The sequence below is a fragment of the Falco rusticolus genome, chromosome 3 (genome assembly GCF_015220075.1).
Source record: "Falco rusticolus isolate bFalRus1 chromosome 3, bFalRus1.pri, whole genome shotgun sequence".
In the NCBI taxonomy this organism is placed as follows: domain Eukaryota; kingdom Metazoa; phylum Chordata; class Aves; order Falconiformes; family Falconidae; genus Falco; species Falco rusticolus.
This window is the reverse complement of record NC_051189.1, coordinates 20395592-20539770: the sequence shown is the minus strand read 5'-3', so window position 1 is coordinate 20539770 and position 144179 is coordinate 20395592. Positions and strand designations below refer to the sequence as shown.

At 40.0% G+C, this 144179-nt stretch overlaps 2 protein-coding genes across 3 annotated transcripts; one reads left to right on the top strand and one right to left on the bottom strand.

The window, feature by feature from the left end:
• Positions 1–28547: 28547 nt before the first annotated feature.
• On the bottom strand, positions 28548–117433 carry EIF3H (eukaryotic translation initiation factor 3 subunit H). The gene is made up of 8 exons (XM_037379395.1): positions 117271–117433; positions 94267–94423; positions 45742–45909; positions 44118–44217; positions 42537–42686; positions 33962–34082; positions 31260–31392; positions 28548–28809 (listed from the first exon to the last, which is right to left on the bottom strand). The coding sequence occupies exons 1-8, from the start codon at positions 117388–117390 to the stop codon at positions 28712–28714; spliced, it is 1047 nt and encodes a 348-aa protein (XP_037235292.1). The 5' UTR covers positions 117391–117433; the 3' UTR covers positions 28548–28711.
• A 12378-nt stretch (positions 117434–129811) lies between these two features.
• UTP23 (UTP23 small subunit processome component) lies at positions 129812–133514 on the top strand. 2 transcript variants are annotated; one of them, XM_037381697.1, is made up of 3 exons: positions 129812–130047; positions 131507–131681; positions 132554–133514. In XM_037381697.1, the coding sequence occupies exons 1-3, from the start codon at positions 129860–129862 to the stop codon at positions 132935–132937; spliced, it is 747 nt and encodes a 248-aa protein (XP_037237594.1). In that variant the 5' UTR covers positions 129812–129859; the 3' UTR covers positions 132938–133514. The 2 variants fall into 2 exon arrangements, with proteins under 2 accessions (XP_037237594.1, XP_037237595.1); XM_037381698.1 differs by lacking the exon at positions 129812–130047 and adding an exon at positions 130258–131109.
• The last annotated feature ends 10665 nt before the right edge of the window (positions 133515–144179 follow it).

Below are 144179 nucleotides of genomic sequence, written 5' to 3'. Positions count from 1 at the left end.
CAGTATTCGTTCTCACAGCAGCATAAGGGGATGTAGGAAGGATATGTGCAGGAGGTGTGGGGAGAGCAGAGGTGCCCCAGCTAAGGGTTTGTGTGGTGAATGGCTTGCACTGGAATTCAGTGCATGCTGGCTGACAGGCTGGAGGATTAAAGAGTTGCATACCAAGTGGAATTAAGAAGTGCTAGTTTTCCTAGCTCCTATAATTTGTAAAGAACGGAAAGAAAAAAAACATTCTCGTGGAATTAATCTATTTCTTATGTTCATTCCAGCTGTGTTTAATTTACCCTCTGCTATTTCTCCCCTCTGATCGAGGAATGCTGTATCCTTACATTCATATTTCCCCTCAAAATCCCCGCGTTGAGCAGAGCTTTTCTTAATTGCTTTAATATGCTGTGTTCTGGGATGGGAGAAGCTGATCCAGAGTGACAACTGCTCCCTCTCCCCCAGCACCGCCACAGCCTCGCTCCCCAGTCTCACCTGCTGACACTGGGGGGTCCTTCACCCACCGGCACGGGGGTCCTTCACCCGCCCACTGGCCCCTACTCGCTGCCCTGTCCCCACTGGGTCTGTGGTGCAAGCAGGTTCTGGCTGCAGCTCACACCAGCCTGCTTAACCCGACTCCACACGTGCGCAGAAGAAACTACATTATGCGCTTGACACAGTCACACCAAGCACCCTATGGCAAAGCCAGAATATTCCTCTCCGCCTGGCTCGCTTTCATTTGTGGATTAAAAGGCAAGCAAGAGGCCTTCAGGCAGGCGGCCGGAGCCAGGCGCTCTGGCAAGCCTGCCTACCAGTGATTTAGCAACCGACGTGCCAGATGGACCAAGGCTGGAAGAGCAGGGCTGGGGGCAACACCAAGCCAACAAGGCATGGGAATTGCAAAAGGAAGAAACCAGGGAAGAGGAAGGAAGATGCAGAGAACTTTTCAGTTTTGTGCGTGTGTGTTTGCCTCGATTCAGCTTGTGATAAGTTTCTGTCCGGACCCCCTCAGATAGGCTGGGCTCTGTATGCGGCGTGCTTTTGCATATCAAGTGCTGCAACTGCTAGACAGGACATCTGTGCTGCAGGCAGCCTGAACACTTGCCACTAGCTCTAAGGCAACGAGGAGACCTCTCTGCAGGCAGAACAAGACCATTCCACCATCGGGTATCATTGGCTGGACAAATGACACTTGTATCTTAGCCCAGGGCCAGAGCAAGGACACATCCTCTGCCACTTTCATCTGGCAGCTGCCTACCGACCCACCTTGCAGATGAAGCACTGCAAGACCATGGGAGTACTGGCTACCAAACCACAGCCCCCTGATCTCCAAGCTGACTGAGTTTCCATGCAATGTCACTCATGGTTTCATATTTTTTGTTGGCCAAATATTTGTCCGTGTAACAGGATCCCGTACCTCAGCCAATGTGTTATTCCATTCAGCAGGAGCAGGGTGACCATGCAGGGGGTACAGACCTCTCCTGAGGATGAAACACAGAGGGGTAATGTATCTAGCCCTCTCCATAATGACCAGACTGAACATAACACAGCTCTTTGCCAAAATAATCACCCCCATGTAGGCCACTCTCTCATGCTCTGTGCAAGTCATTAGGCCTAACTTATGTGGCAGAACTGCTGAGCAAAATGGGAATTATATAGCAATTTATGTGGGTTGGGGTGCATATTCTGTCCAATAACTTCCTCCTCGTGGAAATTTCCCTGTAGGTATTTCTCTCTCTGCCCCAGCCCTGTCCCCCCACTGCTCTTACCCCTATTCAACCTTATTCACATGCTCCTTGCTAGGACCCTGCAGAGACAGCCCCCTCTCCTCAGCTTTCAGGATTCATTGCTCCCCCACTTTGAGAGCTACTCCAGGGAAGCTCAGGACAGATTGTGTGGCAGCACTTTTATTTTTTTTCCCCTTAGTTTCCCATTCTAGCCTTTCCAGAGACAGCTGAACAACCGTAAATAGACCAAACCCTTGGAAGGGAGGAAAAATAAAGAAGAAAGGCAGGCGAGTAAGATGATGACGTGAAGTTATGCGGTGCAACCGGAAAGCTGACAAAGAGGTAAATTATGTGGCCTTTTGCAGGGATGGCTAATGGCAATGTGCACACAGCGCCCTGCCTTCAGCCTTGAAATGGCCAGCAAGCAGGAGACCCGTCGTCTGCAGCAAGCCAGGCTGAGTCTCCCGCATGCCAGGGGACACCAGCACCATCATGCCTGCTAACAGGCCAGCCTGGGGTTTCCTTCTTGCAGCCACAGGTATGCTTCACCACCGTCTTGCTGGCTGCTGCTATTTATTCCGTGATTTTCTAAAAATGTGCCTCGACCTAGAAGCCCAGACTGTTGCCAACCTCCTTCTTTAATAAAAGTAACAACAGCAAGGTATTGAAAATCACAAGGCATTTAGAAATATACAGACTCCTTTATGGGTGAAATAATCTAATAGACAAGCTGTTGTTAATTTACAGCCTCAATTTTCAGACACACTTCTTGAGTCAAAAGTACTTCCTGCTCCATAATTCCTACAGGGACACAGGTGGCCCAAATTGCAGCATACATCTACTGTACATTAAAATGTATTTCGGTCGTAGCTTAAACATTTCTGAAATCTCAAGTTTATGTCTAGACTATTTTAATCAGCTAAATGTCATAATAAGCCATATGTTGGGCTTGATAGGTAACATATACCAGCCCCGCTCATAAAGTATCAAAAGGTGTTTTTAAAAAGGAGTCTGTGTTTGTTTTACCAGAAAAATGGTGCTTTTAGTCAGTCGTATCAAACCTACTGGCGAAGTGCACAGGCTCTGACGTAAGTACTGGGAAAGAGGGAGGCCATGGTGGCCGTGGTGCGGGGGAACAGAGATGGCTTAGTCTGCCCTACTGCCCCACACCGGCTCTGCTGGCAGGGAGCAGCTTTCCTCCTGCCACCCGCTCGCTCCGGGCGGACAGCTTCACTCCTGCTGTGAATGGCTGCCAGCACAGTTGCCCGCATGCTCCACGACCCATTTCTCATTGCGGCACGTTCCTGTGCTGAAGCAGATAGGTGAAGCTGCCAGACCCCTCCATGCAAGAGCGGAGAGCACCAGCCGCATCCTGAGCACCCCTTCGCATCAGGTCTTACCTCTGGAGGAGGGGTCTTGCTGGGGCAGAGCAGCGCAGGCAGGTTCTCTGGGTTACACCAGAAAAAGGCAGCTTTCCCCAGTAAAGCTCTGCCATTCCCAAATTAAATTAAGCATGACAGCACAAAATCAACCATTCCTTCTCCACAGCTTTCATTACTATAAAACAGCAAAAAATCAAAGCCTCTTTCCTGAACACTGTTAAGCTGAAATGCCCAGCTTGGGAATGACCCATGACCTAGGAATGCCTCGTGCCAGGAGGACAGTTCCCCACCACGTAGGCTGAAAGGGATCCTCTGTTTGCTGTGAGCCACAGAGGGCCTATGGCACACAGACACGTAGCTTGGACTGCCTCCAGCAGCAAGCGGGGATATACATGCACACAAATTCATCACACTGTCGTACGAGATTATTTCCTTATGCAAAGCTGGATCCCTTCTGGATACAGAAATTCCCACTCTGCTTCCAGCTGCTGCCACAGGGAGGTCTTGCAGCCCCTCCTCGGGCACCCTGACCACTGGAAAGTCTTGGTAGCTATGGGCCATGCCATGCCCAGCATCCCTGCAGGGCAGTGTGCCCGTCCCGCTCATCCCATCCCCCCTGACAGCCCTGGCTCAGACCACTTTTACCAGAAAAAACACATATGGCCCTGGAAGAAATACACACGTGTGGCCCAGTGAAGGAAATCCCAGGAGGTTTATGGCTGGGCACTTGCCTCTGGGTTCCCCAGGAACTCAAGGTACGTACAGGAGAGCCTAAAGAGTATTTTAACTATGGACTTTCCTTAGGAAAACAGTCCATTCAGTGCACAGGGTTATCCAGAGGCAACACGTGAATTGTAACTAAAAGTAAAGTACCCTTCTGGTTACCCCATCTTTACTTCATGGGATGTGCCGTTTCAGATATTAGCTAGAGTAACCCACAAACTGTACTTGAACTCCCTCCACATACCCAGTTCTTTGGCTCCTGGGTAATTTAGCCAGTCACTTTCCAGATGCACTTATTCTTCCTCCTTTTAACAAGCCTCCAGGGCAGAGGATGAGAGAGAAGTTGTCACGCTCTCATTCTGCAAAGAAGGTGTACTGCCTCTGCAAAGAGTGTGAAATAACATCCAGCAGGGTGAAATCATGAAGAAGCAGAGCCTGCCCATGGTATCAGGTAAGAATACTGGCTTTTTAAAAAATATATTTTACTGTCAGTGTCTCCACCACAAAACATAAATCCTTATGTGATCCCTTTTTTCAGGATCTCCATGTTTGCCAGCAGTAAACATCTGAGAGCTGTTTTTATTCCCACAGCAGTTTATTGCTGTGCAAATACCATAATTTTCAGTCTCTACAAACAGAGATCCTCATCCACCCAGTTTGTTACTATACTTGCTGGGCAGAGGGATGTAGTAAAAGTCATGTCCCTCAATGTCCAAAGAGGAATTCTGTTTTTTGACTCTTTCCCTGCTTATGTAGTCTTAGCGTTATTCTTTCTAATGCTGACCAGTCAATTTGAACTCTGGTCTGAAAATCCACCCCACTTTCTCCCTTCCATGCTGACCATCTGAAAAGGAAGGAATAGCCACACAATTACTAATCTACACCGTCAGCCCATGAAAATTGGTATGGCTTCACTGAAGGTACCATGCTGAAGATATGCAACATCAGGACTTATGCCCTTAGTTCCAAAATAACAATTAGTCCATGGTCATGAACCACGGCTGATCCCTTTCTTGTCTTCCAGTTTTGGTTGCATAAATCCAGGACCCTGCATTGCTGCAGTATAGATCAGGCCAGCATCTTCCAGTCTGTCTGTATAAACCTGGACATGAGGAGTGAGCTTGCTGGCCCCACCAAGCATCATTGGCATGTACCACCACAGGAAGGGGCTAGTCCAGCTGGATTTAGGTGGCCTCTCAAGCTGTTATTGATATAGATGGGTCATCTTCTGTAACAGGAGGCACACAAGCAAATGTTGTAATTCTGCAGCTCTAGATGACTGATTCCTAATCTGTGTGACTAGGAACCAAGAACAGCAAGCAGGAAGCAACTAGGAATAAACTGGAAAGAGTAAGAGAGCATCTGTCCTCTCTCACCTAGCTGAAGGGAAAGATGGGGTTGTGATGCACCTGTTCTCCCTGTCTAAATTCAGCTCTATGGGGAAATCGGACTCTTATTTAAGGAGACCCAGATCCCATTAGTAAATTCATCCATCTTTCCTGTCAATTATGTGTACCACTTTGCTCCCAGATGAATGGAATTGAACACAGCTGTTACCCTGAAGGTCAAACTCGGAGTTCTCTTGCACCTGAACAGGCAAAGGACATCTCGATGCAATCCTATGATTATACTGAGACATCTTCATCTAAACATTTTAATGCACTTTCTTGACAAAAAAAACCATTTCCATAAGTATGTACATTCCTCTTATCATTGAAATGCCCTACATAGGTTATTTGGTTGTTTTTTTTTCAAATCAAATCCTTGTGTAATGTGTTCAAGTGTTCCCATTTTTAATCTCTTTCTCATTAGAAGTGCTTTTTTTTTTCCTAAAAGTAGCTTTGCTTTCATTTTTTGAGGGTCTTTTGAGATTTCTTTTTTTAAACTTCCAACAAAAATGATATTTTTAACAAGCAGTAATTATAAAACACAGTACCTGATAGCTTCCCAGACAGATGGATCACAAGAGAGTGTAATTGGAGGTGGCTAGGAAATTACACCCCTACCATTCACAGATGCCTCTGTTCCTTAGACAGAGACACGTCTTCTGATCCTTGAGAGCTCTTTAATCTAACAAGCACACAGGGAAGAAAATATCCTCCTATTTCTACATTGAACGTTGTTGACTACAAGTCTGTCAATCAGCGCAACCCACTTCAATTAGGTTTCAGACAGTGGATTTTGACAAATCACTATCTGTTAGAACAAAGTCGCTATTGGAACAAGTTGCTGAATGGTGTGATGCATTTCCCATTATTTACCCAGGCCTGACTCAAAGTCTCTATCTTTCTAAAATATGTGCTGCAATTTCAACATAAATTTTTATGTTGGAAGCAGTTTTCATAATACAAAATGTATAGCTTGTGCAATACTAGTCAGAACAGGGGTAAATATTGCAGAGAATAGCCTCAGCTCCCTGTTGGGAAGTAACTTGGGTCCATAAACAGCAACCATTTTTTGATGAGTTTTATGTTCCTAAGTCTCAAGGAAGGACATGAGGCTGCTAAGTCACTCAGGCATTTCTGAACATGCTTGAGTCATGGCTGACCTAGGGGGTAACCTCTAGTGTTTCTGGGGAATTTCTTGTTCCAGAAATTATCTGTTAAGTTATATGATAAAAGGCTCACCCACACAGAGGAGCACAGAGGCACTGGGGAAAAACCAATCAAAGACACGAATCACAGAATGGCCAGGGCTGGATGGACCTCTGGAGATCATCTAATCCAAACCCCTGCTAAAGCAGGTTCTCATAGAGCAGGTTGCACAGAGTTGCATCCAGACAGGTTTTGAATGTCTCCAGGGAAGGAGACTCCACAGCCTGTCTGGGATGCCTGTTCCAGGGCTCTGTCAACTTCAAAGTAAATAACTTCTTCCTCATATTCAGGTGGGACTTCTTGTGTTTCATTTTGTGCCTGCTGCCCCTTGTCCTGTCGCTTGGCACTACTGAAAAGAGCCTGGCTCCATTCTCCTGACACCCACCCTTAAGATGTTTGTAGACATTGATAAGATCCCCCCCTTGGTCTCCTCCAGGCTAAAAAGGCCCAGCTCTCTCAGCCTTTCCTCATAAGGGAGATGTTCCTGTCCCCTCATCATCTTTGCGGCCCTCTGCTGGACTGTGTCCAGTAGTTCCCTGTCCCTCTGAACTGGGGAGCCCAGAACTCGACACAGGACTCCAGATGTGGCTTCACCAGAGCAGGGTAGAGCAACAGGATCACTTCCCTCGACCTGCTGGCCTCGCGTCTCCCGCTGAACCCCAGCATCCTATTGGCCTTCTTGGCCCCAGGGGCACCCTGCTGGCTTATGGGCAACCTGCTGCCCACCAGGACTCCCAGGTCCTTCTCCGCAGAGCTGCCTTCGAGCAGGCCAACCCCAGCCTGTGCTGGTGTGTGGGCTTGTCCCTCCCCAGATGAGGACCCTATGTTTGCCTTTGCTGAACTTCATGAGGTTCCTCCCCCCCAGCCCTCCAGCCTGTCCAGGTCTGGCTGAATGGCAGCGCAGCCTCTGGTGTGTCACCCACTCCTCCCAGTTTTGTATCGTCACCAAACTTGCTGAGGGTACGCTCTGTCCCTCCTTCCAGGTCGTTGATGAATAAGTTGAACAGGACTGGACCCAGCAGGGAGCCCTGGGGAACACTGCGAGCTACAGGCCTCCAGCCAGGCTCTGTGCTGCTGATCACAGCCCTCTGAGCTCTGCCATTCAGCCAGTTCTCAGTCCACCTCACTCTCCGCTCCTCTAGTCCACACCTCCCAAGCTTACCTGTGAGGATGCTGTGGAAGACAGTGTCAAAAGCCTTGCTGAAGTCAAGGTAGACAACATGCACCACTCTCCCCTCATCTACCCAGCCAGTCATTCCATCATAGAAGGCTCTCAGGTTGGTCAGGCATGATTTCCCCTTGGTGAATCCATGTTGACTGTTCTTATGACCTTCTTTTGCCCCACATGCTTTGAGATGGCCTCCAGGATGAGCTGTTCCATCACCTTTCCAGGGATAGAGGTGAGGCTGTCCCAGCCCCCCCAGGGCTGTCCCAGGAAACCATCAGCCCCATGGGCTGGGTGAGACCCAGCACCATGAGTCCACAGTGCAGCTCTCTGGGGCACTGCACAAACTGGGTGTCCCTGCCCTGAGGGACACGGCTTGTTATGGGATGTAGCATGCTGGGAATGTGTGAAACATTATACAATGTTTAGAGAAGGAACGAAAGGCTAGGAAAGGGGGGAACTGGTGTGGTTTGGGGAGGAACTGATACGGGAAAATAGAGGGAAAAGAGCACCAAAGGGGTTAGCTGCACATAAAAAGGAGTCTGGTCAATATGTTTGTCTAGCCATACAGCACTCTGTCCTATCTTCTTAAACAACCCCATTTCTAACAATTTTATGGATGTGGGGCTCTCTTCTTGTACGTGTGCACAAGGGGGCCTAAGGGCAGCAGCTGGAGTGGGGCTGTGGTCTTGGGACGTCACACGTGCAGGTGCCAGCAACTGGGGAGACTGAGATCCAGTCTGAGTCCAGCTGCTGGAGGGGTCCACCCTGTATATATGCACATTTATATATTCCTTCCAACAGACCTCAATCCTGCTGAGCCAGACAAGGGGACAGGATTAGGTCATTTGTGCTATCTGTGTTTGCATATTTCTGTCTGCTTGGTGTTACTTCTAGGCTGTGCGTATAGGTGCATGTGTGCATTCATGTGCCTACTGGGAGAGCATGCTCCATGTCATTGCTGGCTCGGCCAGGGGACGTGGAGCTGCAGCAGCCTCCTTTCTATGGGGCTACTGTTTTTTGTAACTTCTAACATAAGCCTTATGGATATTTTCAGGCAAAGTTTGAAATTAAGCATCCATTACTCTTAAATGAATTGTCAAATGTCAGACCAAAATAAAACATGATCTGTGATGGCCATTAGTATAGGAGCCATGGGGAATGTAAATAACAATACCAGATCCTCCTAATAAAGCCAGAGTACCTCCATTTCCAGATCAGACTTGAGGTCTTCTAGCAGTGAAGGAGGTACAGTATGGAAAATGACAGAGGGAAAGCCACAAAGCAAGGAAGGGGACATCCTGGGAGGTCTGAGGGCTGTCAGCTCCGTCAGGGCAGAGGACAATTAGATCGATGTAAGGCGTATTTGTAAAAGTGTCCCGATGAAGCAGACCAGCCTTACAAGGACCTGGCACCCTCCCAAGCCACTGACACCCGCTGACCCAGAACAGAGGCAATCAGGGAGGCATGCAGCACGGCCAGCAAGTGAGAAACATGCATGGAAAAACACAACCAAGCCCAGATGGACCAAATGATGGTATCTCTCCCTCCACCAACACTGAACACATCCAAGAAGAAGCAATATCAGCCACAAAATTAGAAGACAAGGGGGAAGAGGAGGAATAGAGGGAGTATTGACAACACCAGTACCACAGACAGACATGCACACCACTGCCAGCCCCAATCAGAAACCAGGCCAGATGGTCTTTATTTGTTGGGTTGGTTAGTTGGTTAGCTTGTTTGTCTGTCTTAATAATAAAACAGAAACTGTGGGTTTCTTCTTGTTCACCTTTTGGGTTTTGAGCGTTGAAGTTTTTCTCTCAAGCTTTTCTTCAAGAAAGTTAAACCATTACTTAGAAAATTACTTTCTTCTAATACAAAAAGAAACCTGAGGTTCTTCTGCACTCACAGGAAATGGCACTTAAAGAAAATAATCAAGAGCCATGCAAGAAAATTGCTACACCATCATTTTTCCAACAGACTACAGGACAGTCCACGTTCCTACAGGGCAGGTGAGTTTTCCACATCCCTTCCTTTGGCCAAAACAATCCTAACTGCTCAGCTGGGAGGGAAGATTTAGTTTTCCTTAGCCACCAGACAGGCAGGGTGTGAGGAGACCACAGAGGTCCAATGCTGCCTGCACCAGCTCCACTGTGACTCATGTACTCAGCAGGGCAGAATGGTATTGCTTTTTGAGTAGATTTGCTGTTGCTATAAGCAGGAATGGGCTGCAAAGTGCCTGAGGCAGAACAGCAAGATCCCTTTATTTTGAGGAATGTGTGTGTACGCTGAGTATATAAACCGGATCTGACATCCAAAGCAGCAGACAAAATTAAAAGAAAATGAAAAGAATGCTATTTATGATTGAAAAAAAAATCACTTTAAGATTAGGAACAAACAAAAGATTGCTGGAGAACTATATAATCCTGCTGCCTTGTCTCTTCCAGTCTTTTGAAACAGCAACAAAACCGGCTGCCACATCAGTGTTTAAAATGTAGCACATGCTCCAAATATTTTTACAGTGGCTGTTCATAAGCAGGGTTAAGCTCTACTGCAGCATAGCCGGATTTATCACTTCAGCCAGTTACCCACAGAATGAGATGTATGTACCCAAGAGATCAAATACTACAGCCTATCAGCCATTCCTAAAAAATTGACCTGACCAAACAGAGTCAAAGCCCAGCTGCTAAGCAGTACCCTGCTCACTAATTACCCTTTTCACACACAATAATTGATTTACCTTTTCTTTATCATTATCATATCATTACCTGCCTTTCCTAGGCTACCTTCACCCTCTGTTGCTCTGGGAACTGCTCCACGTGTAGGTGGATGCAGGGACCGGGAACCCACCGCTGCTGCAGGACCACCAGGTCTCAGCCTGAAGGCACGAGCTGTGCGGTAAACACCAGTACACAATGCCTTTTTGAGGCAAGACCAGCTTTTTCTTAGTGTTTGGCTGAGGCCTCAAATAACAGGAATTAACAGCAGTTAATGCATTGATGTAAATCAGGTACTTCCCGCTGTCTGCCCTGGCCATGCACTCTCGCTCTGGGCCCACGGTGCATCTGCCCATTCCTCAGAGGAAGACAGGATTTTCTGTTTAAGCTGGTGACCACCAACTAACACCTGCTGACTCCAAAGGCCATAGGCTCTAACTGATTTGTTGCAACAGAGACAAACGTCCCCCTGGAAGGACCCCAGCTAACAGGGGCACAGGGTAGTAGTAGCACACAGCTCTGCACAAGGCAAACACGCTTGCCAGTCTCCTGCCAGAGTTTCCTCCATCCCCAGGAAGGACCTCACGTTCCCAGCAAAGCAGCAATCTCAGCAAAACAAGACCACATTGAGCTGGCCTTGAAGTCCAGCTCCTGTGAAACTTGATGTTCAGATGGGCTAAAAAGAGAGCATCCACCTTCCAGGTTCCTGTCTGTAGCCACTTTGAAGTTGGCTTATATTATTTAAGTGTATTTTTTTATCATTAAATAAAAAAAAAATTCTTCACTTAATACAGAAAAATTATTACAGATGCTAGAAGGTTTCTAATATTTCTCATTAAATACACACATTAGATTCAACCCTTGGATTTGGTGTCTGAATTAATGTAATTATTGCAAAGAAATAATTGCTAAATTGAAGCTTACGCAAGGAAACCAATGAAGGTGAGCAATTGAAAAGCAAGGCATGTAGGACTAGATAGGAACACAGATTCTACCCATCACTTATCAATATCAAAGTACTTGAGACAGAGGTGATTATTTCAGGGAATATATGTAACAGCACATAAATCCTTCTTCTATAATGCCTCTGGTGCAGCCTAAGTTCATAAGTAATAGTCATCCAGCTCAGCACTGCTCTGTGGGGCCCATGGGCAACCCGCAATCTATAAGGCAACAGAAGGTGGTCCGTGAACCGAATGCAGAAAAATAATTAAGAAACTAAACCAAAACACACACGCCATCCCACGCAGTTGGCAGGCGCTTATGTCAGCACCTGCCCACGGGCACCATTCACTCCCTGGCTGCTGGTGCTCAGATCAAAAAGCTTGTAGGTCCTTTGATTTTAAAAGATTGAGAAACGCTCATTTAGCTTCTGTGAAACAGAGCAGAGCTGTGACTTTGGTTCCCAAAGCCTGCGCCTTCTCACACTGCAGTCAAGAACGTGCCACCTCCTCCCCACTGTCCCTCCATCACGCAGAAACTACCGGCAGCATTTTCCCTGGCCAGCAACAGGAGTAGGTCCAAGCTGCAAAATCTGTCTCTTGAGTCAAATTTCCTCAAAACTCATCCCCACCCTGCCCCCAAATCCCCTGGTCAGAAGCATTAGTGGGGGGCAGGGCTGGACCCCACCTTGCTGAGATGCCTGGCGAGCAGTGTTACCACTCCAGCAGCAATGCTGCTTTATCTGCCTTCCATGGGATTAACCCGCCCACAGCCCCCTGCCCGGGAGCAGGACAAGAAATACCTGACCCTGAAGGGTCTCCAGTGCAATGGAGTTAAACCACAGCTGCAACCAGAGGGATGCATCTTGTCCGATAGTTAAATAAAAGGTGAAAGGACCCAATTATTTATAAATTTGGCATCCTGACATCACCAAATGAAAATAAAGGTTGAGAAATAATAACAGATGAAAAAGATTTTCAAGTAGTACAGATCGCACAGTTTTCCAGTGAACAGTTGCCATGACCTGCTAGGAGTTATTGGGTAGGCACGTTTAGCAGATTGACAGATTTTATTAGTAAAGCAGATTTTTCTGTTTCCAGATCTGTTCCAGTCTCCAATTAGGGGCATGAGAATGTTGTTTCTCCCCAATAAAGAAACCAGCATCTTATAATTGCTCAGGCAGAAGAAAAATGTAGTTCAGGGATATTTATTCTTTTTTAATTACCTTACATTTAAAGAAAAGATGTGCATTTTTTCCCCACCATTTGTGTGCAGAACCAAGACCAGCGAGCTCCCTGTTTCTCCTTGTTTGGAGCTGACATCAAAAAATTGTCTGACAGTTTTTCTAAGAGCCAAGAAAGTCAGTTAGTAATCATGTGGGGTTGTGTGGCCAAAGGTACATAAACTAACTTCACATGGGACCAGCAGTAGATCAGATTGCATTGGGTGGAATGAAATAAAAAAATCCCAGAAGTCTAGTTTCTTTGGAAACGTACCAAAACTGTCTCGCTATACCAACCTGGCACATCATATGTAAAAAAGTGACTATTTCCTAGTACAGTATATGGGGTGTTTTATAGAAGTCAAAAAATCAGAATGGCCCTAGTTTGACATCGTAAACACAATATACTGTAATGTCATTGAGAGACTACTTGTTAACCTACTTGTCCCAAGATTAAATGCTGAAATTGAGCACACAGACCTACCTACAGTTTCCCTCCAAGCACAGACATGCCGGAAAAATCTCTTTGCCATACAACTTGGAAATAATTACAGTAACTACGTAATAGTAGAAACCACTTCTGTTTAATTCACTGATAGTATTTACGTCAGCCCAGAGAGTTTACAGCGCTGGAAAGCAATGCTATAGGAATGACACCTTCCCGTGCAGCAGATCTTCTCTCTATCTATATCTACAGCTGTTCTGCTGCTTGCTTTGAAAGCAAGGCTGTGGTTGTAGCTACAAACCCCTTCCTCCTGGGGATCACTCCCCACAAGGGGCCTGGGGCCACACAGTGGGGACGGGAGCCCACCACTGCTGCTGAAGGGCAAACAGATCTACAGGGAGGCACCTCTTCAGCTGGGGTTGACATACCTGGTCCTGTCCAAGATCTATTCCCCCCCCCCCCCGCCCCCATATTCAAGATCAGGCCTGCAACAGCAAGCTCATAGGTAAAAGGGTTACAGAGGGTGAACAGGTGTCTCTGCAGAGCTGATAGGGTTTGGGGTTTGGTGATAACGAACAGCAGCAATCTACTGTGCCTTGGATGTAGTTGTGGGCTTGGCAACAGGGTAGGAGGGAGAGAGCTGTCACTGAAGCCCATGAGCCCAGAGCCACAAACTTCAATTGTTAACGTTGCTACTTTGTTAATCTATTCATATATTTAGCAAGATTAGATTCTTTTTTAACAGCCTGCACCATGTATTGGAGTTAGTGCATCATTCTTGCTGAATCAGATACGGTCTCCAATGTAACTCACAGAGCACGAGCAGCTGGAGGCCTGGATTATTTCTCTTTCAAGAATAAGAAATAATTATAATTTTTAAATATTGAAACCAAAAAGCTAATATGCTTTTATACAAATCAAGTGTGAGTTTTTTTAAATGTAAACCAGCATTTGTTAAGATTATTTTCTCATCGCTTAGCTTGTGAACTCCAAAAGAAAAATTTGATAGCTTCACCTCGCATGTAAGATGCCTGACCTGTTAGACCTATAATATGTAAAATGAAACAACAGCAGTTAGATCTGATGATGTGCGCTCTAACTCCAGATATTAATCACCAGGTGCCTATAGGCATGTAGATAGCAAAAAAAAAAAAAAAAAAAAAAATTGAGAAAGCACTAGGAAACAATATGACCAACTGACTTCCTAAGCAGCGCACAGTCTAAACCTAGACGTTTCTGCCCACAGCTCCACATTCCTAGCTTTCAAAATAACTTCCTGTAGCTGCATCCAAGAGAGGGCAAATCAGTTCTGCTTGTAAAAGGGTTGCTCCAGTCTTAATGGTTAGTAGATGTATGTAATGAAGGTGGCCTTCCTTGCAAAAGTGATCCATACAATGAAAAGCCTAAATCCTACTTATGACATTTTCTCCTAAAGTCCAAAGGTATTTCCAAAGAAGGGAGTCAGATACAAAGATTTACATGGGGTGTGGTTTTTTTGGTTTGTTTGGTTGGGTTTTTTTTCGTTTGTTTGGGTTTGAGTTTTGGGTTTTTTGCCTTGTATGGTTATTAACATGTAGCAATTAACCTGGCCATGTTCTCATTGCTGCTGACTATCTCCAGTGAATGTTGCTGGGTCTCACAGTTCGCTCCCCTCACTGCATTCCTCAGCTGTACCAGATGTCAGTCCCTTCCATTCAGAAAAGCTGAAAGTTCATTCCGAGAAAGTCCACAGTTCTTTCAAACCTCTCCACATCCGTCTTGGGTTGCTGGGGTTTTTTTTTCCTTCTCTTGTCATGAAAGGACAGAGCACTGAGGAGCTTAACCCAGTACAAGGTTATTCAAGTTATCTGCTTGCCATTAGGTATCACTGTGCAGCACTGAATTATTTATTCCAGCTTCCTAGGCAGGTGTGTGGCAAATTTCCATACGGCTTTAATGGGAATCAGATTGCCAGCTTCAAACCCAAATTCTTCATCTGCACCACAGCATGACTGTGAAGTGTTGCTGAGCAAGGGCGGGGTGAACAGCTATGTAGGAACAGACCGCACAGTCACAGCTGGAAGAAGTATGTGGGTCTCACTTAATAAAACTCGATAGAAAATATTTGTAGCTATACAAATATATTGACAAAGCCAGCGACACAATACACTTCATGTAACCAACACGATTGTCTCACTAGGACAGGCACGCACCATATTTTGAAGCCTGATGATCAGTGGGGACTCAATTCTCAGAGCACGCAGGAGTGCACATGCAAAGCACCTGCTGGCAGATGCCGCTGAGGGTGGCGCAGCTTGGCAAGGACACTCCTCACGTGCAGACTTGCTCTGTCCCCATTTCCAGGTGAAAATCCAGAGTAGCACGTGCCCAGAATGAAGAGACAGATCTCATCTACATATAAAGGCTGTACAAAAGATACAGGTGACCCAGGAGAAACAAGGTGGGACTCTCAACCCTAATGTGATCTCACTGGAGGTATCAGAGGCTGTGTGCACCTGAGCAAGTAACCCTGTGCTTCCTCTCCAGTCAGCAGAGCTCAGGGCACAAACATCTCAAAGTAGGTGCTGATATCTGGTCCCCTGATCATTGCACACTTCACTGAGAGGCACCCAGATCAGGTCCAACACAGGCAGTAGAAGCCAGCTGAGATGAACCGTGCTGTGGGTGAGTGATACACAAGAGCCCATTGCAGATGGTAGCCTCTAGATGAAATCCAGCTCGTGTGGCCTCATCAAAGGGCTTGCCCAGGCCAGCAACCCGGGTGGCACAGCAGCCAGGATCTCAGTGGTACCAGTACTGCTGGATCTGGTCTAGCAGTAGGTGGTGGGATGCTCCCTGGGTGGTGGCTCTCAGCAGCACTTCCCCTGCCAAGGCAATTGCTAAACATTTATCCTACCCAGCCTACAATTAGGAAAGTTTTGTGAGGAACTATGGGATGCACTTTCTGCAGAGCACAGTACACACCTAAATGCCTGGGGTGGTGGTGGGGAATAAATCTTGTTTCACCGTGAAACAACAGAATGCCTTTATTTATTCCCTACCAATGTCAAACATGATTCAAACCCAGACGTTAAAATAAAATGGCCTGATTTTTACTGCCACTACTACTTTGTGCTGACTTGGTCAAAAATAAAAACCCCTTAAAACAATCAAAAAACTGCACAGCTCTGGAACAACAAACCAGATCAGGACAGAAGAACAAGAAGTTGGTACAGAAAGTGTCTGAATTTGTTCCTTTTAATAGATAAATGTCTGTGATTATCACAAAAGGGGTAAAGCCAGCAGTTTCACTGAAGAGTCCTTAACTGAAGAGCCCTCACTTTCTCCATAGGCTTGCACAAATTGTATGACTGCAAAGCCAGCTTCGCTGCTTGCCATGCCAGCAGGGCACCGATGGATAGCTGAGAAATGATGGTCTCAGTTATGGATGGGGAGAGGGAGAGCTGTGCCTGGATACTGCCTGTGTTTGTGATGCCGTAGCTTGAAAGCGTGCCAATGGCAAGCATACCTTTATCACAGCAGAGCAGACAAAACATTCAAGTACAGCTGAAATCTCAGAGCTGTCTCAAATAAATGAGTTTTTGAATGAATTTAAAACACCTCTAAGGTGGCTTCTGTAGGTCCAGTTGCCCAGGGTACCATGCAAGCTCAGGTGAAGCAGGTACTTGAGGGCAATCTCTATCTTAATTGCTCACTTCAATGAATAAGAAAATAAAGTGGAAATCAAAAGGACAAGGTAAAGAAGGTCCATTTTGGTTATTATTTTGATGCATAACACCGAGTTCAATACCTGCTGCTGTCTCATCTGGATCCATCTCCAAAGGAGGTGTTTCAAACCATGATAACCACCCATGCAAATTAACTTGGTGAATCGCATATTGAAAAACAAATGCAAAAGTGAAGTGGAAGCTCTGCAACTTTATTAAAGCTTATTGCAAAACAGACTCACACACATCAACAGAAATGGCAATTGCTAGACAACGCAGGATGGTGCTGGCAGATGTGATTAGCATGGGGGCCTCGATGAAGGAGTTGAGCTCCACTTTTGCAGACCTAACTGCTGAGGACACATTCCAATTCTCCACAGGAAAGTGTCATCTGTGAACAAATACCTGGGAATAGCTAATACCTGAGAAAAATTTTACTATTCCACCAGTTTCATTTCCATTTAGCATCACCTCTACTCAAATCTCTACTTTCCCTTCCCAGTTCACCAACACTGTCCAACTGCTTACAGCAGACTGCTTGTTGTTGGCTCCAGTCTGCTTACATTCATGATTTTTCTACCTCGTTTCAGCTTCCTCCATGCTGCACACTTCCCACTCGATAATATGAAAATCCCTCTTTACATCTGCTTTTCATGTTTTTCTCACACGAGCATTACTTCCAGTCAGCTAATTTCCTAGGGCAGGTAAATAGCTCGTCTCCCTAATTCCTCCCCTTTCCTTTCCCCCCATGAAGACTTTCCTAAATGATCCACCCTTTGCCTATCTGGTTATCACCCTATTACCAGTGTTTTTGAAACATTTTGTTTCCAAGCTGCCCCTACACCCCTGTCTCTGCTGCCCTCCGACATACTGGGCTGGCCAAAGCACAGGCACTCACTTCCCCGCAATCCTCCCTGTAACCTCAGGGTCTCCCTGCCAAAAGCACAACACTCACGAACATTCAAATTGTGAAACGTGGGCCTAAAGCAGGTTTTTCAACCCTTCCATGCCAGAAAAGGCCAATAATCATAATCTCAAATAATAATTTTGGCAAACCAGTCTTTTTAAGACATACTGTGATAGGAACCCAACTTATTAACTGCTGTAGAAAGTCTTGGCCTGGCAAAGCTTTTCATAACCAGCACAAACAAAATCACTTTTGCTGAAAAAACAAGAAGTTCACAACAAAGGCCATTAGAGTAAATTTTTGTTTTGTTTTGTCACCTGCTATTTGCTGTGGATTGGAAAAGGCCCTGTTATGCCTGTATGTATCACTCTTCAGAGACAAACAGGATTCAAAAGAGTACAAGACAGCAGAGGATGAAGGCATCCATCTTCCTAAGATGGATACAAGACGACGTGCCTACTTGTCAAAAGTTTCTCCTGTGGGACTAGAGCAGACATCTCCTCTGCCCAGTGGCCCTACTAGGCTGCTTGCCATCAGTACACTTCATCCCTTCACAAACCACCCTTTTTTATAAATGGTTGTTGGCAGTTGCTCTTCATGGAAGTGAGCTCTCTCTGGTTCTGCAAGCTCCAGCCCTCTCTTGGCTTTCCCACCTTCTCTTTTTCCACTGCTTTTATTCAAGAGCCTTTACCCCAGACCCCATGTGCCACAGCAGCTCATTCCTGGATGCCCACACACGCCTTCTCCAGTGCAAGCCTGGCTGCTGCTGCTGCCCCCTGCTTCCACTGCCCCCTGCTTCCACTCACTGCCCGTAGGGAAGCGCTGAGTGCAGCTGGAGTCCCAAAAGTAATGGAAAATTGTGCTAAGAAATGGCACAGCCCAGCAGTACCTTCCAGCACTCGTAAGGAAAAACAATACAGAAATCGGTGAGGCCTGAAAGATTAAAAAAAATTCTCTGTATGAGGGTCCCAGTAACTCTCAGAAGATGGGTCCACTCTTTTTGCCATGCTGAGCAACAGAGATGGAGAAAAGTATGAGTGGTCATCCCAGGGCACAGCGCAGAAAAGGCAGCTATGATCTTGAGATGAGGAGACTTCATTCAAAGGGACAAATAAAGTAATGAATTAAGGTATCCTGGTGGCAAAAGGGCTATTACACACGAAATAAACAACTTTAATGAGGTTGTAACCCTAGATTTATTGTCTCATCTCCATCCACTGGACTTCAGGTGCATAACTCCATTAGCACTAATGGGACGTGCACAATTAAAGTCCCACACACCAAGATGAGACTGCTGCTATTAAAATAATCCACAAACAAGCTTCAGAGAGGTTCTCCCATTTAGCTCAGCAGAGCAATCTGAGAGATGCTCATTTGTAGCTGATCTGATCATTTTGCAAGGTGGTCCAGCATGGCTACTTGCTGTGAATTCTCTGTATTCATAGAGTCCGTGTATTCACGAGTCTGTGGATAGTCTGTATTTCAGGGGTCAGATGTCACTGCTGTCCCTGCACATTTTATGGGACATCAGCCCTCCGCTGACAGGAATAAGCTCCTGCTCTCCAGGAACGGTCAGTAAAACTCTTCGGTCACCATCACCTTTTGTGTTTAAACTGGGGAGGATGTGGCACACATTTCCCACCCCAAATGTACCAAAACCCCCCACCTCCCTCTCTTCTCCCTGGCACGTTGGGGGGCACGAAGCACAGGCTAAGCGGAGGGGCTCAGCTCACCGACACAGCATATTGTCCTTGCTGAAGAATGAAGGCTGTTCATACTATGTACAGCAGAGCAGCACAAGAATACTCCAGCTAGCTGGGATATCACATGAGTCCAGCACGGTGAGTTACCTCAGGTAACGATTCATCCCACTGAACTACCTGCTGCCAAAGCCAGCCCTCGTCTGGCCATTGCCCTGGCAGGGCAGCATTTAGCTCAGAAAAACCCCACCAACCCAACCTCTGGGAACTCACAACCAACATGAAACAACATTGAAGATACTGTAGACTTTCACGGGGACAACAATTGCCTTGCACACACGAAATACTGAGGGGTTTTGTTCTGTATTTTAAATCTGTATATGTCGCACCTGTACGCAGGGGCAGAGCACATATTACCCCACTGAGTGACAATATTCCAGCTGAGACCCTGGGATACCGCTTGTTTCCCTAGCATTTAATACTGGCACCAGGCAGTGATCACCAGCTGAAAAGGGCAGCAGCTTATATTACCAGTTTTTTCAGCGATCAGTGCAGGCAATATGCTTGGAATGGCTGTCTTGCCAGAGAGTCGTAAAAGCTATTTAAATCTGAGTAACGCCACAGCATATCTGAGGGTGATGGAATAAGGTACGGAGGCTGCAAGCAGAACTGCAATGATAAAACATTAAATACCAATATGACTTTAGATATTATTTTATGCTCTCCTGAGAGTTGTAATTCTTCAGATATATGAAGCATTCAGAAAAATGGAATTGAACTCTTCATCACACAATTATTATTTTTTTTACAATATTAAAAATGTAATTTTACCAGAAGCCAGGGGGACTCCTATGTTCTTAATATAAAGACTTTTACAAGCTAATGCTAAAACTGACTGAAACACCATACACGTTTCTTGTTCACACTGAAGTTTGATCTGAAAGCTATTCACTTTAATTTTGCATTTTAATTTCTATATTCTTGTGTTCTTAATACTCACAGATTTCAACAGTACAAAAATCTGACATCATTCCTGAAAAGTCCGTGTTCACACAGAATCCAGCAGTATTACCATCATCTTTAGTGGCAGCAGGCTTAAGCCCAAAATTCTTAAATCTGATAGACATTAAGAGATGGAGAAAATTTACTGGTTAATCTAATTTAGCTAGCACAAGAACATTCTCTACAAGGCCAAGGTTATTAATGGCAGCACAAGTAGCTGCGTTTGTGCAGAGGCTACTTAACATTTTCCATTGTAATACTCTGCTTCAGGATAACTTTGAACAATTCAGCTAAACATTCCTGATGTTAGCTGTCTGACTAATAGGATCTTTTTTGGGAAGCTTTTGCTCAAGGGATTCAGCTATTTCCAAGACTGAGGTTACAGAAAAGAGAAGGGGGAAAAAAAAAAAGAAAAAAAAAGGAAAAAAACCCTACAGTTTCACATGAAAAGTGCTGGTGCTTCCGTAAAGTGAAACAAGAGTTTTGATCATCACCCTTGCTGAAAATTCAAAGAAAGACCAGGGATGAAGGCTGAAAAACAGCACAGATTATGGCTGAAAATAAATAATGTGATGAGCTAATTACAGAATTAAGAGACATAAGAAATTAAAAGCAGGTGCTAAGAAGCAGCTAGGCAGAACAGCCTTGTCTGGCTGGGAAGGTTTCAAGGCTAGGATGGTTCATCACATCTACGTACTTTGGCCTCAACACTGTTTTGCGCTCTGGCAAATAGCAAAGAAGCCCATTAACACCTCTCCACTGTCAGGTACATATGGCAGATAATTGCATTGTGCTGCTGCTTTCCACTCGTAGCTCTGAGAGGGGATAACTGTGCTTCCAATACAGCCTCAAAATGCAATTGGCATGGCAGTCTACACAGATTCGTACAATCAAATCTGCTTTACTAAACTTCAGAAATCTGAGCCCTCAAGACAGGAAAAACTTGAATTGTCAGTGCAATCTTCATCCAGTTACTCAGCACACAACCTTTTAATGGCCTAATCATGTACTATTTTCTCTACAAGATGTAATAATTGGGCAATTATACTTAGATTCTCCAAATAATATCAAGGACCTGCTGAGCATGGGCTGGATTGAGCACATGAAGCACTTCAAACGCATATGACAGACATGGCATCTGTCTTAAGGAGCTTACACTCCGAAAACATGAGAGACAAAATCGCTGCTTATTGCGCTGGAGGAGTGAAGCGCCGGCATTCAAGGACCTGCTCAGGGTGTTTATCCGGATCTACTGTATCCAGGTTTAGACACAGGATTCCCGCCAGGCTCATGTCTACATTGCCAGGCAGTTGCAAATGATGAAGCAGCTCGTATGTTTCATATCAATAACTGCTCTTTACATAAGGAAATTATTCACCTACGTCTACCAACGTCACTACTTACACTCTAATACAGCAGTGGCAAGTTCACAGCTATTGATTGCCTGGGTGGCCAGCAGAGGTGGTGGCAAGGAGAGTTTGTGGCTAGTGGGCAACAAGACAGGGACATGTTTCTCTCCAGGCGTGATGGTTCCCTCCTTTGGAACTGCTCAGCTTATACAGCTGAGGTTCCCTTTTGCCTCCTTCAGTGAGGAAAGCCCTCCTACATTTTGTAGGAGAAAAACAAAGCTTCAGTCGTCCCAAGAGAGGAAGCAGCAGCCGCCTACGAAGGGGATGAGAAATTTCAGATAAATGCTTGATTCAAACCACTTTAGTCATTTAAGAGAGCTGAAAAATACCGTAAGTATACAAAAGGCATCTCTTCTAATAATTTTGTGATACAATGAAAATTCTTGTGACTTAAAAGAAATGTTCACACCAACAAATGCTATAGGATTTTATTTTCATGCCATCATGTGTAATTTGCAGACAGCCACAATCCAGTTACTTCATGACCACATAACTGGTTTAGTGCTCGATTCAGAAGCCTCTCTTCTCATATATCACCTTATTTCCCCTTCTACAGATATACAAAATTAAAATGTCTGGGTATCCTCCCCAAGCAGGAGTTTTACTTTTGAGACTGGGGATTCATCAAATATTCATTGAAGTCTTACAAAAAGTCAATTAGCGAATGGGAGAGTTTTGCATTTCCATTTAGCTTGCTCAACTGTGATCCACGTTATCTACCCCAGAACAGATGCTGGTGGTCCACGCAAACCCAGATCTGCTTCCTCCTCACACCCCCGCCTCGTGCTAGGCACAGTTGATATCAGCATAAACAAAGGGTTATGTTGAACTTTTCTAAAGAATCAGAGCTTACGCAGTTACACAGTCTCTTAACTCCACTCTGGTAACTTCTGAACTCATCAGCCAGGTACAATGAGATGATAGATCGGTGGGTTGAGCCTCTGAGGTCCTGGAGTAGACCTGCCCAACACCCAGCCCTGGAGCAGCTGGAGCAGGCAGTGATGGAGAGGCAGCCGCATCGCCCGCCAGGAGCCAGGCAGCTGAGGCACAGCGCTGGGCCAGCACAGGCTCCAAAGAGGGAAAGGGAGAAACTCCTGGAGGGAGTGAAAGGTACGTGGCTGTTGTGTGTAGGGGTCATTGCGAACAGCTATTTGTGGTTGAACTAAAAAAGACTAAAAAGCCACAAGAAACAAAGTACATGGCTGCTTGTGCTCACATACATAACCGTAAAAAGCGCTTTTCTATAAACTCTGTTGGTTTTTTCCCCCTAATTGTACTAGAAAGCTGGACAGCCTTAGAACATGACTTCAGGAGTCACGTCAAAACTGATTTAATTGAATATAACCTTGTAGTCCATGTAAACAAGTTAACATTGCTGAAGATCATAATTGCTAATCCTTTGGAAACTAATTTTTTCATAGCTAGTAACAACAGGTTTGCTTGACTACTGTGTTAAATATTACAGCAATTAATATGACCACACTTTCTTGCTAAAAAAAAAAAAAAAAAAAAAAAGAAGAAAAAATTGTAAATATTTGTGTGGAAGTCACACATTTGATGCAAAGCAGAAACTGCTCAAGTGCTACTATCTGTGGTAACACCGACTGGCCTTGATCATCATACTGCTTGCTCACTTCTCCTGAACTATATAAACTGGTCATTATTAGTTAGACATCACTTTAAGGCGTATGTATTGCCACATCTTGAAACAGGCAAGTCTGTTGCAACTGGTGTATTCCTGTTACATAATACATTTTCCTACCTTACATGCAATCTGCAAGCTAATGGCTACATTTGCTAATGTTAAAGAAGCCAAGTGAAAGATCTGGGAACAAAAAAAAAAAAAAAAAAATCAACAAAATCCATGACAGACAAAGCCTACTTTAAATCCTTTGATTTGCTTTCAAACATCAGGATGCACAATCAGGCAAACACTGCATGTGGGATGAGATCCCTGGATATTTCGATCAGCTTTCAACTTTCTAACCTGTTGGATATGATTCTTCATCAGTTTTATTGATATTTAAGAGACTAAATCACACACTGAACGATGAAGGCAGTTTCATATACAAAACTGTGTCCTAAATTTGTATTGCTCAAATCCAGAAGAAAGAAAAGAAAAAAAAAAAACCACCAAACTTTGATGTATTGTACAATACTTAAGGAATACCACCTCTCAGTAATGGTGAAAGATTAATATATCGATCATTTAAATTGGAAAGAAAACTTGTTGCACACATTCTTTTAATTCCATAAAGCTTTTGAAGTCTTTAGCTGTGTTTCTATTGGATAAATACATTGCTACCCTTCCTTGTTTATTTTACTGACACCTTAATGCCCTTTAGTATCATTGTAAAATGGACCTGGCCGTTTTCCTCACACATAAATGTTTGCTTTAATTGAAATAAGACATTAACTTTTCTCTCACTAAGGAGCTTTTTGCCAAAGCTGTTGTTTTTAAAGACATCCTCTACAGCTCTGTGCAATTCACGGCTGCTCGGCATACGATGCGTTATGTCAACAGCAATCTGTTCTCTCAATTAAAAGGTCAAAAAATAAAACACAGGCCCAACTTTGTATAAACCTCCTTCCAGTTGTAAAGTTGGTATGAAAAGCTTGTGATCCACTCCCTCTGGACTAGTCCCACAGAGCTGCACCACCATCTCCTGAGCAGTGCCAGCGCATTCAGTCCCCTGCATCTTAAATCAGGGGCATAAAAAAGTTGAACTCAGGACCACACCTGCCACCTGAAACTTCCACCATTAATTTGATGTTCCCATCACAAAATTTAAAGCACCTTTCCAACTGCAGACAAAGATTTCCAGAAGAATTCATGGAAAAGTAAAGCACAGAGTGACAGAAGGCATTGGATTGTGAGCAGTATGCTCTTTTTGCTTAAAAATCAACAAGCTGTGGGCAAAATCTGAAGAAAATTGAAGCATAAAATCCAAGGGAAGAAAATGCACAGGCATGGAAAATCATGAGGGATGTATCTCTCACCCCAGGGCCAGCAAACTGAGCAGCAGCTCTACAGAGAGCAATTCAGTTCCTCTTACTGCACATATCACACGTATTTCTTATTTCAGCTGGTGGTATTATTTGCATCACCAGCTCCTAATGACTTCTTACGGAGCATGAGGAGTCCTTTGACTATCAAGTGAGAACCATTAAACAGTGCTTGCTTCTTAAAGCTATCTCAGATTGTCACCAGTGACTTGTCGTATCGGAGATTCCTCAGAAGGCAAAAACATCAGGCAATGCTGACCAACAAGAAAATTAACGAATGACTCTGCTCTTTACAAGTGTTATTGGGTGGGATTGGCAGTGGAAACCAACATCTTTGTTAGCACCAAAAAGGACATCTGCAACCTCACCAGACCTCTACTCTGTACTCTGTGCAGTTGTTTACAATGTGCACAAGTGCTACCTGTTCTTACCTGGCAGTACCTTATACTCCCACTGTTCCACTCTGCACAGCAGTCCAAACTTTGACAGGATGCGCAGGAGCAGAAATTCAGCCTCTAAAATGTTTAAGTATGTGGGGGAACATCGTGTGGTGCTGAGAAGAGAAAGGACATTATAACCTGTGTAGAAGGGGGCGAGCAGCCCGGGTGTCCTCCATGTGGGCAGTCAGCAGCAGAATGCTTACAGTTTATATAGAGTTTGGTCCAACTTTAAGAGCACCAAAAGGAGAACGGAAATAGTGCATCATCATATCATGACGCCAAGATAAGGCACACCAAGTACGTCTGGATTACAGCAAAGCTCTCCCATTAAGTTTCACTTTCCTTTAATATTAGTGTTAAGGCTTAGTGTCTGACAACGACTGTGGCAGTTAACCGTACCTGAGGAATTACACTTGTATTTTCAGTTAAGCAAGTGGATGGTCCAAAGTCTAGCATCCTTTCCTGTTGCCTGTCCTGAAGATAAGCCCAGGGCTGCCAGTATAACCAGACACATTGCCGGCCATTACAAAGGCTCAGAGATGAACCTATTCCACACTGTGCTGGGACTAAGAGCGTGCACCGTCCATTACTGTGACTCCTCAGGGAAAGCGTCACCTCGAACTACAGGAGCACCAAATTTGTAACTATTTACGCAACACCAACTTGCATCCACCCTACCTTACACCAGCACAGCCCTTATATTTTGTCTACATGTGAAAAGGGAGTTTGGAGAGAGGACTACACCCTCTCGTGAGCAGGCAGTCATGGCACCATGACCTAAAGTAGCGCTACAATTAAAGAGATAGCACTTCATACGCCACATAGGCTCAAATTATCAGTGCAATTAGAGCATTTTACACACAGCAGTGGAACAGAGGCAGAAAACGGCACAGCAAAACGGGACCTGTACTGGTGAGGATCACAAGTATCGACCAATTCAACCAATAGTTATTTCTTCAGCATCAAAAGTAAAATAATCATCCCCTTTCCTCTACTTTCAAATCTCACTTTTGAAAGATGTGCAAAACATCTGACTTAGAAGACCTGCCTGTAAGACTCATGCCAGTGACAGCTGGATTCCAAAGTCACGTTTTCTTTTACAAGGACTGTAGTTCTGCACAAACAGAAAACAATTACAAAATGGTTATCTCAACACAGATCCGCACGGTTAGGAGTGTGACGATGGCAAGATGTGGACTATGTGTTTAACTGATGACTGCAGAGCAGGCATGCCCTTGTGTGCATGTTCTGCCTCCTGTGCGCACACGTTACCTGTGGACACAAGATGTAGACAGAACCACAGGGCAGAGGCTTTGCTTGCTTCTGCAGTGACAATAGGCTCGCTGATCGAAAACCAGTTCTAACTTCTTTAGAGGTGATTTTTAAGGACTCTAATGTCACTACTTTTTTTTTTTTTTTTTTTTTTTAATTAGTATAGAGAAAAGCCTTCCACAGGAAGAAAGGGGAAAAAATAGGTAGTGCTATGATAATTAAAAATGAAAAGGACATGTTTTACTGTGAATGAATGGTCAGCTCACTCACATTAGCGGGAGAACATGTAAAAGTGAGGTTCCAGGAGTGCAGAGATAGAGAGGAAAGCTCACACCAAACCCAGCATGGAGACACAGCCCCATCCCTTTTAATTCCTAACCTCCACAGCTGTTGATTCTCATTTACAGACCAACAGCTTCAACTGATGCTACCTCCCTCGCTCAGGGGCGCTTCCTCTCATTATTTCCACCATGACAGAAGACCAAAATGTGATTCAGAACAGAATAGTCAAATCATCTCCAAAGTCTACTTAACACCTCTCACCTACTTTTGTATCTCATTCCCCAGTCTGACTCAAGTCCATGCCTTTAGAAGGCACAGATCTCTGCTGAAGGCTTCCATATTTTTTCATGGACTTTAACATTTACCACATTCAATCAAGCTATATAAAATTCACAATCTTGTTAAACTCTGGCACAGTAGAACATTACTGCCCTCTTTCCCACATTTAGATCCTCAATCTTAAAGAACTAATTCAAAACACGCAGCTTGCTTTTAACCTATGGCAACCATTTACCTTGCTAACACCTCCTTTGCAGACCTTCTAGTACAAATGTTAGTGCTGCTTCGTTCTATACACAGTCACTACAGAGTCTGTCTTCTATTCCCAGTTATCCAGAAGATGGATTTTTCTATCTGAAATGCCTCATCTTATTCTAACGATCTGCTTCTACTTCTGTTCCCTGGTGGTTATTTTGGTCCTTCAGAAAACTAGAAAATTAACACGGTTTGAATATTACTTGTAATAGGAAACGAAACTCAATCGTTTGGCACTGTAGCAGGATACTGAACTAATCTTTGACTTCCGAGAAGTTCACTGTATGAAAGCTACCAGAAAGGTGCCTGAAGTTTCCACGGTAAAAGATCACACTGGCAATGTGCCAGATATGTGAGGGCTGCACTCACATATCACATACGGCTGCAAATTTGCATCTGTATTTAAATACTGCAATCACTAGACTTTAGACTGTAAAAAGAGTAAGTTATTAGTCTAACCCACAGTTTTCACACATTTCTGACTCTCCAAAACATTCACTTTAGAAGCTGAAATATTCCATGCTAGGTCCGTATTTAGAGGATGTCATTTATTTTAAAAGACCAAACCACGCTCCTTCAGCCATTTCAGGCTCTCAGAACTCATCACACAATTACATGCAAGAAAGAACTCAAGAAAAGAAAAGATAGAGGGTGAAAAAAAAAAAATCAGTGATAGTTACGTGTGACTGGCCACGTATTAACCCTTTAAATTAACATTCTTGATAAAAAGGTAAGTAGCCTGAGTTCAGGAGTAAAGACACATCCAGACGGCAAAGTTAATGCAGAGTAGGTATGTTGTCCATTTACACCACACTAGCTGCTCCAGGTTAGCTACTTCTACAGTTTCTGTCATGAAGACTCCAGTAGCATCACTGACTTTCACAGAATCAGAATCATTTAGGTTGGAAAAGACCTTTAAGATCATTGACTCCAACCAATAACCAGTTTTCATTCCAGATTCTGACTTCCATCCAGTTGGTAGCAGCAACAGAAAATGGAAACACAGCTTCACACAAAGTGGTGGGGTTCAGTCTCCGCATAACATTAGTTCTGTATGTTCTGAATGTGAAGCCTATGAAATATTTGTGATATGGAAGGTCTATCACACCAGACTGTCCAAACAGATTAAAATAAAGATGAGCAACCACTCCAACTGACTAGGACATTATGGTTGTAAATTCTCAAGTAAAACTGGGAAATTTCAGATTTCTGCTGTAAAGTCAGCTATACCAAACACGTGTAGTGATTACTTTTTATTTCTATTCCAAGGCAAATAAAACCTATATTATTTACTATGACTAAACATGAATAACTGCCAAACATTTAGAAAACCTGAGTGACCACAGAAAATTCCAGTCCAATAGGGCCAACAAATAAGGAAATACTAAATTATCATTAAAATTTGCCTTTATTTTTCTTACGGGAGAATTCTACACAAACCAAGGTGACTGTTTTACAAGACTCTTTTCCCAATATACTAAATTTTCAAGAGGATCATGGACAGTATAAAACTGTAAATAACTCCTCCTGCTGAGGTCTACAGCAAAGCTTCTTCAGTTATTGTAATCTTGGAGAGCCTGAGCCATGAAAAGCTTGCCCAAGTTCTGTGCATTAAACTCCTTAATATTCTGGCAGTAGGTATTAATTTGACCTGTCAATAGGAAAGAAGGGTAAAACCTTGTCAGTTTTGAAATTCAGAAAGACATCCTAGAACATAATTCTTATAAAGCCAAATGTGCATGAATCATTCAGGATTTATACAGAGAAGCAACTAAAACAACTCAACTGTTCCAGATTTATGAATTTTACATTTTCAATATCACCAAACAGGTTTGGGAAGAAGAAACTAAACTAGCAGAATAGGTAAACTGGTATGCTCAAAACCCCCTTAACTTTCCTACAATTCTACTACATACAATTTCTGAAGAGACATATGACAATAGAAAGAATAAATAATTCTTGCTGCTCTACTGGAAGCTTAGTCACTTTAATTGTTCAATTTAATTGCTCTAAAAATACTACAGGACTGAATTTTGGTTCTGCTCTTATGCAGCTGCTGTACCTATTAAAATATTTGTAACAAATATTTTTCAGTAGCAGACTGAAAATTGTGGTACTTCTGTTTGACATTTTGCTAGCCTTTTCTTCCACCTAATATTTCACTTTATTAGCTATTTCAAAAATCATCAGGGTATGAAGACTTGTCAGTGCTTTACAAATCAAACATGCCCATCAAAACATTTTTATACACGTACTGCTACAAGTTATTTCCCTTGTTAGCTAGGAATAGCAAAACATGAAGCCAGTTTAATCAAAATTAAGGCTGTTTAGAAGGCCAATAAACTCTCAATTTAATGCTCTATTTGAAAAGTTTTTAAATGCCTCAGAGACAAAAGAGCTAAGTTTTATTCTTTATCCCCAAACTTTACTTCATCTAAGTTGAAGTGGATGCTTTCAATTCTTCCCCTGACTATGGTAAAAGAACAAATGAAGAGAGTGCTTTGGCTGAAAACTGTTTTTTCCTTTAAGTATAATAGTTTTCAATTCCTCCTCTTACAAGAGGTGATTCATCTTAAGTTATCACTTTCATAAAACACACATGTGTACACACGCACACTTCTGTTGCATTAAGCTATGCTAAAGCTGAATGTTTAAACACTTTAATGCTGCTAGGATTCATTAACTGGTAAAAGCTATCAAAACAATAGTTTTTTGAAAGACTCTGGAAGGAATAATAAATCAAGACCATTATTTCTTCTAAAAGCAGCACTTACTAGCAGTGTGAAACAGTATTAATATTAAAATAATAATCTCTTGGTCACTCCAAAATTTAAGAGTGGTAGTTCAAATTCGGGTTTTTTAATGCCAAAGCACTCTTTTCCACACACTAAATTACCAGGACTTTGTTAATTTTCTCTTAGTAGAACACACTGTGATATCTAACTGATCAAAAAACCTTAGAGTTAAACAATTTGCTTTCTTATAACGTTTCCCAAATTTAGATTACTTAGGAGAGCATCTATGTCTTCTGTTCCGTGTTGCCATTTTGAGGTCCCAGATATTTTTACCCTTCCAGGAGGCACACGACAGGCACTGACTTTGGTACCAAACTGTGGCTATGTACTGCAGCATGCCAGTGAACTGGAGAAACTGGGGGCCATGGCATCTGTCCCTATGCTTCGTTCCCATTTAAATTTTTATTCACACCTTGAGGTACAGGAAGATGGTGATAGTTTCCCTAAAACTCTGGAGGTACGAATCAAAGAAATTACCCCAGTTCTGTGTGAAATTAAAAGTAAAATCATCTCAGCTGCTGCAACAGCCAGTTCAACATCTAGGGATATTACCAGTAACGGAAGGCTGCAGACTACTGCTCTGCTCTGAATCAGTAGTTCCAGCCCAAACAGCTTATTCCTGCCTCTTGTCTGTACAGTCCCTAACTTCAGGAGTTGAGGAAGCAGCTTATTGACTGCAGTAGTAGCTACACCTATTCATGCAGAAAGCCTGCTCTGTGGGGCATTTCTCCAGCTCTCCTTTAAAATCCCATTTCACCTGCTCAGAAAGGAGCACCAGGAAGAATCTCTGGCTGCTGCTCCTTGCCCTTTTCCATCAACCCAGGAGACACAGATGGGCAAGCAGGAGCTAGGTACCATGGCAAAATAAGAAATAAAGGGAGAAAGTCTCCCATACATCAAGTTTAAAGCTTCATGCAGCATTCTGATTAAACACAGTGGCTTGCTTTCAAAAAATTACATGTTTGTATCTGCATAGGTAACACGCCTCTGTGACTTACCTAGATGGTTTAAAATTCCTCTGTGTGTGTAAGCTTACTTTCTAACAGAGGCGTGGACTGCCTACTAGCATTAAGCTGTTGTTCTAAGCCAACTTTTTTTTTTTTTTTTAAATACTTCAGACAACAGGGCTACAGATCACAGGTTAAAACCACTGCCTTTGTCCAAATAAAGGGCAGTATCTGGAATACTGCCAGTAATGGCAAAGGTAATGAAGAATTAAGATACCTTCCAAGGCGACCACTTCACTTTTTCTCAAGCTAACATTCATATATGAAAAGATGAGTAGAAGAGGCTGCTAGAACGCTACCTGCAATAAGGAGCGACTCCATTCTTGGAGGTGGCTGTGGTGGTTTAAAAAGTTTATTGATGTCCTCCTCAGGAAGAGGGGCTTCTCCTCGGCTCTGACGCTGTATATTTTCTTGTTGACGTCTCTGCTGGTACTGAAAGTAAAGCAACAGGAACAGAATGCAACAGGACTTCGAAAGCAGCAAAAAGGTTTTCTTTTCAGATGCTTTTTACCTAACCAGCAAGTACGTATTAAAAATTTTACTTACACAATGCAATTCAATTTACTTCAAATAATGCAAACACAACTCACAGTTTATTTCAATTCACTGCTAATAAGCATTCCGCCCCACCCCACCCCCCCCCGCCAAGTTGTCACCTTAAGTAAATGAGGCACTGGAAAATGATGTGGTACTGAGGTAGCGGCGTTAATTTTTAAGATTTTTTCAGAGAGATGAATACTGTATCTGATGGAAAGAATACAGCATGGTAGATAAAGGCTTCCATTTCCCCATGCAAAAAAAGAAACCAAGGCTGGAATATGTAGGTATGAGAAGCCATTACCTCAAATGTTATAGAAACCAGAAATACTCAATTTTATGTGAGTTAAAGGTCAAAACAGTATTAATCTGAAAGGGGAAGAGAACCTGATTAAACACGGTGTTTTAAGCTAAAAAACATTAACTGTAAACTGAGAACAAAGTGGTAGCTGAAATAAAGTATAATGGTTCATTTCTCCATTCCAGTTACTTAGATATTCTGCTACATTGATGCCATTTCTTTGTGGGTTACCAGAGGATATACCAGAGTAGCAGTTTGTATAAATTATTCTGCTATTACAAAAAAAAAAAAAAAAAATGTCAGGTTTGTTTTCAGTGCTTCCATTTGCCATGTAGGTTACTCAAACTTTATAAAAATTAAGGCAGACCATTTTTTTAGCTATTGGATAGACATTTGTTCTTGCAGAAGTACACACGTTCCAAAACATGTATGTGACACTTCATACCGTATGTCACAGCCAGGAATTAGCTGTAAGGTTTGTCTATCAAAGCCCTCATATTCAACACCAAAAAGCCCTTTAACATAAACTGACCAAAGAGTACAGGGTGTTTTCTGTCACTTAAATGTATCTGTGCATAAGAGTCTGAAAACAGTTCATACTTGGTGGCATACTCAAACGAAGTAATTTTTTTTCCAGTAGTAGTGACAAATACATGTTTTTGGACAATGTTAAAAATAAAATCTTAAATGCCCATATTTGTATGTGAATTGCATGTAGTTCCTTCTTTCCTTGCATTACCCCATTCACTTCTCAGCAGTCTGCCTATTATTCTCTATTGAAACAGCTTGCTCTTAATCACAATTGCTCCATTTTAAAAATGAAGTTAAGACCACTAACTATGCTGCAATGAGCCACTACTAAAGCAGCTATAGTTAGTAAAGAAATGAAGTGAGACACCATGGAACCTACTTTGCTCTGCCTTTCAAAATAAATAGATCCCCTTGTTATTAACAAAAACATTTGAAGTGGATGCCATCTTTCTGTTCAAATTAGGCAGCAAAGGAAAATAAATTTTCTGAAGATAACATGCATGAAGCTTCTATGTCCTCAGGAATTTACAAACCCAGGAGAGACCACTGATCATGTGCTGCTTCCCTGAAGTACTCCCTCTTCAAACTACACTTAAGTGAAAAAAGTAAATTTTGATTTTAAAATAGTCAGTGATGAAGAATTTCAGATGAACCACAGATGCTCTTTTTAATTATTAGCTACTTTGTGTAGCAATATGCAATATTTTATCTTTAAAGTCGCCTGGTCCATTTTCAGTTGGCCAACACTGAATCTTGTCATATCTCTGCTGCCAGATTAGAGAGCTGGAATTTATTTTTCATGCAGGTACTTCTCGAGTAAGCAAGTCACTCACTAACTTAATTCGCGTGAAATGTACTGCATTCACTGCTTTCCAGGCTTTTAAATCATTCTCATAGTGCTTTTTTACCAGCATTCTTCTATAATTAGACACAGTATTGCTTTATCATATGCAGCTACAGCAAGTAACATAAAGTAACACAGTCTCCAAATCACAGAATGGTTGAAGTTGGAAGGGACTTCTGGAGGTCACCTTGTCCAACCCTCTGCTCAAGCAGGGCCACCTAGAGCCAGTCTCCATACTCAGCATTCTCTAATCAGACTATTTTGGATTTTAAAGAGGCCCTTTGGCATCAGGAATTAAAAGTCAGCATCGCCTGATCGGTATCACTATCCACTAATCCAAAACTGACTAAAATGTAATTTTCGATCAGAGAACAGTCTGCTGTCTTTTAAATATGGACTATGTTCCTTTATTTCTAGATGCATGACTACCTGTGATGGTATTAAAACATGGTTTGTTTTGGAACAATTCACTTGTAGTTTCAGCTCTTTCATTTACTACACCTCTAATCCTTGTGTCCACAGCATATTTATCAATGATTTAGGTTTATCGTATATCACTAACAAACGTGTAAAATTGCAAAGAAAGACCAATCCGCATTAAATGTCAGCAGAAGTGAATCCATTTGATAATTCCTCACTGATTAGCACATTTTATAAATCTACTTAATGGACATCTTTCTGTAAGAATTCCATCTTGCTTAAATCCAAATTCATCTGTCTTGGATAACACCACCCAAACTGTATTTTGTGGGACAAAAAATCTCATTCAGGTTTCCCATGTTACCAACCTGGTGTTTCTGCTGCTGCTGTTTGCTTACATTCCTCAGGTAGGTATTGTATTTAACAATGTCTTGGCTCATCTCATCCACTCGGTCCATCAGCAGCTGCAGACTCTTCCCTAGGTGATTACTGAAATACAAGAAACATTAATGAAAGTCTGATTTTATTTTAAAAAAAAAATCTTAAATTTTTAAATTCTTTTCAAGTCACTCAACCAATATTTCCGCACTATTGGCACAGTCTGCAGTTTTTAAGTTCCTGGTTATCTTAGTTCATATATCTATTTGACGATACTTTGTATGGTATCTCTTCCTCTACCATCTATGCCACATTGCATATACCATACTTAAGTTTTTGGTCTTCGCAGGGAACCTCATAGTCACAAAAAAAACAATGCCTTGCGTGAATTTACAGATGCAGGTCAAATGTTTAAAAGAAAAAGTCTGATGCTTTTGTGACACATAATCCCGAACAATGTTCCAGGAGATGTGTTCAAAGAGTTTGATTTCAAGTTACTGCTAGCTTTTTCACAAATATTTAACTATCCCTTTGCAGGGATAGTTAAATATTCTTCAGAACTCCATCTCATTAACTAGTCTATCAAACCACGCCTGGAAGTTCGGCAGACATCGCTTGATCTTAGCTGTTGAGAGGGAGTGTTGCGTCCAGTCCAGCCAGCTCCACATTCCATACCATAAGCAACATGGAAGCAGCTAGGCTGGGCGCGTCCAGTTCCAGTTATGCGATCTACTGCCTTGGCCAGACAAATGAAGTCTGTTAAACAACTTTTATTGTAACCATTTTTAGTAAAGGATTCAATATTTTGTAGGAATGTTCAACTTAAGGTATAGCTTCCAAGTTAAAGTTTTGGAAGTTTTTAGGTTGGTGCCCATGGAGACAGTATTCATCTTAAATTGTGTTCACAGGGTAGAGCAGTAAAAGAAGGATACTTACTGCTCTCTATTGATCCTTTTGATCAGAAGCTAGTTTGTTGGATCTGATCTAAGCCTTACCCAATCCTACTTGGCTGAAGATCAATGACTGAAAAAGCTAAATACCATCCTTCTCCTCCCCAACTGAAATGCACTACTATTCATGGGAGTTTCTTTCAATTAAAAAGTTTGGTGCACTTCAGAATCATACCCTTCCGTCACTGCTCCTCCACGTTATCTGAGATTCTTTCTGTCTTTTACAACACATTCCCACCATCCAACAGCCTATGGACTGGAAAAACTCTTAACTGGAAAAGACATGCATGAAGTGAAAAGGGAACCACATACGTGATACTATGCACATCCCTCTTCAAGAGCAAATTCTTCCCCAAATCCATCAAAGTCATAGCTGGAAACGCGTAACACACCGAGGCACAAGAAGATACCTCCTGAGAACGTAGCTGAAGACCCCCTTTATCTCCGAGTACTAGGACAGCTATTTTACTGAGCTGAGCTGCCTGCTCACTGAACAAAAGGCTGTAACTTCAGACCACAATTTATTTACAAGCCAGAGTTTTGAAATCTCAGTTGGGTACAGGGGCAGATGGTGCGGAGGACTTCAGTTACACAGCAGCAAGAAAGGCGCCACTATAATAATTATTTTTAAACTTCCTGGGGTTTTTTTTGTTGAACATTTCAAGCGCATGATATTTAGAACTGTGGAATATTGCCATGGCTAGGGGTGTGAATATTTTCGGTTTTTTATAGAGTTTATATTATACAGAGTTAGTGTTTGAACTGGATATTATCAGAAATGCCTACGTAGGTACATATTAATAGCCTTGTAGGGTATGTGGACAGAAGGAATACATAATTATTTTACAGATAGTGTCCATATGAAATATAGGTGGTTACAAAGAATGATTTTATGTGAATCTCTTTGGGACCAGCTTAGTACAGCAGAATACAGAAACAGAGAGTTATTGTTAGAAGCTGCAGTAATATAGTGTTTTCTCTCATTGCCAGGGAAACAAAAAGCTAAAAACAGATAACTTAAACAGATGTGAACTTAGACATGAAGTGATAAGTATGCTGCAAATACAGGACCAGCTTTTTCCTCAGTTCTCATGTGGTTGATACCCTCTTTTGTTCCACCTCTTAAAACAAAACAAAACCAAAAAAAAAAAGCCAAAAAAAAGAAAGACCAATAGGAAGTAATTCATAAAAATGTATACATACAATGTTTAAGCAAGTTTTATTCAGCTGAAACTTATTCTGGTGAGATTTAGGAAGTTGAATTGCATTGCTCCGGCCCATAAGACTCATCATACATTTACTTAGCTCAAAGGCTTTTCCTGGCCTTGTGCACACCCCTGCAGCAGAGCTCAAAGGTCACGCTGCTAGGTACCTGAATGCCCCCTATGCATCAATGCAACTCAAAAAATTGGGGGGCGGGGGTGCCAGTAAATGCTGCTTACATTCCCATCAAGACTCACTTTCCTACAAGGCTCTGTGATAATTAAATGTAGACAATGTGGAGCTCAGCACTTGCATTTGTTGTTCTGAGGGCACTGGTAATAAACTGCATTTTCAATGGATGCATTTCAGTCAGCTGATTCAGCGAAAGAGTCAATTAAATTGAATTTACATTAGATTAGCAGGTAGTGTAGATGAACAGGAACAGATTTATAAAGCAAAACAGCTGGCCCTGAGAAACAAATGTCCATGCTATGTGTGTTTCAGGGGGTTTCTTATCACTAGTTCTGATGTGGTCCAGTGATCTGAAAGCCCATTAGTAGCTGAAGCACAGTAGGTATCCTCCCAAAGCCTACTTTCACTTTAGTTTCATCTGAAACAAGTCAGGTCTGAGATCACCCAGTGGTGACGGTCTGAGCACACTCCTGAATGGAACTAAAAGACACAGTTCCACCTTAAGACAGCACCAGGAGATCACCACACCTCAGGTACTGTTGAATCTTCGTGGGAGAAAAGCATCAGCTGCAGAATTGCTATCACACTAAGCATCAGAATGTCCACACATGGGGACTGTGTTCATTTTGGGGGAGAAATATAGATAATAAAATGGGAAAAAAACCAGAATGGAGCTACTTCTGCAGTTAAGACACACCAAAAAAAAATCTTGTGGATTCTGACACATCTAATGAAGAAATAATCTGAGAGCACTTCTTCAACGGAATTGTTATTAGGATCATTCACCTGTAGTGAGTGACCTTCAAAACTTCCAGAATTTTATCATTTGAGACTTAGCTGTGTAGCTTGGATGACAATAAAAAACTGCCAAAAAAGGACACACACATACAAACTGTCGAAGGGAAACTGTCAAAGTCTGTTTAGAAAAAAACCCCAACAAACTAACTAGAAAGTTTGGCCTCCAAAGCAATTTCTTGTGCTGTGCATTTTTGCTGTAACAGCCTTACACTTGACAGGGTACAATCCTTCACCCAAAAGGGCAGATATGAAATCAAGACCTGGATTCATGGATTACTTCTGATTCCTTGTTTAACAATTATCACATCCAAAGGTCAAAATGTTCAGAGGGTGAGAAGCAGAAACCTGTTCACAAAGTAGCCTAATCTGCAGATAACAGTCATGGCACTTTCTGTCTTGTTCGTCCTCCTGGTGACCCTTCTGTTTGCTGGTGGTATGGTCTAGCACCCGCAGAAGGAGAAAGCAATAACTATACGCTGACAGAACTCACAGATCACTCAATATAAGAGAGCAGCCTGTTAGGGTACAGATCTGGCTAAGAGACCTCAATGCAAGCCTCCCTCTTCCTGAGGGAATCCTTGTACCACTTGGGCCTCCCTTTGCAGATGTATTTTAAGAGCAGCAAAGGTGCACAAAGCCAGTTTAAGAGGTCCCAGCATCAGCATCTTCCAGTCTTTCCCTCCCTCTTTGCCCAAGGATTTAGCACTCTAAGCTGTATGGATTCAGCTGTTTGCGTGGGCACACTTCAGACTTTCAGTGAAACAGTCTACTGTAAATGCAAAAACACCCTCAGTTGGGGTTTCTTCCCTCAGTTGGGTGGGTTTTTTTGGTTTGTTTTTTTTTTTTTTTTAGGGAGGCTGAGGGAAAGGCTGGAAAGGAAGAGTGGGAGCCTGACTTTTTCCACCAGACTATTCCACAAAGCTATTTGTACAGCCGTATTGTGAAGCAGATGAGGGAATAAAAATCTTTGAGGGTGGGAGGAGTGTAAAGATGAAATGGGGGTAGCAGGGAGGAATGATGCAAGCAGCTGGGGACGGAACCTCAAACTGGCTCTGCTTCTGTAGGATTCGTAACGGGGAAACTACACATGAAGCCCACATTTACTTTAGCATCTTTAATCAGGAAAGGACTCCACACACACACACTCACTAAAGGTCTGAAACACAGCAAAATGCAGCACCAAAGCTCTGAAGAAAGGCAGTAATTCATGTTGTTCTCAGCTTCCCGTGTCCTGCTTATTACTTTTAACTGTATCTACACACAGCATGTGGGCCTCAGCTTGCACTTTTGGAGAAGTCCACCTACCTGTGGTGGCCCGGGAGGGAGTAGAGGCTCCTAGCCTCTGAGGTCTGAATCACTGTGCTGTACCTAGGAACTTAATTTTGGGGTATAACAATTCTGAAGCTGGAGATATCTAAAAAAGATGGTGCCCTAAACTTGCCTACAATTTTCATAAATGGACCCACTTATTTAATTTTGCTTGCATCCTGGTTAAGGAAGATGAGATCAGGGAGCAGCAACAGAAAGCATAAGAAAAAGCTGCGTTTGCTGCTCGGTTTTTCCAGTTTCCATCAGCTCTACTGAGGCCCCTCTCAGAGTCACTGTTTTTTGGGAAAGGTGCCACCCTGGTACAGCACTTCTCCTCCTGGTGGGAACAGCTTTGGGTGGATTAGAGAGGTACTGCTGGGCAAAGCACATCTTTTTGATTAAATATTTCTAAGGAACATTCCCACCACTTAGCAGAACTTGTTTACATCTCAGCATTTTAGCCCGAGTTCAACCTGTGCTCTTCTTAAGAGGATTTTGTTTGAATGAGATATGTAAGTCAGGAGTCTTGAGCTCTGTTCCCTTTTCTACTCAGACTTTGATGTGTGCCTTTGGGCAACACATTTACCCTCTCTGTGTCAGCTTCCCCCATCTGCAAATTAGAGATTTTCATAATTATCTTAATAATCCGTTAAGCACATTGAGATTTCTGAATAAGCAGTACCATGTATAAAGGTTAATATTGTTTTCAAAAGCCAAAGTAACCCTCCTTATGTCACTTTTGCAAAAATACTGCATCTGATGTTTGAAAAATATCTGCCAAGTAGATGTTACTGCAGTAAATGTTCAGCACATGTTTGCTTCTACTGACGCACACTATTAGAAAAATTGCTTGAGACAAATTGAGATATTATAGAACAACCCTATTATGAAGCTAGACCACAAAAAAGCTTTTTTTAATTTAAACTAGATCATCGATAGAATAGGGAAGAGATGGATGAGAATGGGAAAGTTGGTTGTAATTATTTCTCTGAAGATCTGGAACATTATCTGACAGGATTTTAATTTTTGAGTCTCTATCAAAAGACTGGCAATACTCCAAGGTCTTCAAGACATTTTGGTCCTTAAGGGTAGCAGGAGGATAACAGTTTGAGCAAAAGGCCTTTACTTGCTATTACTTGCTAGCCTTGTGCTGTTCTGCCTTCAACTTTTTTCCCTAGAATATTCCAGTCAATTCAGATTTCACAAGACAAACAAAAATTTATACCCCAAAAAAGTAAACTACTTTATACAATTATCACAAGTGTACTTCAAAAGGAGAAAGATATTAAGGTGTAGACAAAGTACCTCAAATAGGTACAGCTTCAAACTCAGACACAGTGGGTGGCTGAACATGTGAGAATCTTGATGAAACAAACTCTACAGAGAAGAACAGCTATGGGTAAATAATTTCATTGCCAAAACCATTGCTTCAGAAGATTAAAAAAAAATTCAAGGATGCTCCCAAAGGACCAGAAAAAAAAAACCCCAAAAGCCCAATCAACCCCCAATCCACCCAAAATGAAAAGGAAAAAAAAAAAAAAAAAAAAAAAAAAAGAAAGAAAAAAGTAGCCTTAAAGTTACTGCCAACTAATTCTACAAGAGCAAACTTAAGTGAGGAGGATATGCACCAAAATTTAAAGTTGACATCTGAAATGTTTTAGCCACAACTGTTCAAAGACAAAATAAGGAAATGCAAAGTGAAAATAAAACTCCAGAATAGTGGGGGTTTGAACTCCCTTACTTCAGGCAATATATTATTTGTCAGAAATCTTCATAGCTGAATTCAAGTAAAAACTAGTTAAATATTTCAGCAGACAGTACAAGTCACCCTACCTTGAATAAACGAGCTTTAAAATGTTTTCATTTGCCAGCTGCTGAGTTATACCAATTTAAGATATTACTGAATGTAACCTGCTTGGTAAGCAAAAGTAGCTATCAAATATTAAAATAAATAAATTTAAAAGACACATACAAAAATCTCCAAATAAACCTACTGGGGTAACTTCCAAAACTTAATCCCCATCAAACAAAACTAAGCACCTTAAGTTCCTCAAATAGACAAGGTAAACCAGAAGAAAGCTGCCAGGAAAGTCAGCTCAGGAGATGTAATTCAGAAATACCTCTAAAAACTGATGAATCTGTTGAGTTAATTCTCTATGAGTGGGAAATTCTAGACTTCAATAAGCTCAAGAAATTGCTGCCAGTATACAGGATAGTAACTTAACTGAAGTTCAAACTTAATTGAAAAGGCACTTTTAACCAGGTTTATCATGAATCCAGTTCCACTTGTGTCATCGTTATGAACAGCACTGCACTGCTCCAAGAAAACACCCATTGAAAAGAAAATTTGATTCACTGAGGAAAAAGTTATCTTGTTCTTTTTCTTGTTGTAATGGATTCCAAAACATAAATGATGATGCTTCCTTGTTTTTATTGTTCACTTCTCATCTCATTTACTGATAAAGAGGACCAACACAAAAGCCTGTCTTACACCAGGCTATTAACACTGTCAGTCCAGAAAAGAAATTCTTTTGTACAGTTCTTATTTTTCATCTTGAGTCAGGTCAGTGGTACGGTACCAGTTACTACATAAGATGTAAAGCTGATGAGAAACTTCAACTGTGGTTTGTGATCTGTGCAAATTCATTTCCATTTCCAGAATTGTATGAAGTGACTAGCAGCAGCCTGTGCTAGGATCCAGGGTGTTGGATAATCCCAACCCTTTTTACAGGAGCAAGCCCATAGAAACAGTCAAGGGCAATGCTGTCAGGTCACCCGGAAACCTGCTCTATATCCTCAGCACAGTCCTCCTTTTCACAGTTAAGTGGTAGAGCTCATGAGGAATCAAATCATTGTCATTTCCTACACCCAGTGCCCACCCTCTCCTCAGACGGTAACAGCTTCGTGATCTTTCAGCAAGGGAAGAGCCTGACAGAAAGACTGCAAAGTCAAGCAGGCTGAACATCTTGGCAAAAATTCTTCATTTCTTTAATTCCAAGGTGCAAAGTCACAACAAAATTACAGACCAAGTATCTCTTGGGAAACCTCTTGTAAATTCCATGGCAGAGTTCAACCCTACACCTTTTCACTCTCGACCAATTTCTCTAAAAGCTATCAGATCACTCAATAGATCCAAATAAGCTCAAGAAAACAGAGTGGAAAATTTCTGCTCACTCAGGCAACATAAGGACCACTAGGCAATACGGATCCATTAACAACAACCTTACATGATGGGGGCACAGAAAAATGGGAAAAGAAAGACAGACACCACTAGTATTCAGAAAACTTGGTGTCAGAGTGGATCAGAATCTGGCAGGCAACACCTTGATGTAAAAAGAAGTGTTACATCCCAAAAGTCTATTAGTGAATACATTGCAGTTTCAACATGGAACAAGATACTGCATCGTTTTGTGTACCTGGTTAGTTTGGTCAGCCCAATAATAATCCAATTAACTGTACTGAGATGTGTAAGATCTAAGCATCACCAAATCATATTGCTAGAAGTCATACCTACTTTGTGATCATAAATGTATTTTCAGGGCAAAGTGCTATGAGAACAAAAAATTATGAGATCATTCTAGAAACTCTTAAACAATTTCTGACATCATGAATGGTGGCTGTCATGCCAATCAGTTTGATCATTTGTACCCTTTGAGTATTTCTCAGGTAGAGGCTTTATTATTTTGTTTTAGTTTCAAGTGCACCCTGCTACCAAAGCAGAACAAATGCAGGCGGTTTTTTTGCTAAAATAATCTACACAATTACTTGAGAAATATTTAACAAAACCAATTTTTATTTCCAGATCTATTTGCCTGAATTTTCTGAATGCTAATATTTTCTTGAAGAAATATATACTACTGAAAAGATTATACACTTTCAAGCAGTATAGGTATTTGTGGATTACAGACTAAATTTAGTCCTTGAATCTAATGCTATAGTTTTACCACGCAGTTTTTCCTTCAGCAAAAGAACATGAAGGGTAAAGTCTTAACCCCATTAAAAGTCAAGGCAAAGCTTCCATGGACTGTAATGAGACTGGGATTTCACCCAAGGTGTTAAACTGTGGTTTGGGAAAGCGAATAAAAATACATCCATTATTGTAACAAGTACTTACCTGCTAGCCAGACTGAGCAATTCATGTCTATCGGCTACTGCGGATTTCTTTTCCAGTTCCCACAACATCACATTGATCAGGTATGAATTCTTAATTACAATGGGCACTTCTTCAAACATGTTTTCATAAGCAATATTTGCTTTTTTCAAGCTATGAAAAAAAGTTTAAAAGTATTTATTTAATACAACCAGTAATTCTCTTGTTCTTTTTGTTGAATTGTTGCTCCAACAACTGGCAATTTGGTAAAAATTCTTGTAGTTCCACAATCAAACAAAAGAGTCACGTTTTGGTAAGAGAGCATTTGTATAGCAAAACCTCACGTTTACAAAGACTAGGAAAAGCTGCTCTAGGAAAAAACTCTCAGAAGTCAAGCGGCCGCTCTGCTTGCTAGTACATTACTTACATGAAAAAGCCTCCAGCAAAAGACTGTACTGACAGGATTAACTCTGCCCCTTCCAAAATATTTTTCTCATTTCCCTGCCATCAGGATTTCTTAAATAGAAGTGAGCAGTTAGTTACCAATCGACACTGAAATAACTTTAAAATCATAAATACTACAATGAAAAAACAATTTCCTGAATAGCTGAATAATTAAAATTTTTACTGACCAAAAATTAGATTGATAAAATAGTGTGTGTTTTGGAGTAATTAAATTCTGTGATGGATATTCAAATACAAATTTCCAGAGTTGTTTTATTGGGTGGGGTTTTTTTTACAATATAGGTATAAAAACTATTGTCATAGGTTTATAATCAAGTAGGCAGTAATACTTGTCATAAAATGTGGAAATAAAGCCCTGATGTAGAAGTTTCTAAGGAAATATATCCTCAACTTCTTAGTATGCATACTGGATTTTGGAATAAGTCTTTTGCTTTTTGCCTTGTTAGACGCCCCCCCCCCCCCCCCTTTTATTTTTTTGACTAAGCACAGATTTGTTTGCTCATCATGGAAATGTTACATTTAGACACCAAGCCATGAAATTACTCTGTTTTTCCTCAATGCAGACAGTTTAACAAGTGCTTGTGCTTTGCTGTTGAACACCAAGCTGTTTGTGGAAAAAGATGACAGCTAAGGCCTACATCTATTACAAGCAGCTAATCTTCCGAAACAGAATAATTATCCTACTTTACTCCAAAAGATTGTGTCCACACGGGGGAGTTAATTTGGAATAAATACAGAAGAACAGCTATTCCAGAATACCTGTTCAATTTTCCTTCTGGAAAAAAAGAGCTTTATGACAGACCAGTTATTTCCCCTTCTCCATTTCTTTTTTTATATTTTTTGACTCTGTTCCCAGATACAGCTATCTTCACCACAGTCCTTACAGCCAGCCTGCTGACCATCTCCACAATGGTTCAAGTTCCACCATTTCAACCTTTACTCAGATGCCCAAAGACAGACTTTCATGCATTCTCAGCCCACTGTATCAGTGCATGTCTGTCGCTACCTACATATATCCAGCTTTGCCAGCACACAGTTACATGAAATTTTAAAATACAGTATTTCATTATCCCATCTACTCTTGTGCCTCCCAAATAATCCAGCAAAATCAATGAGAAAACATTCTTTTAAGTTACTTACGCTTCTGGAGAGAAGTCTTTTTCTTTGCAAACTTCCATCAGTTTGGGAGTCAGCCTATATGCCTTCAGTGACAAAGATCCTTGGGCAGTCTTAATGGGATCTATAATTAAAAATGGAGGATGCACATTATTACTAACCCCAGACTGCCTTTTTGTGGGGGGGGGGTTGTTGTTTGTTTTTTTTTTAAATATGTGAATGATATAAACAATAGGAAAATAACTAGGTAGTCCTATTAAAAAAATTAAGACAACCAACACAGAAAAGACACTATAGCAGAAGTAAACCTGTTGTACTGAAATGTAAAATACATCCAACTATATAGAGTGAAGCTAATTAATAAACTTAACTTGGAGAACATGGGGGGATCTAGACTCATTCTACTCACATTATTTCCTCATTAAAGGTCTAATACACGTTTCTTTTCTTTCCTATGAACTATCCACAGAGCTTATGTAAGAGCTACTGCATTTAAACAAAGATTTTTCCCTCCAGTCACTGTGCAGTAAATTAAAATATTAATTAAACTACATTTTAGACCCAAAAAAGTAATTTACAGTAGTAATAAGCTAATTCAGATGAAGATGCCCTGCTGCTTCACGCACAACAATGTAACTGGTATATAAACAGACTAGTTTCTGCCTTGACATACTCCACTGAATTTAGGGGTAAATTTTCTAAACAAACTGTTACATTCCTAGGACAAAGAAGCTTAACACTTGCAGCATGATAACGGCTGAAGCATGCCAACATGACAATAAAAGCTGTGTTAACATTCATGTTGTCTGAAACTTAACACAGTAAAACTTTTAGCAATCGGTGATAAAATGAAAACCAAAATAGACTGAAACAAGTGGAAAATTCATCAAGGTCTGATGATGCAATGTTTCCAGCCAATATAAGTATACTTTAACAACTTGTTCTTTACTGTAATCCAATTGTTAACATACTGAAACAATTTTGGGGCAGCTCATAAGATTGATCGTATTCATTAGTATTTTTTCTGACAGATACTCAGGACGTTACATTTACTTCTCAGCTGGAAACTATATGCAAGTCTGCCAGATATGGCAAACTGTGAGTGTTTGGGGAGGGGGAGGCTATAAAGCTGTTAAATTGCCTACGGTTCTGATACAGCACAGAACATCTGGTCTGGAGAGCTTGAGGAAACACCATTAAATAGGCAGAAAAGAAAAAAATCTTTGTGCTAAGAAACAGTCCAGGTTTTGTATGCTTCTGTCAGAGGTATAAAAAAAAAACTTGGCAATTCGTGCGATGATTGGTCAGTCACGTACAGAGCCAGACACGCTAGCAAGCAGGGTTTGTTAGACATCTGGTCGGGTTCCACCAGCCCCTTCCACGAGGGAGGGGAGATGAAGGAATAAAAATGAAGCAGCTACTCCAGCATTCCAAAACGTACACATCAGGGCTCTGATAGCAAGAAAAATAAACAGAAAGAAGGAAACCCTGTCTAGACTTAGCTGCTGCTGAGGCTGCCGTAGACACAGGGTTGGTATTTACTCGAAAAGGCCTGCCAGGCTACTCTTACAGGCAAAAGACAGAATACAAAAATAGTAGTAATAATATTAAGAGGGGAAAAGAATAATAAAGGAAACCTCATACTAACCGTAAATGAGAACTACAGACTCCTCAATTGCGTGCTGGTAACTGAACTGGGAGTCCAGGAGGGCACGAGTGACAAAAGAGCCATAGTACGTGGACTGGTACCAGCCAACGTGAAGATGATCAATGTTTACGTGGCGAAGGCTTCGCATCATTTCCATCTGGTATTGAACTAGATTAAATGAAAAGTATGTTTAAAAAGTAAACTTACACAATCTGCATGATTTAGAGAGACCTTGACATTACATGAGTAAATTGCATTTTATTTTATTTTCATTTTTGCAACTGTATCGAAATTTGTTTATTCACTACCAGACTGTCTTTGCCAAAATCCAGAGCTTCCTCACAGAACGCGAGTAAGACCAGCCTGAGTAAGCAAACTTTTTTCAGCTGCAGTTAATTGCTGAAGTGATCAACAAACCATTACACATCATTTACAGTGTGTATTACCTTGGTCATTCATAAAAAGAAAAAAATTCTGATACTGGGTTTCATTAAGCAGGAACATTTTACTGTTTAATAACAAAGAAATACTGTGATTTAAGTTGTAATACTGTCTGGAGTTAGATAACATTTGGAATCAAATGGGAAAATTATTTAAAGAGTATATGAGATAGAAAATAAAGTATGTCTTTTTCACAATGTAAAACTACATTTTCAGTATTAGAGTTTAGGGGATCAGCTATAGCTGTCAGTTTTGATTGCATTTATCTTCAATTTTTCTACACTTTCTTCTTTTTAGATGTCTATAAATGCATAAGTATGCATGTATGTATATATAATACAAAATACACATACGTATTTATATACAATAAGTTACTTTTGACAGTAGAGAACATTTTTCATCAGGCTTTTTACACTAACAGCTGTAATGTTTCATTGTACCAACGCATAAATTCCATTTCTACGAAATGCTTCGCTCAGATTGCCTTGACAGAACAGAATTCTATTCAGGAATGTTTAACATAATCCCATTGAGCAGATCAACACACCTTATCACTTATCAGACCTTTTAAACAGACAGACACTGTGCCTGCTGGTTAAATTTAAGGAAACATTTCAGTGTGATTAACGGATGAACTAACACTCACAGCCAACTAATAGGAAATCAAATGTAACAACACTACACAACCCTTCAGTTTTGTCTGCAGCTGCAAAATTTACAAAGATAAAAAACAACTCCCTCCTATGCATTCATTTTTGTTAATTTTTTTCAAGAGTTCTCCTTGTGCAGATGAAAATATGATATTCATTATTAAAGAAAGCAATATAAATTAGAAAACACAATGTACATTTTCAGATCCCACTTCATATCCTTTCAAGAGAAAAAGAAAATCCAACCATATTCTTTAAAGATACGAGGAGACATTTTTCAAGATTGGACAAATGTTTTTCCAACTTATCACGCTTACAGCACAAACTACATTCTGCAGTCTGCTGGCCCTTTTCATTAAATTGCCATATCTTACTGACTGTATTTTTAAAGTAATCTACATACACTTACATAAACCTTTGCAGACTTTTTCCATCAGCGTATGTTGGTGCTTGCATTCTATTTCATAATATCTTAATAGAAATGACTTGCAAATTGTGTTTCATCCAGGACACCATGATAACAGAGCACTCCAAAACTAATACAGCAGAACCATCTGGGATACAGCCTGAAATCCCATAATATGCTGCAAGCAAAGCAAAGGCCCATACCATTTGGCTGTCTCTAAACCAAGGCAAATCTGAAAATCTACACTCTTCAGGACAGACAGCAGAATTGATCAAACAGGTATTTTAAAGTCAGTATGAAAACCTTCCCCCTGGCACAATCAAAATAAATTTTAATCCCACTTTCATTGCACAACTTCCAGAAAGAGTGGCCAGTTTGGGGCATACTCCTTCAACAGCAGCCGCAATGTTTTAGTGGATAGTCTCTCAATGCTTCTCACAAAACCAAAGCTACGATCTAGCTTGTCAAAGAAGCTCAACTTAAAGTTTTTGTTCAGGTTTTTTGGGGGGAAGTTGTAAAGTTTCCAAATTTTAAAATTAAAACATAAAGAACACAGACCTCCCTCAGAACAAACTAAAAAAGACCTGCTGTTACCATGATTTTCAATTGAAGAGCCACAGGATCCATGTATTAAATGTAGCTAGAATAAACTATTTCAGTTAAAAGAAGCTTTTCAAAGACGTATCTGTGTGGAAAGCAAGTAAGACTTGCTTTTGACATGACGTGCTACAACAAGCTAAAAGATGAAATTATGGTTAGATCCTTTCTAGCCAAATGAAGTCATGAAAAGGAGAAACTAGAAAGATATTTTTAAAAGCAGCTAAAAGACATACAAGATTTTTGAGAATGAAGTTAAATACAGATTTTCAGAGAGCTGAGCCAGACTGCTTCTTGCAGTGACACTTCTCTTGTAATTGAGGACACTGTCAAAGTAGAGGTGGTCATGTAATGACAGGAAAAAGATACTTTTATATAGATTCCTATGAAATCACGTGGTTGACCCATTTCTCCCTTGAGAGGTGTAATGTCAAAGAGAGGGAATACCCTAAGAAAACATCCAGATCTTTTACAAACTTGAATAAAGGCATATCATGCTCTTAAAAGTTTTCATCTGAGAGGTAACCAGTAAACAAGTTCCAGGACAACTCCTTTTCTTAAACACCGTATAACCAGCAATATGTAACTGAACATAACATCCAGAAGAAAAAGGACTCACTGAAAACCACCCAGATTTCAAGTCAGCAATTCCTCCTCTCATGACTGTAAGCAGTTAGATGATAATGAAGGCAATAGCGGAAAAATCTGAAAGAACCAATAAAGCATCAATAGCTAACATATCTGCCTTGGGAAAACAACTGCAGAAATTAAAACATGATGCAGTCCCCACCAGGGAGAAATGGAAACTCTTTTAACCAAACATATATATATATTTTATAACATGTATTAGCAGCTAGATAGCTCCAACAAGCTGCCAGCTTGCACAAATGGATAACAGCCCCCAAGCTGCTTTTGTTGGTATAGTTACCACAGTTTCTTTGTATCTTCTGTCCAATCTACAGATCAACTTTTTACCTAGGAGTTTAGCACAGACTAGGCGTGAGACTGTCCCAGTCCTCTGTCTGCTAGGAGATGGGACAGTCATGCACAACAGTTCACTGTTCCAAGCCATAGTCCTTCCCAAGGACCCATGCCACAAAGGTGCCACTAAAAAGTGCCACCAAGTCTGAGAGAGCCCAGAACCAAGGTGAGCAAGGAAAAGGGCAGGGGAACAGCCAGACCAGGATGCTTCCCCCCTCTCCCGCATATTTAAACAGTCCACCTATATTTTCAAGCAAATTATTTGTTCAGGAGTGTCCTTATGATGAGGACAGCCAACAGTCATGCTTGCACTTCTCAGTGTGCTTCTTGCGTAGAGAATGCACAGCCCCCGTCTCCCAAACACCTCTGCGCAGTGGATTATTTTGTTTTTGAAAGAAGATTCTCTTTTTTGCTTGTATTAAAAAACAAACAAAAAAACCACCAACATTCCCCTAAAAAGCCCATTTTTTTGTTAGTTTGCAAATAAACTGGGGTGGAAGGGGCATTAATGCAGCTAGAAAGTGTTACTATAACTTGTCTGGAAGCAGGAGTGCAAAACAATACAATTTCGGTGTTTTGCTTGAATATGACTGATTTCTGTGAATTTCTACTAACAAAATTCACTGACCAAAAACAGTAAACCCTATTACAGTTGTGTGGTGGGTATTATTTCCCTTGAATTCAACTACGTTTTCACAAACTTGTAAAAGATTAAAGAAAATACTAAAATTACGTAAACACTTTTTCTTTTTCTAAAAAGTACTGGCAAAATTAGAAGTTTTATCTGGGCTTTAACATAGAGGAGGTATACACCCTACCTTACCGATAAGAAAATAACATACCCAAAATTACATAATAAATCAGAGGCAAGGCCAAGAACTGAACACTAATGTGATGACCCATTCAACACTGGGACAACTCAGCCACGTACTCTCTCAACTGAGGCACTTTAAAAAAGGAAAAAATGGCCATGTGATGATTTTTAAACACAAACAAGTCTGACACCAGAGTTTACAAACAACAGACAAATTCACATCCTTCTTGCAATAACAGCTTATTTCTAAACGATTCCAAAACAAGTGTTCTTGCAACAACTTGATACATGATGCAAGTTCATTTATCAGTAAAACCATATTATTTTTATTTCTTTATAAACAACTCATTAAAATCCAGCTCTCAGGAGGTCACATGACAATGTACATGTTGCCAAAATTTATTCCTTCAATAGTTACCGTTACCATCAGATGAGACGCATTGCAGCCTGGCTACATTCAGACTGCTGGTAAACATTGTGACATGCGAAACCCTGATCAAAGATGGCCTGAAGGCAATACTTTTAATGGTACCTCAGATGCTTAAGGTCCTAATTTCTGAAATGTATTTTAAGTTGATACACCTTAAAAGATATGGTTTTCAGAGCAGTAACCAACGAGTCTAAAAAGCCAAGACCCACCAAAGTGGAAGAACTTTGTACCCAGTGCCAGGTGCTGTCACAGACCAGTTTTACACTGCTGCCCACCAGCTCGCTGCAGCGCATGCTGGACACAAGCAGCATTACCAAAGGAGGTAACAACTAACCCTGTGCCATGAACCACTAATATCTGCATAGCCTTCAGTCTGGGTTTCACAATGAAGTGTTTGTCTTGACTCAAGTTTCCCAAATTTGTCCTTAAAGTGTGAACCCAAACAGCAGAAGTTACGCATCTTCATGAGGGCAGGTCACTGCTTCAAGAACAAGGCAGACCTTCGCGGCTCCCTCACCTACAACAGCCTCCTCAAAAGACTCTGGAGTATCTGAGGATGAATAGTTTCCTTGCAGAATCTTGGGCATACAGAAGACAGATGAACTAAAACCTAGGGTTGCCACTAACTAGAACTTCAAGACTGAGCATGTCTTCCAAGGGACATGAAAGTCCATCAGAAGAAACAGCATCCAGCCTCTGCGCTAACACTTCTCTGAATTTAACTGGCAACATGAACATGGCAAATTTCGGGTATTCTGGTCAAACTATATACGAAAATAGTTAAAATATTCCTTTCATAACACTACTACTAATGTGGATAGTATTTTTAAGGCAATTACTTGTCTCTTTTGAAGTGCTACCATGTGGTAGCATGCGTACTGAACAAGTGCTATACACTTAGCAGCACAAAAAATTCTGTTTTTTCTATACATATTAAGCTTTGCCAAACCACATGTATGCTTCAGACAGTATCTTCAATGACTAAAACAAGTTAGCAGATGCTAGTTCAAGGAACCAGCGTATGCATTTGAAAAGAAGGAAAATTGATTTATTTGATTTAATTAAGCATGAAGAATTATGGAGACAACAGATTAATTCATTTTCCCTCCACACACACAATCTCAATTATTTGTCTAAAAAACTATGAATCACAATGGCTGCATCTATTGATAACAATTCCAATTGTGAAGATACAAATATAATTAGTACCACAACTAACTTACTCTGGTTAAAAAAAATGCAAATTAAAAGGATGGGCAAAGAGAAAACAAGAATTCACAGTTAATTCTGGCAAAGGCATTGCTTTATCTGAAAAAGCCTTTAGATACTGCTGAAATATATTTCTTAAGCTTAAGTGTGCAACACATATGCATGCATATATTTGCAGATTTTTATCTATATCCAACACTTCTCCCAAGACAAATGCACAAGCTCAGTAACTCAACAATTCTCCTATTCAGGCAGAGAAAAATTAAAAGTAAATATTGCCTTCCTCAATAATATTCATTTCCTCCTCCAAAATATCAAGTCAGGGTTACAAAACAGTACTCTTATTTTATGCACTTTTGCTATACTGGGCTGAAAGCACCTGATCTCCTCTAAACTTGGAAGCTAAGCAGACCAGGGCCTGTAAGTAGCTGGATGGGGGGAAAAAAAAAAATCACCTGAAAATAGGCAAAAGTCCAAGAGTCATAGTCAATCACAAGACCACAAAAACAAATGTGAGTCAGAAGACTTAATTCAACTCTATTTTAATTGCTAAATTCAAGGATGAAGAACAGGGCAGAACATATTCGTCCAAAGTGGATTAAATTTGTTTTGAGGAATTGTCATATTTAAGTAAGTTAGCAACTGTGCTGGAAGAACTGCACACCATTTGAAAAGCATGCCTTACAAATCTGCATTTTCTTTATAGCAATTGCCTCCACCTATGCTACTGATGCTACTGCTCTAGTCAGAGGAAGCTCAATCGTCTTCCATGAGCAGATGCTCATTACAGCAACTGAGGCTTTGCTAGTGCCTTAATGCTTTCTAAAGCAGAAAGTCCTTCACTTTATGAGAAAGGAGAGAAACAGAAGAGGGAAAACTAAAGTAACTATTCATTGTGTATGCGCAGTGAACTCATTCATTTTTAACCTTCGTCACAATTCAGAGTTAGTTTTACTACAGCACTGTGTGATATTAATTGTGCTTTACAGAAAAACGTGCGGACACCCAGAGAAGGTCTCAGTAGGTGAACAGTGAAAAGTAGCTGGAACATAATAGAAATAAAACAGCGTTTGGAGTGCTTCTGTCTGGAGATACTTACCCAAGACGTAAGCAAGCATGTGTCTCCAGACTTATTTACTACCAGTTTAGCCAGCAGTTGCCCATGCATAGATTCTACCAGAGTTGATGACTTGGCAGTATGGGCAGAGGTAACTCTCCCTGGAGTCTGGGACACCACACCAATGCAGCAGTAACTGCCCATCACTACCTTGTTGCTTTACAGAGGTGGTTCCAAGACACTGGCCAGCACAAGGACATACTACCTACCAAAGCAGGGCAAGGTAGGGGAGGGTAGCTCTTTTGCTGGTGGGAATAAAGGAGGGTAAGGACAAGTTTTCAGAGAAAAGCTGTAAAACAAGGGAATGGGGAGCACGGGGATGTGCGTGACGGCACAACGGGAAAGCAGCAAATGGAAGCACACCACTTCCTGCACATGTGCTGGCACTCACCCAGCGTTCTCTGAGAGCCAGCTTGGGGCTCTGGTCTGAGCACATAACCACTGAATTGGGAGGCAATCAAACCAATCAAGCTATCATATTATTTGATTAACACACGAGGAAACACTTAGATAAACCTTTGGACAAACTAAATAAATCTCACTGACCACCCAATTCTCTACACTACTCAAGGTAATGTTAACTTGTACTGTGTTAAAATAAACACCCAAGCCTCAAGAATAGTCTAAAGAACATGGGTAGACCTGTCAAGATAACTTGCAAAATTGTCTTCTAAGGTATTCAACATTATACCAAAGGATAAAAGCATTATAATACCATCATCCAGAAATACTAAAACACTTGAGTCTTCTAAAAGCATCTTTTAATTCAAAAATTCATTTTAAACTAGCATCTTGAAATTAAAGTTGAAATCAAGCAATATAATTTCCCTATTTCGTTGACAATGATCTTTAAGACGACTGCCAGAAGAAAATTCAACATATTTTGAAGGTTTTCTGCCATGTATCCAGAGTAGGTTTCTTGGCATTTATATGGATACCTTCACAGTATCTTACAAACATTTACCACTTAATCCTCAATCTTCTCTTATACGGCAGGTAAACATCCATACCTAAGCATCCATTTGGCTTACTACACTACTATTTTTATGTTGACCGAACATGGATTTGATAAAAGATTAAAATCTTTATCGAGAAAAAAATTCCAGTCAGCCTACATTGCCATGACAGCAGTAAATTATACTACTAAAAATGCCATCTGGGCAGCTTAATTCTTGCTTTCCTTGTAAAAGAGCAAGAAGATGCTATCTCATTTCCTAATAACATCAAATGCGTAATGAAAGCCTCGAATGTTTTCTATTAGGAATGCATTCCCATAAACTCCAGCACCTTGAAGCTTTCACTTGACAGTTTTTGTCCAATGGGTCCCATTCTAGCCACTAAAATGCAAAGTAGGATTAAAGGCACGAAAGGGATCAGCATGGTCAAAACCCAACTATACGTTAGAACAAACTCACACGAATAACTTTAAAAAAAAATTAAAAATGTAGTAAAATTTCCTTAAGTTTCTTTACTAGACATTGATTTTTGCTTGTTTACTCTAGTGAGGCTACACTAACAGATTAAAGCTCTTTCTTTATAAAATATTTTCAACATGCCTACCTTAGTGCTAAAGTTACAAAGCAATTAAGCACACAATAACAGAAAAATGTGGTGAAAATCTAATTCCTTTCCTACATAAATGTCAATCAGTCAGATTAATGTATTTTTATGAAATTTGGTATTACATAAATGATCAGAGAGGTTATTAAATTATCTGGGGAAAAAAATGGAAATGTTTATAGATCAATGAATTACACAGTCATTTCTACTTTTTTAATTTAACCCAAAGTTTTCACATTCAACAATTTGAAAGCAGACTGGGGACAACACTGAAATGGAAACAACTTAGTAATCGCTGCAGTTTCAAAATCAGTACTGTCATACAGTACAGACCACAAGAAAGTCAGTCTCATTTTATTAATAAGTTTTCAATAAATGAAGAAAAACAATAATGACTTCACATAAGGGGTTTTGGGGCTTTTACATCCCCCACCTCCCCTTGAATGGCAGAAAACTATTTTTCTTTTTTGTAAAGCTTCAAAGTTTGACTATCTTGTACCGCTCCTAGTATTTCCGTCGCAAAAATTCAAAGGGCAGGGGGAAGAGGAGCCATCTTCAACAGCTTACATGAAGCCAAAACAGCCATCTTGTCTTACCAGATACAACAAAGCAAGTGGTTTTCTGATGCCTTGGTATTAAATATCCACACGTCTGTTTTGAAGACTCTCTCACACTGTTCTTAAGTTACAAGCTCACAAAACATGGTCTGAACACTGAAGCAGACACAGCCCTCGTACATTTTTCCTGACTTGATCTTCTAGTAAATCAGGATTCATTAAAAGAAAAATCATTGCTACAGACTGTTTCTTCAACTGAAATTTACACAAGCTATTTGTTTTCTATGACCTCTATCCACCCATCATGTAGGGACAACACTGTTAAACATTTGGAAGGGAGAATTAGTCAGGAAAAATTCCAATTTTTGGCAAAACTGTAACTACCCCGTTAAACACATGCATTTTGAGTCAAAATTACACAGGTATCTAGCTTTCAAATGTGTTAAGTGCTCTTGGGGGAAAAAGAAAGAAAAAAAAACCCGATGAGCATGCCTTCAGCCTCAGGCTTACCGCTTCTTCTACTGGGAGTCTACATGTGCAGAGCAAGATCTCCCTATGCACCAGCAAGGCTTGAGGCAGTTAACAGCTGCTGCTCCTTTAAGGAAGAAAGGAGGTCCCCCACACAATCCCCAAAATTCACATTAGTTTTACAAAATCTACCACTTTTATCTAGCCCAGGTGCTGTTACTGGCTAATCAAAGGCGTCACATTAACTTCTTTCTTTCTACTAAGAACAGCACTTAACTCTCATCTCTCATTTAAAGCAACAACTGGGAGCTCTGTATAATACCTAGATGAACACAATGTCACAAGGACATTTCAGTATACCTCTTACAACACTCTTAAAACACCATCTAACACCCCTTTGTAACACATCCCGTTGAGCAGGTAGCCATTTAACTGTCCACAACACAAAGGAAAATGGAGACATCCCATTCAACTAGCTTAGAGAGCAATGATTAAACTATATGAAAGCTCCTACCAAGAGTAGCTTCGTTTGGATCTCTGTTGTACTACCATCTATGCACACTCCTCGCCAGTCAAGTCCTCAAGCCATAAGTAATAAAAATTCACATAAGGTATGAGTAAGTCCAAATCCAGGCAGTACTACCCAGTAGATAGATGAGAAAACATCTCTCCATTACAAGATCCAGGGGACAGCTCTTCACTTTACCAAGCACCGACTTCTAGATAAAATGACTTCTCACTTGCAATCCCTGCCAAGATAAAAATCTTTGCCCTTCTTTTGCTTGCAGACAGAAAGATCTGAGAGTGAGAGGTTCCCTGCTGATTTAAGTTCTCGAGCTACAGATCCAACCACTACACAGGAGACAGACGTTCGACATCACTTCTTATCACTGGGAAGAGGGCAGAAAAAACTAAAAAGCAGCAATTTTTACTATCCTAGTGCTAGCACAAAAAATTCTTAACATGCGTGTTTCTGAAAGGATAACTGAACAATGCTTCCATCTAAACATTTCTATAGATGAAGTGAAAGGCTTGTGTTGCACATGTGGAGGCTGTAGATCCATACTTAGCTGATGTGTAATGAGAGCCAGAACTGAGTATCTGAAATAACTGCCTTTTTTTTAATACATGAAAATATTCATCAGGGATACATGTTAACACTAGTATTTTATTGTAGCATGTTGGTTACCAAAAGCTGTTCTCAATTCTCTCTTAGGATAGTTTAGGGTTTGTGAAATAATATGAAGGAAACTGACTGTAGGTGAGCTCAAGAATAGAAGATCCCGATTAACATTTTCTAGGGAGCCTGAAGAAAAATACTTGGTTTTGGAGGAAAAGTAGTACCAGTGGTTCAAACCTTGTGAAAGAATTTGCCTAAAAGAGTCCTACATTATTGCAATTATATGACAAGACATTTTCACATCTCATGAAAACTTACGCCTTTTTATTAAATCCTCCCTGCCAATGGTCATGGCACAATCATTTTGGAAGCTGCCAGCTGCACCAAGAAACAGCAGGTTAAATCAAATTCTGATAGACAGTCCCTTTCTGCATGTGAAAACCTGCCTCCTTCAATTCCTGAAGCCAAATAACACTATGTAAATGTCAACATGACAGGCAACAGCATTAGCAGGGTATTGGAGATGCAGTTATTTAGTGGCCATGGATGCTAACAAAAGCTTACAGTGATGAGACACGTGACTTGCTGATCAGAAAATCATCATCCAGAACTTATAGCATCCAAATTTTCAACACATCTCATCCCATACAATTAAGCACCGCTGTTAGAAGAAAAAACAATGTGTTAAGAATTTTGCAGCTAAATCAGTTGAGGAAGTATGTCATGCCTCATTAGGTGAAACCTTGGTTTTATGCCAATTCCAACACAAAGATGTTAAAGGACATCACTCACATCGTTGTACTGTTTCCTCACATGACTGCTGCTGCAACAGCTATCGATTAAGTAGCATGTGCAACATTTGATTAGTTAAACAGTATTAAGGTACTTAACAGTTTAAAAGTGTAGTTTCAGGCATAAACATACAGATTTCTAAATAACTCCAATATGACTTCAAGACAGAGTTAGCAACTGACACCACAGGTGCCATGGAAAGCCACCAGACAGTTTTGAAAGACTCGCTGGCACCAACTACACAATTTTGACACAAGAACCATGGAAGTATTTTTTTTTTCCCCCAGTTCCCACTACCCTTCCACCAGAACGCTCACTCCTTAATCTGGGGAAGAAAAATACTATTTAGCATGCCACACTTCCAGGGTGGGGGCTGCCATCACCAGTCCTTGTTTTAAGACGCAAGAATCTACTGAGGTACCTAAACAAGCACTGTTTAATCTTTAGAGGCTTTCCATACGGACCTGAAGAAAGTAAAACCTCGTACAACTAAATGACATTTTAACTGGCCAAGACAGATCCAGCCCAATTGTGCTGATGCATTAACATTCTCCAAATCCCATAACTATTTCTGTATCAGACTTCCATCTTGTCTTGGACAACTGAATGGTTAGCTATTACAGGTCCCATTTTCTTCCCAAGGAAATCAGAGTTCACATCATCACTTATTGCTTCCTTGTTCTCACTGATGTATGTATACGTATGTGTATACACACGCATGGGGGGGTGGGAGGGGTGGGCAAGAATATACAGAACCCTGCCTGTATTTAAATGTGCATTTAACCAAGAATCAAGGTGGACAGAACATGGTAAATGTAACACACACGGCCATACTTTTATATACATGGAAAAAGGATGTTGTAAAGCAAGTTCAACAGTAATCAAAGGAAAAACAACTTCTCAGCCATGAACAAGACAGAAACCTGACAGCATGTGCTTGTTCGCAGTATTACAAGGCTCATTTCTATCCCACTCCCCCCCACCCCCACCAAAACAAAAAAAAAAGAAAAAAAAAATACAGCTTATGATTTCACACCACTGCCCAGATAATAACCTGACAGTTAGGGAATTCAGACCAAGGTAACTCAGAACAAAAAACCCCATCTCGTTGTGCATTAGTGCTGCAGTTCGGAGCTGTAACACTGAGCGGTATCTGCTGAATGGCAGTACCATTGGTATTACTCAGTAGAGTTTCTAAAGCCCAGGCTAACACCAGCGACGCCTGTCATTAGTATAACTTCTTCAATGTGTTCTCAAAGAAACAATGAATTCAGGCCAGCCTCACAAAGCCTTTTCCATAGCACAGCAAGAGGAACAATAAAAACAGGAGTGGTTAGATATTTGAGGTGAAAGACAGCCATGCCTTCTCACAAGCAGCCTTTGGCATCTAACAACTTGAAATCATGCACTATGTTCAAATGCAAAAAAAAAAAAAAATCAAATAATTTGAACTAAAATGGCCAACAATTTAAGAATATTAGATTTAGAAAATAAAGCTCATGGCTTTTAGATCATGCTACACAAGACAAAGTTAGGGTGGTTAGGGTGAATTTCTCCCCTTTCTAAGGCTTGTAACATCATACAGCAGGATTCTGCAAGCCAAAGCTAATATTTCAGCAATATAGCACTTGCAACTTTTATATCTAAATGTGGCTTGTTCTTTTAAAGTAGCCAAGAACTAAACTCACACCCTGTTTAAACAGGCAGAAAAGTGCTCTGTGCCAAGGAGGAAGTTATAAACTTAAGTAGGTTTTGTACATGGGAAACAAGTTGGGAAGCAGAGGGACAAATCCACGGTAATCAATTCTCCAACTAGTAAAAGCACAGTGTAATGTGCAGTACATCAGAGCTGGAGGGAGGAGGCTGCACTTCCACCGCTCGCTCAGCTGAAGGACTCCCTGATGGGGGCTGGCCAAGTCAATTCTTTCCATTCCTGCTTCTTCTCTGAAGATTATAAACCCTTGGGACAGCATTCACCCCAAAGCAAAACAGCTTCCTTGTTTGAGGAAAAGATGAATCATTGAATCACTTGGTGGTACCTATATTTCACTGACTGCCAAAATGCCTTTGTAGCTAAATTATATTTACAACCTAAATTATAGCTGAAGGAAAAAAAAGTTCATCAAGATTAATACTACCCAAACAGACTTCAGATAAAAGACGTGGTGATGATGAGGCATGCAGGGTTGTGATCAGCAGCACAAAGTCACTAGTGGTGTGCCCCAGGAGTCCATACTGGGTCCAATACTCTTCTGTCTTCTTCATTAATGACCTGGATGATACAACAGAGTGCACTCTCCTCAGGTTTGTAATTATACAGAACTGGGAGGAGTGGCTGATACACCAGAGGTTTGTGCTGACATCCAGAGGGACTTCAACAGGCTGGAGAAATGGGCTGACAGGAATATCAAACTTCTGCAAACGGAAATGCAAAGTCCTGCCCCTGGGGAGGAATAACCCCAGGCTTCAGCACATGCTGGGGGTGACGGGCTAGAAGGAAACTCTGCAGAAAAGATCCTGGGGGTCCTGGTGGACACAGAGCTGACCATGAGCCAGCAGCCTGCCCTTGCAGCAAAGGAGGCCATTTTGCATCCTGAGCTACATTAGGCAGAGCATTGCCAGCAGTTTAAGGGAGGTGACCCTTCCTTTTGCTCAGCACTGGTAAGACACATGTGGGGTGCTGTGTCTAGTGCTGGGCTCCCCAGTATAGGAGAGACATGCCAAGTAGGCAACCTGTCCTATCTGAACCTGCTCTGAGCAGAGGGATTGGACCAGAGACCTCTAGACATCCTTCCAACCTCAGCTATTCAACAAACCTATGACTGGAAAAAATGGTTTAGTAAGTTAGGACACAGTGAAGAAAAAAAAAAAAAAAAAAAAAAAGGAAAAATAAAAAAACCCCAACAAATCTTAATTCAAGTCACATAAAATCATTGCTTGATTTTTTTATTTTTTTTTAAATGGGGCCAAGATCACAAACGTTCTGCTACATCGTTAAGAAAAATTATGGCAATCCAAGTAAACCAAGTTCGGTTTGAGTAAAATACAGGCTTTTAGAAACAACCAACCATAGTGTGAAATTTCAGCAAAGACAACTTTTTGTCGTTTTAAAAGTAGTTATTTTCATTCTGCATTCATCTTTTTGTTAGTTATTGAAAACGTTAAAAGCAATTATGCAGAGCACTATATAATCCTCAAAGGATTCAGCCTAAATACTTTTTCAAATGCAAACAAGACACTAGTCACAATAGGTACAAAATCTTTGGTTAACAGTCACAGACTATATTTATTTTAGCCATTCTCACTGAATGTCAAAAATCTAACAGAAACAGTTTCAAAAAATTAACATGGGTAAGCCAGTCCGAAAATATTTTGTTTCCCAAACTGTGCTTAGTTTTGGGACTGCAGTTCAATATGGTAAGCAAACATGAAAATACAGAACTGTCAAAAGGACAGAAAGGAAACAAAGCCAAGGACTGAATAACACTGAACTGCAAGTTCAAGAGGACTTGGAAAAGAGAGGCTTAGAGAATTCATTTTGTTCAACAGATGGGGAAACATGGCAGAATGAAATACAAATTAAAAAGCATCTTAGCACAGTGACCATGATCTCCTCCATTTAAAGCTGCACTTAAATCAAGAAAATTGAGAAATACTATTGCAGCCATCAACAGCAAAGTCAGTAAATTCTCTTGAATAATAACATAACCAGAATAAAATCTAGATGAACTGCTGAAGAATCCTTCTCTGCAACATATTACAAAGAATCCTGTTTTCTGAAGTATTTCACAGAAAACCAAAATTTACATGTGCCACAGTTACACACTCATATCAGAACAATGCAAGTTTGATAATCTGAACAATGGCAACTTTGAGGTATCTGGAAAGGTGATAATTCAGAAAGAATAAGCTCCATTTCTGTTTACTTAATTATTATATAAATTAAATCATTATTTTAAGCTTTCCAGATTATTTTATTTTTATGTATCGCATTCATAGCACCAGGTGCCAGCAGGAAATACTGCAAACCTTTTCTCTTCCTGAGAAGAAAGATGTTTATACTACTCTCAGAGTCTCCAAACAACTACTTAAAAATTGCAATTTGTGTTTCCAACACCTCCTCCATATTTTATCATAAGAATATACTCAAGGGGACTGGAAAAAAAAGAAAAAGAAAACAATAAATTCTTCCTTCTGTAGGAAGACTGTGAGCCACAGCACTGCTGATTAGAGAGCATTAATGCATCCACATAGACACAGAGCTTGTGGGGCATATGCACAGAGTCCTTAGCCATAAAACACCAACTAGATTGTGTTGGTTGGTAGCATAATAAAGATTTTTTTTCTGTGCAGTAAATCATTTCAGTTACTGTTTAGCTTAAGAGTCTAATACACTTTTTCTACAAATCATCTTGAGTTTTTACACTCTGAGTTGATGGGTCTTGGAAACCATGTCCCACTCCTTTGGCAGGTGGAACAGCCACATGGAAAATGGCCTTGCCAGAGTCCTGTGAGTTAGAAACACTCGACAAACTGACAATTGCACTATCAAAACCTCAGCATGGGAGAGCTGAATCCACAACAGTTTCACAAATCCAGACTTTCCACTAGGGAAGTCAGCATAACCCAGTCCATGGTAAACTATACCATTTCTGCAATGGACAACCCTTCAGTGAGATTTTTAGGCAACTGGCTAAATCAGCTATATGATCACTCCAACACAACTGAAACTTTGCCTGTTCAACTATTTTTATTTTTTTTTTAAAGGAGCAGTGGAGCCCATGCTGTTCTCCTCAACTCCTCTATTACCACAAGGCCATGTGGCAATGAAAGTCTATCTTCCAGGCCTCCTTTCTCAGGCATTACTTTGGAAGCACGAGGAGGAACAGAAATACTACCCAGGACTTAAAGATATGCCAATTAGCTTTTAAAATAGACTTCCAAATTCTGTTTTGGAGAGCAATTGCTGATCACATCACACTGGCTCTGGTAGCCAGCTGTCGTTTTAAAAGATAGCTATAAATACATGAAATACTCCCCTGATATTACTTTTCTATGTAAGCAATTGTAGCTGTTACAAGGAGGCTATGTAATTAAGTCCCAAAGGGGAGAGACGTTTGCACAGCCACAAAGGAGAGATCCACAAACGGAAGAGCGTGTATACAGAATAGTCTTTGTCAAGGCCTGCTCCATGTTACACAAGCGTTCACAGACTCTCGATCTAAAGTGTTTTTAACATGACTATCTCTTTACTTCTCCTTTCAAGGACAAAAGCAATAATGAACTTGTTTTCCAATGCTGCATTTCAAGTGCAAGAACTGCACTTGATCTTTGCTTGATTTTGCAGTCTGACTGTTTTTTTCTCCAGAACTCAAGTGTAATATTCAGATCTACAGAACAGTCAGATTTAAGTGTTTACTCGGTTCCTACTTACCCTGTAGTTGAAGCTGACTAACAACCCACTCTGGGTTTTTTCGTGAATTTTGAGAATGGGATATTTCTTTTTCATGGAGCCAATACAAGTGATGAAAGAAAAGACAGAAGGCAGAGACAGTGGCTGATGAGCAACACCATTAAATGTACTTGAGAAACAAAAAGTCACACTAAGCAGACTTTATAGACATTTTACTCACCGTCCCCTACAATTTTCACTGGTAAAACTTTCCAAAATGTGGTTTTGTTATACTCCTAAACCACAAATCACAAGTACTAAAATTTTCGTTAACAGGCACCAAACACACATCAGCTTTAGAACAGCCCTGTAACTCAAACACGGCAGGGATAGCACACTGTTTTATGCACATGAGCAGGTGCAGGAACACAAAAGCTGAATTTCTGACCTCCAATCCTGCACAGAGGTGATGGCTGCTGTGCAAAGACAAAGACCGTGAGCCACAGAAGTGTCCCAAAGATCAATTTCCTTCCACAACTACCAACTGCATCACTCTAAGGGATCTCTTCTTGAGAGTCATAATTATTACTGAAAATACTGAGGTTTCTTCAACTGAAAGATTATTTTGAGCTGCTAAAATTTTAACGGCATCTATGCAAGATATTAAATTGCATGAGTTAATAATGAAGACATACAAAAGTAGGTAAATGAGCTTAAATAAATAAAACCTGGTCAGTTTAGGGTTACGTTATCTTTACAAGCAAGCTCAGTAGAAATCAAATTGGATCAATACATGAAATTATAAAGTATCTTGTTGAAATACAGTTTAAAAGAAAAATACATTTACTATGAGACATTACAATGCTTCTTCAGGTTATAAAAGGGTTCCTTTATCTCCAAATACCCATAACATGTTTAAAATACATTCTGAATTTTATTTTTCACAGTGTTTGATATAAAAAACAAACCAGAAGGTTGCCCTAAAGATAAATGAAACATCTGGTGAAACATGTAATAAGCTTCAGGCTCACATCTGCTACTGAAGTTAGTATTCCCGCACCATAGCTACAAGCTCTATGCAAAGCTCTATAAGAATAACTGAGAACAGGGAGGATTATAGGGAACACATTTCTCAATCTAAATGGATATTTCCTCTTCCATCTGAATCAACATTGTGCTTCCATATGTATGCATTCATGTCCAGCACTAACCCTCAGTGGAAAATAATTTCTTAAAGTTCTCATTTAAAACCTATCCTATTATTTTATATCATGGGGGGGGTGGGGGGTTGTTAGGCAGTTTTATGCATATGCAACTACTTATCTCGGCATATTTATATACATACACATATCTCTCTCTCTCTCGATAAAACTAGACATACATACATATAGACAGATAGATATAGTTTTCACTAGCCTTAGACCACAAGCAAACTTACAACAATTAATTCACGCATATGTCATTACATTTGACAAAACTTATTTGTAAAAAACAAGAGTAGACAGTAAAAGACACAGTTACTGTTAATTATACAAAAGTGAAGCCCTAAGTATTTTCAAGTAGTAACTGATAAAACTGAATGTAAGATGCTTTCTAAGGAATAAACTATGTGCAACTAGCATTCCTGTTTCTATATGAAGGTTGCTTAATATTTATCTTTTTTTACCCATTCACTCCTAAACTTTCAATTTCTTCCATAAACAATGACAGCAAAATGTTTACATTTAATGTCAACATAAATTGCTTTGTATTTGTGACATTTTAAAAAGACCCTTTTGCACCAGAGTTTAGAAAAAGGCAGATATCTGCACAGCAGGGAAAAAAGCCACTTACATTTTGCAACAGCTGTGAAAGATCAGTCCTCCAGAGTAACCGAAATCAACGACAAACTCAGAAGTGTTTAGGAAATAAAATGTTTCCATCACCTCATACTATCATTCACTTCCATTAGTGCTGATGAAAGAGAGACTGGATTTTACACAGTGTTATAAATGGTAGGAACATTACTGACAGTGGAAACAGAACTAGTCACTAAACATTGTTTAGTGACCAAACAGAATTGGTCACTAAACAATTCCAACATCAAACCTGGGACAAAAATCAGAAGAATAAATACCCTATGGGCATTTGGTTAGTCAGACTTAGAAGATGAAGAAGTGATATCCAGACCCACACTTATTTTTCTTGGATAAAAATTTCACAGCAGAACTGAAAGCAATTAAAATGTTTAATGCCATCACAGGAACACTGAAACTTTTCCACTGAATAGACCACACGTTTACACAAAATACATCGCAGAGAACTCTTTCAGTACAGGGACCTTTTCTCCCACTCACCTTTGCATAACAGCCTTTATTACAATAATAAAAAAATTTTACATGTACTTAATGCGAGACATGAGACAATAACAGGGAACAGATGAATGTAATGTGGTCAACTAGGGAAAACAGAGATTAAGAACTGGCCATGGAAAACATGGTTAAGCGAATAGTGTCATGATATAAATCATGCACGATACCAAGAATCTATTACACAGAAATAGAATTGTGATACCAAGCATACCAAATTATTAGGTGTCGATAGGCTTGTGTCCTGCTCCTTGACACCCTGCAGAAAAGTGATGAAAGGTTCCAGGAGAAGAATGGATAAAGAAAGGGACCACCTCTGACATAATGAAAACAAAGAGGCAGAGGGGGCACTCACGTTTGTTCAGTTTTAAGGAAAAGCAAGCAAGCTTCAACTTCTGTTCCAAATAACTGTTGCAAACAGTCTACCTTGCAATGTAACTTCGAATACCCTGAAGACAAGTGTGATGCAAAAGCTTCTCGTAATTCAAATGAGCTGGGAGGCAGGGATGACACGACCCCAAACCCAAAATAAAACCAGTACAAATGACCAAAATGTTATTCTGACATGGATAGCCCTGTGAAACTTATATGCTAGGGTCTATAAATCATTATCTCTTTATACTACCCTCTCCATGTACAGCAGTTTGGAGGAATCTCAAGCTAAGTATCATTTAAAGATAAATACCCAACTAACCTGTTTTTGTGAGCTCAAATTTAGTTCTTCCCTTAATGAAACACAACAGTTGCTCAGCTTTTCTACACCATTTGACAAATAAGTCTACAGCTGTGATACAGATAATACTTTGCTCAGGCTTATTTCAGAATTGCTATATCTGACACATTATCTAGATATTTAAGCTAAGAGTAAAACAAGTCACCTCCCACAACATTTACAGCTCTTGATCATTTTATGATAAAGTCTCCACTGTGTTAAAAGACAACAAAGCATGTATGATGGGAACAAAAATTACACCGTTTCATGTTACACTCATTCCTTTACCCCAAACTGCTGCAGAAATTAGTGGTCCCTACTCAGTCCTCCTCTTCCTCCTGCTACGTGGGCTGCAGCAGCTTGTTGGATTCACTCTCCAGCAGAACAACAAATCTGACTTTGTGGTCATGCAATCGCTAGATTCTACTCAAGGGAGGAGGCAGGAGCATTCAGCCAAGCACACTGAGGAACAGTTGGGACCCCTCCCATCCCTTGGCTATTAGATTAGATTACATATATTACAGTTCACCTGCAGACAACAAATCACTCCTTCTAGAGTGAACAGTACTGTAACTAGAAACACCCAATCAATATTTTTTTTTGTTATATATCATTCAAAAACCCTGTCCTAATAAAATAACAACGAAGGGCTAAATTATACATTACAGTTAATTTACCATTCTCAAAACCATCCAACTTAATCAATACACTGTTGCTTCCAGGCCACAATATAAATGCCTCTGTTACCTAAGATTCGCTTTGCCAGGGAGTGAGCTCAATGACAGATGCTTGAATTACAAAATTTAACAGCCAAGAGACTGCTGTAAGAACATATTTAAATTAAACACTACCTACAAGGGTCTCCCTGTAACAATGATCATTTGCTTCAGAAATGGCAGTGCAATGAAATGGTCTGCTCCTAGTAATGCATGCCCTAACAAGAGCTATAACTAATTAGGAGAATCAAAAGAAAGAAACTTAAATAGCATTAAAATGACTTAAAGTCATCCAGAACTTAAGGAATTTATCAAATAATACATATGTACAGCCTTACTTTGTTTTTCACATATGAGAAACTGAAAAAACACTGTAAAACTCAAAGCAAGAGCTCTGCAACACTAACTGGAAACTAATTCACTAAAGTTTAGAATGTGGAGGAGGACAAATCCATACTCAGAGTGCCCTATGTATGGATACAAGATTTACGCAGCAAATGATTAAAAAGAAGTGTCAGAATTCCAAAAGAAAAAATATTTTCTTAAAAAAAAAAAAAAAAGGTCTTCCATGTATAAAGCTATGTGAAGGGTAAGCATTTGTTTTGTCAACTTAAAGAGGTATTTGGGGGTTTATATGTATAAATACAGAAAGTATTCTAATGATAATGGAAAGCTCCAAGACAGTTTGAAGTAGAAAAACAAGCAATAGAAGACTGTGTTAATACTCAAGGTCTCCTGGCTGCTTGGAGTTAAAATTACTGATCTGAGTATTTTAATATAAAATTAAATTATTGGAAATACTCTCTGAAAAGTTATATTGCCAAGCAGAGCTGCAAGGCTTGGAAATGTTGACATGTCTTTAAGTCATTCTGCATTCTTCTCGCCACCCTGCAGTGCATGAAAACCAGTCCCCCCACATACATAGCTTTGTGGTGCTGTCGGCAGGTCGAATTATGCAGAGGAAATAATGGTACACATTATATTGCACTCTGTGACCAACAACTACATGAAATAAGTCAAGACAGGAACCATCAAAGAAAATGCCTTCCCCTCTGCAGAACTCTGTACAGACAAGACTAATCACAAAGACTGTTATTCAAACTCCAACCATGAATTGCATTTCTTGTGAGAAAGAAAGAGATTTCTGTGCCTGGGAGACTGGGAAAATAGCAGAACTATTAAAAGGATTGAACCATATGTTTAATTTTGCAGCAAATGCAGGATCAAGTCCCCAAACTGAGTTTGATCCTTCAGATCAGATCACAAAAGTATGAATCTTCCCACAGCACCAGCTAACACTTCCATGCCCTTTCTGGAGAAGTGGCATCTTTGAGCGTCTTCCTACTGAATGAACACTAATTCACCAGCTCAGGCTTTATATCAATAGTCTGAAGCACCTTTTCCCCGTTTTTCAAAACTTCTCAATTTCCTCACTAAATTGGACAGCTGATGAAAACTAGCCAGCATATTTTCTTATTCTTCCCCGTTGGCCTCCTTCCTTAGTTTGACATTATCTACGGCTCATTTTCTTGTCAATCCAAGCAAACTTTACTTTACATGAAAAATACCACCTTGGAATACATCTGCTTTTATTGATAAGTAAAGCTCACTAAATATACTGCTTGCAAGCGGCACCTGGGGATTCTCTCAAGTTCTATGCGAGACCCATCCTTAAGAGAACCCAATCACAACTTAAAACAGCCATTCCTATGTACAGGAACAACAAATGGGCAATTAAATGACCCAGTCTCTTGATATTTTCTTGCTTCTAAATCTGACACCTGCTTTCCTTTGACTTTGACCAGTATACTGATAATTTCTTCATATCAATTCACAAAGCTAATACAGATAGTTTCCGATACAACCACTTCAATGCACTGTACTACAGTATAAAGAGGACTGGAGCAGAAGGGAAGAGGTGTTATAGTTAGAACAAATTAACTTATCTCTCCACTTTTAAGGCTTTTGTCTGCCTTTCCATTTTCTGCAAGAAAGAAAGAAAGGCTTATTTACTTTTTGCTATTACTACATCCCATCTCCATTACCTTTTTGCAGTATTTCAACTAAACTTACTAAGAAAAGCGCAAAACCTGCCCTTTATGCTCATGAAGAGCTGTCCAAAACCTGCTGCAAATCCTTTGCATTCTTTTGAGAAGCCACTCCTCTGTCAGGATGCTTAAGAAAGCTTGATAGAAGTCTATTAATCTATCAGGTCTATTTTAATACCCATGCTCAAGTTGCTTACACTTACAAGCAGGGAAATATGGCAGTTGGTGCATTGCACAAATGCAACATGATCGCATTTTGGTTTGACGAATATCTTAACGTGAATAAACAAATGTATAGCAACCCCTTCGGGCCCACCTTTCTAATACAGGTTTTAACCGCTACACCACCCAACGGATGTTGCAGGGAGGAAGACACTTTCCTATGCACTTAGGAACTGAAGGACCCATTTACAACTTCTGAGTCACTGAAATGTAATTTATGGGAAAAAGACTGAATTCCATGAAAACTCAGTCAGCAGTTTATGAATGACTCTAAAAAACATCTGAGAGACAGAGCTTTTAGGCAAGTAAGAAACAGCAGAGAAAACATGCTTGTATTTGAACAGAGACAGTTCATTAAACTTGATACTAGGAAGGCTGAGGTACCATAAGGACACAAACAGTAGAATATTTGTAAAAAACTGTTTCAGTATATAAACAAACAAAAAACACTCACAGACACATTCTGGTGAGATGGAGGGGGCTGTTAAGTGCAATTACAGTGCTTAATGAACTTATGAGGAGTTTTGCAAAAAATCAAAATGTATCCGCTAAAGCACAAGAAAGACTTGATTAAAAGCTAGTACCTTAATTTAAAACACATGGTGTTACACAAAGTTTCTCATAAATTGAAAAGCAATTCCTGTCTCTAGTACAATACAAAGTATCTCCCCTTATTCTCTCTTCACTTGCATATTTCTGTGAGGGTGTAACAAAGTACTGCCTTTTAAACCTGGAATGAAAAAATCATCATCTCCTTCAGTAAATACTTTCAGTATTTAACAGGTTAGTTATGCACTGCTTTAAGCTTTTATTTTTATCATTTGTGGTTAATTCCATTCAATGATATGCCTTTATTATGGCTAGATCACAGATACCTTTCCCATCCTGGGGCGAAATGTCAGTTGAGATCTTCCCCGCCACCAAATTAGCTACTCTCTGTGGGCTTCCCCCTCTCATAAATGAAAAGCAAGTCTAAGGAGAGCTGTCTAGATAGAACAAATTTGGCCTCTGAGATATTGTCAAGAAACATTCACAAGCTACCACCCAATCTTTCTCCCACCTCTGTAAACTGCTCCCTTCGCAGTTGCCCACCACTTCCAAGACCCTCAAAAGACTCTCAGTACCATAAAAACTTTCACGTTTCATGTAATTTAAGAAAGTCGAAAAAGGAGTCTGAAAAACAGCAGGATTTCTTCTGTCCACAGTGTTGAGTGTGACTAGATTAGGGTCAACTCAATTTGTCAGTGTCCTTTCCCTCCGTTATCTGACACTAGTAAAATTTTCAGAACTGGGTAGGTAGCCGTCTTATTCTAAAGAAATACTTTAAAATCCTGTTTCAATCTGCCCACTGCAAGGAACAGTGCAGTTACCAGACCATTCATCATCTTTTGTGGAATTTTATACAAAATAACTGGAAGACTTGGGGTTTTTTTTCCCCATTAGTTGTAATTGACTTATACAAATTACATGGAAAAAAACTAAGGAGTCATTAATTAATTATACTTAGAAAAACAACATGTTAAAATATTTCTAAAGCTCTTACTTCCCCCACCCCCCTTCAGTATCACAGTAAGAACCACAAGCTTTATTTATTTTGGAATGACTTACAACCCATTTTCCTCTAGCTGGTTATAATATTGTCCACTGTCTTCCAATAGCTGTGAAGTATACTCTTTTTCAGTACAAATTATACAATCTATTAGCAAGTCAGCTGTTTTTCCTTCTTTTTCAACTTCCATGAAGGCCATCCAGCTATAGTAATTTATGGCAATTTATTTTCTTCTTACTTGTAAAGAAAAAAAATTCCTACAAAAAACAGCAGAAGGAGCAAACTTCAAATACTGTGACTCTCATACCTGTTTGGGTCTTGTTCTCCAGTTGGTTTTACAACAACATAGTTAAACATCTCAGACAATATTTTTAAAAAGCATGTTTCAACTAAAGGAGGAGTAGAGCGCACCATTTATATGCCCAGTTTTCAGATAAATTATGTTTAAAATAAATTCTGGCCTGAAACATTGGAATACTAGTAAGTATAGTGTACCAAAAATGCATACCACCACCTGATGGCACCTCAAACAGATTCATTTAATTATTACTTTCATATGTGTTCTGAAGTGACAATATTTTGCATGAACAGCTCTCTTGCTTAAGAAAATAATATGGTTTTGTTGACTAGAAGCAAACACCTTTCCTAGTATGTAGACAGATCACTTTCCATAACATCTATGCAGTACACTAAGATTTTGTAATCCGTACCTGATATGTGTTTATCATGATATACTGTCTACCATGATGGAGCACACAAGGATAAAGTATATCTAGTAATTTTTTAAAAGCACAAAAAGGATGTTCCTCTGAAAAAAGGGAGGGAGCTGGTATGCTTTAGCTCTTCACATGAAGAACTACTTAATGCTCAAGAAATTTGACATCTCACAGCTATTTCCTTCATTTTCAGAAAAGAAAAGCCATAGTTTAATATGAAGAGAAAGGATTAGTCCATGAAAGCCTGAGGGGGGGGGGTGGGTGGGGGGAAATTAAAATTTTTTTTTAACAGAAGACACAAACTGAAAATAGAAAACACTGTTAAAAAAGAAATCACCAAATGTTCTAGAACAGATGCCCACATCTTGATTTTGTAGTGTTTATGTAACTGAAGAACTGAAAATCAGATTAGATGACACAAGGCAAAAGACTGCTATCCTCATCTCATCCAAAATACAGATTATTACCAATTTATAGTGAAATACATTCACTGCTGTCAGATGTTCAGCAATTGTGTTACTGAGAGCCACAGAAAAGCCTACATGAAACACCATAACTGCATTTCTGGCATGGCTAAGGGAACACACATATTAGGTTTCCATACAAAAGTTCTCTCTTTACTTAGGTTAGCAGCAGGAGTTATTTTAAAGAATTACACATTTCCCTCAGTGTCAAAAACTCACAGGTCCTCAGGGTCTCTCATGGAGGTAAAATAATCACTTAACACACAGTTCATCAAATTTCTCAAATGCTGGTTTTATATGCACTGAATCAAATCCTTCCATTTTTACAATGTAGGAAATAAACTTACCCATTTCAGCCTTATCTTTATGAAAAGAGAGACTATGGTAAAAAATAATTTTTTGGTTTAATACATTGCTTATAACTTCTACTTCCCATCACCATTTCATGCCCAATAACACCAAATTACAATTCACACCACAGCAAATACATTATTTCTTGATGTATAAATTCCCCTCTTTTCTCTCCACTTTTTCTGTGGTCTCTTTCTTAGTCAATTTAACGCCCATATTTCTTTCCATTGTCCCTGCTGCTTAAATTTTGCTAGTTTACGTTTATGCAACTCTCACCAAGTAAATAGAAAAGTAGTAGACCATCACCCTGTAAACATACAAGTGGTGTTCTATCATCATCTGCATTTCTCTTAAGCATTACTCCGATATGTTTTGCCAATCTTTCTTTGTCTTTCAATTTGCTGCTGGGGCCTGGGGCTTATCCATCTAAAATTTTCTCCAAAAGCCTATTAAGAACATTCTTTTTCCCCAGTATAAATTGTAGGTAAGCATTTCCTACTTAAAATCAATAACCTATTTGGTTTGTTCCAGTCCCAGTATGAAACTGTTTGGCATGTCTCTATTCCTCAGAAAAATGGACTTGTAACACTATTTGACTGCTATGATATCAATTAATTACTATGTAAAGTCTTCATGATACAGAATCATATAACTTCCATTATGTTACATTAAAATTATTTATTATCAATAAAAATGAGAACATCTACTTTAACAGCAATGTTTCTTAAATAACGTATTTATTTTTTAAGTATAAATTAATAAAATGTAATCTTCAAATCAATATTGAGCTGCAGTGAGACTACTACCATGTTACTCTTCTTGAGTGAAATCTAATTAACTTGCACTAAAAGTAGCCAGTTCAGTTAAAAAAAAAAAAAAAAAAAAAAATATCTCCTCCAGGGCTGAATCATTAAATACTAAAAACTTCATTTCCAGCCCACTGTGAAGGGAAACAGCAAGTATGTGTTTCAAATAGGTCAGCTGGATTATTTTCTGTAAAGACAATAAAATTACCTGCAAAGAGGTACGTTTTCTTGAGCATTATTATTCTGTGAAGTTTTTTTGTAGAAGAGGCAAAGCAAACAAATCTGTCCTTCAAATGAGCCATCCAAGCTTTTAAAAGAAGTCTCTTCATATTTCTGGGGTTTTCTGCATCTTTTAAAAATAATTGTGTAAAACATTTGAGAGGCCCTGCTACTTGGCATGATACCAATTTAAAAGAAAACAACATGTTCTTTTGCCAGATTCCAAATCAACTTGATGGCCAGGCCAGGAACAAAGAACCACCATGCTCTCAGATAACAATTTAATAAAATTTGTGGCATCTGAAGTAGCAATCTTTACCTCAGCATGATACTTGCAGGCATCAAATTTAATAAAATGACCTCAATAAAAGTTAATCAGAAGTGTTTAAATGTATTGGCAATAAAACAAATTTTATGGCCAGTGGAGTCAGTTATCTTCTGTGTGACAAATTAACTGAGCACTGAAAATGGGTGATGCATCAGTACCATTTCAACAATGAAAAACGCATGCAAGTTAGCCGGGAGAGGAACCCCACACAGAAGGAGCACATAAATGAAAGAAATCCCCACAACATCATACATTTTGTACTACACAGAAGAGAAAACCAACCAGAAGTATTTGGTTTTCTTCAAGACAACCATAACTTTATTGAGGCTACAGCAAGGGGTACTCCAACAATGCCTGCTCTTTAATTACATCCCAACAGGTACCATTAAACACAGAAAGAAAATAGCCATGGTCAGAAGGTTTGCAGCAGGTATACTTCCAAGACAAGGGATTAATTCCCCTCAGCTATCTATCATGCAAGTTTGAACACTTACCAGTATGAACCTCTGAAATTTCTAACATAACTAATACGACCCTAATTAACTTTCTCGGAGATCAGATGATAAGCTAGAGTGAGCTGGTTAACATTACACATACACAATACATTACAGGAGTAAAAGCATCAATTTTAAAAACAGCATCAACAGATGCATTCAGCTCAAAACCATTCAAACTTGTTTTCTGAACTTAAAGCTGGTAAGTTTTCTTGCTGGAGACAATCCATTACCTTTCCCATCACAAGTCATCCTTGTGCTATCTAAAGTTTCTAAAGTTGTCTCCTGTAAGAAAGACAAGCTCTGTACAAATGTTTCAAAAGATCTCTCTTTAAGAAATTACCTAAATTATGTTCAGCTTTAGTTGCTCTTATTTTAAGGAAGAGGTAGCATATAGCTTTGCTAAATGAGATGCATATCACAAAAGCAGAACAATTAAACAGCAGGTTTGAGATAAAGAAATATGCAAATAACAATTTTGTCTATCCTGAATACTTGACCTTATGATTTTGCCCTGCAGCATGAGATGCATTATTGCCTACTAAGAAGCAGAAGAAAAAATACTTTTTCTTGTGAGGCAACAGCAGCTGAAATGAAAGATTAAAACCAATTATCAGTCCTGTCAAGTCTGCAGTATCTTAAGGGAAAATCCTGTGGGTTGGTTTTTTTTTGGTGGGTTTTTTTTTTTTTTTTCTCCAAGGCCAAGGTCAAAAAACATGTTTTGCTTATTGAGCACATGGCTAATACCAGCCTTCTTCCACCACCTCTCACTGTCCAGTGTCTTAAAACCAGAAGAAAGTCACTACTACACAAGAACTGGTGCATGTAACAAGGAAATCACATTTCATGAAGTTGTGGGTGTGCATGCAGTGTCCATTTTTATCCTTGCATACTTTGAACCAGAATATAAATTGTCATAGTTCCAAAAAATTTTTGAAGCACTTTTCTATCTTAAGAATACTCTGTTGCCTTTCTAAAGATACTATGAAGGATATAGCCTGTGACACTGTTTCCCTAAAAGATAAATTTAGTTTTCATATTCTAACACCTCTTCAGCTGAATACCCAATGTATCCTTTTCCCGGCACATATTAACTCCTGCTAACTCCTGCCTTTATATATAATTAGTATAGACAAGCAGGAATTTTATACACACATCGTTAAAACAATTAAAAAGATAGCTCTGATTTTGTTATTCCTAACATGAAAAAAAGGCCAATTAGGAATAAACTAACTGTGAAAGTTTTCTTTGGGCCACAGAGAGGTGCACTCATACACTAAAACAGAAATGCAATTTTATTTAATGTTTCAAAGTTCTAACAGCAACAAAGCCGTGCCTTAACATAAGCAATTACCAGCTAGTAGTGTCTAGCTCACCTAGCATTGCTAGACTGTCACCAGCAGCACACACATTTAGCGAACAAGCACAGTAAAACTTCAGGCACTACAGGATTACTGGTTTATGATTCCTCTAAGTGACAAGAACAATAGGGAACACGGAGAGAAGCTTTAAGAGAGCAAATCAAAAGACTTCAATTCTTTTAATGATAAAACTCTGCTCTTCAGCATTTAAAAAAGATGGACAAGTTGCAGTGCTTATAACTCAGTTACAAGAGCACTTCGTTTCCCTTTCCAACAGTTCCCTACAGCTCCCACCTGTAAGACCACAGTTCAAACAACCACAGGGGAAAAAAACCACAGGAAAGGAACGCACACAACCGAAGAGCTGGAGAAGCAAGGAAGAACAAGAATCCGTTATCGCCTTTTGTTTAAGGAAATTAAGCATTGCGATGTTAGACATTCCAAAATTAGCTCAGGACAAACCTCACACGTTTCTCCCACAACTACCCAGGCATCCCAAAGAAGTTACTGAAATTCTTCTATGCATCAGTTTCTTTAACTGTAAACCAGTGATAGTTTACCTCACAGAGAGGTTATGAGGCAATTAACTGATCATAAAGCGTGCCAAGATCCTCAAATGAAAGGTGCTATGCAAGTGCAGGGTATTAATCTCACACTCTAGGTACAAATCATTCTCTTATCCCACCTTCTACCTAGTGTTGGCAGCTTTACAACCGTTTAAACTCTCTACTACATAACATTGGCTGGGCTCCCCACAGCAGACATCTTAGACACAGTGCACTTTTGTGGTTCAGCTACCTACACTTTCCTGCATAAAGCAGGGCATTTGGTTCAAGACATCTGCAGCTTCAGGTAGACTGCCCGAACACACAGCCTGTGAGCTGCACGCAGGCACCGAGGTTTTGGCTGCCATATTACAAGATCCATGAGACTTCTGTCACTGCATGTAACATACGTTGCCAGATACCATCTAAGTTGCATAAAAACTGTAGCGTAGAAGGAGCAAAAAGACCACCGGCCATCTTTTCAAGTTTAACTTTTAATTGTATGCTTTTCAAAATGTGCATTAGTTCTATAACCAGTCAGAATGCTTCCACTTCATTCATCATAATGTTATTTAAATAATATATTAGCTAAAGACTTCCTTCTAAATTAATAAAACAATCTTAAGCTTGGAGCAGGCATTAACATAAACACTGGAAAATTCAGAGTCATGATTCACCCGTGACACAGATCCAGCAGAGGCAGCAGAAAGGACGGTGTGACAAAGAGATAGTGCTTTTATCAGCCTGGTCTGCAGGTCACAAGATCAAGTAGAGAAAAAATTTCAAAGCAGGAAGTGCAGTGGAAAGAGCAGCAGTGCAAGCAAGGGCAGATCTGCTCTATGTTAACAGGACAAGCTGGGGGAAGGAAAGAGAAAGATCAAGGAGGGAAATGAAAATAGTTGTAAATCAACTGTTGCCCTTAATGCCATAATCTGGATGGGAGATGGGAGAGACTTTAGAAAAGAGGTGACAGTAAAAATTAATTTACCATAAAGTGATATTCCATACAAAAAGATGAAACAAAAAGTGAAACACTTTAGAAAGTTAAAGAAAATACAGCATTTGCAAGGTCCCAGATAGGATGGAAGAGCAGCGGTTTTGGAGCCTGCGCGTGTGGATGACATGATGACAACAAAGCTGATTCAAAGACAGCCTGGTGGGACAGTATGAAGGAAATGCAAAACAAACCATAATGATGATCAAAGTTACACAACACTGGCTAAATCCACTTTAGTTGTAGGTTCACTGTAGTTTATAGTTATGATTTACTAGTATAAACAAAGCCTTTTTTTTTTTTTTCTTTCCAGCAGCTCAAAAGTGCTTTGCAGTTCCCCAGGCCTGAAACCGAGGTCCCTTTCCATTCTTTTCTTCCAAGTCTCTTTTGAGTACTTTTCCCTTTCCACAGAGCCAACAGCAATAGCGTTTTATAGATATTCAGTGCGCTATACACCTTTCTGCTATACAGAGACAAAAAGAAGCATGCATATACATTTACAGAGGTTCTGACTGGAGAAGAAAAGTATTCTAGGAAGAAAAATACCAATGGCACTTCTAAATATTTAATAATTTTCAATTTAAAAGACCACTGAAGTGTTTAAAAACACCTGATCAATTACATTGTCCATGTCATGATATATTAACTCAATTCCTACATTAAAAAATGGGGGGGGGGGGGGTAACTTCTAAGAGTTTGAATGGATTTATAGGCAAAATACATTTAGTATTATTAAATAAATTTAATTAAAGCTTTAGTTATTCAACCACATCTACAATTCTCAACACTTCTAGCCATTTCTTGATAAAACTGGAATGGTGATCTTGTTCTTATCAAGATATGATCGTGATCTTTCATGAGAGTGGAAGAACTTATTCCCCTAAGAGTTTCCTGTAATTTTTTAAAAATTAGGGACGAGCCAAAGATCTGCAAGACCCTACCAGGAAATGAAAACAAGAAAGCCTGCCTGAGCTGAAGGCCCGGAATTTAGCAGCACGTTTTCCTAACAACAGCTTATACAAAAGCCTGTTGTGAAAAGTAACTACCACTACTTTTGTCCTAGTTTATGATAAACAAAGCACTGGATCAACTAGTTTCCATACCTACACAAACACATTTGACAGAAAGAGTAAGCATAGTGGAAGCTGAGTCAGTGTTTCAGCTAACTTTAAAAAGAGTTAATGGGGATTGGGAGTGCACATAAATACTACGCTTTGACACTTGAATATAAAAATTGACCGCTAACATTTACTTCGTTTGGCCAACACCTTTTTAATGTTAAGCAGGGTACCATATTTGAGAGCTGATCCCAACAGAAATAGACTCATTGTGAAAGATATTTGGAAGTCTCTTAAAATACACAGGCTAGGTCCAGATAACCACAGACAGTCACAGATCTATTCCCATTTACATGGCATTTTCCAGTTCACGGCTGTACAAGCGAGGGCTCGGCTACAGGTCTTGCTGGAATAGCTGCTCAGCAAACCATGCAACCAGGGCCCCTGCCCACCCAGGACCACGCAGCAGCACTAACTGCAAACCAGCCAGAGCCCTTGCTAATTGCAGAAGCACAACTACAAGGAACTACAGGACTTAGGCCCATACAAGTCAGTCCAGCAGCTCCTGTGGACACGTGTTTAAAGAGGTTCATTTAAGCTCTGAACCAAGTTAAAAGTACAGTGACACAAAGAGAACTTCTGAAGAAAGGAGAATGTGAAATACGCAAGAAGGTTATATATACAGTGCATGCGCACGACCTGAAAATACAGACCTACTGGTACTTTAACTAAGATTATAACATTTCCTTCAATGCAAAAAAAGTGAACAGTAAAATTATTTAAAAATTTAGCTTGATTATTAAACTTTATTTGTTCTGAAAGAGAAAAGGTGGATTAATGAAACAGTTGTTTGCATGTATTTAATGAACATTAGATTTTACCCTCAAAATTGCTAAAAAATATCAAGAAAAGTTAGATTTTCAGTAATATGTGTATATATATATTATATATATGGAAACTAACTTTTGTTTGTAACCTGGAAACAGAAAAAAACCAACCAACAAAATCAAACATTTCAAAGTGGGGAGTATTCACCCTATTTCCCCCTCAATCCCCAAGAAACTTCTCCAGATGATGTGTTCTCATTTTATAACCTAGTACATCTCAAAATCATACGAACACTACGCTGTGTTTACCATGTTCGTATCAACTACCTTCCTCTGTTAAAGGGAAAATACTGCCAAACATAAAATTGAGTAAAATGTTAAATAATGAAAAGTAAAACATAATATCTTTTTATCCTATTGAGAGATAGTTAAACTACAATGTTTGAGATGTTTTCATACAAACCCCAGTTTTCAATTTCAGAACCCTAAATAGTTTCAGTGAAATCAAACCACTTTCACATCAACCCCTGCACAAATGAAGACTTCCACATGTAGAGGTATATATGGAAAATATTACCAAACAAGTTGATCAAATTACAGAAGTTGAAATGCATAGATTTTAGTAATTTAAAAGTCTCTTTCAAATTCAGGATAAATAGGATATCAAAATCATAGGGACAAAGTTAAAAGTCATTTGATAGCCCTTTCCTCCTATTCTATACTGTTTGTGGCACACTAATGTATCCTTTGAGACCTTCCCAGACTTCCCCTCAACCTGTGGTAGTGTAGCAATACCCTCACAGTGCTTCTCCTCGTGACTCACCCGTGATAAAAGGTAAACCCACTGCATCTTGGACACAGGAAAAAAAAATTTACTCTTCAAGATACTTCTTTCTTAATGGAGACTTTATCAAATGTCCCTTCACCCTATCTACTCTGAAGAGGCCAAAAACACTAATAGAAACAAAGTCAACCCTAATTAAGAGCTATTGCCATCCTTATTATTAAACACTAGCTTTTACTGTGTTATATACAAAGGGAAAAAAAAGGGAGGGGAGGGAATTTTCAGTAGCAGATAAACTCAGCAAGAAAAGTAGTATTTTTAGAGGTTGAATAATACGCTTAAGTATCCACAACCAAACCAAATATACTGATGCTATCAAACAAGCAGTTCTCCTAGCTCTGTCAATCAGCAAAGCCTCAAAAAGTTACAACCTAGGCATTGCAATGGTTTTATTTCATGACTGTGAAACTGCATCAAAATTTTATTAAGAGAAAGAACAAAGACCGGTATTTCCCATATTCAAGTTAAGATGGGTCAGATTTTATTAATTTATTAGCAAGAATAAGTAGGATCAGAGGATGGACCTAAATGTTCCCTCTTTCATGTTAAAATACCATTCAAATGCATGAAGGGAAATCAAAGGAAAATCGTAAGGAGCATTTCTGCATCATACAGAGGGCAGTGCTGGGAACCTGAAACTAGACCAGAATCCAGCTGTTTCACAATGCAATGTGGAACTGTGCAGATGGCCTACAGCCATGCTTACTCATGACACCGGCTCCTAAGGGACGTGGCTGCAGCAAGCTAACACACACACATCCTTATCGATAACCACCCTCCTCCCTCCACCCAAGATGGCAGTGCACCGGTCCATGTGAACTTCTCTGTCTGATCCCAGCAAGCATAAGTTATTACCATTGCTCTCCACGGCACGATGCAGATGTGTCCCAGATCTGCTGAAAATCACCTAATGCTCTTCCAGATTACAGATGCCATTTAACAGGTGCTCTTGTTCCAAGGTTGACACATTGAACTAGCATCGCTCCCATACCAATTTCTGATTTGAGTACTGTCTTGGTTTTTGCAGTCCCTCTTGGTATTGTGGTAGATTAAAATCTAAAGCACAGCGATGACAAGGAACATTGACACTATAAACAGACACCTCTTTAAATAAAGTTGTGATCAAAGCATTAAGTAGCCTAATAAAACCCAGGTGGCTCTAGCTTATCATATGCCATACTCATTATTTCAAGTGGCCCATTTAATAGATTTCCAGGTGTCAAAAAAAGGTTTGTTGCCAGTTATTTCATTTCTGGCTCTGCTTATGTATCTGGTGCCTTTTGATAAGAAAGTCTAATTAAAAAAGAAAAGTTAAAACTTAAGAGTCATGTTTTCTGCCACAGTTGGCAAAACCACAGAAACCAGTGTGGCTTTGTATTATTTGCTATCTACATAAAGCTTAAATAATTACAAAGGAGACACCGAATGACTCATGTTTGCCATAGTTTTCTGTGTGTTTGTCCTTGAAAGTCCAAAAAATTTAATGGCAGCTTTAAGAGACTTAACTTGCAAGTTTCAATTAAAAACACAGTCAATATTTTTAACTACTTTTGAAAGTCTTTACCTTTAAAAGGAGTATAAGCTCTGACAGCAAGCAGACACAAAAAAAAGATTATTTGACATTTATTTGTCAAATACAATTAATTTTTCACTTGAAACATCATTATAAGAAAAGTGTCTTGGAAGATTCAGTCAAATGACACAGAATGGAGCACAGTGAATAAGAGGAACCCACTTTCAAATATCATTTTTAAAAAGTAAAACCAAGAGCTCAAATTTCTATATTTGAGGACGAAGGGACTTTTTGTTTTAATTCTACATCATTATATCAAAGTAAAATTTTACAAGGAACCCACTCATGCCTCACCCTGCTACTCATTATTTCAAGTAGTGTCTTGCTCCCCTCCCCTCTGCAAACCAACCCCCCCAAGCACATTTTAATTTCTGACCTACTATTTCAATTCATTTTCAAGCAAAAGAGAAAAAAAAGTTTGCATAGAAATCAGGTTTAGAAGTCTAACATTTTTTAAATGCTGTGGCATTTAACCTTCCAAATCCCCATTTGCCTTTCAGTTATAACTGAAATTTGTTTCCAAATTAGCCAGGTAGAGATGCCAATATTCCACTGAAAGCCATTAAGACCTGGACACCTAAAATCCTGTGCTGTTTCTAAAATGTTTGAGCAAGTATGTGTTTGTAGAATGTTCAGGACACCCAGAGCTAGCTGACGCCTCTGGGCATGAGCACAGTAAAGCATAAATCAGGTTGCGCTTCCTAGTTTGAGAGGCAGGATGGGAGCACTAACCTTGCTCCAATTTACATCTAAACATTTCTTATTCCCACTCCTCACTCCATCTCCTCAGCATTCCTCTTATCTTCAGCACTTGGTGCCTATTGGAAACAACAACTATATGCCTCCAGTTCTACTGTCTGTAAATTGATCAACCCCAAAGCAGTCCTCAGCTGTCCTTTCCTCTAATCTTCCATTGGGAACACACCACACAATGATTTTGACACTGTACCATTCTAAGAAGCAACAAGCACATGATAGAAAAAGAAAAGAAAAAAAAAAGATGTATTTCCAGGGAGACCTTTCACTCCTTTTTTTTTGTTTTGAAATTACTTCTTCCTATTCCAGAGGAGAATTGCCATGTTTGGTCTAGTTCCTGAATACCTGGTGCTGCAACCTTGTCTTTCTTGCAAACGATGGGAGCTATGTAACTAGAGAGCAACACATCAAGTCTAGAAAATCATCCTCAATAGAAGTAAAATAATCTAAAAAAAAAAAAACCAAAAAAAAAACCCAAAAAAAACCAACCTGCCCTTGTATCTGTAGTTACTTTTTGTAGGACTCAGGAATATGTTTTTCAACTAGAAGAACCATTAGGCTCAGGGGATGAAGATCTTCAGAATTTCCCCAGAAACAAAGACCTCCATTTTTAAGAATACTTGTTGTTCCACTGTGTGAAAACAGCTTTTGAGCCTCAGTGTGTACCAGGAGTGGCACCCAGTGTCCAAACTGCATCCTTACAACAGCGTCTTCAGTTTCCTTCTCAAACGGTCTTCCCTCATTCCTTTCTCCCAGGCTGCAGCCACAGAAAATCAGCAGCTCTATGTTTAAACTGTACATTTCAGAAAGTACACTTTAAGTAAAGCAGTTTACATAAAAATTTTGCCAAGCTTTTAATCAACAGTGCATAGATGAATCATATTTTCCATTATTTAATGTAGAGAACAACTACCAGGTCCAATAAAATACTTCAATTAAGCTATACTGCTACAGATTTAAACTCTGAATGAAATCAACATTTGTGCAGACTATGGTCTTTCAACTGTACTCAACAACAGACTTTGCAGCTATAAGCTGATTTATTCCTGATCACTGGTATTGCTTTAATAGCCCAAACCGGTTTCCCTAAACCTACTTTGTTAGGGCAGATCTAAAAATCAACTTAAAAAATGGTGGGGGTAGGGGTGTGTGTTAGAATCTATTTCACGTTTTGCAGTTACACAGGACTTTAAAGATCATCTATTGTGCTTGGCTAAGACAACCGAGTAAAAATGAGACAAGCAAATCTAGCAAATAAAAGTTTCTTCCCAAAATTGGTCAGAGGGATAAGACTTAGATTTGAACAAGATTTAACACCTGGAGTAAGCTATAAAAAAGCTTCCCCCAACCTTCTGCAAAAGCTACAACTTCTCTTTTTTTTTTTCTTTCACTATCACAAACAGTTCAGAGTTGCACAAACTGGACTAAGATAAAACACTCAATGATTAGAACGATTATCCTAAAACATTAAACAGCTATTACTCTATACGTAAGCAAGAACGCGGTATGGAGCAATACAAACTGCTAAAAAGGAAAAACAAAAAAGAACATGCTGGGGCAGGGAGGGGGTTGTCTATTTCCATATACACGTGGGAGTCAAATCACTAACACCCCTTTCAGTATTTTGCCAGACTTCAGCTGGTCAGTTTTCCTGTTTCACTACTATCAAAATCAAAACCTAACACCCACCATAACCTCTCTCCTCTCAAATAATGAAGCTTTGCATTGCCCATCTCACTACCTGCCTCACATGTGCTAGTTCAAGGAACATTCCGTGCACCTCTTTAGGAGTCAAGCGCCTTACAGCCGAGTGAAATTCCGAGTTCATGGGAATGTGAAAGATTAGATCTCAGTTACACTGCAAATATCTCTGAACCAGCTTTTCTTTCCCAACCAAAGGCACAAAACTAGCACAATTTAGCACTTTATCGAGAACTCTAAAATCCTGATGTTCACTGTAGTGCCTCCCTAACTCAACCCTCTAATTTCTCTGCTGCATAAATGCATGCTATAAAAGTTCCAAGATACATCATACAGATTAGTTTTTCATATATAAATATATATGTATATGCACATATATCAATATATATTTTCACACAGACACGTATTGAATAGCATCTTCAAATTTTGAATTACTTCCCCACTAAGATTTATTTTATTTCAATGAGACTTCCACTTGCAAAACCATGCACACATTGCACAGCAAATATATCTCTGTTAGGTGCCTAATATGGCCAGGGAAACCATTTTGATTATTCTGTGCCCGCTTATGCATTGTCCTACAAAACAATAAGATAGAACAGCAAGAAACTAGCAATTAGGAGATGCACATCGGGAATCACTAAAATCTACACTAGCCAAGTCAGGAACAATATGACTGATGAATAGGCCATATTATATTAGGATTGTTAGCAAGTGTTAAAAAATTATCCTTAGCAGATGTCCCTTATGACCTAAATATATCACACAAAGAACATGCCTTCTAAAAAAGTTTTAAGAAATCTTTCCATTTCTATTATTGACTAAAACTCCACAATGCTGCGTGTTGGCTATAAATATGTGCATCGAGGATTTATCACACTAAATGTACAAAATCGTATGAGTATTTTACTGAAGAGTAAACAATCTATTTTAATGTGTATTTTTCTACTGCATGAATTTACACTGAACTGAAGCATGTAATCCAATAAAAGAAATCAAACTGTGTATTCAGCAAACAGTAAAACAAAAGACAAGCTGCGTACTACAGCAACTTCTCAACCAACACACCACAAACCAAAACACAGTCTTGAAGTTAGATGGGTGAGAACAACTTTATCTGCAATAAATACATTTTGTAGATACAGCTGATAAAGAATTATATAAATTTAAGCTACTATACACTATCACATGTGCAGCTATGCATACCCTGCTCATCTTCAGCAAAGCTTTAAAGTTTTTATTTTCTTAAATATTACTGTTATTAAGCTTCTATACACTGGCTTACCAGACTACAGTGACATGCAAGATTTGCTCTGTTTGTGCTTTCTCAGTTTCTACATATATTTTTGATGGCACCACTGCATTTAACAATATATATTAATCACAAATAAATAATGCTAAAATATAGATCTAAACTTCACCTCTACCAAGGACTTTTTCTCTTTTCTACCAAAGACGAGTGTTTGTCTAGAAAATCTTTTGTTTAGTAATCTTTGTGAATCAATTTCTTATTCCTTCAACTCCACTGCTGCAGCAGGTTTCCTGTTAGCAAAATGGATTTCAAGTCTGTTACTGAAGTATGCAATTCAATATTCAGTACTGAACTTTGGGCCAGTAACGTGTCTCTGTCTTTCCATCAATAAAATAAACAAACAAACAAAAAAAAAAGGATTACTTGGGTTTAACGTGTTCTATACTTTCAGCATGTATCATTTTCTTCTAGAAGAGAATAATGCTACATAGTTTTTCCAATTATGGAGTTGAGAAATCCGTAAGACATTATGCAGTGAGAAACAAGAACCAAAAATATTCTTCTTAATTTACTACTACTACTTATTTTAATCAGTTTTTATTATTTTTCACACAGATGTATTGATTTGAATGGCTCTTCAATAGAACTATTGGCATTTCCTTCATTTTGGCTCCCAAAAAAAGAAATATTAGCACGTGGGATTTGTTCATTTTGCTGAGCTTTTCTTTAGCTCCCTCAAGTTTATTGCAGCATTCTTCAGGGAAGGAAATGGCTAAATACTTGCATTAGCAAAAAAGGAAAGGAGGGGGAATGGAAAGAGGTAATAAGAAGGTGTTAAAAGAACACTCTTTTCTCTTGGTCCAGTCACACTGGGAGAAGTGTTACCAAAGGAACAAATGAGCATAGTCAAAATATCTGGCCAAAGCTACAGGGGAACACAGGGACCACAAGCAATTGGTCTCTTAAGAAAGGACATGCTACAGACCAAAACAAGACATGCAAAAAAGCACAGAGTGTGATCCAGGCAGTCCAACGGAAAGGTCCACTCCTGTAGCACGTTGTCCAAGACTGAAGAACCATAATAAAAGATGAAGAAGTAGAAAGTGTTTAGCAGAATTTACATCATCATCATCTTTACATGGTCTAGATTTCCTTCTGGATGAAGCTTTACTTGCTCCAAACACAGAGGTACCCTAAAGCTACTGCTTTTCTGACTTTTAGGCACCCAAGGCAGCACCTACCTCAGCTGGGCAAGATGAACACAGGATCTACCAGGATGTCTATTATATATTCTAGCAATTGTCTGAAAAACTCTGTTTCCTTAAAATACAAATGGTTATATCCACACTTTTTTTTCCTGAATTTTGGTACAGCAAAATTCAAATGTTTAGTAAAAGATAGAGCGTATCTTTGGGGGGGGGGGGGAGCCAGCAAGTTTCATCTTTGCCATATGTTCACAGCAATACCGTTTCATACACTAATCTGTAGCAGAACAGCTAAAAGAATTACTTAGGAGTCTCTGCTTTTAATAGCAACTAGCACATTAGATACTGTTTACCATAATATTTCACAAATCAATTATAAAATACAAACATGAGGTCATCTGCATCTGTGCAATCTAAAGTGTGAGGGAATATAAAATATCTCCTTATTTCAGAGCCCTTTCCTACTCCCAAAAATGAACAAATACTACACTAAATGGATTTGTAAAAATCAAATAACCTTCAGATTCTTTGTAATTAATCAAAAATTATTTTAAGAACTTTTGATTACTCGGAGTAAATAACCTGTAAATTTTCTATCCCCTAATAAACAGCGAGTGTAAAGTTTAATGTTTCCAAATCACTATCACAGAACTACAATATAGGCATAAAATTCAGACTAATGCCTGAAATCAAAGAACAGATATTAAACATCTGAATATATTTCTATTATTTAATTGGTTATCATCTTCTGTGCACTTTTATGCCGTCGAGCTGACATAGCTCTGACATTTAGCAAGAAAGATCAAATTCAGAATAGTTCACTTGTAATATTTTACCCAAATTGCAGGTAAAATAAATTGGGCTTTCATATTACTGATTACATAAAAGTTAATGAGTTTCTGCAAGTTACAAAACTATATGAAATATCCATATAGCAAACCAAATGATCATACAATGATTATTAATAAAAAATACAGCTAAGATAGAACACAAACTATGAAGTAAAAATCTCCTGGTTTCAAGTTCAAAACTTGCATATAGTGAAATGGTTAAATGCAAAACTGAGCTGGATACAATCTTCCAGCTCATTCTAACGCTGCTAAGAGTTACATACAGCAAAGTATCACTTAAAATAGATGCTTCTCTAACTTCATTTTCAGGATTACTAAACGATTATTCTTAAGCATAATTTTTAGTAAAGTGTGAGAGTTTATTCGATATGACAACAATATCAATTGCAATAGTGGATTACATTAAAAAAAAAAATCAAACAAACTATGACTGGATTTATCAGAATCTAACAGCCATAAGGTTTTTATGTTTAAAAGTATTCAAGGGAAAATGCCATGAAATAGGTTTTCTTAAAATAAAAGTGTTTTTTTTAAAAGAGAGAGAGATAAAATATAGCATAACTTCCCTCCTTTTAAAAGCAAATGACAGTAACTTTTTTGCAACAAAATTTTAATGGAAATGGATTTAAATAAAACTTTAATACGCCTGGTGCTCTAAAGAGCAAAATGTTTTCTCTCCTTTGATTCAAAATTAGACATTGAACAAAAGGGTTTACCTACCACTTTAAAGCATTGACTCTACAGTAAAAACCAACTTGAAAATCCAGAAATGCAATAAACAAAGCATTTCAGGCATTTTGTGCAATACTATCAGAGAAGCAATCGTTTATATGCATTTAAGTCTGCACAGTCCAGTAGTATAAACCCACTTAAACAACCTAGGAAGTTCCACCACAAGTGCTATCTCTTCTTTCTTAGTTACGTGTGGTAGAACTGGGAAGCGAAGAAGAGAACCTGCAAAACTAGAAAGCTCCTGTTCTGCTCTTAGAATACATATACACACACAAAAGTCTCTGAATCAAATGCTACCAATCTATGTACTTCCTTAGAACATGCAGCACATTTAGGCTGATTTAAGAAACGCAGAGACATTTGAGTCAGTAGAGGCTGTATTTAATTCCATGCACTTTTTAACACTTTTTGTATAAAAGACCGTATGAACCTTATCAGATGAAAATAATTTTTATCCCTCTTTTGTCTGCGCGCCCCAGGTTCCCTGGCTCAGAGCAGCCCAGCCTGGAGGCGGTGTGCTGGGCACGAGTGCCCTCTAACGGGGGCTGCGCCGGGACCGCCGGCTCTCACGCTGCTGCCCGCCCCTAGTCTGATCGGAGAGCGCTTTAAAATGGAGATGAAGATACACGCACATACAGCAGAGAAAGGGGAAGAGTATTTAAGGTAATTAAAAGCACTTTTTCTTAGGACTTTTTATTACAAGAACATACTCTGCGGTAAACTGCTGTATCTGATACAGGTAAGTCCACATATCCGCACCTACACGGCATTTTAGGCTATGCACTGAAAAAGTAGCCATAATATCTGAATTTCTTCTTCTTTGCCCAATAAAGACAACCACCTTCAGAAGAGATAAGTCTGCAAAGTACGAAAACTTATGCAAAGCATTTAACATGCTGCATGCCTGCTACTCCACTGAACCATTACAATTACGCAAGCTGTGTCAATATTAGTCTCCTTTTAGGAAACAAATCAAGAACTCGCACTAGTGACAGGTAAAGTACAAAATAACTCAGTTGTGATTAGAAGATTTATTAAAGTACCTTGATTAGGTGATACATCTTATCACATTGCAATTAAGCACACCTAATACCCAATCTCTCTGTCAACCAGTATATTCCAGTATCAGCTTTGGCAACCCACCAAAAAAACTGAAATACGGAAGACTAGATTAGACCATTTGGAGTATTTAACAACTGACCATCCACCCTTTGTCATAACCATCTGAATTGCTTATATAAATTAATCCTTGCCAAGCCAACAGACTAGTTCATGAGTTCTTTACACCCAAATGATAATGAAAAAAATCCAACTTAAAATTCAATATGCTTTTTTACACAGAGCACACAGTGAAACTTCATAAATGCATGCACAAACCTGATGGACTTTTGCCAGCACTTAGTAATTGAAAAGTCAACATTTACATAGTATAGCTTTCTTCCTAAATTACTATTGGAACTTATGAAAAACACGGTTGAGGAATTCAGATAAATGGACTACAACTGGAGCCAGAACCAGGGCTGTGATTTAGGAGCTTTTGGGTCATCTGTTCCTGTCCTTAGTGAAATGAAACCTAAAATTTCATGTAACTAGATTTGTGCATTTCATAAGCACTTCATTCTCTTACAATAGAAGACAACACAGATGACCTTCTCTATTTTTGCCACCTTCTACCTAAGGAGAATACACCTAAACCAAAAAAAAAAAAAAAAAAAAGGAAAAAAATCTGTCATCTAAAACTGCATCTGCCTATTCAGAACAGTTACAGCATGCTCAAGTTCTGTCCTGCAACAACATAAAAGAAATAAAAGATATGACTACAATGATAAACCTTTGAGTTATTCCCATTTTAAATCTGCTAGTATTATAACTGGAAGTTGCTTTCACAGGAGAAACTGACAAAACTTAGCCTTGACAGATGCCTTCACAGAAAGGCCAATCAACACACCTAGGGGGTTGTGATTTAATGATATGAGGACTTCTACAGCAATACCAGCACAAGAAATCAACCTTCACAGAGTCCATTTGGTCCTTATAGCTATCTACATACTGTCTGGGAGATTATGGTTTGACCATACAGGGGTTTCAGGCACCTCGGGGGTTCATACTACCTCTCCAGTTGTACTCAACGAGGCTGTTTGTGGTGCTACACTATTAACTTGGTAAAAGAAGAAAAACGACAGTAGCCTTTCTTTATAAAGATGCTTTTTGAAAAGCCAAAATGGTCCACTAAACACCACCATACCTATGCACTGAGACCCAGTATGCTGGAAAGCGAAATCCTGTGATTTTGGTCTTGAAGCCCCTGTAACATCAAACCAGTGTAGCAGACCACAAGCTTTACTTCAAGAAATGCAACCTCAAGAACAAGTTCTCCAATAAAACAGGAGGGGCCTCAACACAGCAACACATACAGCATTCTCACTGCAGCAGGCAAAAGTTCAAAAGCACACATTTAGTTCATTGCTTTATCTTAAATTAACTTTTGTCAGCATGTTCTTTTCAGCTACCTGAAGCACTCTGCTTCTGCATGGAACACATATCACGGGTGGCTGTACATGCAACACTGGAGGTAAGGCTCAGCAGTAAGAATTGCTGCTAGCCCTGGCCAATTAGAACCCTGAAAAAGTACTATATAGGAGCTACATTTCTCCATATGCAGCTGCATTCATTTGAGACTAAAGGAAACTGTGTCTTTGTGAAAATCCTGTACTATGTTATTTCCAGTTGTTACTGACTGATGATACAACTAAACACAACCTGCAGCACAAAAAAATATAGGTATTAGAATCTTTAATCATCAGGTAAGAAAGTAAAAATCATCAGGGGCAGGGCAAGAGGAGAAGGCAGCATCACTTTTCATCTGTAGCATTTCAGAAGGAATCTAATGGAAACTCTGCATAGCTATAAAAGAAGAAAAAGCTACAACCTTCTAGAACTTATTTTCATGTATACATGTATACATACAGTTATGTATTACATAACTGCCTCGAAGTTTCTATTGGCATAATTATCACAGAACTTAATTTATTATCTCAGCTTTGCAAGTAAGGTACTAAAATCTATCAGGTTGAAATAAAATCTTTCAAAATACCTTATCAAAATAATGTCTCACAAGATCTATACCGAATTACAAGATTTATGCTACATTTTTAACTGTTGCTTTCCATGAAAGGCATATAAATTTCAAAATAATGTCTCACAGGAGCTATAATGAATTACAAGATGTATACTACATTTTTAACTGTTGCTTTCCATGAAGGGAATATAAATTTCCTTTAAACAGGGGGAATAGCTACTCAATAAATAGCACTGAAGATAAAAACAATGAAGTGCAAAGCATTGAACCTAACATGTCACTTAGACATAAAATTTATAGTCAAGAATAATACATGTATTTCTTAGCAAGAAAATACACCTCATGCATGACACCTTTTTTTTGAACCTTAACTGAAAGAAAGCAAAACTATGTTCAGACAAAAGCTTGCAAGTGCCCTAAAGTGAAAGTAATTCTCAAAAAACTACCCTCACAAAGGCAAGCTGGGGTATGGCATCATTTCACAGAGGTGCCTAAGCCAAAAATCCTTACAGCAGAAATGTGATTTTCCATAAATGAGTTGAATCCATCAGGTGGAGGATGGGGGCCACAGGAATAGGGGTTGTATGTGTAGACAACAGGAAGAATCTTCTTAAAGATCTGTGTTTTGAGAAATAATTTCAACACCTATGAGGATTTAAGTGCACTAGTAATAAGGAAACACAGTTACCTGAAAAGTAAACGCCTGACCAGAAGTCCAGAGTGCAGCCCCAAAATATCAAACATTCATATTGAAGCTTCTTTTGCTGAAGACTCAACAACGTACCCCTGTTCTGCACTTTCCCTCCATTAGCTCACACATCATCAACTAAACTTCAGCTACAGATTTCTAACAGAGAGCTGAGCTGAACCTTCCCACCCCCTCCAAAGATCTTGTGCTGCAGCAGGCCAACCTAAGTGTTTAAGACTTCCCTGACAGGAAAATCTTAGCAAAAAATTACACTTTGTAAAAAGAATCATAGGAAGACAACACTGCAGGAGAAACTAAGATGAAAAACACCTGTGGACTCATAAATGGTAGACAATCCTCCCAGATTTGTAGTAAGAATTACTTGAAGCTAACAAAATATCCTCTCATGTTTTCTATATTTTTCTAGAAATAGTCCAATTGAAACGGCACTGGAAAATGTTCTTGCATTAAAAGAACAAGTTTGGGTATGTTGTTTTTTAAATCAAAAATTTCATTTTTGTAGGAATTCTGTTGCAGCAAACAGTCAAAAGTTAAAATTATCTCAGGAATTAGCAGCAAGAGACAAAATGGCACCGTAACAAAAGCATGTCTAAGCATATCTGAAGAAATGGTTGTTGCTACAAGTTAGAAATAAATCTTTATAAAACCAATTCTTAAATGACATGCATATCTATTTCAAGTTCAAATAAAGGATATTTTCTCAGCACCCTCAAAAACATGTTTTATATTAATTTTTTCAGTTTCAAAAAGGAAAATATTAGCTTAAATGTGTCTTGCCAATTATCCAACAGTTTGTTTGCTCAAATATCACCCTCCTGTACATTAGCTCAAGTCTCTTAACAATGATCACCTCAAGACCACAAGGCAAATGAGTATTTTTCAGGTGACCTGTTCCTAGAACTTCTGCAAAATGATACAGGTGTACTCATTCAATTCTCAGCATAGCAGGTTAGGAGTTTCCCAACACATAATCACACCATGGTTGCTCCTCGTTTCCTCCCCTCAGAAGAAGGGCAGCTGGGGTAGGGTGGCCCCTCAGCCTGGTCAACAATCCCTGCCTTAACATAAGATCAAGTGTGACCACAGTCCACAAAAAAATGCTTTCCGCAGGCCCAGAAACTTGGTATCTCAATAGGCTTGTTCCTATTCCAGAATCTGGGGGGAAGGGGGGGGGCGGGGCATTTTTACAAAATAAAATACAAATTAAGGAAGAAGAAAAGACATAACATTGTTCTCTTTAGTCAGAATAACATTGTAAAGTATCATTCTGGGTGATGGAGGCACTGAAGTGCCAAGACCCTCATACTTCTGCATCTCTGGGCCTGAATTGTTCAAATATATAAAGCCAGTCACGATACTGATGTAACATAGAAGTCTTGGGGGAAGGGAGGTGTCTTGTTTGGTTTGGGTTTCAGCATCCTGCATTTTAAAGTTCTGGCATACAACAAAAGATTTCTCTGCTGGAATATCTGTATCTAGAAGAAAAAAATCTTTTGAAAATCTGGCAGGGCGTTTGCATAGGGAAACATAGCTCCAGGGAAAACAAACAAAGAGTATTCATAAAACTTTGTTTTTCACGTTGGCAAGACAGAAGACAACCCTATATAGAGGCTAAAAAGGTAGGTAACGCTCAAGCTGGCAACGTCAAGAGCCATTTCATTTGGGGTTTCATCTTCCCTAGCCTCTACCACATAGGTCAGAGGGCTGAACAGGCCCTAAGGAAAGGGGACACATAATGAACGTGAGCTCTGTGCGCGTCCTGAATGGTTCAGTCTATTTAAATGTATTTCACTGAGAAGAATACAGGGAGAACCTCTCTGTGACCCACATCATAGAGGCTAGGAAAGATGAAAACCAACACAAAATGGCTTTTGAGGTTGGTTTATAGGATTCAGCACAGGCAAGCTCCCCTGACCTGGCTGCAAATTCGCTGGCACTGCTAGAGGCATGGATCAGCGTCACTGCAACAGGTTCACTTTCCACTCCAGCTAGAGTTTGCTCTTCTGTCTGTGCCTGCAGCATGGGAACAGAAGGTTGACAAGCTAAGGCATCCAGGTGAGGGAAGCTCCACAAGCATCACCTTTTGCACCTTAATTATTGCCAGGATTACTGCCTACTTTCTAAAACAGGAAAAAGACAGACCAGCAACAAAAACCACTTTCTTGGAATGGAGTTTCTCCCAAGCAGGAACAGTTTAATCTTGCATACCAGATCACAGGCTTACAGCATCAGCATGCTAATCATCATATAGTGAGATTAATTAATCTCTGAAACTAAGAAATGTATTTCACTCCTTGTTTGCCTATCAGCTACATGGAAATAGTTCAGCCATTTTCTACAGGAAAAACTGAAGCACGGGCTCCAATTAAAAATTTAGATTACTCCAGTGCTTTGAAGAGCTCTAGAAGACAAGGAATCTTTAAAGCATCTTTTAGGCTTTAATAAAATATAGTTCTGACTCAAGCACCATATTAATGTAACACAATTTAGAGTCCCTCGTGTTTTGCACTTTCTTTTTTTTTTTCCATACAGCAAAGTGTATAATCCCACAACAGAAGCAATAAACAACTAAAAAATATTACCAAGTTGCAAAGGATTCTTGAAATGATCTCTCTTTTAAAGGCAGGGTCCATGATTCTTTTGTAATAAGATAAATTTAATAATACCTAATCTCATTATAGGCAAGAAAAAGCAGTTTATATTTAAAGATTAAGTAATCTTGCTCAAGCCAAACTACCAAAATTAGATAGAATCAAGGTTCCGACCCCAACTACTTTGAGTGCATTGCCTCTTTAGTTACTCTTGAAGTTAAACTGTCTCTCTTTAAGCCCTAATAAAGAAGTGTTTCCACTAATACCATTAAATACACACACATATGTGTTACCAAGACTAGAACTGTGAGCCCTTCAAGTTTATTTTAAAGATTTTATATCATTCTGTGTCAAGCCAATTATGGTGATTTACAGTGGCAATAACAAAAAATCACTAGGACCAGCAAGGAAACACCAAGACAGAAACCACTGATGCTACTACTAGGTCACCTGGAGAAGCAAAAAGATCACCCAGATTTCAAGTTAACCAGATCCTCTTAAGGCTACAAAGCTCTGCTCACCAGGCTTTCAATGAGCACTTAACACATACAAATAAACCCAGACAGAGGCAATCTATATGCCTGACTACGTACACACATATATTATGCACACATACACTATACACAGAGCCATTTTAATAAAAAGCTTTAAAGTCTACATGACTTACAGACTGGAAACTAATGTAACTTCCTGTGTAGACAGTCTTACTCTAAACTGTGTCCATGTAATACAGTATTTATCCCTACAACTTTCCTTATACAGACAGGCATTCAGTTGGATATTCAGGATGCCATTGCAAGTAATCCACTGATAGCTCAAGTCAAATGAAAACACTCTCTGATCACATTCAAGCTTCTGGTCACTGGGAAAAAAATTCTTCTTTTTTTGCACATATGGATTTTCTTTTTTACCTAAAGTTTTGCAAAACAGTAAACATTACCTTCATCAAAGTCAGCGTCATCTTCTGTATGCTGTGGGAAAGGGAAGCAATTTGTGATTTCAAGTCTGTCATCCACCACAAGACCCAGCAGCACTCCTTGGACCACTTCATTCCCCTGTCCTTCTTCTTGGTAATGTTTAATGATCTTTAACACAACCTAGAACACAAAACAAGAAAATCATAACATGCAATGGGTTTTTTTGTCCTCAAATTACACATTTGGAATTTCAAATTGGTTGAAGTGCTGCATAAATTAGAGCTGCAAACCAAGTGAGCTACTGGCTTTAACAACAGCAGTTTTAATATGGGTTGAAAAGTAGGCAGCCATCCTAACATTACCAGAGAATAAAAAAGACCATTAAATGTATGGTCAAAATGCAGTTCTAAACCAATTTTCTAAAACACCCTTCTAAAATGAAATATTGATCTTTTTTACTTTACCTTGTTACTATAACTGTTAAAAGCTATCTTACAGGGGCAATAAGCTCTCTCCTGAGGGAAACACTGCACAAGAAACTAACAAAATTCCTTGAAAGTAACTAAGCAGAAACTGGTAGAAAATTTTTGAAAGGTACAAAATTTCAGTTGCATTAACCTTCAAAATTACATCTCATTGCAGTTTTACTTCAGATGATAGTCTAATTTATATTTTGTAAACTGTGTGTCACAGGCTACTTAAGAATAATGAATGATAACAGAAAGGAAAGAGGAGCAAAAATTACTCATCATGTTTTTAATAATTTTCACTTCCTTCCCTAAATCTGAACTCTACAATGAATAATTCTCATGAGATGATACTGTAAATTGGAACAGTATGAAAAAAATCCTCAAAAATAGTCAATCATTTGCAAGAAACACTTTAAACCTACATAACATTTTACACTTAACAACACGAACCAGAACAAGACATTACCTACAAACACAGACTTGAAAGAACTTATGTTTCGTCCAGCATAAGTGGGGTTTATTTCACTAAACCCTAATCCACCCAGCAAAAACACACTAGAAAATGTCCAATGGCTGTGTTGTCATTAAAGAAATAGTACTTCAGTGCCTGCTGGCAAACAGATTAATCCAATAGATTACAGTTCAACCACCCCAAGAACAGATTCTGTACAAATACTGGTTTTTGGTGAACATTCTGCAGGGGAGGAAAAAAAAGTTAAGGTCATATTTATACATCAGGAACATACATTTGTCCCTAGCTTTCTCCTTGGTTGTTCAGCAGAACTTTATCTCACAGTTGTAAACACACTATTAATGAATTACAGCAGCACAGTAGAGGTTAAATGGAAGGGGGGGGGGTGGGGAAGAGTAGAAAAGAATTTTTTTACAAATACATTGCCTTCTTGGGCTAAATGGGAAAACAAAAGCCTCATATACAGCCTGCTGGAAAGGTAAGGATGGAGCAGGGAATGAAGAACAAATACATTTTTCATCCAAGTTGGATCTAAGTACCAAACAGGGCTAACACTCACTGCTGCCTTGTTTATTCACAGTATCACTCACTTGTGCTTTCTCTTGCATCTAGACACACTTGCATTGAAGCTTCTCAATCACAGGCAGATACTGTTTCACCCCAATATACATTCACATCTGTCCCTCGAGTCCTTTGAAGCCATACCTTTTTATCCAATTTGTTAGAACAGGTCTACAGAGCAGACTGACAAATAGATACTTCGGTTATATAAATCTCATTTCATGGGAAAACAGTAAGGAAATTAAGATCAGCAAGCACTGAAGGAGAATTTAACAGGGCTGAAAACAGTACAGCAAATACCAGTTTGAGATCACCTGGATGCAGAAGACAGCTGTCTACCACCAGAGAGCCAGCACATAAATAGCATTCAACTTGCATTTAGCATAAAGTTAAGCTTTATCATGTATTTGCCATAAGCTCCACGGTCAAGGAATCCATAACTAACCAGACAGATTACACCACAGCATGCTCTCTGCCTACTATGCAGCTATTCTCAACATCTCCACAATCTTGTAAGCTTCACCTTTTCCAGTATTTTTCTCCTCATTTGCTCCTGAGTTTTCTATACCCACCAGCTCTCCCTGTCACTGCAATTCCTGTTCACCTGTTTGATTCCATTCCAGGAGCATTTGCGATACGATGACAATTTTATTGCAGCATTTCTGATTACAATTGCTTACAGAAAGCAGCTGCAAATGAAATAAACATGGGCTGTCATGTAGTATCGATGATTTTCCAGGGAGATAAAACTAGGAGTTCAAAACTTTTAAATGCTAACCAAATACCCCAATACACAACAAAGTTATTATACAAGTCTGCAGATTTCAACCTCCAGCCTGAAGACTACAGCAGATATTATCCAGGGAGATACAGACTCCAATTCAGGCCTACCTGCAAGTTTGTTTTCTAACAGAGTCTGAGAAAGGTAGCAGAGAAGGTCATGAACTCACTATTCTCAATTTCACACCCGTTAGCAAGCTGCAGAAGTTCAGGTTTATGACTGCACTGGAAAATACATTAGCTACTGAAATAATTTTTAAAAAGATAAATGGACAAGTCTGAGAAATGCATCCAAAGACACATGATTCTTGTTTTCTTTTTGTTCTTTGTTCTGGAGAGTTTTATTTAGCACATAAGACACAAGTCTTTAGTACAGCAGGCTCTTAAACTTGGATTGAAAAACCTGCCACCAAAATACTACCATACGACCAACAAGGAAACGTGCACTGGTGCTTTTGTTTCAGTACTAAAAACAGACCTTCAAGCATAAAGTAGAACTGTTTCTCTACTGATAACAAGATCAGTTTCAAACATTAAAAATCTCTTTTCCATTTGTTTGCTAGTCTAGGTACAGCAGGGAGAGCTGATCACTATACAAATGACAATACCATGACATTTCCCTGTTTGACTGCACAAACCAATACTTCATATTGAGTAAACGACATAGACACCCAAAACAAAAAAGCAAAGCACTAACTTGTACTAGACATTTCCCAAAAAAGACATTATGTTTATGAAGCATCAGAACAGAATCAGAATAGTTTTACTGGTCTGATAATAAATGTCATAAAGTGTTAATATAAATATTAACACAACCCACTGAGAAATACAAATAAATTTTTCCAAATCACATAGAAAAAAAATATCCCAAAGAAAGCTAAATGAACACCAGTATAACCCATCTTTCATCCAATGCTGATTCACTTTCCACACACTATTTACAATTCCCATCCTCCTATTCATCTAATAAGAGATAGTGCCCCTTTGTACAAACTGTAGTTGTTTTTAAATACCCTTAGACCCTTAACTGCTGTACAATTGCTACATGGAATTAACAGTAACTAAACCACATTTCAACTCACTTAAGTAATGCAGTTGGCCAGCCAGGAAAGGCTATGTACTCAAGTAGAAAATGGGTCAAGTAATTTGACGAATTTTAAAAAAAAAAAAAAAAAAAAAAAAAAAAACCACACACACACCCCGAAAAAACAAACAAACTTAAGATTTCTAAATTCTGACACGTCTGAACACACAAACCAATAATGGTATGCAGCTTGTTTTATTAAATAGAATTAGGATATAAGAAATATTCAGGTATACAAAAACTCTAGAAAAGGATACACAAATAACTCCTAAAACTCGGGTCCCCCAGCCTTGTAAATTTTGTGTTCAAAATACCAAAGCAATTCAATCACTTGGAGTAGCCACTTGACAGATTTTAATGGCCGTTAATCCTCAATTAACAAAAAAAAAGTTTGCAGTTCAACATGCTTCTAATCTTCAGATCTTCAAAGCACTGCTCTAACATTAAGAATGAAGTCATACTACAAAAAAGAACCATTCTGAAACTATTAAAAATCTTCAAAGATATATATTTCAGCTGTAAGAGTATAATGCCAATTTTTAATTTTGGCTACATCCTGACATCACAGTTGTTAAATTCAAAAGTTTGTATCTCATTACAGAAACACCTATAACATGAATCACCAGCTGAAGTATCATAAGCCTTTGGGAGGTCCTGAGAAGATTCCTGGGGTCATGAATATGCCAAGACACACATTTCTGTATTTCTCTAAAGAGAGACAACGGCAAATCAAAGCACTGAAGATTCATTTACGATTGTGTTCCAGAGGGCTGAAAGTCACGACGTTGAAACCAGATTTCCAGTACCTGTGTTGTGTCTTACAGATGCAATATCAAACAAGAGAGCTTCTGGTAACCCACTGGATACATGATGTAATGAGCCAATTTACAGTCTTAAATCAAGCATTTAAATCTTTTTCAATGCTCAGCAATTTTTCCCACCCAAGAAAGCTCTGTCGGCACAGCCAGCACCAATTGCCAGCATCTGGGGAGAGGATGGGGAGACAGTATAAATAAGACTGTGTTATGTAGCTGTTTTCAAACCCACCATAAGTGAGACATGGGCATCAAATGTGGAAGGTGCCACAAATCCCACGTCCTCTCAATACCTAACACTAGTGAAACAGTGATCAATATTTAGTTTGGCAAAAGAGTCTTGAAAGCTCTTACTGCTAATAGCATCTGAAATACTTTGAATACATCCGTATCACATATGGACTCTACAGGAATTTGTAAAATGCAGACAGAGAACTTTTATATCTAAGCATTCCAGCATGAGTAATTTTACTTAAACTCCTAGCGTAGACAAAGACCAAGAGATAACTGTTGATGTAGTTTTGTAAACTGATAGATCTCAACTATCACTACAAACAATGACTCATGCAATTGAGTTTGAATTGTGCTAAACTCAAGGATGCCTAGAATCAAGACATCTACCTGATACATATAAAATGCATATATATCACCTCTGGAAAAAGCATTACTTAAGCTGTTTAGTAATATCCAGATGATGACATACCAAATTTTACATATCAAATTTTATACTAATTTAGTTGTCTTGCCTGCTTCCCCAGCTCACGCTACACTAAAAGCAAATCTACAACCTGCGTTGTGCTGAAACTTATCCAATTAGGTATGCAAAAATGAAATTTAATTAAACAGCTCTGAAATACTCAGGTAAGCACTGAATGCCTTTGTTTTTAAACAAAGACTTGGGAAGGGAAAAAAAAAAAAAAACAAAACAGAAAACTAGAGCAAAATATAACAAAACATGTCCAACTTGAAGAGTTCCAGATGGGGGGTGGGTGGGATATGTGTTTTGGGTTTTTTTGTTTTGTTTTGTTTTTGTTTGTTTGTCTGTTGTTCGGGGGGGGGGGGGGGGGGGCGGGGTGGTGACATGCAGGCTGGGAGGGCAGTGTTGGTGGTTTTTGAGGGTTTTTCCCCCCATAAGCTACCGGTAAGTGCTTATCCTACACTTTAAAAGGACAAGTTCTAGAAGCTGACGAGGCAAAACCTTGCCCTGAACTGATCTGTCTCCTGGCTATAGCACCGCTTGCTAAGACAGTAACAAAGCCTCTCAACTTTCCTGCCCGGAGAAAAGGAACTCTGAAGTGAAGTACAGACACCACTGCAATGGTTAAGGGTAAGAAAATGTGTCTAATACATGTAACAATCTGCTCTGGGTGACTAAGGAGACAGATGTTTACAGGCACACACAAGAAATTCCAACTTAACCAGTGCAGTCCACAAAAACATGTTCTAGAAAACAGTCTGACAGTAAGGTATCAAAAGCACAAAATTAACAGGTTTATACCCTAGTCTTTTAGGTGTTGGATATGAAGCTTCATGGTGTAAGACTGCCACCACACAAAGCTGTGGCATGAAGTGAACTGAGGATGAGAAGTGAAACTGAATTTTCCACGTTACACTAATCTCGAGAAATCACAAACTCTACTGACAATCAAATGCTGAATTCACTTAAATACGCAGTCTAGCTCATCTGCAGAGATTTCTGAGTTTTTCTAGATTCTCTTACTCAACAGTGCTGAATTTTTTACCATTCTGACATGATCAATGTCTAAACATTTACTCTTTTCTTCCTCGTGCTTCAAACTGGAATTAAAGCTCTTGACACTGTTAGACCAATTTCATCTCAGAAATTTAAAATAAATAAATAAATAAAGAGTTTTCCATTAAGACCTACAACATCTTAAACTAATTGCTTTGACAGGTATCTTCAATCCTAACTATGATTGGTGGCCAAAAAAAAAAGTAATTTAATTCCCTGAAAAGTAATCAGAAAGATACTTAATCTGAACATACTGTCCAAAATCTAAGGCCAAAAGGACAAGACTGAGTAGACCTGAAAACCAAGGTAAATTTAGAAAAATGCTGTTTCTGAACAGCAAGTGCAGAAATAAGGAGTCTTGGCCCTCACTGTTCTGTCCAGCAAGAATAACAGTTGTCCTTTGGACAGAAGGCCTCAAACATCCAACAATATTTTACCTTTATCTTGACTGGCTAGAGCCTTAACACCAACAGTTACAAAGCCTTTGAAAATACAGTTCTTGGAATAGTAACCTTACATTTTATGTCATTCAACAGCTAATAAACACCAGATGTTAAAGTCTTATTTCTGAACTTGACAGAAATCTGAGGGTATAAAATCAATAATAATACAGGACGCGTAACAGAATGATGCATGCCGCTTCATACCATCTCAATCAGGTGCAAATTATCAAATCTCCTTCTGACATGAGAGTGGAAGTTTCCTGGAGCTGAGCCTGAATTCAACTATTATGAATGATGCATATCGATCTGAGGTGGTCCTCAAACAGGATACTACATATATTTTCACACAGAAATTATAAATCATAGGATTCTGTTCTTTTTGTCTCATGTAGGTTGTCAGTACCAAATAATTTTGGAAATCTGTATTATATTGAATGAAAAAAATTCCATCTTGAACTGTCGGGCTTGGGGTGGGGACAGGATGTTACATGCTTCTGTACTATTTGAATACTTCTGAGTATTTGGAAGCACCAAAGCTTATTATTCCCTGGGTGACTTACTACATCAATTGGTACCCTACCACCTGCTTAGTTTGTAAACACCAAGATTTCAGATGATTTCACTACAAAAGGAAACATCAGTAACCTTCAAAAAGGAGTGCAGCTCTAAACATGTACATTATGCTGAGAAAACTACCCAAATCATAACAGGTAACAGGTTATTGATTTAAACCCACTATTTTCTGTCACTTCTACTTGGTTTAGGAATTATATCACCCTGTAATTATAGGTATCTAGATGGTTTTCCATATTACCTCCTGCCTCATGCATACCATGCCTATATAGTGCTTATAGTCCTAACTCAACACTTTCTTGTAGATCTTTTTTTCCCCAACAGGATGAAGAAGGGGATAACATCCATACATATCATTAAGCTAGATATAACTTGCCATTTTATCTCAGTAAGTGGGTGACTCAAAGCACAATTCAAAGTCAGCGACAGGCCAAGAAGCATTTTATTGCTCCTTCCTGAACATTAAGTGGTTATGTGCACTCTTCAGGGCATGGCTGGAAAAGCTGTACCTTGCTTACACTGAAGCTCAGTCTAGAAAAGTAGACATTCAGTTCATTTTTCACTTTATGTAACTCAAGTTACACAGATTACCCATATCTCAGCAACACGTTCAATGCAAACTGAATGCAAAGCTTAAACCACCACCAGGAAATGCCCCATACAAAATACTTCCCAAGTATCTGCTCTTTTAGTTGTTCTGTTATTTGGCTTTTTAAGAAGAACTACTTCCAAACCACTGCAATGCAAGAGCTCTAGAATTTCCCTTCAAGCAAGAGGGAAACCCAGCATAACAAGAAGGGCCTTCCTCTACAGCGATACAGCCCGCCTGCACCTTCCAACAGTCAGTCTTCCAGCAAAGGTGGTCGTTCACACAGCGCAAGTCCCAGCTCATTACGGGACACTGCCAAGTGATTGACACATATATTGTATTTACTGGAAGAACACCCAGCTGCTGTAAACTTGAGCTTCTCACTCTTCTGTTACTGGAATACTTCAAAAGCTGTAGGGATTTAAAAAAAAAAATAAATCCAAACTTAAAACATAAAAAAAAAAGTTACTCCAAATTATAAAAATCACTGATTTTATATAAAGCCAGACACAGAACATGAAACAAACCATTACTTAATACCTAGAGCTAAAACTGGTAAATAGCAAAATCTTTCATTTTATATTTTAGATACCAACATAAATAGGTACATGGAATTCAGCCTGAAGAACTGAAATAGTACAGACACTAAGCCTGTTTCTGTACAAATACATTAGAAGGGGAGATTACTGAGTTTTGGTTAGAGGCCTGTTGGGTTTTCATAGGCTATGGTTTCCTTGACTCTGTCAGGAACTCATGTTAAACAGCTAGCGTCCTGTAGGTACCATGAAACATCTGTTTAAGTAATTTATTTACTTATGTCCAAGCAAGCTCCTTGTTCTTGCAAAAGGAGAAAGTTAAACTGCAGTGCACCAAAGGAAAAAGTCACTAAAGAGTGCAGAAAAGCAGTTTATTAAAACATAGAAACACAGGAAGATATCAAATCTTAATCAAGGCGTGTTTTACTTAAACAGACCAATCTCTTCCTGATTTTTGTCTCACTACATTTTTTACTTTTTTTTTTTTTTTAAGACTGTGTAACAGTCCTGGTTAACAACAATCTCCATCGTTGTTCACAAGTGGCTGTACACTTTCAGTATTGCCTCAACACAAATAAAAATGCACCCTTACATTTGTGTATTTAAATTCTGCATTGCCCTGTTCACACACTGGTATAATGTATTTCTCTGCAATACAAAGTTTCATAACACATTTCACAGTACATGGATTCATGCTCATTCCCATGGAAACCATCAGGGCCACGGGCACTGCAGAATAACTTCCTTGTAGAAACCATAAAGCAGCCCCAGGATTTCAATTGTGCAAGCAGCAGGGCATTAGATGTTATCAGCACACTGTTAGGAGGCAGTGATATGACTATAATAAGATTAACATCCGAAATTCTGCTAGTTACAAGTGGGATAGAGCATTTCCCCAGGACTACTTAGTGTATCATTCCTCCTATTTCATAAATCTCACTGAACTCAAATCTTCTGAAAATATTCAGTACTTCAGGCAATTTTTGTAAATTGCCAATACAATTTATATTTATTATGTTTAATGAATTCAATACCTAACCATCATTTCAAGAATGAAAGTTGGTTAATATACTCCTTTAGAGCACAACATATGGAAATTATATAGAAGCAGTAAAGGCAAGCAGTTTCAATATTTTCCGCTTGATACACGAGAGCCTTACACTTACACTTCAACATACAGTCAGTACGTATGTTCTGTGTATTAGTGAATCACCATCGTTCAAATATTTATAGTGCTCACTGAGCTACTAGTGTATTTGCAAGTAAAAGGTTTTCTCTTCAGTATCAACTTCTAGCAGCTTCCTATAGAAAGATTTAGAGATGACAGCCAAAAGTCGCAATAGCAGATTTTATTTAGCAGCCTATTTTTTCATCAGATTGTGCCAAACTGTTATCATTTTGAAGCTGAAGAAAAACTGCAAGACAGTTACCCTTATCTATTTGGCTTTCAAAAATTAGTAAAATAAGGCAGAGCTAGATGGGGAGGAGGGAGCGGGGGCTGATCTGAGACTACTGATATTTTTCAAAGACCATACCCTGCACAACAGAACTGAAATATGGATGCTATTTTAGAATGTATTTTAAAATCATTACTTCCATATGCATTCAACAGATGCTTCCAAGTAACAGTAAAATCCCTACTGGACACGACTTCCATATCATTGTAACAATTTATAACTTTTTTGTGCAACAATTTTTTCCACATTCAAGCACTTATCCTTCCTGGCAAATGCTTGGTTATTGTGCTAAGGAGCTGTGACAGTGACAGACCCTCGTAGTAACAGGTAGTGCAATCCAGAAAACCAAGCCTGGACTGAGCCTCGGTTTTCCTGCTGACTTAAAGCATAAACCTAACGAAAAAACATGAAAATCAATTATTGCTGGTAAGATTCAGCTTCCCAGCCTTTCCAATAGAGTAAGACTTGCCTTTGTATCACCATCTGAACATGGCCATGTGAAAACCGCTTCCAGAACAACTCCATTTCCAGTAACAGCTACTGTGACAGTGAGATTAAAAACAACCATTCTAATATTATCATTGGGAGTGCCAATGGATAAGGCAGGATAGCTTTCAGATTGTTCCCAAAAAGTGATACTATAGCTGCAGTAAATACCCTACAAGTCATCTAAAGTTTAAAAAGCTTTAAAGCAGGTGGGTTTTCTGCATTCATAATAATGTAATAGTAAAAAATAATTGAGTGCTCCTAAGTCCTCAAAACCCAGCCCTATGTTAATGAAGAATTTTGTCAATGAGATTGCTTATTTTCCTCAGATATGGATAAAAAAACCCAAATATTGACAAGAGTGACTTACATCTCCAACTAAAATCCTAAACATCAAAGGGGCACAACACTTGCTTAAAATCAATATGTATGTATACTGCATATTGCACAGGTAAGGGGCTCCATAGCAGGGATGCCCAGCAAACAGACTGCAAAGCAGGATACAACGTTTAAGTAAAACAAAGGCAGAGACTGACAAGCCTTACACTCTCAAAGCAGCATCCTAACCCTCCTTTTCCAATAAAACACCAAATATTTATATAAGAAAATGGACTCCTGTGTGAACTTGAGTCAAAGGGACTGCGACCTGTGGATGAGTCCACACGGGAGCAGGACATCTTGAAGCATCTGTGGCTATGGATAAGCCCATGCCAGACCAAGTACATCTCAAAGCATCTATGGCCATGGTTACATCTGTGCTGCAGCAGGTATACCTCTGAAAGGATTGTTCCCCAGGGTAAGTCCACAGTGGAGAAGGAACACCTCAAACCATCTGCGTCTCTAAATACCTCCATGCTGCAGCAGGTACACCTTGAAGCAGCAGTGGCTGTGCCTAAGGTCATGCTGGGGCACCTCAAAGCATGTGGCCATGATAAGGCTCCACTTGGAGCAGGTACACCCCTAAGGGACTGCAGTCTGTGGATAAATCCAAGCAGGAGCAGGGGCAAGAGGAGGAAGTTAATTGTAATGTTAAACCCTATGGTGTGGTCCAAAGGAACCAGGGGTGGAGACCGTAATGGAAATACCTTTAAACTGTTGTAACCTGGGATTTGAGTTGCATGTTATAGGAATAACTTACAGCAGGAACTCCTTGTTGCTAGCCAGGCTAGGAGCAAGGGGAATGGTTCACTGCAATGTTAAACCCTGTAACTTGACCTAAAGGGACCAGGAGTGGAGATTGTAATGGAAATACCTTTAAATTGTTGTAACCCATGCTTTGAGTTGCATGTTATAGGAATTACTATAGCAGGAACCACCTGAACCAGTGGGAGGACAATCCCTACAGTAGCAGTACAAGTGCAACAGTGACCGTACCCGAGTTGGCTTCGGTGCCCAATAATTCCACCCAACACACCATCTCTCCTGTCCTGAGTGACCACTATAACAGATGGACCCCAAAGTCATGGACTAAATAAACTCAATGGACATTCTGTGGACATTTTACAGACATTATATAGGGGTGGTCTACAGACTAAGAGAATGCTATCTGCATATTATATCAAAGGAAGGGAAGAGGGTGGGGGTTAAATGAGGATGTACTGGATAGTGTGGGACCTGCGCATAACATAAATGGTATGGAAAAATGGGTAGAAAATGTGCTGGTTTTGACAGGGACAGAGTTAATCTTCATAGTAGCTGGTATGGGGCTGCATTTTGCATTTGTGCTGAAAACAGTGTTGATAATTCAGGGATGTTTTGTTACTGCTGAGCAGCACTTACACAGAGCCAAGGCCCTTCCTGCTTCTCCCACCATCCCACCAGTGGGTAAATATGGAAAAATAACACACAAAGTAATCATACCCATAAAATGTCTCTGACAAAAAAAGATTAATAAAAAAATACTATATCAACAGTAAGTTGAAAATCCATTATCTTTCGTCAAAGACTAGGAGAAAAAAAAAAAAAGAAAGAGACTTGATCCTCTTTTTCCAAGGCCTCTCATAAGGTCTAAGATTTATTTAAAAGATGGAAGAAAAAGTCCTAAGATGTAATAGGGCATAAATGATGCATATTTTCTACATACCACAAAGGGCCTTTCAAAATCTGTGCCTGCTCTATCTTGTAACCTTCCTTCAACTATACCATGCTGCAGGTCAGCTGCAAAGGTCTACTTTTGTTACAATAAACTGTAAACCAAAACAGAATATTAAACAATGTTTCAGTGTGCAGGAAGACATAATACATTGTCTCAGCAAAGCCAGGAATTGTCACTTCCCCACTAATGAACACCCCAGTCAAATTTAACACCTAAGTAAGACACAAAGGTAGTGCTTATCATCTCATTTGTTTCTGATGCAACATTTTAATCATTAAAATGTTGTTTATTTGAAAGATATTTGGTGGAAATACGCTTTTGCTTGGTACTTTTAACACAGCCAAATAAGTATCACAAGATTTACTGTTTTCAACAGCTACACATACATAATTACCAGGCAAAAGACCAGTTTAATATGCACATAACAGGAACAAGACATAATGAGAAGTTTAACTGTTAAAGACAGTAGTGTAGAAGGCAACACATTAATTCTCCTTGCATGCAGCAACGCAGCGGGAAAAAAGAAAAAAAAAAAAAAGGTTGTTTTGAAATAGTATTTCCCCTTCAAATTTTGAAGTGTAAAACTCCTCAACACATTTAAGCCACCTCCACATTTAGATTAACTCCTTTTGTCAGCATACTAGTTTCATGGTATGAAGTGATACCAGATGTTCTAGTTTTAAATGCCTCACTAGAGTATACTTACATGACACTCAGTAGATGCTGAGTGCACCAATGCACTCTTACAAATCATTTAAAGTTTGTGCTCTGTTAGCAAGTATACCTCCTATCCATTGACAAAATACACTGAAATTTTAAATCCTCAGACCACCATGATGAGGGTACTTAACACATTTCAGGTTAAGAAATCTTCACTAAGCCTGAAAAGTGTTATATTCTAAGGAGGCCCTTGACCCTTCAGCTTGCCAGTACACATCAATGCTTTGTCTTCTGAATGTAAACACAGACTGTATGCCAGAAGTTCCCCTCTGGGTTAGATTCAAGCAACTCATTGAACCTGAAGATTAATAGAAAGTATATACATATTACCCAACTCATACAAAACGCTTGTCTTCATGGTTCAAGGTATCCATGAACACATCAAGTTAGTATTCAATTCACACACGAACTCTCAGTGCCAGCATGATCCAATCTAAATTTTTAAGAAAACAGGTCAAGAAAAAGTCAAAGAGATTAAACGTCAACTTGAAATTTTATCTGAAGTCCTTTGGAGGACACACAAAACAATACAGCCTGAAGGACATTATATTCTAAAATCCCATTCTATAGCTCTGCAATGTCAAGAACCTTACAGAGAACAGCAGGCAGAACACAAGAGTCTGGGCATTCTTGCCAAGTCTTCAAAAAGGGTAAAGTATAAGAGAAGAATCCACAAGAAAAGCTAGGGAATGCACTATCTTCACAACTGAAGAAATGTCAAAGGTTTTTAGACAGTTCAATACAGACTTCACTGTTATTACCAATTACTCCATTACTATAGAAATTGATCACTTTCTTTCCAGGAGTGTCAAAAGTTGTCATTTTAAAAAGTCCTTAAATAAACATTTGCAAGATGGGTCTCAAAAACTGATTTTCAGTAAACATTGTACATTATTTCATTTACTATGATCAAACATGTCATCCTAAAGAGCTCCTCACTCAATAAGCTAAATAGGCTTTCCCTATTAACAGCTGGGGATACAAATCCTATCTATCATACACCTTGAGGACAAAAAGGGCTGGTAATAGAAAACAAGGCACAAGCAACTTAAATACCACAGCTAAGAGCAGAGTAATCACTGAAAAACAATTCAATAATGTTAGGGCGTTTTTAAAAAGACAGACTTACATGTTTTTACCCATGTTAAAAAAAAAAAACCACAACACACAAGAACTCTACATACCATAGATGAGAATGCAAACCATTAGGCACATGACACCATCACCAAATCAGGGATGATGTAACGATGCTTAAAGTAACAATCTTTGATTAAATCAGTCGTATCTGACACAAGAGTAATATCTACACTACAGCCACACTGGTGCAAATACAAGTGCAGACAAGGCCTACAGCTTCTCACCATCTTCTTGACATATTTGTGTATTAGCCAATGTATATTTTTATTCAATATAAATTAACTGACAAGTATATCTTAAGGTTTAGCTTAAGTTCTATACAAACTTCAAGAAGTACATCTAAATATATATATTCAAAGACTCAGAATTAAGTAGCTGGAACAAGTATTACTTGGCATTAGAAGGTAATCTTGAGTATTAACATGGCCTCCAATCCTTATTTCAGAGTCTGATGATTTAAAGATTCAGGTATCCCTCACTCACTGCTATCCATGAAGGCTTCTGTTAAAAGCTCTAGCAATATTTAATTAACTACAGAATGGCAATTTGTTACTAATATTAAGGCTTTCCACATCAGCAGCTATGAAGACAAAGGAATAGAAGCCTATAGCCATTTTGAGAAGCCTACATAACTTTTGCTATTTTCTACAATATGTAAAATGTGTGCAATGGGCATAAGTGTAAAAATAATTCATACATAGCGGTTTAATAAAAAAAGGAAACATCATCCCCATTAATGAAGTAAGAGCAATGCACATATGCTTTAGCATGTTGTTATGCAAGAGCAATATGTAAGAAAACCTTAGTCAGTCACACTTCTCCAAAAGCATTACTGGATATAGTTTTCTGAATGCATGCATAAATTCAAGAGGTGAGGATTTAAAAAAGAAAAAAAGTCATACATTGGTGCTTAAGAATTTAGTCATACGAGGAATTACTTTACTTTTACTCTGCCTTCCTAGAATAACCTCATGCACAAGTTGTGCAGTGCAAACGCTTCCCAGTAACAACATACTTCCTTGTGACTACTCTGAAGGCAAGCTTGATCAATAAAAAACACTTATTCGGCCTAGCAGCCAGCATACTTGCCTTGCTAAAAGATCCCCATCTCCCAACTCAGAGCTGTTATCTTGCTAGAGGAAAGTTTCCATATATCCATTACCTACATACTACTGGTCAGCCATGACCCACAACCCACCACATGGAGTAATTCTGGTTTTGAATATCAGTTCAGTTTCTGTATTACAAAAGCTTTCGTGCTCATCTAGTAAAAATATCTTGCCTGATCTTACATCTCCGAGTGTGATATACCAGTTCATCTCCGCTTTCACAGTTTTATATCTTGCCTGATACAACTTCTACAATTGTGAGAACTGCAGAAATATGTCAAGGAAGCCCTTGGTAAATGCAATTTTACACAGCTGAGTAGGGTTAGAAGTTTTACTAAAAAAGCATTCCAGAAAAGTCTCCAAGCTTTGATGGAAATTCAGAATCTCTTATTAGGACTACACCATTTCCCAGTACTTCCAACAGTAGACTACATAAAAACTGCAGAGTCTGCACGCTGCTCCCTTATACAAAGCTCAGCTTTCTGGTATCCCAGGAATAAGCTTATCTAAGAGTACAAGTTTGCAAGATTAGGCTACGTAGCAACAGGAAACGAGCCTGCAAATGAAGAAAACCCACCAAAGCCTCACAACACCCTATAGCCATCAACCTACTACTTCCAGTAAAGCAATGTAATACTGACCCTAAATAATGTTATCATACCTGTGATCACTTTGTTGAAAAGGACACTAATCTTGCAAAAGCAAATGCTGAAGAATCACTACAAACATGAAACAAGGTTACCCTGCAAACTTCCAATGTAATTAGGCAGCAAAAGGGAAGACAAGACTTCTTAATGACAAATCCAACTTGCTCCACTTGCTCTCATGGTCACAGCATAGTTGCTTTAGTACCTGAGTTTCTCTGTCCTCTTTGCCTCATTTACTCACTTTGCTGTGTGAGAAAAAGGATGCAAAGATACTACAGAGCAAACAGCTGGCACCTATACAGTTAAAGGCTATAATCCAATGCATATGTAAGAGGCCAAATAAAAATTGCACCAGCAGAACAGTAGGGGGGGGGGGGGGGGGGGGGAAGAGAGAAAAAACTTAAGAGATAATAAATATGATATGCAGCTGATCAGACTTGTTCATTACACTCTTTTCTACAATTATAATGGCTCTTCTTTAAAACTGCAGATGCAAGAAATCCAAGTACCTTTACCATTCATCCAGGAAGCACAAAATTAACACTGTATTTCCATTTTACCCTCTCTCATTTCAAATTTTCCGCTGGAAAACAAGTAAACAGCAGCATTCTGGAAACAACAGCAATATTCCACAAGTGGGTTTACATCTGAAACCCTGTACAACAGAGTAGTGTTTAATGACACAGCCATAACATCAAACAAAAACAGACATTTTTTTGTTACATTATCTCTGTGGTATAATGCAGATCCCAAATAGGTATAGGGAAAAGAATGAAAAAGGGGAAAGATGATGTTTGTTACCTTTAAGGAAACAAACACCAAGTCACCAAAAAAAAAAAAAAAAAAAAAACACCACCCTGAAGCAGATGTTCATGTGATTCCATGAAAAGGATATTTTCAATACAGCTCTCCGTATAAATCAACAATACAGTCCCACTGCCCGCACTCCCAGAAAATATGTGATTTTTAGGGACAGCTACAAAAGTTTTAAGTATGCAATTGAAGTTTAACTTCAGATTTAAGACCAGTTTTGTAGAAATAAGAAAAACTAAAATTTACACCCAAATTTACAAATTCAGATCACTCAGACTAATTTTAAGTACAAGAGTCTTGTAAAAGTTCCAACAAATTTATGGACTTTATTCTGCGTTTTGACATCACTAAAAGCAATCATTTGGTAACCTAACCTCCTCCCTTGCTGTCTTGCAAGAAACAGGAATGCACAAATATATTTCCTTTTCGTAGATTAACACTGAAGGTCACTTGACTGCACAGGTAGGTACTCACAGAAGAAAACTGCTAGGCCTGTTCAGCAAACCTGAAAATTTCTTTCCATGCAAAGGAATAACTACTGCTACTGCTTATGTTCTAAAATCCATCAGCTTAGAGTTTGAAATTTATTGCACCTTACTAAAGGAAAAGAATAAGGTCAGTGAACCAAATCTGATTAACTTCAGCAGCTGAATTCCAAAAAAATCAGCCCCTACTAAAGAATTTCTAGAAATACAACAAGGAGTCCATCAACACCTCTTGCCAAAAAAGAAGAAAAAGGTAAGAAAATTATGGCATTGTTTTACATTTATGTCAGATAGCATGTGATAATCATTAACCCTTTAAGGAAGATCCTGAGACTGGTTTTTGAGTCCTTTGCTTTGAAGGGTCACAAAACTGAAACTGAAAATCTAGCAAGCTTGTAAGCATTGAAGGAATGGCTCACAAAGTCATGCACAATCTAGTCCAAACTACATCCATGAATTCTGTCAGAAATATATGTGTTCAAGCTATAATACAGTTCTTATACCTGGACCCCACTAGCTACAGAAAAAATCAGAATGGCCTCCAGCAAGTGTAGTAAAAGCCAGAAATTACAACATTTGTTCCATCTTTTGCTACTTCTCCATTCAACAGGAAAAAGGGATCAGACAATCCACTGCACACCAGTAACTGGGAAGAAAACCTATGTTCTGTCCTTCCTTGCACTCCTCACACACGCACTCCCCCCACGGCTGTGCTACTTTCTCTTCAATACGTGAAGCTTAGAAAAAGCGTATGTTATATATCCTTTCTATCAATGAAAAAGTGAACAGAGACAAAATTTAATTATCTGCAAGAGACTCCTGGATGTCTGGTCACAGCCACAACATCTCCAATCTCCGAGTAGCATGCCTGCAATTAAATACAGCTGCAATCAACTGTGAATGCAGCTGGTACATCTGGAACTAGCTGCCCTGATCTACTACCAGGCAGGTCAGAGTACTCAGAAGCCTCAGAACTAATAATAAACCAAAGTAATTTTTAGTCTTCTTGTGTCTGAATTCTGTTTAAATTAATGTTCTCAAATGGCAAGAGATGATCATAAAGTGATCTTAACTCTGTACTTCTTTTAAAGCACAACTACAAAACACTTTGAGGTGACCACATCAGCTACACACGTTCCAATAATACCAAGACACTGAGTCAGTAGACTTATTAGTCTAGTTCCCTATGGAAGGGAAACTTATATAATGTGAATTGGGCCTGGCTGAGCCCCACTGCAGCCCACATAGTGCTGTGCTTGTATTGGTAGCTAGAAACGGGGTGACAACACACCAGTGTTTTGACTGGTGCTGAGCAGTGCTCACACAGCACCAAGGCTGCTTCTCCAACCTGCCCCATCACCACCAGCAGGCTGGGGGTCGGCAAGATCTTGGCAGGGGACATGGGTCAGCTCTCCGGCTGAAGTGACCAATGGGACATTCCATACCATATGACATCTGCTCAAATATAAAAGCTAAGAGAAAGGAGGAGGAAGGCGGGGCATTCATTATGACATTTATCTTCCAGGGCAATCACTATGCATACTGAAGCCCTGCTTCCTGAGAAGTGGCCAATCCGCCTGCTGATGGGAAGTAGAGAATAACATCTTTTGTCTTCCTCCACTTCCAGGTGCGTGACTTTTGCTATTGCTTCTTTAAACTGCCCTTATCATGACCCACAAGGTTTTTTTTCCATCTTATTTTCTCACCCCCATTCTGCTGAGGAGTGATAAAGCAGCTTGGTGGCATCTGGCATCCAGCCAAGGTCAAACCACTACATGATGTCATGTTCATCCTATACTTCCAAAGCTGCTACTGATTTCATTAAACTTAGGAAACTAAATTTACTTCTTCAAGAGTGCTCTCCTTCCTATGGACTCCATGCAAACAGACAGCTGAGTAAAGAGACCATCTGAAGAATAAGCTCACTCACCTTCTAAAAATGCCTTTAGAAAGCTATCCACAGAAGATAAAAAAAATTGTGTACTCCAAATGGACAAAACTTTAAGAAGGTGTGAACTAATTACGTCCAAAAGCCTACTGTAAAAACCCAGTCATGCTTTTGCTTCCCCCCCCACCCCCATTCTTGTATTAAAATCATCATTTGCTCCCCTGTGATTATTGCAGATGGACACTTGCTATAAAATTTACAATTACTGTTTCTAAGAAGTCCAGAAGGCTTTGAAGAGTCTTCATAAAGCTCCTTGCAGTCATAATCATCACAAATTTGAGTTACTGGGCAAGTGCTACCCTCTCAAAAAAGCAGAAACATGAGAAGGTTGCAGACAGAAATATCCTATACATGTGATCACCAGTACTGTGAAAGCAAGTTTTCTTTGGGCTACTTGAGTCGAGTGAACATAATGGAATCTCTATCCAAATTTCTACAACAGCAAGCAAAGACAACAAAATGTGATGTATTGCACTCATCTTCTGATCTTTTTCTCAGGATGGCCAAAAACAAATATACAAAATCTTACATCTCATCTGAAAGAAAAAGCACATTATAACTGTAAGTTTCTGGAGTTATTTTTTACCCTGCAATTCCTAATTTCTTAGAAAGACTGACCACTTGCACTGGAAACTGCTTTCACTATAGGTTTACTCCTTAAGCAAACAAGTTTTCTGACATGCTGCTACATCAACAAAAGCTCAACATAAAACCTGAAACACATGGGATACTTTGTTTGTTGAACCAATACAAGCTGAATCCACCCAAGCACTTCATGATGGCATCAACCAGTGACATATTAGGACTTCCCATAATATGCAACTAAACACACATTATTCTTTACAATTGCACACATACTTATATAGCTTAAACGTCCCTCCTCACTAGGGATGAGTTAAGCACAGTGATCTGTAGAACAAGTACAGGCTGCCACTACTGATCTTTATTACTCAATAAACACAAAGTAGTCACAATATTGTCTTAAAAGGGGTAACAGAAATCTCGTATTTCTATTCACCACTTAGCTTAAGCTGCAGTACCCACACAGCTCAGTAATTCAGAAGATGACCAGTTCCAAACACCTCAAAGATGCCTTATTTAACAAACCTCCTCAGCATCAATGGCTCTGAACCCACATGCAATCAGTGTCTTTTTCTATATTGTAAAAACAACTGTATAAAGTCAATTTTTTTTTTGATACTGCGGTCATTCCTCACATTCCTGAGCTGGATGAAGAATACCATCCACTTGTGCTTATCACACCTTACAAAAGACATTCCCCATTCAAAACTGTCAGTATCGCTGTACACATAGATAGTTTTGTCTGCTACAAATGTCTCAAAAATGAATCAGAAAATAAAACCATGTTCAAGCTATCAAAAATAGAATGCATTACACACAAAAATGATACAGTAACTAGCCATATGTACCATTTGATGACTGAGACCTTAACTATCTAGCAGAAAAGCTAACAAAAAAAGGGTACAAACTTGTATTTTTCCTGTCCTTTTTCTCAAACTAAGACGACTGGAAATCTACATTCACATTTAATTTCAGGAGCATTTTATAAACAAGCATTCAGGTACTTCAAGTTATGAAGTGTCTACAATGTGACAGTTCTCTCAGTCCTCCTAAATTTTGGTGCTATTATACATGCAAAATACTCCAATAGTATGAACATTTTTAAAAGTTATGTGAATTTAGCCTCTCTTATTAGCTAGGGTTTCATTGTTAGCTTTTACTTCTGCCATGGCAGTGCTTTTTAATTTATTGCTGTTACCTGAAACAAAATTGCACTTGATCTAAATCCAAATTATACCATTACATAATAAAATAAGGAATTATTCAGGTTAACATAAGAAAGGGTTTAACTATAGGATGCTCTACTTGCACTAGATTTAAGGAGGCGGCCAGCAAAGCAGGCATTGGTGCATCATTATGTATTATGTTTTAAGGTGACATAATGACGCTTAGAACTTCTCTGCATTACTAACAATATTTTCTTTTACTTTACTTTTCCTCTGAAATAACAAGCTTTCTAAAAATACCTTCACATTCTCACAGAGAAGTCTCATGCATCTTCTATTTTGGATACACAGACCCAAAAGCAACCTACATACCGTACCTTTCCTTTCAAAGCAGTCCCATTTGAAAGGATTACTTATGACAATGCCAAGAGATGAGGCGCCAGCAGAGAGAAAGAGATCGCCAACTTCCATGATGCCCACTAAAATTCATCCCTAGTTTTGGCATGTAATCACCCCAGTCATCACCAAGATGACTGACAAAGTCTCATTACTTTGTGACAGCACAGGTGACACTTTCAAATAAGATATGAGAAACATTTTAGCAGAATTTCAGTAAGACTTCAAAGGACTTGCAATAGGAGCCACCTTACAAAGCAAGCAAATTTATGCCAATGCCTCTGCCTCTGTTCACCACAGGTGTCACGGAAGTTTGTGAACCACACTTAGTGTCCCGAGAACACTTTATGTAAGGCCCACTGGGAGACATCTTCAGCAGGTGAAAAGGTGAAAGCCTTCAACTGTTTTCAGTAAGTCAGCTTCCTCTGTACAGACTCCGTGCAAGAGGCACCACTGTGCTGTACCGGAATAATACACAAGAAGGGGGAGAAGCATAAAACAAAAAGTAATCACAGGCATTTGTTGGAGTTTCAGAAGCAGACCATGAGGGCCACTCACAATTGATTTGAATGAGCAGTAGTTCACAAAGCAGATTACACATCTGATAGAGAACAGTTTTGAAACATCTGATCTCTATATTTCATTAAAGCAGGAACAAAAGAAATCAAATGTAACAGTTGTTACTAAGTCCAAAACTGACCAAACAGCTTTTACACCCACAGAAACTGAATTAAAGGTGCCAACCTGTATCCTGCTCTTCACTATTCCTTTTCATTGTTCCCCCAAACTTCCTAATAAAAATACCCACACAGCACACTGTCCGTCTGGCAGTAGCCTGCTTGCAACCGCAGCAGTCTGCTGTCAGCTGCTATATTTTCAGGGCTATGTTTCACACCTGGCCATTTTTCACCACTCCTTGAAAATGCTATATGTACCAAAGCACCAGATAATCAGACAGATGAACTGAATATTGCAGAAATACGTCTGTTAAAATTTTCTATCTCATAAGAACCACTATACACAAATAAGTTATTCTTCCTCTTCCCAGGTATTTATTACACCATATAACTCCAGGATAATGGCTGGGGACTATCACTAATAAATGCCAAGTAGGCTCCAAAGCTTGCCTCAAAATTATGTCTTCCTTCTCATTACTGGTATATCCATTCTCCTTCACACTTCAGCTGTAAAGTGTTCTGGTGACACTTGGTAAATATAGGAAGTAACAAACAATGCTTCTACCCTTAAAAAGTTTAAGTGAGTATTTTTTCCCCAAACTGTATCATTAAGAGTTATTATCAACCATATGAGACATGAACTGACACAAAAATAGCCAGCAGCAAAGCCAAGAACCAACTTCAGTGGATGCTCTTCCACTTCAGGTCTGCACGGATTGCCTCTATTAGGATGGCTCCATACCGTGCTAAGTCCCTTCAGTCTGTCACTTCATGGGATTTCTTATGAAGAAAACACAGTAGGTGCTGGCAGCCCTAACAGAGAAGAGGAAAACCCACCGTGCTTGCCACCTCTTACACCTGCGTAGCTTTCAACTGTCTGAAGTATGAAAGGTGGAAACAGAAAACCCGGGCACCGGGGCAGAGGAGCTGAAGGATGAAAGGGCTTATTTAAAAAACATTAATTTCTGCCCTGTCCCCGTCCTCGCTTACCCAAGGGAGGGCGCCGCTCCGCTCCCCACGGGTGAGCAGAGGCGGGGGCTGGCCACGGGTGAGGAAGCTCGGCGGGAAGGCTAAACCACCCGCGCCCCTCGGGTCGCCGCGGCGGCCCCGGGACGGCCTGTCCCCCAGCCGCAGCACCGCCCCACGGACGGGACCGGCCCCGCCGGCGGCTCCACGCGGCCGCGCCGTCCCGCCCATCCCTCCGCCAGCGGCGGCCCCGACCCCTCCGCTCACCAGCCCGTCGATCTGCACTTGCTTGACGGCCGAGTCGCCCGTGGCGGCGGCCTTGCCTTTGCCTTTCGAGGCGCCGAAGCTGCTGCCGGCACCCCCGGAGCCTTCCTTGCGCGACGCCATCTTTCCCCTCGCACCGGCCGGAAAGAGAAAAGTGAAACACCGGAAGCGACAGCGAGGCCGCGGCGGCGCGCAGGGAAACGGCTCCGGGCGGAAACACGCGCAGAGCCTTCCCTCAGGGCCCCGGCGCTCTCCGCGAGGGGCGGCCCTCGCCTGGCCTCGCCAGCCAACACGGTAGTCTCAGGTGCGCCTGGAGAAGGAGAAACCCTGTGCCTCAGTGCAGGAAGCCTGTGGCCATCCCAACTCGCCCCGCCTGGGACGGAAGAGGGGCCAAGGAGGCCTTCTAAGGCCTTCCTCCTCTCCACATGCCTGTTGGCCCCTTGCAAACCGTTTATGGCAACCGGGGAACCTCCCGCTGTGCATTTCCGTGGCTTCCTTGGGCCAGTCTGGTGCTTATGGTCATGTTGGCCAGCGGGCTGCGGTGAGGGCTCCCCACCGGGACTGAGGGAGGTGCTTCCCGTGGGGACACTTGATAACCCAGTTTGATGTTGAGGGGGAAGTGCTTCCAAGAGATAACAGGCTTGAAGGCTTTAGATTTTACTCTTTAAAAATGCCAGCTGGTATGGAGTTAGGTGAGTATCTGTTGAGCATGAGTAACAAGGCATCAGTGCACTGAGAGGGGATACAAAATCTTAACATTAGATACAAAGAAAACCCTGAACTATTAACCCCTGGTGTTATTGTCAGGACAAGGTTTAAGTGTTGTATTAGGGTTTGCTTTGCTGCTCTTTTTTTCTTTTGGTTTTAGGGGTTTTTTTAAAGTCTTTCAAGCCCTACACATTCTTCTGAAAAATGAAACAGGCTGTGAAAGGTAGACATACCAAACACTCCAAAGCTGTCCAGACACTATGCCAGGTATATGATCTCATAAAAACTTGCCTTTTTAAAACAGTTGATACTAATTTCTACCTAAGGGAGGGGAACTCATCTACCAACACCAATACCAAGAAGTATCTGCGTTTTCCAGCAGACACAGACCCAGCATTTGCCTGTTGCTATAAAATGACTTTAACATCACTTAGAATATTCCCTACCAGCTGCCTGCATTGGAGCTGGAACAAATTCTAGCAAATAACCTAGTATAATAATCATCCCCACCTGGCAAATCATATCCTAAATGCCACTGATATTACTGACTAGACCTGCCTTGACTCTCAACAAGAAACCTGGATACCCAGCTTAGCTAAGAACACTTTGCAATAGATGTCTAACATTGGGTGAGACAAATTCCATTTTTCATTTTCCATTAGGAAAAAAACTGTTCAAGGGAGATTGAAGGGGAAGTTTAGAATTGCAGCACCACTGAGGTCAAATGTGCCTTGTTCCCCAAAAAGGCTGAAGTGTGCATGTGCAGTGGGACTAAAACATAGGTTTATAGAGAGGCTGATGCAATAACAACACCGAGTTTCAAGGCAGTATGCTGTGGCCAATGAGCTCAACCATTATGTAGGTGTTGCAAATTTGACTCCTACACTTAGCAGGCTCCATGACCAAATGTTGCACTCCCACTAGCATTGCCTTTTGAAGTTTTTCTAGAGAACTTTTTTTTTCTAGAGAAGAAGTTGCTTGATTCAATATTAATGATTTGATTTGCTGTGATATACACATGCATATCCAGTTTTAATTTGCAAATATGATCAAATAGGTTTAATTAAAGAAAACTAGAATTAGGAAACAGTATTATGGCAATATAGTGGTTTTCAACTCCAGTACATGGACTGCTGGAGATCTGTGGGCTACTTTAAATATGTTGTTGAAAGGTATTTAAATAGGATAAACATACCTTCTGTCAGTAAATGCACAGTGTTTTACCACTTGCAAATTCTTAGGGATCTGAAAAGGAAGGAAAACTCCTGGGATAAAACAAATGTGGTACATTATTCCTGCCTATCAGTTTTTGAAAGAAACTCGATGTAATTTATAAAGGAGAAAAAAAAAAAAAAAACCAAGAAAGAAACTCAACAAACTAAAAACCCCAAACCAACAAGTAACTACAGCACAGAACATCAGCATGTTCAAAGAGGTTGCTGTGAGCACCCAAAATAGCCCTATTCGAGGGACTGGCATAGGGCTCACATTACTTGATGCACTGCCAGGATAATTCAGTCAGTTTGGCTAATTAAGATTAACATGAAAAGTGAAAAGAAATATCAACTTTCCACTTTTCAGAACTCACCAAATTACTGCAGGCAAGAGGCAATAGAAAATTCCACCACTGAAAATCCTGAATTCTTGAAAAGGAGTCCATATAAAGGATGTCAGACTGAAGAATTTTAGTAACATTGCCTAAGCTGCTTGGGAAAACCACAAAACATAAGACTTCCATCACAAAATACTTCAGAAAATTCAAGTAGTGCACAAACTCCATTAATAATTTTAAATGATACTCTTAAATCAAAACACAGCTAGAACCAAACAAAACCCTTTTATTCCCCAGTCCTGCTTAAGTAAAAACTTTAGTGTAGCTGAGACTTGTCATTTCCCTCCACAGCATCACTGCACCGTATCAGTGCTATGAGTAGAGCTAGTGTTGCTAAATGGAAATTACCTGATTAAGGGTTCAGAGCTGTAATCCCTTCCAAACTTCCAGACTGACTTTACCTTAAGGGCTAAACCAACCCGAATTTCATTTGTGTCTGCTGCAGGCTAAGACCATGCACATGAATAGTTACCAGAGAAGGGCCAACCTGCAATGACTTGTTACCACTTGGTGAATGGGTCGTGTTTGAATTCTGTGTTTTTGTTCCCTACCCTCTCAGCAATTCCAAATATTTCTAAGCATAACGAATACCTTAATTTCATTATCACAACGTGTAGAGGAATAGGGAAGAATCATGATACACATATAGCAGTCTGTACTTGCACTGAGACACACCACCACCCCAAATACAAAGTTGCGCTAGTAACTACAAGTGCCTAAAACAATGTTAATTATCTACAAAAAGAAATTGTTTCCAGTAAAATAATCTTCAAAACTCAGTGGCTACAGATTATCCTAACACAAACTTATAATTGCCTTGTAGTAACTTGCACCCTTAAAGAAGTTTCAAGTTCAGAAAAGCTCAGTTTTCTCAAAGAGATGAGGTATTCAGGCTTAAACTTTCAAACGTCAAGAAACACAGACAAAGTGGCGTATCTCCATATGAATATTTTGCTGACCTTTTCCAGTGTGCCATTCTATGTAACTAGTTCCATTCTACTGTGGCTCAGCAGGCAGATGTATTGCTTCAAAATTAAGTAAGAATCTTTCCTGTGTAAAGTAAGGCTTGTATTTGGGAGAACAATAGTGAATATAAAGTTGTACTTAATCCCCACATTCAAGTAAAAAACTTGTTCTACATAATTCTACACATGGCATGGCCTCTTTTCTCCTTTTGAAATCCCCTTCTTATTCACAGGATGCCTTTTGACAGTAGCCTCTTGCTTATCTACCGTTCTCATATCCCATAGGGAGAGTGAACATCCTGATGACAAGAAGGTCCCTCCATGTATCTGTGAAGGCATCTGCGGTGGGTTGACCCTGGCCAACAGGCAAACACCCACTCAGCCTCTCACTCGCCCTCCTCCCACAGGATCGAGAGAGAGCAGAAGGATGCCAAGACGACTTGTGAATCACATTTTAGAAGCCATGGGAGAGACAAGATGTCTTAAATGCTCATTGTTTTCTTTCCTTTGTTTAAAAAAAAAGGGGGGGGGGGGCGGGTTGGGACCAGAAGAAAATGTAGCAGGGACCCTCAGATCTCCAGTAGATACACTTTTGTCAAGTGCATGCTTGTATAACTATATATAACTGTAAAACTACAGTTATAGTCAGTAGCGCTGCGTGCCATGTGCAGGCAATTCCGAATACCAACTACAAGCTTCAGGAAGCAACGTTGCAAATAAGCCTTGTGTAATTCATGGCTTTCAGCCATTTGTGTTCTGCTGACCATAGCATTTTAATTCTAAAGCAAATTAAATATCCCCTGGCCTATCAATCCATGCTAACAAAGGTTGTACTTCATAAATAAGGTAGCATTCTACACCCACTTTATTCAGATATCACTGATCACTTCACCAAATGCAAGTTACTGAAGTCAGGCCCTTTGCGTACTCATTTCTACAGCATCAACAACATACTGTTTCACTTACAAATAATAATCTTCTGAAGTGTCAGATGTTCATCCAGTGCTTACTACTACTTTCCACAGAGGAGCTCAATGTGAAAATTTAACATTAGCCTACATAACTGCATGGCATTTTGTGCCAAAGAATTTTTAAGCACTAGTATTTCTCATAAGGGTAATTGTGATTTTAGAAGTTATTGGTACCAATACTGAAGTCCATTCCACATTTTTTTCCTAATTTTCTTCAACAGAATCAAAGTGAAGAAATAGGTTTATTGGATTTTCTATTTTAAATAGGAAATGGGAAGTAACAGGGTGCAAGAGTGATAGAAAAATGATACGGGTGGGAGCTGCAACAGCATAGAAACCCCCAGGGACAAACAACAAATACAGCAAAGGGACTACAGGACCAAAATGTGAGCTTTGAAAATTCAGTTTGTTTTCTGTAAGAATGGAGGTTTCAGAGGCCTTGTGTGATTTCAGCCATGCTCTTAGACAGGCAACGTTTCAGCATTTGCTTGACTAAATGTAAAAGCATTGTATTAAAAAAGAATGGAGCAACTATCCTGTACAGTAGCATAATAAAGTATTTCTACACATGAAGGAAATATTTAAAAACAAAAGCTCTTTTCTTGGGAAAGTTGGTGAGTTTTTTTCACTCAACTTTTTCTCTGCTTTTATCACTAACTGTTTTCTAATAAGTAGTTTTAGTTACCCTCTATTCTTATCCACTCTTTTTACATTCCAAGTGTTTATAGCTAGTTTTTATTATTAATGGATCATTTACTATAGCACCTCAAAACCTTTAGCATATGACTAGCAGGAATTACATAGGAATTAACAATAAAATCATCTAATTGAAAATGAACTCAATAAAAAAGACTGAGACATTTTAAGTGCTAATTTTCACCTTTAAACCAAAAGTTATTTGCACAAAGTTATTTTATGTTTCTAAGAAAAGCCAGACTCTTCCTAAAGTATGAACTTAGAAAATTATGTAAACATAGAGGGTATATATCATTTACCACCACAATGTAAAGATTCTATTTCTCTATTCCCAGTTAACTGATTTCTCCCTGAAATCAATTAAAAGGTGAAAAGACACATATAATATCTCAGGGAATTGAACTGAATTCTCCTGCACAAATCAGAATTTGGGCCATAAAGTTAATTCCTTGTTGGAGATAGGCTTCCCACATAATTTCTCTTTTGATGTCACTTTGTTCAGCCTTATCTTCATAATCAACTAATGCACCTTCTGATTCTTGATGACACACAAGCCATTACATGCTGAATATAACAACCTTCTCTAAGGAGAACAAAAAATGAGAAAACAAATGGCAGCAAGCATGCCAAAAATTAGAAATGTTTTAGGTCTTCCAGCTTCCTGTAATCTCCAAAGTAAAACCATGTAGGTGTTTAAAAGAACTAAAATGTACCTGATATATTTACTTTTTATCAAATATTAACAAGGAGAGAGGGATGTTCTGCTCAAAATGCAGCAATGGATACTTTCATAGGCACAATAGGAGACAAGATGTAAAGCATCACTCCGTTCTTTCCCTCTATCTACCTAGCACATCAGCTATCACATAATCAGTGTTTGGCAAGATATCTTCCTGTCTTCTGCGTTCTTCCTGCTCCCCAAATTGAAGTTACAGTTCCAGTCCTGGGTACTCCACAAAAACTTCCTGTTTGTCTAGGTTATGGCACTTTTACATCACTCAAGTGCTTCTACAAGCTCTGTGAGTATAGAGAGAGCAGTACTGCAGCATGTCACACGTGATGCAGAATGGCACCTAACTACTGCAGATCTCAGTGAAGAGTGCAGGGAGGAAGAGCTGCTCCAAAAGGATGCCCTTGGGTGTCCTACAGCAGCATGAAACCAGTTGTCTAACATGTACATCTTAAAGAGCTGCATCAACCAAAAATTCTGCATAAACTAAATGATGCCTATCAGTGATGTGTATCTATTCAGAACAACAAAAGATTTAGTGAAATTAGATAAGATCTGATTTTGTTCATCATTCATGCAAACTTAGCTCAAGGTCAAAAAAGAGAGGTGTAACATTTGAGAAGCTGTCAAGAATCCCACAGATTATTTTCAGGCCTATAATTTCTTTCAGCTGTAGTAAGAAAGTTAAAGTTGCCTGCAAAATCCTTACTTTCCAGAGAATTCTCAAAGTACTTGCTACTATAAGCAGTCACTTAAAAGCCTGTATAGATATCTGCTATTCTATTTCTTACCCATGGAAGCCACCAGTGTGTAGTGAAACTAAACACCCTAACCTCTACATTAATTATGTGCATCTTATTATAAACAATTGAAAAGACAGTTAATGTGGGACACACTGTGATGGGCAGTTACAGTATTTAAACCAGAAGTAATTTTCTAACTAAGGAGTATGGTAACAGTAAAGCCAGAAAGGTGCAGAAAGCTTTATCACATGCAAAACTTTCATCTGCTGAGTTTGTACCAATCTGTGAAGAAAAAACAGAGCTTGTCACAGCCATGTTTATTATAAATCCAGATGCTGCATTCCCATGAGATAACAGAAAAATAAGTACTGTAAAAGATGAATGTACATGATGAAGGCTAAAGTTCAAAAGCTCAAAACCAGCCCCAAGGCAATGAAAGGAGGGGCCAACAATGAATAATAAATATTCTGGCAAATATAATTTAGCACATTAAGTGCTGCTGAATCTTTTTCTGTGGCCTATATATACCTCAGGAAAAACTCAAAAATACACCTAGGAAAGTATTTTCAGCCACACTGCAACAATGTTTTACTGTCCTGTGTTTACTATAGTTTTGTTTCCAAATGTTGTCGTTGAAAACCCTGCCCTTTTCTTTTTTGTAAATCAGTTCATTTTTCGTATGTAAGCATGTCTGGTGCTAAAACTCACTGCAGATAACCAAAAAGCGTAACACTTGCCCAAAAGCAACATTCCAATTAAAGAAGTCTGACACAGGACAAGTTTGGGAGAATCAGGATCTGAGATGTTTTTCTTGCCAAGCTCCAAGCATTTGCCAAGTGCCAGCTATTAAGGAGAACCTTTGTTACTAGGCCTACATCAAAGCTCTTTTGATAAAGAACAGCTTTCACTTCAAGTAATCCATGTCATAACAATTTTATGTTATTTAATTCTACTACTGGATTACCTAGTGCCTCAAAACCAGAGCTCAACCCATATATGCCAAGAGATAGTCTTCTCTGCACAGAGCTAATACTCTGCTGGAGCAAATTTTGTGTGTGGTGCGACTGGCGAAGCCTGGTTTCCTACAATGCCTGGCTCATCATTGCACAGGTTGGGAAGTTCAGAATGAAGGTCTCCTCCCACTTTGGATATATAGAAGGTCTCCTTCTTCAGTGATACCTTTCTTTCATAATACTGTATATTCACCCACAAGGAATTAGTATTATTGATAAAGTCACAGGGACGGTTTTGTTAGATCAGAACTGTACCCTAGATCTGTATCCTGTCCAGCAGTGATCAAGGACTTGTGTTTCAGAAAAAGAAGTTCCATATTTCAAATTCTGTTTCCTGTCTTTGGAAAAAACAAGTCACATTAACAAAGGTAGTGCTTCAACACCTTCCACTCTCCTCCTTATGCTCACTTCTACAATAATACTGCTGGTAGGCAGTCTGCTGATAATGCAAGCGGTTTCTTAGCTCTTCAATAAAATGCTCACATAAAAAGAAAAAGAAAAAAACCCCAAACAATCCAAACCTCAAAGTCTTTTAGTGGTACAGCCAGATAATTGATGAAACTCCTCAAGTAAAAGTATAATAGCAAATAATTTCAAAAAGGTGTCTTCCTCTGAGCTTCGTGACAAGCTTTACAGTTCTATAGACAGTTTCTGTAAGGGCATGTGGAATGGGAAAGCATTTGGTTAAGTCATCTGGTTAAGACCTATTCAGTATGACAATAAGAAACAAAAGGAAAGTGATAGATTAAACACACACAGATGCACAAAAGTTGCCAAAGAAGCAGGTGGTAACAAAGATGTTAATGAACAGCAGAACTCTTCAGGCTATTAAAGGATCTGCCCAGGCAGCCACTGTGGGGGAGGTCAGTCTGTGCTTTGTCTCTGCTAAGAAGAGAGAAATGTGATTATTGTGAGGGTCACAAAATATTTGATAGGGTGTATGGGACTGTGCAAAACTTTTTCTGGGATATCAGCAGAGGCTTGTGGGATTAGGCAAAACTTCCTATGGGATGTTTACAGAACTTGCCAAAAGCAGGGAAAGGAAGGATTAGGGTGGATCTAGGAGGATTTGCAGGCAAATGGTGTGGAGGGTGGCTCAAATATGTGCCAGCAGTGGTCAGTACACTTTGAGCTCTGCCTGATGACAGCTGCCTATCCTATCTTCTTATTATGCCCCTTTCTTAACTAGTTACCTTTCCTCAGTTAATCTCATCCCACGGATGTGTAATGTGCTAGCAGATTCCAGGCAGACTAGCCAGTGAGTAGGAGATGTGCATACATGCATAGACAGGTTAGGGAACCCAAGGTTCAGACATGGATATTAGATGGACCAAGGGGCCATGATAAAATTTGACAGACCTGTGAATGTGGGTGTGCTGGTGAGTACAGGGATTGAGGGTGTGAGTGGTCACTTCAGAATTTCAGTCCTGATCAGCTGGAGAGAGGGAGCAGGACTTCACTATCTGTACTTACATTATATATGATTTCTGATAGAGTTATATGTGCTGTCAGAGCCTGCATGGCATGGCTGGCTGTATTAGTGTCTTCTCTGTGTGTGCGTGCATGCATACACTTGTCCAGGATGTGTGAGCCTAAGAACCCTTCTGGGTCCAAAAACTGTACATAGGTGGACTTTAGCGGCCAGGAGCAGCAATCCCCAGGTCCCAGCGACCACTGGATTCAGCAGCTCCTGTAAAATCCTTTGGCTTATTTTTAAAAAGTCCACTGTACAGATGGATCACAGGTATAGTAAAAGAATTTAACTTGAAAGAAATATGGTGAATTTTGTTATACACAAAAGATTACCCATACTACCAAAATAATCAAAGAAAATGCTGAAAAAAAATGTACTTCTCTGCACTGTTAGAGTATTCTCAAAGACATTACTTTTAACATTTAAAATTTATTAACAAGGAGCTTTAGAAGAATTGCGTAAAAGTGAAATGCAGTTCACAGAATGGTACTGTGAGCAGTTTATCATACAATTAATGCTATCTTCTGCACAATGAAGGAGAAATCTGTGTTGTTTTGCCTGCTAGACAGTCTTCCGAACATATTTTACCATACCAATTGCATTACAACTTGTCTGTGATGATGTTATTTACCAACTGAACAGGGAAAGAGTATCTCATCACAATGGTATTTAACGCCCTATTCTGGGATATATCTTACTTTGCATTCAGTTCAAAATGATGACTAGTTCACGTTGTCAATTACTTGTTTCTCTTTTTTTATCTCCATTCTGCAATAGCAGCTATTATCATTGCTATCTAGCTCTGAGATGTGGAAAGTGTTCTTAATAAGGAACAACTGCCTGTCTTTGAGCAGTTAATTAGTCATCATCATCATCCCCCCCCCCAAAAAAAAAAAAAAAGAAAAAGAAAAAACTGCTTAAAGAAAAAATAATTCATCTAGTAAGGTTTTCTTTGGAGTCTTGCTGAATGCTTTTGTCTAATTTTTTAAATAATGAAACTATGCAGTTAGATAGAAGAACTGGGACACCATGCCAGTGTGGGAATACATCGGCCACAGGACTGAAGTTTAATAAAGACCAATGAATTCAACATTATCACTCATAGAGTAAGGCATGTATCCACATATGTCCATGATACTCGTGAACGTGCAACTGTCTCCTGAAGACAGCTGGAAAGAAGGATTTAATGACAGAAAAATACTGCCAACAGCACAATCGGATCCCATGGAAAACACTCTCAATCACCTGCTCTTCATACTTTTCATCCTGTAAGTACTTAAAATATCTTCCCATTTAAACATTTGAATTTCTAAAATAGTAATCAAATGTATTATTTTTCAATTTCTCTTAGCACTAACTAACCTGCCTGGAAACAGATGTTTTCCGTGTTTATTTGCTAGCAGAAAGACCAGTATGGCAGGTGGGTATTTGCTTAAATGACCTTAAGAGCAGTCTGACTGATTACAGCTAACTGGCAGGTACCTGCAATTTTTTGCTTGCAATACAGTTGTCCTTGGCAGAAAATGTCCCCCGTTGCACCTGTATAGCAAGACAGATGTCTCCAATTATCATTTTGATGGTATTAAGCTATTGTATCCCTTTGCTTGCCTAAAATACAGGCATTAACTTCAGTTTCTTAACTGCCAAATGTCTTGTGTGCTCATGTTTTGTTGGAGAGGGAGTTTGTGCAATCTAGCTTTCTGAATGACAGCCATTTCCCCAGACTATACTGAAATTAAATTTTCTATTTATCATGGAAAAATGTAGTAGTATTAAAATGTAGAACATACGCTTTTCAACTTCAATTTTGTGCACACAGAGCTTGCATTGATGTAGCCAATACAGGCAAACAATATAAGCAGGCATTGAATAAGCCTTCCTAAGGAAAGTATGCCGATGCACGATTAAACTACAGTCTCTGGGACAGCAGTTGTGATTTAATCATTATATGAATTAGAAAAAAGAAAATCATGTGTATTTCTGATCTTAGCAAACAGCAGGAGCTCGCATAGCACCACAAAACACAGGGTAATGAACTAGTTAACTGAGCAGGCTGGTCAGTCTCACCTCAGTGCCCAGCAAGGTCGTGGAGCAGATCCTCCTGGAAACTATACTAAGGCACATGGAAAATAAGTGGTTGTGACAGCCAACATGGTTTCACTAAGGGAAAATTGTGCCTGACAAATCTGATGGCCTTCTACAACAGGGTTACAGTGTTGATGGATGAGGGAAGAGCAACTGACATCATCTACCTGGATATGTGCAAAGCTTTTGACACTGTCCCACACAACGTCCTCATCTCTAAACTGGAGACACGTGGATTTGACAGGTGGACCACTCGGTGGATAAGGAATTGGCTGGATGGTTGCACTCAAAAGAGTTTTAGTCAACAGCTCAATGTCCCAGTGGAGAAGAGTGACAAATGCTGTTCCGCAGGCGTACATGCTGGGACCAGTACTGTTCAACACCTTTGTCGGTGACATGGACACTGGGATGGAATGCACCTTCAGCAGTTTTGCTGACAACACCAAGCTGTGCGGTGCAGTGAGCATGCTGGAGGGGAGGGATGCCATCCAGAGGGACTTTGGCAGGCTTGACAAGTGGGCCCATGCAAAACTTTATGAAGTCCAACAAGGCCAAGAGCAAGTTCCTGCAGCTGGGTCAGGGCAACAACAGCATCAATGCAGGCTGGGCAAAGAACAGATTGAGAGCAGCCCTGAGGACAAGGACTTGGGGGTGTTGGCTGACAAGAAGCTCAACATGACCCAGCAATGTGCTCTTGCAGCCCAGAAAGCCAACCATATCCTGGGCTGCATCAAAAGAAGCACAACCAACAGTCCAGCAGTCTGTACTGCATCCAGCTCTGGGGCCCCCAGCGTAAGAAGGACATGGACCTGTTGGAGCAAGTCCACGGAAGGGCCACCAAGGTGATCAGGGGCTGGAGCACCTCTCCTGTGACAGGCTGGGAGATTTGGGATTGTTCAGCCTGAGGGAGAGAAGCTCTGGGGAGATCTTGTAGAGGCCTTTCGATACTTGAAGGGGACTTACAAGAATAGAGGCAGACTTTTTAGCAGGGCCTATAGCAACAGGACAAGGCGTGATGGATTTAAACTAGAGAGGGTAGGTTTAGAGTAGATACAAGATGTTTTTTATGCTAAGGCTGGTGAGGCACTGGCACAGGTTGCCCAGAGAAGCTGTGGATGCCCCGTCCCTGCAAGTGTTCAAGGCCAGGCTCGATGGGACTTTAGGCAACCTGGCCTAGTGGAAGGTGTCCCTGCCCGTGGCAGGGTGGTTGGAACTAGGTCATCTTTTAGGTCCCTTCCAACCCAGACCATTCCATGATAGTATTCAGGTAATCAGTGTGAGGTACTAGCAGGTGATGGAGGCCCCCGCAGGCCCCAAGCAGGGCGGGCAGGCAGCGGCCCGCTCCGCCCGCACGGCCCCAGCCCCCGCCCGGCCGACTAGGCGCACTGGGCCGGGCGCGGGCTGAGCCTGCCGCCTTCCCCAGGGGGCGCGTAACCCCAGAGCCCTCCGCGCCGCGCAGGCGGCCCCGACAGCCGGCGGTTGCAGCGCCCCAGGCCCCGGGGCAGGCCCGGGAGGCCCCGCCCCCTGCGCTCCGCGGCGGCGGCCGGGCCCGGCGCAGCTTCCGGGGGAGCGGGCGGCAGCGGCGGGCGGGCGCCATGAAGCTGACGCGGCAGAAGCACGCCAAGAAGATAATGGGCTTCTACAAGCACAGCTTCCACTTTCGCGAGCCCTTCCAGGTGCTGCTGGACGGCACCTTTTGCCAGGCCGCGCTCCGCAACAAGATCCAGATCCGGGAGCAGCTGCCCGGCTACCTGGACGGCGCCACGCAGCTGTGCACCACCCGGTAGGGCCGGGGCGGTGGTCCCGCCGGGCGGCCCCGGTGCGCATGCCCGGGGCGGGGGGCTGGAGGCCGCGGCGGGGCGGGAGCCGCAGTGCGCATGCGCGGGGGGTGTTGAAGGCGGGGGGGGCGCGTGGCGGCCGTGGCTCCTCACGCTCGCCTCAGCCACCCCGGCGGCGGGCGCCGTGCGGCTCTGGGCCCCCGTGGTTGTGGGGCCGGGGGCGGTAGCTGCGGCGAGGAGGTGGCGCCGGGGGCTGTAGCGGGCTTGCAGGAGGATGGGAGCCGCTTTCAGTGGCGGCTGGTTTTTCCAAGATGGCGGAAGCTGTTGAGGGATGAGCTGGGGCGAGGGGTGACCCCGGGGTGTGAGGGGGGCCCGCGTGGGCCTCCTCCCAGTCCCACGAAGTGAGAACACCCGGGAGAAGCTCACGTCTCTTGGGCAGGGAGGGGACTGCCGCTTGCCTGGAGTTGTGGCCTGCCAGTAAGGGATTGTTGCCAAAGCCGTTGTTCTCAAGGGAGAACAAGGATGTGCTAGGCAAAGGCGTGGAAGTGAAGCATGCACACTGAATAATCAGAATTGCCTTGAAACTGCCTTCGTTTTTACTTGAGTTCGTATACTGTGGATGATAAAATTCCCATCGCTACAATAATGAAATAGCCAACTGCACATCACGGAGACTAGTACTGAAAATATGAGGAAGATGTATCCCCTGGGTGACAAAAATGAAACACTGAGCCCTCTTGCAAAGCACACAGAACTTTAAACAGTAGAAAGTATCGAGTCATGACCTTAACTGTGAAAGGTTCGGGAATCACTTTGATCCAAACTGTATTCCAGTCATATCTAAATGTCACTTCTCGCTTCCTTCTTGCAGCAATGTCTGTTGGTCTTTTTTTACCTGTTTCCACTTAGGACAGCCAAGTGGACTCATTTTCTCTGCTTTCAGAGTGTGAAGTTGGTGAAACAGCAACTCTGTGACATAACCAGATCTTCCCTGAGGAAATGAGCTGGCTTGCGAGAGACTTTGCAAAAGGAACAGGCTCAGGTCTCCGCAAAGCCTGTCCTCAAAGGTTAAACCTTCATCTCTGGAAAGAGAAATAGTTGCTGTCATATCCTTGAAGCTGTATTTCAAGGCTCTACATTCCTACCACTGGCCACATACCATAATGCTAGGTGGTATCCGAACATAAATATGAGGACTTAGCATTGTCACTGATATGAAATATTTTTAAATCATTGAATATAACTTAATGTTGTTGCTGGTTATTCTTGTTCAAAACCAGGGACATCTTGCTGATGTCTTCATATGGGCTACTCCTTTAATATTACTGGGTGCCGTTTACAAATCATAGAGCCTGAATAACTGGGCATTGCTCATTCCTAATTAACTCACATCAACCTTTTGCTGTTGTAGAAAATGTGTAGGTATCTTCTCATTTAGAAATCATCATTGCTTTTGGTTTTCAGATGTGTTCTAAAAGAGCTGGAATCATTGGGGAAAGCGCTGTATGGAGCAAAATTAATCGCCCAAAGATTTCAAGTTCGAAAGTGTTCTCACCAGAAGGATCCTGTGAGTGGTTCGGCCTGTTTACTCTCTATGATTGAAGAAGGCAACCCTCATCACTTCTTTATCGCTACACAGGTAAATGCTAATGGGAAACATAACTCAGTTTCATTTGAAGTGATTCTTTGACACCTAAGGACAAGGAAACCTACAGAAACCTCAATTACCAGATTTTTAAACAGCTTGTGGGAATTCATCTTGTAAAGCCTTACTTGCCCTTAAATGTATTTGTGTGAAGCAGGGAAACTTTTGTCTTACTTGAACAACTAGATCTTTTTACCCTAGAAGGATATTGCTTAGTTTATCAGAAAGTGTAGAAAACGTGCTGACTACCTATTGACATATAAGAAAACAACTGATGAATGTTAATTTACATATTGCCTGCATATGCATCCCCTGCCCCAAGCTGTTTTGCACAGTAGTCTGAAAAATGAAATCAAGTGTTACAACCACCATATCACTTCAATTTTAAGAATTTTTGGAGGTTTTAACTAAAGAATAAACTTGGATACACATAAGAAAGGCAAATTTTTTCTTAGGGCTGTTATTGGGGCTGTATGTATAAATAATATACTACATATAACATGGTTTACAGTAGAATTCTCTATACCTGCATAAGATACAAGATGTTTAAAATGAGTTGTTGTAAAAGAAATTATGTTATTACTTGTGGTGGACTACATACCAATGAGCTGGGGCTTTTTCCTCAAAAAATGCATGTATGCTCATACATGCATGAAAAAAGGAAATATTAGTAATTTTTCCATCAGCTCATCAGGAGAGAAATTGAAATTGCTGTGAAAGGCACTGTCACGTGTATCTGCTAGATTAAGTTTCTTATCTTTTTCATAATGTAATTTATCTGCATAGTTTTGTATTAAAAGTAGGTACATTTGAATTGCAAAGATCATTTAATCCCAAAATGTTGACTGAAGTATTTAACTTTACAGGACCAGGATTTAGCAAACAAAGTGAAAAAGAAGGCTGGTGTTCCTCTCCTCTTTATTATTCAGAACACTATGGTGCTAGACAAACCTTCTCCTAAATCTCTGGTATTTGTTCAAAAGTTGCAGACAAATCAGCTTGTTCCAGAGCACCAAAAACAAACTATTGTGCAGCTTAAAGAAAAAGAAGGACTAGCAAAGCAAGAAGGTGAAAAGAGAAGAAAACGTAAAAGGGCAGGTGGCCCCAATCCTCTCAGCTGTCTGAAGAAGAAAAAGAAAACACAGGAGGGTCAGGAGCCTTCTGCTGAAAAGAAGAAAAGAAGAAAAAGAAAGCGAAATAGGGTTAAAACAGAGGGTGTGCAGTCAGTGCAGAAGAATGAAAAAGAATAAACCCATCTTTGTAAGCAATGCAGGACTTGAACACGTGAAATCAAGTTGTTAATATTAAAACTTATTTTTATGAGGTGGTACTGCTTATTAGTGCATTTCAACATTTGCACATTGTTGTCCTAATAATTTATTCTGTTGTTTAGGAATTGGATTTGTAACAAAATATTTAGGAACCCTCAGGTTTTATTATTTTCCCCAGAATCTTAATCCCTGCCAGAAAGTTCACGTGATGGGTGGCAGCTTTTTAGAAACACTGCTTAGATTTCATATGGGTTTTGGTGAGATGCTGGATTTCTTTCAAAATCTAGGTTGCTGCTCTTACTAAAACTAGTTTTGATGGTTGTTCTGTTACAGAATGTTGAATTGACCTAAAAGAACATAGTTTCTTGTTTATTGTTTGAGTATAAAAGTTAACTCTTGCAAAGTGACGACATGCCCTCAAGACATCCATTCCAGCCTAAATTACTCTAAACTCCATGTGAACTGATATGTCTGTTGTTCATTGTCTTTATTAAGAAGATCCTGGAGGGTATGTGATTGTGTTGATATTCGTGACATTATAACAGCACCTCTAGTGCATCTAGTTTATCTCTAGTTTATTCTTCATTTTTAAATAGGAAGAATGAAGCTTGAAAATGCTGAATCAAAGCACTGGCTAACATCTGATGGCATCACAGTGCAGCAGCTGTGGAGGGGCCCTGAAGTAAAGCCAGCTGCTGGTGATGTGATGGGACTTGGACCCTGATACATGTTTCACTGTTCTGTAAGGTTACCAACAGAACAGAACTGGGTTGGAGGAGTGTTGTGGTTTAACCCCAGCTGGCAACTAAGCCATATCATACAGCCACTCACACACTGCCTGCTGGTGGGATGGGGGAAGAGAATCAGAAGTGTAAAAGTGAGAAAACATGTGGGCTGAGATAAATACAGTTTAATGGGTAAAGCAAAAGCCATGCACACAAGCAAAGCAAAGCAAGGAATTCATTCACCACTTCCTGTGGGCAGGCAGGTGTTCAGCCATTGCCAGGAAAGCGGGGCTCCATCATGCGTAATACTTACTGTGGAAGATGAATGCCATCACTCCAAACGTCCCCCCTTCCTTTTTCTTCCCCCAGCTTGATATGCTGAGCATGCCATCCTATGGTATGGAATGTCCCTTTGGTCAGTCAGGGTCAGCTGTCCCAGCTGTGTCCCCTCCCACCGCTGCGGTGGTGGGAGAAGCAGAAAAGGCCTTGGCTCTGTGTAAGCGCAGTTCAGCAGTAACAAAAACATCCCTGTATTATCAACGCTGTTTTCAGCACAAATCCAAAACACAGCCCCATACCAGCTACTATGAAGAAGATTAACTCTGTCCCAGTTAAAACGAACACAAAGAGGGAGCTGCCAAAACCATTTCAAGTACATGATTTTCTTTAGCAGCTATTTCCTGTACCTTGCATGTTTGGTGGCATTAGGAGGCAGAAGTGTGTGACTGAAACAACCTGATAGAGGGGTATGCAGTATAGTACATGCCATGGTGTAGGTATGCTGTAACAGTGTTCCCAGTCACATTTTCCCATATTTTTAACTTGTCTTGGTGCATTTCTACTTCACTGAAATATAATCCTTAAAAGGAAAACTTTGTTTCTTCACCTACGTGAGTTCAAGTCACATTTTTTCAATAATCCTTCAATCTATGTTTCATACTCTTGCAAGGTAGTTCTCATATGTGCATTATCTGCACAGGTTCTTGCACGTCAGGAGCACACAGCTATAATGTGTGATGCTTTTTGTTGGCTTTTGGAATTACACAGTTGTTTCATGGAGTTTGAGAAACCGGCTTGAGTGACGGGAGTTGGCCAGTCTTAATGGAAACTGCAGGGTTGTTCCCTAGATCCTGCAGATATTTCTCTCCAGCCAGTGCCGGAGAGGTACATCAGCGTGTTCTGTGCTTGCAGCACTGCACGTGCTGACATAGCCCCAGGTTGAAGCCGTTCCTCACGGCGCAGCTGTTGGGAGTGGGCTGTGCCTTTATTGTTCCATATGAGAGACCACGTGCACCTTGGGAACTGGCTGCAAGAGATGGAAGCAGCAAGGAAGGATGCTATGCTCAAGGTTTAATTAAAATTTTAAATGGTCACACTCATCGTGGTATTGTTCCTACATTGATAGCTAATAGTCCTGAGGAGAAATACAGTAAATCCTAGAAATTCTTTAATGCAGCGTATTTGTTTAATGTATATCACTTTTCTCAAACTGTAATATTTCCTTCTCCCTTACCTGCTTGGGCACAGTGCCATGTTAATGTAGCTTTGCTTCCCATTCTCCCTTAAATATTGCTTGTATTTCTTCTCCCTTCCCAAACCCACCCACAGAAGGCACTACTATAAGTAAAGCTTGGAGCCGACAGCAGAGATGGTTAATCTTCAAAATCTCATTCTGAGTCAAAAGTATATTAAAATCCAGTAACTTTACTAAAAATACTGTTTGTAAAAACTGAGCAGAAAACACCCCCTAGTTGTTTACAATAGTCCCTTTCAGTGCCGTTAGACCTTAAATACACCTTTTTTGAAGCTTATAGACAGACAAAAACATAATTACTGCAAAAAAAGGAATATTTTAACAGTCCTCTAATGACTCCCACCTTAAGGAATTTAAAACAGTATCTATGTTTCTTTAGTATTTTGTTAACACGGAGTCATGGTGTTGCCACTGGGAAGAACTGGAATGAAAGGGGAGTGAACTCTTCAGAGAAAAGCTGTAAAATTAGTCTGCAGCATAGCTGCAGATCTCCTCCAGCAAGGTAAAATAACTTCCCTTTCAGTTTTGGAGGAGAGCTCCTGCCCAGGCAGCAAGCAGAGGCTATCAGGCCAGGTGGTGGTACCATTTTGAAATCTGGAAAAAAACCCCACCACCCTAGTTTCCAAGTAAAACAAATCCACCAGACCAAAGCTGACAGGCTGCATTTGTCTCACGAGATCAGTAACGCTAAGAGCAGCCTGTAGCGCCAAGCCCAGCTGGCGTGCGCTGGCTCTGTCCAGGCCTGGCTCTCGTGGTGTGCGCTGGCGTGGCTGCCTGTGAATGGCCCCGTGCAGATGCTCTCTGGCAGGGCTGCCTCTGCCTGCCAGGATTTGGTGGAGGTTTAGCTGGCCCAGGCTAGAAGCCGTGCCGGAGTCCCTCAAATAATTCAGCAGCGTAAGTCCCTGGGAGCATCCGTAGGCGTTGTGTAGCACACCGCTGTGGAATTACCTGTAGAACTAACCTGGCTGTTGTAGGTGTTCAGCTCCGTGTTCTGCCCAAAGCCGTGGTGGCCAGTCCCATACCCTTATTTATCATTAAATGGTCTGGAGAGCTGGCCACTTCTGTCGTATAGACAGGGTTCCCGATGTGATTTTTCTAATAAAGTTTATGGTAAAGATTGTTTTGCTGTAACATGTCAGAGGAACTGGTTTTGGTTTTGAAACTACAGAAAGCAGAGGTAAATTAAAAGGAGCTTGAGCAAAAACTTCTTTAGGGCATTTGATTTCCGCTTTTCTCAGGGTAAATACCTATGTCCTCAATCCTTGGCAGTGCTTCACTAAATCTTTTTTAAAAAGAGGGAAATAACCGGTGTCGTACAGGATGATGTATGCTACGTGTGCAGAGTAATAGAAGAGGAAAACATTAATGCTTCAGCCACAGTCTGCAGTGCATTAATGCTGAATTTAGGACAGAGTCTCATCTACCAGCAGCAGAAGACGTTTACCTGGACTGCCTGCCAATTCAATTGGCTGGATTTATACGTTGGTGTGATCCGGTATTGTACAATAAATCACTCCATGAGCATCTGTTAACAACACTAAATAGATGAGTTAATTAGAAGCTTCTGGAACCTGGGATGTTTATGAATCATTAAAGTAAATATGAATATGGTATGACTTGAAGAATAAATACGTTCTGGTGGTGAAAGGAAAATAGGATGTCCAGAGCAGTTCTGCTCATTTGTTTTCAGCTACACTGATGCGGTGTGAATGACTTCTCCATCAGCTTTAGAGTGTTCCTGGAGTTTCTTGAACATGTTCTGTCAGATACAAGATGAAGAACATCAGAACAATACCATTATTTATACTCATTGCATCCTTCATATAGAAGTTTCACAAGCAGCTACTGTATATTTCATACCTCTGTGTGGGCGTAATATCTCACACAGGGAACAGCCGGAGATACGGGGAATGAACAAATAAGAGCCCCAGCAGGTGTTATCATCTGTGATTTACAATTTCACTGAGAAAGATTGCAGTGTTCCAAGAGAGAATGACAGAAAGCAAAAGTTTTTGTACCCAGAGAGCCAGGAGTTAGAGGGAGAGTGCACCTTGTGATTTAGGAATGGCCTGTCTAATGCCAGGAGAGGGGCTTGTGATGTATTTCTGGTAATTATTATGTCTGTGCACTCCAAGCCCAAAATTTGTCTCGGAGAACTCAGCTGTCTGCCCACGGAGGCAGTCATTTTGCAAAAGTTGCTATGGCTTGTTAGAGAAGAAACAGACTGGGCTCTCTCGGGGGGGACTTTACTTTCTGGTTTCTTCTCCTGTGGCTGAGAGGGAGAGCATGCAGCTGTGCTTTGTGTATGGATACGGGGAAACAACAGAGCTGTTAACGAGGGTCCAATTAAAAACAACCCAGAGCCAAGAGCTGGGAGGAAGAAAAGAGACAGTAGATTAGTCACTGGGATTTTAAAAAAAACAAGGAAGAGAGAAAAAATATATATGAGGGTTTCTGGATGTTAACTGGAGGAAAGAATTGGTCAGTAGCAAAGGTGAACCAGAAATGGATTAGCGGTCAATTAGGGAACAGAATAATAAACCAGTGAATCATAAACAGATTTTTTAAAAACCTTCTAGTTCCCTTAACAAAACTTCATTGCCTTTTCTAACTCAGTTTCTGCCTTTTCAAGATCAGGAGCTGGCCTGACGTTAGACTGCATTGATAACTCAAGAGTTCCCACAGAATGTAGGTCTCATGATGCCAAACACTTCTTGTCTTTATGGTTTTTCAATATTACACGCTGTGCAGCACTGACAGGTTTGCAGCCAAATCCCTCTTCTGTAGAGCTTGCCTGACACTGCGCGTGGCTCACCGCCCAGCACGCAGATATTACATCCGGGAGCAACCTTAACTCATGCCATTACTGGTAGGGTGAATCCATGTAGTTAATTGCTCCTGAAGGTACTCGCAGCAATAGCCTGGGATAGACAGAGGCTCTTCTGGCTGTGGAAATTATGACCCAAAGCATGGTATGGTTTCTTTTTTTAAGTCTAATCTCCTTCCAGGAACTCAGTAGGGTACTTCAAAAGTTTCTTGTTGCAGTCTTGACTTCTAGTTGATCCAGAATCATCTTTTTGCCATGTTCATTCTTCTGGGGCCAAAGATGCTACTGATTTGATTCTGTGGGGCGGTTACTCTTTCAAACTGTCTTGGAGAAACACTGAGGAAATTTTTCACTTTGTGAATTGGCACCGATTTTGACAGGCAGGTTTTCAGAAAAAATGAAAAGAGCGGTTTTCTAGAATTCCTGGCTCCCTTTTTCTACCCCTGACCTCTCTTTCAGCTCCCAAGAATACAAGCAGGGCTGTTCCAAGACGGTCCAAAAATCTGTCTAGCCCAGCATCACACCTCCAACAGTGGCCAAAAGCTGTTCCTCAGGAACAGAATGAAAATAGACAAAGCATTTTTTTGGTGCTTCCCCAGACGACTTTCCAACTTTCTGACATTTTGTTAGGGAGTTCCTGACCAGGAAAAACATTTTGTTTTTAAGAACGCACAATGAATTTCTGTTTCACTAATTTGCCCGGTCTCTCTGTGAGACCGTGTAAACTTTAAGCCTCTGATTTTCTGTGGTAAGAGTTGCGCAACTTGAACACATCTTAAGAAAAATACTTTCACGTGTTTGTTTTGAATGTGCTTCCTACCAGCTAGCCTGTGTAGTGGATGAAACATTAAGCAATCAGTCATTCCTTAATCACCCTTCCCATGCCACTCATGACTACATAGACCTCTGTGATATTTTCCCTCATCATCTCTTTTCCAAGCTGAAGTGTCTTCTGCATCGCAAATAGCAGCACCTAACAGGAAAGCAGATTTCAACATATTCAGGCCCATTTGAGAAGACCAGAGTGTCTCTGCTTTCTGCTGGATGTTTTTCAAGGAAGAACATGGACGAGAAGAGTCTTGTGAGAAAAGGTGCAGGACAGGAACTCCGCATTCAGCTCTTGGTTTGCCACCAACTCCCTGGGTGCCTGAGCTGAATGCCATTGCCCTTGAGTGTGTCTTGGCTTCTCACCTGTGGAATGATGGTGTAAATACTTCCCAAAGCTCCCAAGCTCTTCAGAAGTTGTGATCACTGGCACAGACAAGTCAACTGGCTACTGTGCTGGCATTATTGTAAGAGCCCAGTCTTCACCCAATATAAAATAAATTCTAAATAAAACTCAGCTGTACATCAGACTTATGGTTGTATCCCTGCACCCTAAAATTAAGATATAAATGGTAATTTGAATAGAATGGAATCACAGAATGCCCAGGTTGGAAGGGACCTCAAAAGATCACCTGGTCCAACATTTCATGGAAAAAGGAGCCTAGATGAGATTATCTAGCACCCTGTTCAAGCACATCTTGAAAACCTCCAGTGATGGGGACTTCACCACATCTGTGGGCAGGTTGTTCCACTGAATAATTGTTCTTACTGTAAAAAAATTCTTGTGTTGATATGAAACTTTGACAGTACATGTTCCTGTTGCCCCTTGTTTTCTCCATGTGGCTTCCTGTGAAGTCTCTGTCCTCTTTGTAGCCACCTTTTAAAACTGGAATACCGTAATGAGGTCCCCCTGAGCCTTCTCCTGGGAGAAGAGAACAAAGTCCTTCAGTCTTTCCTCATAGGGCAGGTTCTCCAGCCCTTTGATCATCTTTGTAGCCTTCCTTTGGACCCTCCCCAATCTGTCTGCATCTTTCTTGAATTGTGCGGGCAAGAACTAGACACAGTGCTCCAGGTGTGGCCTGACAAGCACTGAGTAGAGTGGGATGATCACATCTCTATCGCTGCTACTAATGCCTCTGCAGATGCAGCCCAGGGTCTGATTTGCCTTCGCTGCTGCAGCGACTCACTGCTGACACATGGTCAGCTTGTTGTCCACCAGGACCCCCAGGTCCCTTTCAGCAAGGCTGCTTTCCAGCCACACAGATCCCAGCCTGTACTGGGCTCTTTGGTTATGTTGTCCCAGGTGCAGGACCTTGCACTTGTCCTGGTTAAATTTCATACAGTTCTTGCTTGCCTGCTCTTCCATCCTGTCCAGGTCTCTCTGTAGGATGGCTCTTCCTTCTGATGTGCGCACTGCACCACCCACCTTGGTGTCTGTCATCAGCAAACTTGGTGCGGGTGCTTTCAGTCCCACCATCCAGATAATTTATGAAGATGTTGAAGAGCATAGGACCCAGTACCAATCCCAGGGGACCCCACAGGATGCCAGCCGGAGTGAAAACCGTCACCACCCTCTGAGTGCAGCCAGTTAGCCAATTCCCTACCCATCTCACAGACTACCCACCCAAGCTGTATCTTGCCAGTTTTTCCAGAAGGCTGTGGGAAACGGTGTTGAACATTTTGCTAAAATCCAAGTGAACAACATCTACTGCTTTCCCATGTCGAGAGAAGATGTTATTTTGTTGTAGGAGGCAATCAGGCTAGTCTGGCATCATTTGTCACTGGTAAATCTGTGCTGGCTTTTCCCAATCACCTGCTTCATTTGATCAGTGATACTTTCTAGAAGGACTCATTCCATTACTTTCCCAGGGACTGAAGACTCATGGGCCTGTAGTTTCCTGGGTCCTCTTTTGGGTCTTTCTTGTAGATGGGTATGACAATTGCCCTCTTCCAGTCATCAGGGACATCCCCTGATCTTCACAACTTTTCAAATATTATAGACAGTGGCCTTTCACCGAGAAGGAACTACTTTTCATGTCCCATTTAGCAATGGTCTTGTGTCTTCCCTGTGCTTCTGCTCACTGCTTCATGTATCTGAAGAACCATTTCTGTTGTTCCTGACGCCTTTGGCCAATTTCAGTTCTAGCAAAGGCTTAGCCATGCTGGTATCCTCTCTGCATGCCCTAGCAAGGTTCTTGTAGTCCTCAATGGCTATACGACCGCATTTCCAAAGCCAGAATCTTCCCTCAAGTCCTGTGACTGTATTTCTATCCCACTTGTAGACCTCGCCTATCAGTATCCACAATGAGTTTTCAGAATGAGAGTTGCTTGTTTACATTAGATTATTTTTTTTTAATTAACCTGGATATTTTTTAAATTATGTGAGGTTACTGCATCATCATTAGAATGCTTGCAGAACTGCATTATTTTGTTTTGCATTGTGTAGAAAATAAGTCAGGTTTCTGGTTGCCTTAAACAATATCATTACTGTTGGTGTCAAGCTTAAGTAAAACAGAAATTTGCACAAAAAATCCAAGATCAGTACTATCATAACCCAGGCAGGTCTACCAAGCTTGTGAGCTGAAGACAGTAAAATTAAAATGGGGATATGGCATTCATACAAATCACTGCTCTGTGCCAATCAGTGGACTTTTTATCTATCTATCTAGTGTTTTGTATTATCTGGGGGACTTGATTTCAAGTCTGTGTTTATTTCTTAATGCTAGTGAGAGCTAGAACACTGTTATTACATATGCTTGACCATATCAAAATGGCAGACAATTAGCTTCACTTACGTAGAATATCTGAGGGATGTTTAATTTATTAGATTTTTAATTGGTCTCTGTGTGTAATGGACTAGGAAAAGGTAAGAAATAAGGCTGTATAACTCATCTGAAAAGAATCTTGTTTCCTCCGCTTATTCCTTTCCTTTCAACTCTTAAGATTTTAAAAATTTTTTTGTTGCTGTTTTTGTTATTTATAACTTATTTAATTACCTGCTTCGGAATAATTTTTTGGTGGATACTTGCCAGTTTACTAATATTCACTGCCCACTACCTGATGGTGTCACAAAGACACCATCTGTTCACTTGTGCCTTCCAAAAGTCTCTGAAGTAGCTAGCTGACTCAAGCTGCAGGTGGTAGGATTGCTCAAAATATATAATCACCAAACTTCTAAATAATAAACATTTTCTTACATGTGTGTTTTTTTAAAACTACATTTAATGAAGGCTCTCTCAGCTACCCCTCTGTTATACACAAGCCTACCTCCACCACAAACAAATCTGGTACCATTATGCTGAAGAAGACTAATGCCCTGCTTCCCCATTTTAATTTTTTTTTTTTTTTAATGAAGGGTTTCTCAGCATATCTTTCCATGATTGGCCCAAAACTGTGTGTCCCAGTCCCCGGACACATTTCTCTTGATATCCTACTCACCTGCCTAGTGGTAAGCACCACTTGTTCGGTATATTTGAGAGTGATGTGAACACCACTTACCTTTGGCTGTACCCCTGCACCAGCATCTCTGCATCAAAGCCAGATCCCGCCAGCCTTTGCACCTCCTTCCCCCTCTTTTCCTCTCACTCCTCCATCCTTTCCTCCCTGAAAGCCACAGAAAAACCTGTGGCATTTAGGTGCATTGGTCTTCTGCATGAACCAGCGAGGTGTATGGACAGTGAACTGAACAGAGCTGCCACTTATCAGATGGAGAACAAGAGTTTGGGGATGCATTTGCATTTATAGGTACAATGGGCCCAGAAAAGAAAATCTAACATGAAAAAGGAATCGATAACACCAATAGTTACGAAGTTTAAGTAAGTTTCTCTAAATTACTAACTTTGAGTAAAAGCCTAACACTGGAAATTCTGCTCTTCAGTTAAGAGCAGAAGGAATGGCTGAAAAATGTGTAGTATAGTCCTGAAAACATTTACTTTTCACTAATGCCCTTGGCTTTATGACTGTCCTTATCTAACTGTCTTGCTGGTAAATATTTCCAGAAACAGATTTATGATCAGCATCTCCTTGTAGAATCACATGAGAGCTTCCCAGTTGCCCCTGGGAAACAACTCGTCATGTTATCTAGAATGAGCTCCAAAAGTGTTAGGCAACTGACTCACACCAGAGTACTTAGGCACATTAAATGACCTTGTAAAACTCCGTCTTTGTTCATCCTTCTTCTGAGTTATGGCGGGAAAATGAATCTCAAAGCTGGGAACACCGGCTCAGCCTCCTGCTCATGCAGGACAGTGGTCATGGCTCTGCTGTTTTGTGGCTGCTGTGCCCTTTCTTTCAGTGACTAATGAATTAATCCTTGTTAAAACATTTTCAAACAAGAAATCTCAGTAGGTTACATGAGTAATAATATAATTCGTTTAAAAGGGAAAATAAAACAATATTTTTGGTGGGATAGTGGATATCTCTACAGGCTTTTACTTAAACTCCATGAAACAGTCAGTGTTATTTCTGCAACTGAAGATTAATTTCTGTGCCACTATCAAATGTAACCCTTGAGGAGTTAATTGCATTTGTATCTCATATCGAAGTTCTATTTATATAACCCAGCATTCTGGAACAGATAAGCCCCTTCTTGGGAAACCTCTGCTGCCCAACAATATTTGACTTTGCCTCAGACAGGTTATGGCCCACTGGGAACTGAGGAGCTCACTAAAACACCATTTGTAATGCAATGTGACAAATCCCGGAGCCAGGGTGATAATCTCTGCAAACTCTGTACAAACAGTCCCTCTGTCTCAGCAAAAGTGATTAATGGGCTCTGCAGAATCAGCATTCGTCCCTCCGTATTAATTACTTCAGAGGGCTGCTAAATGGAAACCTCAAAGCCTGCACAGGCTCTGGGGGGGAGGCTGGGGGATTTGCGAGGCCAGGCTGGACGCGGGGTCCCGTGCTCTGGCTGTAAGTGGAAGGGATGCGAGGCAGCCTGAGCTTCCCCCGGGAGCCCGGGGGACAGCTGCGGAGGTGGCGTGCGGTCCCCACGGTGCAGCTCTGCAGCAGCCTCAGCTTTGCCTGCGCTCAGCACAGCGAGCTGAATCACACCCGCTTGTCTGGGGTGGGCACGCAGGCACGGAGCTGCTTCTGGCTGCAGCTCTGCTCCTGCAGGCACTTCTTGTCCCCAGGTCAGAATGGTGGATGAGAAAACCTCCAGCAAGCCTGGCTTTTAAGTGGAGACAGGGAGAGCAGTCAGGTGGGGATCAGGAGCCGGAGCAGATGTGGTCATTCAGATGGGACTGTGGTTTGCAGTATTCCCTCTGTCTCTGCCATCTGAAATGATTTGAAATGCACAGGCCCTTT

Excerpts from the sequence above, each read along its gene's own strand:
- EIF3H (XM_037379395.1), bottom strand. The coding sequence starts at position 117,390 with ATGGCGTCGCGCAAGGAAGGCTCCGGGGGTGCCGGCAGCAGCTTCGGC. Across the intron at positions 44,218-45,741 it reads GTCTGTAGTTCTCATTTACG|ATCCCATTAAGACTGCCCAA; the intron begins GTTAGTATGAGG and ends TTTTAATTATAG. Across the intron at positions 34,083-42,536 it reads TTGCTCAGTCTGGCTAGCAG|TAATCACCTAGGGAAGAGTC; the intron begins GTAAGTACTTGT and ends CTTGTATTTCAG.
- UTP23 (XM_037381697.1), top strand. The coding sequence starts at position 129,860 with ATGAAGCTGACGCGGCAGAAGCACGCCAAGAAGATAATGGGCTTCTAC. Across the intron at positions 130,048-131,506 it reads ACGCAGCTGTGCACCACCCG|ATGTGTTCTAAAAGAGCTGG; the intron begins GTAGGGCCGGGG and ends TTTGGTTTTCAG. Across the intron at positions 131,682-132,553 it reads ACTTCTTTATCGCTACACAG|GACCAGGATTTAGCAAACAA; the intron begins GTAAATGCTAAT and ends TTAACTTTACAG.